A 134,295-nucleotide genomic window follows, 5' to 3' on the forward strand; every position below is an offset into this window, starting at 1 on the left:
TGATCTTCATTTCGATTTGATGAGTTTGTTGCATCTTCATAATCACCACCGCCGCCTCTATTAAACGTTCAAATTCAGGTCGTTGACTGACAGCCTGTGTTTCAGTTCAGACTCTACAACGTCTCAGTGGAACCAAACCCGTCAGTTCTGCTTCTGAACAGGCACGCAATGACATTGCTGCCTTCATACAAAAGGTTACAATTTCTGTAGCAATCACTGACAATAAATTATTCCCACATTAATTTGGAGCAATCAAAGCTTCTGTCAGTAAATGAGCCCCTTGTAGCTGTTGATTAGCATCATATTTCACACTGTTTGTCATCATGTGAAGAGTTTGTGATCATTTCATCATGATCCACATCAGGGAGATGTAACAGAAATGAAAACATGCAAATGATGTTAACATTATAATTCTCAACAACAGCAAAAACTGTCTTTATGTCTGAGCTTTATGGGAAATATATTTTTAATTCTCAAACATAGTGGCAATAAAACTCTGCTGCCAGGTCGTATGAGGGAGTAGTAAACATTAATGTTTGCAATGATGACACCTTTGACAACAGAGGTAATATTATCCCTTCTCTGGTGTTCGGGTCACCACTGACCTGTTTTCAGGTTTTAAATGTACAAGTAGCCTACCACATAAATTTGTTCATAGCATCAAGGCTTTTTGACTTTGTCAGGAACCTCAATTTAAACAAAATAAAACAAAAAAACTTTTTTTCCACAACATTCTAAAATGCTCTAGTTAAAATTATGACATTTGTGGTGTTAGGGTCAATTTTGACCCAGTTATTACGATAAGAACAATAATGAGAGTTCAAACAGAATCATAAGTGCAAAAACCTTTTCATGGATAAGGAAGCCTAACAATGTAACCAAGAGAAGAAAAACAGATTGGATGGAAAAAAAATGTTTTTAGTGTATTTTACAGCAGATTTAAAACACGGGTCAAAACTGACCCTAACACCATAGATGGTAGCAGAAAGTTAACACAAGATGAAGGTTAATCTTGTACATCGCTAAGAAATTAATTCATTCTGCATTTTTATGTCATACAAAAGACAAGGCCTTTATTTGATCAGGAAGTAAAAAGGCTTTTAAAACATTGTCATAAAGAGGCTGGAAATATGTAAATGGAGCTTGAGAAACTCAAAATGAAAAGAAGCTTCCCATCGCTTCTGTAATTGCATGTGATTTATTCAGTAAAATTAAAAGAAAAAAAACCTCAAACATCTGACTTTCATCCTGGAGGAAGGTTGTTCTGACACCCATTAAAGCTTTTCTAAGCCTCGGTGAGTCACCCGCTGACAGTGGAAACCAGGCCGGTGAAGCTCCTGGTGAGAGAACATGGTGCCACCGCTGCACAGGCAACGCAAGGGAGACAATGGGCAGTTGTGTGTGTTGTTATCAAGTTAGATGTTTGTGACATAATCCCCATTTCTTAAAGCGTGTTGACAGAGCGACCATCTGACCGGAGACAAACACACACATGCTGCATGTTTTCCACTTGCATTGTCAGAGATCCTGCAGCGAGCAGGAACATTATTTCACTCTCTAACATTAGTTTTGATGGAGTGTGAGCTGTTCTCTGCTCGCTCCAGCCTCTTCACATGCATTTGTGCACTATGCAACACCCTCACAGTAAACGCAGTAGCATTATCTTATCTGCAGTGAGTCAGCTGTGACATCAGCTGTGTTCATATCTGGGAACTGAAGAGGGAGTCAGATTTTTATGGTGTGTAACATGACAGATATGGCCTGCTATATGGTCTGAACCCATAAATTAACACAATTGTCTCAATCGTCCTGGTGTGTAGTTAGTCGGTCTGTGGATGTTAAGTCACTGTGGAGTGAAGCTGACGACCTAATGTGTCAATACAGTGTTATGTTTTTTTTTTCTAATAAGATATCTGTAATATTGTCTTTGAATTATATCATAAGATGCAACCCAATATTTATCTGTTCGGCCTGAGATTGTCTTTTTTATTCATGTATGATATTAACAGAAGTATATTGTGACTTGTAATGCTTTTTGCTTTATGTTATATCCACCTGAGGATTGTAAATTAGTATGTTTACGTTGTTTGTTTTCGGCTCATGTTCATTCACATGCACTGCCCCCAAACAAACAAATAAATAAATAAACACACACACACACACAGGAGTGACATAGTGATAATAATATGGAAGGTTCATTACTCACATGTGTAAATGTCTTTAAGGATTTGTGTTTGTGGTGTGTTCAGTGATATGGCAGGGGGAGTATATAGATGCTTTACTTAAAAGATGACCTATTAACTACTTTATATTCAGTTTTGGCCGTTAAGATCAGGGGCCGGTCTTCCATGGTGGCCAATGGTCATTGACTTGTGGCAATGTCAATCATTGTGTAAAGCTCTTTCCCACTGTTCACTGTAAAGAGCTATAAGCACTAACTTCTGACTAAGGCTCAACTCTGTACAGCAAACATCCCAGTGTTTTGTGTAGGAAATAAATAAAATTGTGTAAGATTGTTATTGTTCTCAATTTGACTTGATCTGACTCTTACACAAAACACTGAGATGTTTGTACAGAGCTGAGCTCTAACTACTGGGTAAGAGTATAAGATATTGATGTTCACTTTGAGAATATTGTGTTGCTTATTCTGCTAAGACTTCTTATTTACAAGATAGAGTTGATTATTGATTGGTTATAATTTTAATATTTACAAGTGGAAAATGGAAAGGTCATAGGCATCTTCCTTACAAGGTGAAAGATTCAATGTGGCCAATAAAAGCAAGATGAAGACATGTAAACAGTGTGTAACTGTACAATATAAATATTCAAGAGAGCGGTTAATGGCAGCCTTCATTTTTGTTACTTTTGGGTGCCCCCCCCCCCCAAGATTCACTGTTGTTGTTGTCCAGACACTGAACAGTTATTCCAGTAAAAAACACCTGAGAGGTGGAACAGGTAACAACTCACAGAGGCTGGTTTAATCTTTAACACTGCATTGTATAAATGTGCTTATCTTGTTTTTTTAATGCAAAGTCTTAATCCACAGAGCAGCTCAGTGGCTCCCGTGTCATAATAGGCTACATGATTAATACTTATCCATACAAAATGATACAAAGGCCCGGTGGTTTTCTCACTGTGGTTCTCCTTTCCTCTCTCTGTGCAGCGACGGCGCGTTTACGCCCTCATCCATTGACGTCCGCAGATGTTGTTTGATTGGTTACTTGCTACTTGTTCAAGGTAAAAGCCAGAGTGGGAGGAGGAAGAGGAGGAGGAGGGGGGAGGAGGGGGGAGGATTTCAGGAGCGGAGCAATTCACTCCAGCCAGAGCGCAAGAACGCACCGAGTCAGGGAAGGGACCACAGACACTCATCTTCACTCTCCTACTCAGTGTCGCTGTAGCTTGTTATTATCTAACACTTTTTATTACTAAAAAAAAAAGAAAAAAAATCGTACAAACAAATCAACTACTTTTCCGGATATGTTGGTAGAAGTTTTAAGGGGAATTCTCCTCCTTCTCTCCTGCATGTTGCTGAAACCCGTGAGTATATTTCAAAACTTTCATGACTTCATTCAGTCTGGGCTCGTTTTCAAGTATGCAACAGATGCTCTCGCCATCTAAGGTCGATCACTCTAGTGGTGAGTTGTCTAAATGTTGATGCTTCTGATGCAGTGTGAAGCCACTGAAGCTGTGGAGAGCAGGACTTCATTAGTGACAGTCAGGGATGTGTCAAGCCAGTGTTTAGTTTGAGTTTTGTAAGGCTTTGGTCATTTAATTAGTTTAGTGAAGAAACGTTTTTTTTTTTCAAAGCAATATTTCAACTGGAGCTTATGTTTGCAGTTTTTTTTTACTTTTCAAAGTGAAGACTCCTTCAGACTTCCTCTTGTCAACATGTTCAGCCCCCTCCTCCCCAGGTTCAGCCTCTGCAGTGTGTGTCAGTCTCCTCAGGCACAGCAGGCGAATCCAGCAGCGTTGTTTTTAAATCACATTTGGCACCAAACAAAACAGTGCGGCCAGACTCTGATTGTTTTTTAGTGACAGTCATGTGCTTTATGCTCTCCCTGATCTCTTGTCATGATCAACACTAAAGTGAATTGCCCACAGAAGACACAAGGTGCTCACTGGTCTCCCATCAGGACACCATGGCAACGGCCTCCTTTGCTCTCTGGTATCCAGCGTCTTTATCCACCACTGTCTCTTGTTGACAAGAATGTATGATTCATACTGGAATCCAGTTGGAGGTCAAATCCCTTAGAATAATAAAAAAATATATATATATTTTTTTATTACTGCATGTGCACTCTCTCAGACTGTTTCAGATAAAGAATCAAGTGAGTACAGAGATGGAGAGCTTCGTGCTGGTGGGGAGGGTAAAAGGGACGATGATGATGATGATGGAGTGTAGGAAGTTTTCTCCTGACACTCCAGCTTGCACTGCTGAAGGCGGCACTGATCCATCACTGACAGCATGTAGTCCAATCACAGTCCAGCAGTGCACAGCAGGTGAACTAACACCGGACGTGCTGGGCAGCCTGGAGAGTGAGATCAATCACAACCTAAATGAAGGAGTCACCTTGTGTGGGGAGAGTGGCTGGAGTCATATGGGCTCATTTTGTGGCTAACAATAGCCACGTACGTACCACCAGTCTGATTAATGCCCACAGAGAGGAGACTCATCCCCCTAAGTAACGGCAATAAATCTTGTAGTCGTGCAGAGGGTCTGTATGTTCTCCGCTGGTAAACCCTCCTGGATTCAGCTTCGCATTGGAAGCCATTCATGCCCGAAGACTCACCCAAAACACGCAAAATCTCCGAGATATGACAGTTGAAACACAGAGATAAGATGGAATGATTCGGCTTCTGCTATTTGCGTCTGAGAGATTAATGGCAACCCAGATCAGCTCATCACAGGAAGACCCCAGCAGAGTACAGTGATATGTGAGGGGACTAACAGAAACATGATCTGTGGGTAATTGAAAATGTCACTGTGACCACAGAGATGCAGAGAAACATATGAAATTTTCTTTTCACAGGTGTTTGCAGCGCAGAGTCAGATGTGCGACATAATGAGGGAGATAGAGAAGGAGAGAGGCATGTGTGAGGCTCAGATTGAGAACAGTACAACAGGTATGTGCTTTGTGTGTGTTTGTTTTTTATTTTCTTGGCTGCACATTCTGTCTCTTCATAATTTGCTCGGTTCACAAACTCAGGCTCCGATGGAAGTGGCACAACGAGCTCTAAGAACAACAAAAGCTGTTCCAACCTCGTCCTCTGGCTTTACATTACAACTTGCATGGTTGAACACCGTTTGCCTCCTGGAGCCTGCCACTTGCCACGTGCACTCAGTTCAATTTCAAAGTAAACTTGCACATTGATCACATCAATACCTCGTGGTCGTACCTTTCCACCTGTCAGCCAAGTTGCAGGGAACACTGTCTCACCTTCTTGAGCTACAGGTTGAGTCTGAACTCACTCACTCATCCTCTTCTGACCGCTCACTCTGCAGGCAGACGTTATGGTGAGATCATCAGTTAAATGAAAACACACTCTCAGGTCATTGTCTCTGCACTGTTTGTCTGTTGTTCAGCACAAGTGCAGTGCATGATGGTATATATTGCTTACATTTTCATGATGCATTGTGTGACACATGGGTGTAATTTATGGGGGTTTATAACTCCCCCCAAAATCCAATCCACTCCAATATAACCCTTAACCTTTCTCTTGTGTTCGGGTCACCACTGACCCGTTTTCAGGTTTTAAATGCATAAAAGTACCACATAAATTTGTTTATAGCATCAAGGCTTTTTGACTTTGTTAGGAACCTCTATTTAAACAAAATAAAACAAAAAGTTTTTTTCCCACAAAATTCTATTATCCTCTGCGGTGGTTAAAATTATGACATTTGTGGTGTTAGGGTCAATTTTGACCTGGTTATTATGATCAGAACAATAATTAGAGTTAAAACTGAAATCGTGCAAAACCAACCTTTTCGTGGTAAAGGAGCCTAACAACATAACCAAGAGATGAGAAACAAATGGGATGATAAATAATAGTTTTAGTGTGTTTTACAGCTGATTTAAGACTCGGGTCAAAACTGACCCTAACACCATATAGTAGCAGAAAAGCTGACAAGAGGAAGGTTCAATTTAAGGGTATACTGACAAAAAAGGCCCAGGCCCACACCAAAAAATATTAAAACCAAAATTTTCATGGATAAGGAAGCCTAACAATGTAACCAAGAGAAGAAAAGCAAATTGGATGAAAAAAAATGTTTTTAGTGTATTTTACAGCTCATTTAAAACACAGGTCAAAACTACCCGAACACCACAGATGGTAGCAGAAAGCTAACACAAGACGAAGGTTAAATAATCTTATAATTGCACTGAATAAAAATATCTACAAGCTAGTATAGGAAGTAGTTGTCATTTTTACTGTTTTAAATTTATTTGCAAGCAACCAAAAGTAATATTTTTTAATAGCCTTACAATGTGTAGGTTGCTAGTTTGCTAGTGGCTAGAGATAAAGCTAGGGGAGGATGCCACAGAATCAATGTGCTGGTAGGAAAATCTTTTACTCCTGTTACTAATATGCCAAAATAAAGAGTTAAATTAGCCATGTCCTTTTATCAAAGTAGAGTAACCCCCCCCATGAGTCCATTATATAGATATTATAAGACTACACTCAGACAACACTATATAGTGGACTATAATAGTGAGAACTTAGTGTGTTTGTGTGTGTGTGTGTGTGTGTGTGTGTGTGTGTGTGTGTGTGTGTGTGTGTGTGTGTGTGCATGCATGCAGTACAGTGTTGAAGAACAGCCAGAACACTAATGATGTCACTGTGAAGTTAACCATTGACTTTTGGATGTCATCACCTCTTCTTATCCTTATCGACATTCATTTGACATTGGGTTATAATTAGAGCATGGTTACATGAGTTATGTCCAAAGACACAGTGACCTTTGACCTTTGACCTTTGACCACCAAATTCTAATACAATAAATTCTAGTTCATACTTGACTCTTTGTGAGTGTTTGTGCCAGATTTGAAGAAAGATGTTACAGAGGCCTGGAGTTTACAGGAATGAGACAGACAGCCTGAAAACATAACAGCTCTGACTCTGTTCAACTCATTTGTTGTTTTTAATTTATTGTTAATGAGGCTTAAATTATACGTTGCTACCCACAGCACGCAGTACATAATTACAGTCTACAGAGAGGTAATCGTGCTTCATTTAGCCTCCACTACCTGTGTATGCGTGTGTGTAACTGAAACCTTGTTCATCCTAACTGCAGGTGTCACGAGACTGTGTTTGCTTTCACATGTTGTACAAGTCATTAAACAGTCATTACCTTTGTAATTCACACATCACTTTGCATAGATTCCATCAAAAGTAGCTATGTTGTAAACATTGCTCGGCAAACTTGAGTTTTCACAGTGACTGAACGGTGAGCAGCAGGTGTGTGTTGTAGAAGCGCCGAGAGCTGCTCCTGTGTCCTGACACCAAACACACCGTGGAGAGTCACAGTGATCTGATGAATTCAAATAACAGCGTGTAACGAAGGGCAGGGAGCTGTTTTATTAGTCATGTTGGCAGCGTGTTAACTCGGGTCGACTGCTGTTATGAACCCAGCGCTTTAACGACAGCTGACCTCAGCTTACACGTTCTGGCTCCCATGGGAACCTCAGGGCACCGCCTCCAATTTAATCAGAGCGGCTGTTTGCACCAGGAATTGATTAATGCTGTAACTATTTCTGTTCAAAAGTTTGTTTCATGCTTGATCTCTTTAATTTCATGGTATTTCCACATTTGACTCTTTCTCTCTGTCAGGTTGCAGTGGGATGTGGGATAAGATCACCTGCTGGCCCAGTGCTGATGTTGGAGACGTGGTCACCATCCCTTGCCCCAAATTTCTCTTCTACTTCTCTGGTGATTTCCTTTCACGTAAGAATCAAGTTTACATAGTGGGTTGCACATTTGTGTGTAAGAAAGGGGAGGGAAGGGAAGTGACTACTGTTTTATTGACAGTCAGGTATCTGATTACTCTGTGGGGCAGTGATGTGAAAGCCAGGGGTAACTGGCATTGAGACGCCTCATTGAGATACAGTGGCGTACACAGACTTTTTGAAGGGCAGGGGTGAAAACAAAAAAAAAGGGCGCATAAGCGCATCCTCGCCACTGAAGAGGGCACTTTAGCACGCGACTTCGCTCCTAGAGGGCACTTTAACACACGTTTTGGCTCCCAAGAGGGCACTTTAGCATGCGTTTTGGCTCCAAAGAGGACACTTTAGCACACTTTTTGGTTCCTAGAGGACACTTTAGCACACTTTTTGGCTCCTAGAGGGCACTTTAGCACGCATTTTGGCTCCTAGAGGACACTTTAGCACGCGTTTTGGCTCCGAAGAGGACACTTTAGCACACTTTTTGGTTCCTAGAGGGCACTTTAGCACACTTTTTGGCTCCTAGGGGGCACTTTAGCACGCGTTTTGGCTCCTAGAGGGCACTTTAACACGTGTTTTGGCTCCCAAGAGGACACTTTAGCACACTTTTTGGCTCCCAAGAGGACACTTTAGCACATGTTTTGGCTCCCAGGGGGCACTTTAGCACACACTTTCAACAATTGGGCCCCTTGTGCATGCCACTGTTGAGATATATTGAAATTTACACATATGCTTAATAGAAAATGATGAAAAATAATGCTCAGTGACGTGTTTCTGAAAAAGAACAAAAAAGTACAGATGATGTCATTCTCTTCCCATGACCACCTGTTGTGTCTATCTATCCTGATGCCCCATCTCATATATCACAAAGAATTTATAATAACCCTTAACACATGGCACGGCTGAATCACAAAAGATAAACAGCTCCCCATCCGAGACCATCCTCTCATCAAAGACACACTGTGTTTATTTGTTCCCCTTTAATTTATGAGGAGCCTCACAGGGAAATGGTGCTAATTATGTATAAGGGAAACCACTCTTGGGAATTTACTGGCTGAGCTGCTGCGTGTTTGTACAGTAGTTCCTGTGATTATTCCCCTCTGACTTTCCTGTATGTTTCCATTTGTCATTAATTACCACACTGAGTCTCCTCCGTGTAATTATGCTGGAATAGTTAGATGAGTTATTTATTTGTGTTCAGCTGGATGAGACCCGTCAGTATCAACCTGGAGCCGGAACAACCTCATATCTAGGAGTTAAAGCAGATTGAAATGAGTTTGTACGAAGTTTAAAGTAGTGTAACGGAGGTGCACTTACTCACCCATAAAGGACGTGCAAACCGGCTGCCAAGCGCTCTTTGAGCTCTTGGCAAAACGGTTTGCATTGTTGCCTGCGGTACAACGCAGAGGGCCAGATAACATCGGCTACAGTAGCACAGATCTTAGAGTGGATCAGATAACTCCTGTATGTACCTTTAGCATCTTTTAGCTTGTTGTTTTGGTTTTCTGACCTGCAGCTCTGCTGTTTTGCTTCACTTCCACTGCTCTCACAGCATTGCTTTTGCTCTGATAAGGTCAAAGTGCACTACGTGACCAACCCCAAATGTCAACAGACAAATTGATGAGCACTAGCAATTAGGTTCTTTAGAGTTACACTGTAAAAAATAAAATAATCCACAGGTTTTAAATTGAGTGAACGAAAAATGTTAATTTAAGAAGGGTAGGCAAAATAAGCTGATGCTTCAGCCTACACCTTTTCGGTCAAAGTAAATTGATTTGCTTGTTGTGTTTTTTGTTCTGATTTATTTTGTTTTGTATTTATACCTTTATATTTGTCTACTGTATTTGTTTTTATGAGACCGAAATAAACATACTAAACTAAAAAAAAAAACTAACAGTCAAATCTGGGATTCTGCAGTTCACTGTAAAAATATGGTGACAATCTATGACATTATATTTTGCATTTCAGCCAAATATAAATTCCATAGATGAGAGCTGTTGTTTGCTTACAGTGACAAATAATGTAAAAATAAACCCAAATGTACTGTAAAAGATTTTGGGTCATTTGTTTAAACCTGTTTATAGCAAACAATTATAAATACAGCAGCTACATCTCAGTGGTAAACACAGTACAATTGTATATTTTATTATAGTATTTTATTGCAAACCTCAACATAACATTATTGGCAGCTTATAGTACAAGTGTGCTGGTCGTGGTCGTCATGGTTAGAACAGAGATTCAGTATCTCGGCAATTTTTTTACATATAAAAGGAGACAAAACGCCCAATTGATAATGGCACTCACATACTAACACAACAATATATGGATCTTATATTGACAGTGGCAGGGGAGAGAAGCTGGAGGACCACAGTTTGAATCCCTGTGAGCCAGAAAAACTCATTTGCTCCTGACTGTCTGCACATGAAGAGTAGAAACTGGTTTCCTTTGTTTTCTTCTATTCTCCTTTAGTGAAACCCCACTGAGCTCTTGGGAGTGGGCTGTCATGCCAATCTCCTGCACCAATAAAGCCCACTGCTCCACGAGGGACCACAGATCTGCTCCCTTGTTTATTTTTTGATCTCAGGAGTAGCAGGTGCATTTCATTTCAAGAGTTTTCACCTCATCGGGGCTGAAGTTAGTTTTCCATTTTGTCTTTGTTCTACTGTTGGCTTTCTGGTGCCTCACTCTCCACCACGAATTTCATGCTCCACTTTATGCAGCCAGGTGTCCTGAACAGCTGCCCTTTGTCCGCCAGGGATTTTCTCCGAGTCAAACTCATCTCGGCCTCTTTCGTGCTTCATTTTCAATGCGGGATTTGTAACTGCTTGACTAGTGAGTGATGTCCTGGTCCCTGATCCAGCTTCTGTGATATCTTGCAGCGACTGCGGATACTTGGCAACCGTCTTTTTTGCCCATATCTGTGCAGCCTTGTTTACTGGGAGAAAACGCAAGCATTCATCATGTAAGGACTCATTTCTCTCTGTCAGTGTGAGCTGTGCCTTTTCCCTCCTCTCCGAACACTGCATCAAGGCTTGAGGAAACTTCTCCTGTGGAATCTGGAGGCTGTTCACCCATAGTAATTGGGCGGCTGGCGAGAGGGAGGGAGAGAGTGAGGAGTGTGTTGAAGCTGATTAGCTGTGGGTTTCTGTGCTCTGCGCTGGAAAAACAAAAGTCACGACATCAACAATACACTCACTGATGTTTTATCCTTGGTGATTATTACATAAGAATATTTTTTATTGAAATATATATTCTGGTGCTGAACGCAAATCAGCCTCCTGGATGACGTTAAAACCCACCATAGTGTGACCTTATGGCACTGCTCTTGTTGCTTTGCTCCTCCTCATCCATTTCAGAGTGAAGAAGTGATTAAAGCTCAGTCAACACAGCCCAACACTGTCTACAACCATGTGTACAACCATCTGGTTTCCATCCTTCATGTGTCAATCAATCAAGTGCACAATTTCAAACCCAGTAGAAATGTGATGTATAGGCCGACACCACAAAATGAACAGTCTTTCTTTCTTTTTCTTTTTTTAATCAAATGAAGCACTGGTTCACTGACTCTGTGGAGTTCAGTGAACTGGATGTTCCCATATACAACATTTCTGCTGTGACCTTTCTGTCGCTCTCAGTGAAGCACAGTCGTCTGACTGCATCTTGAATGGCTCTGCTGAATAAAATGTAGAACCACTTTTAACTGGCAAGACGGCTTGACCCCTGTGATCCCGAAGAAAGAAAAGCTGCAACATCTGATGTGTCTCAGACAGAGCAGAGCAGAGGATTTTGAGATCATATCAACTTTTTTTTTTTTTACACATCTCTTGAAATAACTGTGCTTTCTTCAAAGTACATAGTCTGATCGTGGGGTTTGATTTCAGGATCAGTGCTGGGTGATGATTTATATATTGATTTTTTTTTTCAGGTCACTTTATGGGCCCTCTGCTTGACTCTTACATAGGAACATGAGGATAGGATAGGATTTTTTAAATACGTCATGTCCACAATGTCTTCCAGCTGCAGGGTCAACTGTCACGCATGCAAACCTGGTGTCACACATGGAAGTCTTTGAAACTCTACTCCTTCCACATCTGCTCTAACTTGAATCTGGAGGTGATCAACAGCAGAGGTGTAGGACCATCACCCTGACAACATTATTAATATCTACAGTGACAGAAAGTTTCAGTGAGGCCACCAAAGGGATGTGAGTTCAAATGAAATAGATTCCTTTGAATACTGTTTCATCTGATATCACAAAACCGCTCCCTTCCTCCTCCTCCGCTTTTTAGCATTAGTGTGAGGATAATGCACCATATTTGGGGACATGTCAGTACTTTTTTTTTTTTAAATGACAGTTATAGAAAAGGCAGATATGCGTTTTGACTACACTGTGGTGCTGTAGGATGTAGCATTTAGCATTTAGCAAGCATTTAGCTTTATGTGTAAATATTCTTAGTGCGTGGCAACAGTTTCACAAGCTCATCCAACAGGTGTCCCGTCACCTTTTCTGTCTTTTGATCAAGTGTAGACTTACAGATTTCAGCTGTAACTGGTTACAGTGCCATTACTTTCAACCAGTGGGACCAGAGTTCCTGCCCCTGTAATCTATAGACAGTGTTTTCATGAGAGGAACCCAGCCAATGATTTATCATTAGTATGTGACGGCTCCGTGTGGAGAAAAGGGTTTTCCTGGAAGCTGTGATGTGACCCAGATGGGAGATAGTGTGACCTGAGAGGAGAGAGAGGTCTCCTGGGAAAAGATGTGGGGATGAGGAATCATCAGATTTGTAGAGACCAGCAGAAGAAGTTATATTTCACTGAGATGTCAGAGGTTCACAGGATCACCGACCCCACTGTGCTCCGGGAGCAGCATGAAGCAAAGAGGCCTTTAAAGAAAGAGGGGGGATTAGAAGTGATCTGCTGCACCGATGTGCATGATATCAATTATGCAGTAAATCAGCAAATCAGTGCAGGTCTCTGCTGGTTCAACCCGCTCTGCTCTCAGGTCATGTAAGGAGGACTTAATTAAGGGATGATAAACGGTCCGGCACTCTGTGCATTGTAAATTACTCTTGCAGACAGGTGAAATCCCTCTGTCTCCACATGTGAGGGAAGCAGGCTTGTTTGTGCTCCAGTTCAACCGCTGTGCCTTTTTTTTCCCTAAGTTTATTAGTTTTATACAGATTTCAGGACTTTAAGTGGGTCAGAGAAATATGATGTTTACTTTTCTCGAAGGTACCTTTTTTTGTGAAATTATTTTGGTCCCCCCCCCCAAAAAAAAGTCAATTTAGCTTCTTTTCAAATGTCTTCACTGTCAGTTACAGTTGTGAAAGAGTTATTGACACATGCTGGGCCATTCATTTTACAGGCTTCACTAACAAAAAAACAAGCATTACGAAACATGGCGCCACAGAGATTCAGGGCCAAGTCATAAATTTAGTTGAGATAGAGTTTGCCATTCTCATGAACTCTTTACCTAGTAGGTCTAACACAAACACACAGTCATTCATCTCTTTTAATAACACAGGCGACTCGCCCTCTCCACAGGCTCTGAGTGACAGAGTGCCTGTATGTGAATGGTTTCACCTACATGCCATAATATTCAGCCAAGCCAAGGCTATTCATCGCATGCTAATATGAATCTTCCTCTGAGATATAATTAGGAAGGATAAAGCATTTGACTGTACAACACTGACAGAAAAGCCAAGATAAAAAAAGCCTGGAAATCCAAACGATGATGGGGTGATTAACTCGTTTGAGCTCCCCTCGTTGTCGTGCATGACACTGAAAATCCTTGCAGTCATGTTTTGGGGGATGATGAAAGCATTCTTCTGGCAATCCCTCAAACAAACCAAAACCAGTGGTGGCATGAGCTGAAACAGCAGTGGCTTATCAGCGCCTTTGTGTCTTGTCATGTTGTTTGAGGTGGCTAAGCCTCCGTCTTCTCTGCAATACGCCACTCAGGTATTTGTGAGCTGACCATATTTTAATGCCAAATACATTCTAAGACTTTGGATTGTTGGTCATTTCCCAACACGGTCTTGATTTGATAGTGCTGCGGAGCGATATGGTTGGGAAATGCGAGGAATGTCCCACATTTCGATTTCTACAGCAGCATTCAGCGCACGGATTAATTTGTTGCCAACACACGCATTGTCCTTTCTTATATTTACAGGGAAGGAGATAGGAAATGCTACAAATAAATATTACACAATAAGAAACTGAAGCAAGCAAATCTGAAAAATATCACCCTGTGCTTCTCCTGCTGGTGACAGGATTAGATATATTTCATGGAGGTTGTAAAGAAGGGTTTTAGTCTAATTAATGATTAGTGCCTTGTCTGAATAGTGATGCATTCGCTTGTTGTTGAGGAAAATTCTACCGTTGTATTAAAGTCTGAAAACTATGACCTAAATATTAAATGCAGTTTCAAAGAATTTCATCATTTGAATTAAAGCTCCAGTTGGTAAGTTGACGAAAGTGAAAGTAAACTCCGCGACTTGGTTGGAAATTTCAAGACAATACTCCGTCAGGTCCCTTTATGAACCTCTGCCAAGCGCCCCACACACACACAGACACACACAAAGTAGCCATGAACGCACCCACAGAGAAAAAAAAAAAAAAAAAAAGATGTACCGTATCCATAGCACGACGTGTAGGAGCGGCGATTGGCTGCTCCTCCTGCTCCCTCTACCTGACTGGTGGAGAATCGTCGGGCGCGGTGGATTTTGGCAAATACGATTACAGGCTGTAGGTGGAGCCAGAGGAGTTGGATTTTGTCCTAAATTACTCATTTAATGTCTGACCATCAGAATATAGTGACAATTCCAGCAAATATGACTGAATAATTGTTACCAACTGAAGCTTTAATTCAATACATATTTGCACTCAGCAGTTTGCTACCAGAATCCATCATTTGGTTTAATTTATTTTATTTTATTTATTTGTTTATTTATTTATTTTTTACATTATTGCAGGTTTTAGACATGGACAGACAACATGGGCAGAAAGAGCTGCCAGGAAGTCGCAGTGTGCCAGCTGATATATATCGACTAAAATAGCTCTTACGTAAGACACAGTGCAATTTACTCAAGCCAATTTCCTAAAAAGCACAGGATAGAGTATAAACAAATAACAGTACTCTTGTATTTTGATGCTCTTAAATGACAGAAATGAAATGATCCAGACAATAACAATTGTCCTCTCTGTAAAATGCACTGATTGTGCAGTTTTTACTTACTGAGCTGTAGATGTTTGTGAATCACTTTATTTCTACTCTAGCCAGGGCAAGTCTGTCAAACTGTAGCCTCTCTACCCTACTCTACTCTACTCTACTCTACTCTACTCTACTCTACTCTACTCTACTCTACTCTACTCTACTCTCCCCTACCCTACCCTACCCTACTCTACTCTCCCCTACCCTACCCTACTCTACTCTACTCTACTCTACCTACTCTACTCTACTCTACTCTACTCTACTCTACTCTACTCTACTCTACTCTACTCTACTCTACTCTACTCTACTCTACTCTACTCTACTCTACTCTACTCTACTCTACTCTACTCTACTCTACTCTACTCTACTCTACCCTACTCTACTCTACCCTACCCTACCCTACCCTACCCTACCCTACTCTACCCTACCCTACCCTACTCTACTCTACCCTACTCTACTCTACCCTACTCTACTCTACTCTACTCTACTCTACTCTACTCTACTCTACTCTACTCTACTCTACTCTACTCTACTCTACTCTACCCTATCTCTACTCTATCTCTACAGAGCTGACATCTGATGAACCCTAGAAAACTTAAATCTGTAAAACTTCACTCTGTGTTTCATTCTACTACATCCTACACACCTATCCTATGTTTTTGTACACTCACTCCAAGGATTTGAAGAGTAGCTCCTTTCTTCTGAGCTCTAGTCTGCTCTACTGTATTTTACAGAACCATTTAATACTCTACTTTGCGCCAGAAGACTCTACTGATCTCCACTCTTCTCTCTTGAGCTCAGTTGAACTGTATTCTCCTGTACTCTGGAGAGCTGTAGTCTGTTGTACCACCACACAGAGCTCTACTCTGCTGCTCTCAGATGGTCAGTCTAATGCACTTGGACCTTTCGCTTCTGCCCCGATGGGCAGGCCAGAGTAAAAATATCTCCCCGCTCAACCACTGCCCTCCTGGTGTGTGTGAGCAGCCTGACAGTAATTAAGAAACAGATGGAGGCAAATACACATGGGAACGTCCCGGCAACTCTGAGCCGGTGGGACAACTGATCCCCTTCAGTCATTCCTTCCATTTCCTTTTAGTATTTGGGAGTATTCCAGTGAGACACATTCATCTCAGTGTGATATAATTAAGTGTGAGTAAATGAAGAGGAAATTCTTCTTGCAGCTTATGCAACTTCCCTCCCAACACACATAGATGCAAAATTGCATTGTATTATTTTTAATGACAACACATTAAAGCTGGCACAGCAATGAGTTGTATTCTTCTAAGAGTAATGTAGTGATTATTCCCTCTGCCCCTCTGCTCATTAGGTAACTTGTCAAAGACCTGCACTGAGGATGGCTGGACTCCAGTCAGCATCGACTCCTACATAATGGACTGTGGATACAATCCTAACAACACCATGGATAACACGGTCAGAGCAGCAGCCACTCTGGATCTGCTTTCCTGCTGCTGTCTGTGGCTCCTTGTTAAATGTCAAACTCTGTCCTGATGAAGTGTTTTCTGTCAGTCTGACTGAATGTGTTTTTGCAGGAAGAATTCTTCTACGCTATCAAAGTGGGTTACACCATCGGTCACAGCGTGTCGCTCGTTTCTCTGACGATCGCCATCATCATACTGTGTTTCTTTCGGTAAGGAGATCCACTTAACCTCCCTGAGTAAAGAAGATCAAACACCTTTCCCCCTCATTTAGAGAGATAATAATCTGACCATCTCTCGTTTCACACCATGCTTCCTGCTTTTTATAGAGATTTTACAGTGTTTCACGCTGTAATGTGCCTAATGTGCCAGATTTTGTGAGACGTCCAAATTTGACATTATCTGCCACTGTAGCATTTCTCAAACAAAGCGGTCAACTACAATCAGCCATAAAGTGAAACCACTTAACACCAGCTGCTGTCGTTCAGAGCATGTTCACATTTTTTGTTTTTTTTGTTTTTATTGTGACATAGGACAGTACAGTGATATGGACAAAAACATATTGTGAAAAACAAACAACAACATTTGTGGTTTTATGTATGTGTGAGTGTGTGTGTGTGTGTGTGTTGCTTCAGAATATAACTAGCAGTAGTTGTAGTGTTACAAAAATCAATATGATAATAGTGATAGTTAATGATATAGAGTTTGATAATAATTAGTAGTAATAATACTACTACTAATAATAATTCAAACCTTTATTTATTCAGGGAAGCCAATTGAGAGCAAGCTCTCTTTTACAATGACGCCCTGATCACAAATATAGAACAACACACACAACAGCAACACCAATCAACACACACAACAGTGACACCAATGAAGCATCCAGCATAAGAGCAAAAATAAAACACAATTATAAACAGTCCACAGTGTAATCATCGGGTGTCAGATTTTAAAGATACCTTAAAGATACCTTAAGCAGACACAAGGAAAAACAACTTACAACTTATGGTTGAGGGTCTCAGCTTCAGGAAAAGCAAGTACATTCAATATGAAAGACAAGGTCTAAAAGACTCCTGAAGGACTCCACAGAAATAAACTGTTTAAGTTTTAGCGAGTCCTGCAGTTTATTCCACTTGTCTGGGGCAAAGAAACTGAATGCTTTCTTTCCTCCCTCTGTATTTACCCGTGGAATATCTAACCTAATGTATGATGCTGATAATAATAATAATTGATACTACAATTAGGCAAAAGGGAAAAAAGTAAATAAATAAATAAATAAATAAAAATAAAAAATAGACATGAGAGAGAGGAGAAAAAAAAGAAAAGAAAAGGGGAAATGCCGCACTGTCATCAATAGTAATAACAATAGTCTCAACAACAATACTAATAATGATAATCATAATAGTTATAATAATAATGATGATAAATAATGATAATAACAATATGGAGGGAGGATGGAGGAGGGGGGATCTGAAAGACAAATCTTATATGATTTTTTTTTATTATTAAAAAAAGAAAAAGCATGTTCACATTTGACCTTCAGTCCTCAGCCTGCACAGAGAAAATGTGTTTGTGTGCATGTATGCATGTTGGCATGACACAGCACTGATCATTAGTGTCAGTGTCAGTGTAAGTGGCTGGTGTGTGCGGCTTAACAAACAACCCACTCTCCTCAGTTGGGCGTGTTTGCATTTGGACTGTTTGTGTGTTCGGAGCTAAACAACAAGGGATGTGTTTACTCCTCAGGCTTATGAAATGCCAGTGGTCTGCACTCTGCAGCACAGACACAGGATGTGAATAGCGGTTGCTGTTTATGTTCAGCGTTCAGGCAGCTGGTTGATGTTGTGTGTCATAGCACCTGTCCTTCTGCGATGATGACTACAATTTACACAGTTCACCCCCAGATCAGAAGCTCACCGCCAAGGCATTTGTTTGAAAACACCCAGAAGAGAAAATTTACATTAGAGACATTTTCTCAGCTAAAACCCCCAATTTGTTCTTGTTTACTTCTGTGCTGAATGTCAAGTCGGCCTTTTTTAAAACTTTTATCTCTGCCTGATAAATATATGTTTCACTGACAGTCCATAACCATATAAAGTATGAAGCAACTATAGATAGCCTGACATTTAGAGAACAGCAGAGGACAGTAGGAGCACGTCACCGGGCAACAGGCATGTACATTAAGTACGTACTGTATGATGACTACCCTCCTCAGCTGAAACGCGCATTCTTTCTGTGACTGTTTGCTCCTGTAAATTAAACCAGTGAAGTTTCTGGTGAGTGTTTTCTTGATATTTATTCCGATTCCATGCTTTGGTGCCAGAAACACACACTTTATCAGATGATTTTCAGGATAGGTCACATAAACAAGACATTCAGGGTCTTTAATCAGAAGGAATTCATTAAGAGAATTATGTGTGTTGCTTTTTCCTTCATGATTTCAATCATCTCACAAGTTCCTTTTCCTGTTTTTCTGCAGGAAGCTGCACTGCACGAGAAACTACATCCACATGCATCTCTTTGTGGCTTTTATTCTGAAAGCTGTGACTGTGTTCATCAAGGACGTGGTTCTGTACGACGTCGCGGAGACAGAAAATTGCCAGCCATCTGTGAGTGCACCGCACACTCGCCAGCATGCCCATTTTATTAGCAAAGCCATACAATTTATTGATTTTTTTTTTTTTCATCTGCATAATCGGAGGTCCTGCATCGTAGATCACGTTAAGTCATCCGTCTGATGTACAAAGCAGTTAGTGGCTGTCAATTTCTTTCCCCCCCAAACTGCATCTGTTTAATTACTCACACAGTCTGTACTGACTCTGAAGCTTTGACTCAGAGTTTACTCAAGGTGCACGCGCTCAAGTGCCTCCGGGTGTGGCAGTGTTTGCCAGGTCCCTTCCACTCCTAAAGCGACATTTTCCCATTCATGTGTCCAGCAGGATGTTTTGAGACATCCTGTTTGCTTAAATAGAACGCTGTACCACGGGTGGCATTGTCGATAAATCACATTCACAGATTTCAGAAGTAGTTTTAAACACTTTGGTTTGACAGTATGATCACTGGGACAATATCTTAAGTGCTAATGTAAGATAAGGAGCTAGATAAACTTCTTGACTGTGGTGCAGTTTCACATAATGAGGCTATTTTCTTTTTATTTAATTGATCGAGTCGTCAACATCCGTGGTGTTTTCTCAGATCTTGCTCCAGCTGAGGCCGCTGCTTTATTACCAGAGAGGATTAGATCAGCAGACTGTAAATCACCTTTACTATCTCTAAGTGCTGATGGTTAATGGCTTCGCTTAAATGTCTCCTCTTCAGGTACACAGATTGTCCCGATCCAAACACAGCTGTTAACTCTCTCAACTGTTTCTAAATTCTGTTTCGAAGAAAAAAGTTACATATAACAGGCGAACAGTTTTATAGAGGGCACTATAGTGAAACCACAGCACCGAGCACATTTGCTAAAATGCAAATCCCTTTTGCTGTGTAGTCGATTTTTTAATGAAACAATAGGATATAATTGCTGTTCTTTACAGTTTACTATAGCAGCCATTTCCCATAAACCTCAGAGTGTCTTGGGGACTCCTTCAGCTCAACAAGCAGAGAACCACACAATGTTTCAATCACAGAGCAACTAACGTGTGCTTCCATGTTGGACATTGTATTCTGTGTTGTGACCTTTGTTTCGCAAAGGTTTCAGTGGTTCTCACCAATTTTCCCAGTCAGGACTGACTTGAAAATCACAGAAATGTTGGGAAAGCCTTGGATGTTAGTTATAATCTGACATAGCAAACAGGCATTGGATGTGATCTGGCAGCAAAATGTATCAACGTGATTGGCCTCAACCTAATAAATAACAACGAAACATTATTTTATTTTAATTTCTTTTCTATAACTAACATAATTTAATTAACCAAATCATTTGTGCTTGCAAATGATTTATTAGCCCATTTGTAATGCTTCATGTCCCATGGTCTTCAGATTGGGACCCACTGCTCTATCTTACACTGTGATGTTTAAACTTGAAGAAGATGTTTAACTTTTTCTGGAAGAAGAACAAAAGAAACTCTTGAGTATTGACTTACACATGCTGGTGGAGCAGACACAGTGTATTGAAAATGCCAAACCATATCCAGGTTTTAAAGAAATATAATGTTGAGTTAGGGTCAGCATCAGGGAATGTGTATGGGACTACTTTTAGCCCCCCCTATTCATGGAAGTGAAAACCAACTCAGGACTGTGTGACTTCTGAATGAAGACATAAAACCATATCCTTTGCATAAATGAAAAGTTAAATTCTCAAGCAGTAAAAACAACTGTGGCAACTGTTCATTAAACGTTAAATAGTAGACCTATTCAGTAACATTTACAGAGCAGACATGATGGATCGGTCTGCTGCTGCTACTTACATCTACGGAGCCACCAACCATACAACAAGTGTCGTCCACACACTGGTTGAGGATTTAATCAGTCTAGGAGTCCATTAGTGTAATCAGCATTTTCATAACCTATGTAGATTTTCCTCTAATTGTATTATGTTATTATTAATTGTGCTAATGACTGTCTCTTCACGGTTATTTGCCAAGTCTCACAGAATTGTTTTCATATAAGTAGGTCATCAATACTAATTTCAGAGTAATTTACTCAAAACATTCTCGGCGTAGCCTCATCCACTGGCAACGAGATTCGTCTTCGTCATTTGACTTAGAAGTGCATATACTATACGTTCCCTGGCAGTGCAATAAGCCTGAACTTACATTCTGGTTGATTTGTAGGTGGGCTGCAAGGCAGTGATGGTCTTCTTCCAGTATGGGGTCATGGCGAGTTACTTCTGGCTGCTGGTGGAGGGCCTCTATCTCCACACCCTGTTAGCCGTCTCCTTCTTCTCTGAGAGGAAGTACTTCTGGTGGTACATCCTGATTGGTTGGGGTATGTGCTGGCTTCTATACCATATGTTGATGAATAACAGATTGCTCACAGAAGCTCATTTAAAATTGATCTGTCCATTTGTCTTAAGTGGCAGCTTGAGATCATCATCGTCTGTTTTGTCGCTCGTTCAAACATACATGATCATATGTAAATGAATTTAGAAGTGAGGTTTCATATGTGCAGTAGCTATGGGAAAATGCTGTGCTGTGCCATCTGCAAATGAATGAGTGTCCTGCTGCCAGTTTTATATTAGCAGCAGCAGGCAGCTGCCACTCTGCCCCTGTTGCTATAATTCAGCCTCAGAGTCCTGCCATGCTCATGGTGCTTTTAATTTAAAAAAAAAAAATGTTAAAGGGATACGCCAAATTTTTTTTCGTGTCTTGCCTCACTCCCGAGTCCATGACAAGCAGATAGACACCATCCTTTCGACTGTGCGTGCAGTAACAAGGGAGATAGAGCCGTATCACCCGTAATTAGCTTAGCTCAAACGCAGGAAGTGTATCTAGTGTTAGCCTGCCTCGTACCCGAGCCGAAATCAGCAGTCAGAAGCTGATTTCATTTTAGCTCTAAACTCTGTATATCACTTTATCGACATTTGAAACATTTTTAGGCGAGAAAGTAGCCGTTTAGATCAGCAGTGTCAGTGTGTCGTTAATTTGTCTAAATACCAGCTGTTTACAATTTTGTTTGGACGAATTCGACGCTATTCAAGTTAGCCGTTGTGACCAACGCGCACTTCCAGTTACTACTTATAAAACACCTGTTGCCCTTTACATTCAGAAAACAATGACGATAGAATTTGTGCTTTTACTTTGAAATAGGAAGCTAATCTACCCTCGATGAAGCTAGCTTGAACCCTCCGTTTTGACCGATCTCATCCTGTTACTGGCATTTGACCGCTCAAGATGCCTTAGCGGAGAGTTTTGTCAGCTCTGAGACGAAGATCGGTCCGCTGGTTTCCGTTTAGAGTTGCTGAAGAGTGTCTCTGATGAGGCAGGATAACACTACCGATAGACTTCCAGAGTTTGAGCTAAGCTAATTACAGGCGATACGGGCTCTCCCTTCTTACTGCACGCACAGTCAAAAGGATGGTGTCTATCTGCTTGTCATGGACTCGGGAGTGAGACAAGACACAAAGAAAAAAATGTTGGCGTATCCCTTTAATTCAATAAATTCCTACATCTTTGGCTCACATTATAAGTGAATAAAATAAATTCCTGAGATGGCACAATGAAGACTTGAACTGTAAATATTTTTTTCCAGTGAGAAGACGTTTTCCATTTGGCAGAGCTTTCATTGCTACTTATGGTGATAGCTACTACTTTCTCTACTACTCCATACAACTCATTACAGCTGGCTTTCATCCTGTTTGTACAGGTTTGCCAACAAATGCTGAGCCTGTCTGTGCATTCATCTTATATGTTGGCCCGACACTTTCATTATTCAAATACATCTTCTGGCCTCTTGGTCCTAAAATTCAGCAATCTTGACCCGTGTGTCTTTTTTTCCATCACACCAATAAAATACTCCTATAAATAGGCATGAAATGTTGTGTCTACCAGCAGAAGAAAATGGAAGCAAGCGTGTGACTTATCCTGCAGATACCCTGGATAAACCAATATTGGCAAAGAGCAAATATATCAGTGCGTCCTGTTAAAAATGATAAGCATAGCCAAAATGTAATATGACTTTAGCCATAAAAATTATCCAAAAGATTAACAGTGTACACACGGTCACTGTCATATTTGGTTTTGTTTGTTTCCGCACAGTGGGCGTCACTGATAATCAAGATTATTTTAATGTTGAAATAACTTACAAATTCTGTTTGTGTGTTGTTTTATAGGGGCTCCAACCCTCTTTATCTCTTCATGGGTGATTACAAAGGTTTATTTAAATGATCCTGGGTGAGTTAATCATTGGGTTTTATTTTTATCTTGTTGTGAAGTGAAGGGGTCATCCCTACCATCTTTAATTTAGAATATGTTGGGTTAATTTCAGGACTTTCCCCCGACAGGAAGACATATGACCCGCAAACGCACATTTACTAGAAGGAATAATATCTTGGTTAGTGTGATGATTAATAGCTGGTGTCAGTGCAGGTCTGTGGTGAACTATTAATCAGCAACTCGCAAAGAAATGACCTCAGACAAGAACTGAGTGTTTCATGCTATATTACTCTACAAGGCCAAAATCCATATTTGTTTAAAATTAGATAAGACTATTTTAAATGTGATTTTACTCTGTATAAATGATTACAGCATTTAATAGTAATGTATTAAAAATACAAAATGGCCTATGGCCTATGTGGATCCGTCTGCCAAACCAAGACAGCTAGGCCACTAAAGGTTTGAGACAGCTGAATTGACCACAGCTTGGATAAGCGAAATTTAAACTTTTTCCTTCATTTTTGTTGATTGATATTTTTAATTCAGTAAACTTTCTTTTATGAATGAGGTAGGAGCTAAACTTCATTCATGAATTGAGAGGAAGCAGATTATTTATATCATGTATTGATTATTGATTATTAAAGATATATATCTTTATTTCAGACTCAGGGTCCATAGCAAGACATAACACAACCAGACATAACACAAAAACAGACACACAACACAGACGATAAAAGAGAATAGAGATAAAACAGGGATTTACATCATTGATATCAAAAATAGAAATCACTATAAAGTTAAAAAGAGACAACTGTACCAGTGTCTTCAGAACAGAGATCGATGGAGAAGGGGTGGGAGTGAATACGTTTTACTTCTTCTCACTCCGTTTTGAATATGCAACTTATTTTTTTGTTTTGCATAATTATTTGAATATTGTCTGCCATGTTTTTATGGTACGTCCTTTGTTTATTTTATACATTTGTGTTATGTGCTTGCATATTTGAAATTTGAAGTATCTATCTACTTAAAGCTTTGTAACATTTGATGTTTTTTCAAAGCATAAAATAAAATTTCAGTGTTAAAAAAAAATTCTGTTACACAATTTGGCTAAATAGCCTCAAAACTTAGAACCTGTTTCTCAAGTTTCTCATTAATTGATGTGCTCTGCCTTAATAACACAGTACAACTGCACTTTATTCATTATTTTCTGTGTAATTATTTGCTCTGACTTCTGACAGATGCTGGGAGACAATTGATGACCATCCATGGTGGATCATCAAAACACCTATTTTAGTCACCATACTTGTGAGTCTTGATGCCTCCTAGTGAAAATCTTTTCTACAGCTGCGTGCAGTGTTATCACATTAACCAGTCTGCTACTCTCTCGGCAGCTGAACTTCTTCCTTTTCATTTGTATAATCCGGATTTTGCGACAGAAGATGAATTGCCCCGACATAGGACGAAAGGAATCCAATCAGTACTCGTAGGTTTTCACTACAAAATGTCAACACCTCTGTCTTCGCATGGCTTTCATGTCAAGTGAAATAAATACTTTTTCCATTGTATTTTTAGTGGTGAGGAATAATTACTGTTGCATATTGTGGCTAGTTTTCAGGGAGGGAGTTTAAAGCATGAAAACCATCCTTCACTTCACTTACAAATTATTCTTTTTTTTCTAGGCGACTGGCAAAATCTACACTGTTGTTGATACCGCTCTTTGGGATCAACTACATCATTTTCGCATTCATTCCTGAGCACATCCACCCACAAGTCAGGATGGTGTTCGACCTCATTCTGGGGTCATTTCAGGTAACGCTACATGACGGCATAACAAGTGTTGAGGCAGCCTGTCAGACAAATGTTGTACTACTTGCTGATGAAAATCCTTCTTTTGGCTCTTACAGGATTCTCTTCCCGTGTCATACAGCTAAACTGGTGACACAGTTGTGGCAGCAGCTAGACTCAAAAAGAGAAAGTCCTTTGAATCAGTAAAGTTACATGAAAAAAGCTCGGTAGCATAAAATCCGCTTGTCTGATAAGGCAAATGAATGGTTTGTGCTGCAAAGATGTTTAGTTTTGCATGGTTGAATGATGAGGTTGCTGTCTTGCAGAGTATTGAAGTGAAATTATGGAAACCTAGCAATGGAAAGTATTCCTAATTTATAGCTGCTGTAGCTCAGAGTGATATCTCCTGGGAAAATATCTTGGAGATTGAAATGATGAACCTCCCTGTCTGAGCCTGAAGTTGGTCCTAATCTTACCATCATTATTCATACATAAACATTTGGAGTGTTTCCCCAGCTGTACTGTCACACTGGTATTTCTTCTCAAGAGCTCTTATCAGACAGTACATTTTATCTGCTTCTCTCTTCTCCAGGGTTTTGTTGTAGCAGTTTTGTACTGTTTCTTGAACGGGGAGGTGAGTAAATTAAAAAAAAAAAAAGGTTCTTTAAGATGTTTACCGTGCTTTTAAGTGACTAAATCTCATTTTACACCCCTCTGTGATGTGTCATACCCTCTTTACTCGTCCTCTTCATCCTGTTTGTCCTCCTCGTCTCTTCTACAGGTGCAGTCGGAGATTAAGCGTAAGTGGCGCAGATGGATGCTGCAGAGGTTCCTGGGCGCTGACACTAAGTACCAGCAGCCATCCATAGGCAGTAATGGCAATAACTTCAGCACCCAGATCACCATGATGACCAAATGCAGCCCTGCTACACGCCGGGCGTCCGAGTGTCAGGAACATCTCTCTGCCATCTGAAGCCCAAGTAAACTGCCACTCTCTGTTTTTATCATTACGTACTGAATGTGTGGCTCACATGCACTGTTGCACTGCAGATGATATTGGTTACTGAAGTTTTATGTGCCATTTTCGTGCAGATGCTGATGATTGGTTATTGTAATTCTATCCATTTCATTTGCATGAAGAATTGATAGCCAAAAACACTCAAAAAAGCATTGATCAGGGATGTTCTTCTATCATTCTGTTAAAATGACTTAGTGGCAGATAACTTGATATCTATTGAAGGCCAGTGTCTCACTGACGCACTACAGGGTAATGCTTCGGTCCGGCCACACTGATGAGTCATCTTCGGCTGAATATTTACAAGTTCTTAAAAATCAGTCGTCATTATGTCTCTGAATGCAGCAGGGAAAAAGATCTTCATGATCACAAAGTGGGTTTAGAGGAAATAGGACTCCTGGCCAGCATTTCCCATCTCATGTTGAGTAACAGATGGAGAGAAACAGAGATGAGTCGTATCCTATAAGAAACAAGATGTTTATGAAAAGGGTATGTTACACAAGAGGACTACATGCACTTAAATTAATGGCCGTGTTGCTTAGGGGACCAGAGGTAACATTAATGAGAGTGTCAGGCAGTCATGAGCAGCAGACACAGAGGAGGAATCCATAGCATGACCAAGGTCCCGGAGGTTCCTATCCTGTGTATGACAGTTTTACACAGGACACACACTCAGCTGAATTACTGCCGGATAACATTCCAGAGGAGAGACTAAAAACTCCTGCTTGTGAAATTTATCTCAGATTACAAAAGGCTTTTAGTTTCGTCTGAGTGCAGTCACTTTACAGACATTCATTTTTACTGTTTCTGAAACTAATGGACCAGATGTATTCCACTGTTGGTCCACAATACACAACAAACTTCCATTAACTGGATTGCATGGACAATTCATTTCATTCAATTGAGTTTCAGTTTTCTATTCTATTCTATTCTATTCTATTCTATTCTATTCTATTCATTACAGATATTGTATTGTTTTAAGCCAGACCAGTGGTGTTACTTTATGGATGGCAATGTTAGTTGGTAGGAACGTCATCTTGGGCCAGAGTGAAATATCTAAGGTTGCCATGATATTTTGTACAGACATTCATGATTCCTAGTAGATTAATCATAATGACTTTGGTGACCCCCTGACTTTTCCTGTAGTGCTCAACGAGCTGGACATTTGTGGTTTTGAGTGAAATGTCTCCACACTTACTGGATGGACATCCATGACAAATCTGGATCAATTGTAGTATCAGTCAAAAATGTAATTTTCCTTTTGAAAACCAATGACATTCCCATCAACCTCAGCTGCACCTTGTTTTTAGTGCTAATTATTATTACTATTATTCTTATTATTACTATTATTAATTAGAAAATGCTATGGTAACATGCCAAACTACTAAAGTAATAATAAATCATATCTCTTATAGATATTGTCTTATTGTTAATTCCAAAACACACCCTCACAAAGATGCTGGCCAAACATTTGTTTTCATCAGAAAAGACATTTTCCAAAAATCAGGCAGTGACGGTGTCACATTTCATGTGTCCCACGTCCTGCTGGAGTTTGATGTTTACTTTAGTTCCCCCTCTTGTTCTTCCTGTTCTTAGTGTGTAAAACTGAAACTATTGCTACTTAAGCTAACTGAAAGTACCTCAGACTAAATGTCACAAACATTTATTGTATATACTGTGAAACTGTAAATATGGTTGATGAATTGGTTGATGAAATTCATTTTATGGTGATGACTTATAGTGCTCAGGTGTCAACTGGAAATCGCTGTTTACATTTAAAAATGTCCATTTCTCCCTCATGCTATTTGCATAACGTCAATAGTGGTGATGCAGTGTCTGTTATGTTGCCTTGTACATTTTGTGTAAATATTGTGTACTGTATAGTATGTGGAATCAGCTGTAAATATGTTATTGCACAACATGTCAGAAGAAGATGAATAAAACCATTTGCACTGTGAAATGGTGTGGCTTTCCAAACCTAAGTGAATAGAATCAACCTTTATCTTTATTTCTGTTTAAATAAAGCAAACAGATAGTAAAGAAAATTTATGAAACAATATAACAAAAACAGATGTACAAATTAACATTTTTGCTTTTTATAAAAGAAATTTGGTGTGATATGGTAATTTGCCCATTCCCTGCAGCCCTGTTTAGCCTTAGCATGTATCTGTCTCCCCCTGCTGTAAAACATTGGATAAAACAATTTGATGTTGATTTCATACTACGAAATCAAATTCAGTCATTGCCCAGACATTAGCTACCCATAGCTAATTTTGGAGCAATGTCCACAATGATTATACTCATTTTACTTGCTTCATTGCTAATGTTCCATGGTTAACCAGAGTTATAACTTGGTGAGGCGCAGAGTGTTGAGGCGCACTGGGACGATAGTGGCTTCCTCTGCGTAGCTTATCTCTCGCAAAATCCCGTTCCAGCATTTGTCTGCCTCATCATATCTGTGGGAAAAATACACATGTTAGTATCAGTATTAGTAACCTTGGTGTGTTTTATGCACAAAGAATGATTTGATATGAAAAAGAGTTCCTTTCATTGCTCCATTAAGTGATAATAGACTGAAAGAATGGAAAAGGATAAAAAGTTGTTCTGTCTTCATTTGGATGGAAATAAAATTTGTATGGCACTCATGTGCCACATGAATTGTATAGAAAAATATTTTTCGTGGTAGAAAATTTGATTTGTCAAAGGAATCGTACATTAATAATGATGCTGCTGTTACTGATATGCAGCCATTACTGTAATGTAACTTTTTTTTATACTTCCTTCACTGTCAATGATCAAAAAGACCAAAAACAAAACCAAGGATACACTAATGCATATCTACACCTCAGCCTGTCTTGGTGGGCCAATCAAATTAAAACACATTTGGTGTTCAAGTGTTGCAGTGAGGTACAAAGGTCCATTTGAAGTGGTAAAGATGACTTGTTGAGCCAATGGCAATACTTAATGGACTCCTATTTACCATTTATATAAAAAAAATAATGACAATGAAGTTAAGTAGATGTTAGAGAAGTTCTAATGGTTGATACACACTTAAAATGCCTGTATGCCTGCTTACAATAACGTAATTGTACATTATTTGTTAAAAGTTTATATACAGCTAAGTTGGAGGACTTTCAGATACAGTGTGTCCGGGGTAATAGTGGGCTGTTACCTCCAGATGTCAGTCATCTCTGTTGGGACGGGCTCTTCACTGGTTTCACTGGGCATCATGGCAAATCCTCCCACAGCGTAGAGCAAGTCTCCCGTAGAGAGCAGATTGAGGGAGCTACGCTCCTGAGGGAACTCAGTGAACTCAGACCACCTGGAGCAAAACAGGACAATAACCAAAAATACTGTAGTGGAAAGTGATGATGGTGTTAGATTAGCTGCTATATTACTGTATGACACCCACAGCAGTACAATGAGTGCTGTTTTATGACCTAATGATCTACTGGAGGAGTCGTTTCCCTTATGTAGACAGATGCTTCACCTCATAACGATTAGATAAAGTGGGTCATATAAAAAAAAACACTGTTGTCTCACTTGTTGGTGGCAATGTCATAGACCTCCACGGAGCTGGTGAGGCCTGCATCTGTGACCCCCGTCACCACATAGATCTGGTCTCTGTGCACGGTGACACCAAACAGGGAGCGGGCCGTCTTCAGAGGAGCCAGGTCCTTCCACTCAAACTTAGTAGGATTGTAGACACAGACTCTTCTCATGCATTTCCTGCATAAAAACATTTAATACAGTCCGTTAAAGTGGCACCGATTCATTCATGAGATTCAGCTTACATGTCACTATGACCAGCAACTTGACTTTAGTTTCAAATATTCAAGTGATACTTGCTGTTACAAAACGGTGATACAAAGTGAATAATAGAACAGGATGGAAAAAAAGAGGATTCCTTAATTTGGCAAATTTCACTATTTTTAAATTTATATTCAAATAATATTGTCTTTATTAAATGCCACATACTTGCTTGCAGACTTTCCTCCAATAACGTAGACGAGACCTTTGTGTGACACAGTTCCATGGCCGTACACTTCATAAGGCAGAGGGTCCGACTCCCCCCATTTGAATGACCTGTGTACAGAGACAGGAAATGCATGAAATATATAACACTATGAGCTGTGGCTCTATAGATAGAAAAGTGATAAAGGAATAATGCTGATACATTAATGTAACTGATAAAAAAGTTAAGGAATTTAAGAAGTCATGATGTCGTCCAAAGAAAACTGTATCTAAATGTACTGTATGTCAGATTGTTCTGATACTGAAGGATTAAGTATAGATTTATTGATTTAGTAATCTTGAAATAATAAAATCATTTAAAAGTTAAAAACAAACAAAAACTGTAACATTTATCCCTGTTCACTCACATTAACAAAGTGAGATTTTTATAACTTATTTGCTGGTTATTTGGATTTTGTTAATGAAATATTTTACAGTGGATTATCGGTATCAAAGATCCATATTAGATTTAGTGTCGACACTTACTGTCTGTCATAGATCATGACTGAATCCAGGACACGCTCGCCTTCCTTCAGCTCCTTTCCTCCCACAACAAAGATGGAGTTTTCGACATCGGCCAGCCCAAACAGACAGCGAGGGCTGGGTTGTGAGGGCATCCCTAACCATTCTGAACTGACTGGGTCAAACTAAAGATGAAGGGAGGAGAAAAATGACATGTGAGTAATAAAATACATTTTTGGATCCATGTTAAACTGGGTTTTTACTGGATTTCAAAGAGGAAATTGTGAGATAAGCCATTTTCAAACAGAGACACTGGTGGTCCTCATGACTGATGTACTACCTGTAGGAAGTAAGAACTGAAGGGCTCGTCTTTGTCCTCCTCGTTGTAGAGCATTCCTCCAACAACGAACACCTGGTTCTCCTTGGTGACCAGGCTGCTGTGGTTTTTGGGAATATCTGTGGATTCTGACACCACATAGCATTCGTTTCCAGCTGGGTCGTAGGCCACAGTCCCCGTGTTACTGAGCATAAGTATTAAGTCCATCTCAAACATCCCAAAGCGTGGATTGTTGTTGAGTATACCCGGCAGGTACCCTTCCTCATCCTCCTCATCCTCCTCCTCGTCTTCACTTCCTTCTCCCCCCTTTGCCCCATCACGGCCGGCCTTACTGGGCTTCGGGAGATGTCCTCGGTGAGCATCCTTGACGAGTTCCAGCTCCTTCTTGATCTCCTGGCTGAACCGGAGGAACTGGTGCCGCTCCACTTTTTCCTTGAAGTAATCCACGGGTATGAGCCTGAAACGGATGCAGTGCAACAGTTCTGGCAAGTCCTTGACCCGGTTCGTCTCATCATGTCTCACCCAGTCCATCAGTGATTCAAACACCAACTCCTCCCGCTCAACATTGAGGGAATCTGAGGTGATGATGATGGCCAGCTCGCTCGGGCCCAGGAGCAGGAAGTCCTGGTCCCTGATAACAACCTGGTAGCGTTCACAGATGAACTCTCTGGCAGCCAGGGTGAGTCTGGGACAATCCAGCAGCAGCCCTAGTCTGAAGATAGCCAAGCAGTTTCCCAGCACCAGTTTGTCCTGGAGGTAGGTGACACACACAGAGAAGATGGAGGGGATCTGGTACATGTTAGCCACCATGAAGATATCTTGGACATTCTGCTCCGTCAGATTAATGTCAGAGGTGTACAAGTAGCGTAGGATCATCTCCATAACACTTGGATCCACATCTTTGAGGACAATCTCACGCCTCTTGCTCTCCTCCAGGTCGGACAGGAACATGGCCTTGAAGAAGGGGCTGCTAGCTGCCAGAACCAGGCGGTGGCACGGGAACTCCTTGTCCTGGATTTTGAGGACACAGTCCACAAACTTGTCGTTCTCCAACAGGTCGCAGAGTCCATCCTGAAGGAGGGTCTGTTGGTACATCCGAGGCTGCTCCGCCGGGTCTATAGTCATGGCAGCCATTTTGTTCTGTTGCCTGGTCCTGGTTGGGTTTCCTGGGCACCCTACTTACTCCCCACAACAGAGCAGGACTGTCAGCCTCTCACAGGACTGCTCAGATGGCTGTGGATCGTCTACGCGTTGGTTGGCTGCTGGTTGCAGCTGTCCGAGGCTGTCAGTCACTCTGGAAGTCATGGGTATTTATAGACAGGACCCTCACAAAGCTGAGGAATCCATTTTGGTGAAGAGGAAACAGGACCTATCCAATCGTGCACCACACAGACCCCCATAAACAGCTGAATGACTAAGCGTGGGGGTGACGGCATGTTAAATCTACCAGGACAGCTCACCAGGCGGCCTGACTGGATGGGATTATTTTGATCTTTTGACACACTCTTAACAAGTAGTTTTTATTTTTTTTAATCTAATACAGACTAGTATCTCTGCTGGTGTGTGGAGTAGAGGCACAGTGTGTACTGCATACTAGCAACAGTGGCTCTAGGGAGACCAACAGGTTACATAATAAACTTCAACTGACACCAGAAAGTTAAAAAACAAAAAAACACAAAAAAAAAACACTTTATTTGACGCCTATCTCTATAACGTATTATAACCATACTTATAATGAGTTATAATGCAGTTATAGCACTGTATAACTATAGTTATAAACACTCATAAATAATCATAATGCTTTATAACAATAATCATAACACACTATGCATTTTATCATGACTTATAAGGTCAGGTATTATAATACGTTATAATTGTTAGTAACTGGCTGACAGTGCCCACATCGATAATGCATTATAAACAGGGCCGGCCCTAGGATTTTGGTGGCCCCTAAACAAGATTTTTGTTTGTGGCCCTGCACTCTAAGCACAAACACCAAATCACTGGTTAAAACTGAATACAGACATGTTTATGCCCTCTGAGGTTTGAGGCCATTTTCTCGACTATTACATATTTTCTTAAATTTATCTTTTTAAGATACTTGCAGATGTAACAATACTCAAGTGTTTTATGTCTAAATATTAGAACCTCCGCTGTAAGCACACTGAGGCCAGTTTGTCCTAGAACACTGTATAAAGAAATAATTTAGGCCAAATGCTGGAAATTTGAGGTCTGCTTTTTGAAAAATTTCAAATCCCTTGTGAAAACACACCTTCAGTCATGAGAACGAACTGTTTTGGTGCTTGAAATAGGATATGAATACAGTAATAGATAAGTGTAGAAAACAAGTCTAAAATGAAATTTTGTAAGATTGCTTTTTGAGCACAAATGTTGTCATTCTGCCATTCTATTTTCACCAAATGTCTCAAATAAAAGAAGCTGAATATTGACTTCACATTACATATAAAGCTCATAGCGTGCACGTGCAGACTTCAGGTTGTTTAAATGACTTGATGAACCCCGGTACCTTTCTGATCATGTGGCCCCCCACCTAACGGCTGTGGCCCTAAACAACCGCAGTGTTTATGCCAGGGGCCCGCCCTGATTATAAATATAGTTATAATGTGTTATAATTGGCTTATAAACGTGTATAACTATAATTATAAACACTCTTAAATTATCATAAGGCTTTATAACAATAAGCATAACACATTATAGAGCCTTATAGCTCTATTATAATACTTGATCTTATAATCCATTATAAAATGCTCTATAATGTGTTATTCTTATTGTTATAAAGCCATATGATAATCTATGAATGTTTATAATGATAGTTATACACGTTTATAAGCCAATTATAACACATTCTAACTATATTTATAATGCATTATCAGCAAGTTACTAACAATCCCAACATATTATAATACCTGACCTTATAAGTCAAGATAAAATGCTGTATAGTGTGTTATGATTATTGTTATAAAGCATTATGATCATTTATGAGTGTTTATAACTATAGTTATACAGTGCTATAACTGCATTGTAACTCATTTTAAGTATGGTTATAATGCATTATAGACATACTGTAGGCGTCAAATAAAGTGTTACCAAAAAAACATTAAGCATCATCTTGAGAGATGCCATATATGTAACTATAAGGTACATAAACATTGTCTTACATATTTTCATGGACATACACACATTATAGATTAATATACATAGTACTTAACTTAAACTGTAACTATACACTATTAATATAGTCACACACAGTACATACATCAGATCAGTTGACACAAGTTCCTAATCCTTAAATGAACAGTAATTATCGTTTTCTATTCAGCTGAATGCAGGGGCTCTCTTACATCCAAAAAAATAAAAAATAAACTCTATCAGAATAAGATACAACACTAGTTAAACACAACTCAAACACTACCTTTAATGGCAGCCCAATTGAAAATTAAAAAATTAAAAAATTAAATTTAAAGGTAACAAATGTGCAAGAAATATTGCTAACACAAAAAGCATCTTGCAGAACAACCAGTTGCTCTGAGCTTTAGAGATAGAGAATCACCGCCATCTAGTGGCTGAAAAGGATAGGTGTGTGTGTGTGTGTGTGTGTGTGTGTGTGTGTGTGTGTGTGTGCGTGGAGGGGGTGGGGGGGTTCTAAGAGGAACAGAGAGACTTTTTCCCCCCTGTCATCTAAAATTAAAGTAAACGCCCAACTGATTACTTGTCATAAAGAGTGGCGGAGTAAGTAATTAGTGAACATTTAAATCCTGTACTTTAATTCATGCATTGTAGGGCTTTTATTTTATCCTATTATTTCATACAGTAATGAAAATGTATGTGTATTGTTTGCAGTCACTGATCACCATTTTGTGAAGAAAGATGACGTTATATGTCATAATAATTCCAAATTCATCGAGTAACAAATAGTTTTGCATTTCTTTAAATTAAATAACACTGTTGATGGTTTTATTTGAGACCTGCTTAGACATCAAAGCAAACAACCATACACTGACGGTTTCAAGTCTTTCCACATACAATCACAAAAAGCACTCATACGTCACTTCTGGATTAAAAACAAATCTTTATTCCATGTCAAATTTTTTGAATTAAACACTTTTGAATAAAAACCTTTCAGAGAGAAAAGGCCTTACAATCTGCATAAACTTATTCCCAACTATCTGCTGCACTGAAGACACACAGCAGGTTTCGGTGACAGGCCGGATAAGACTGACCTATTTTCCCTCCCAGGCATGTAGCCTGTCGTAGTGAAGTGAGGATCTGGATTGTGTGAGAGAGAGGGGGATGACAGGTATCCTGTAAATATCATGCCTTCTGTTATCTCCTGTGGACGACACTGATGTACAATGTCGTAGCTGAACTACATTCACTTTTTCAACACTGTAAGAGATTGAATACATTCTCAGTAAACATTAAAGTAGACTATCCTACACATCCTGAGTTGTGTATTGGACAGTTGAGCAAATGCACTTTACAATCAGCTGCAAGCAACGTGGAGGATCTCCACAGCACCCTTGGATTATCATTGCACTTTATTTGTGGCACCCTGACCTCAAACTTTCAATCTTCAAGTTTTTAACACTCTCAGTGTTGTTAGTGTCTGACTAACAATAATCATGTTGACAATGAATTAAGAAAAAAAAGAAAAATATCCAAATTTGAGAGAAATCACAAATGAACATAGGAGACAACTCCACAGAGCACAGTAGTCTTTCCTTAACAATACTGTATGTTCTTGTGTATACTATAGTGTCATAAAATATGTACTTGTCAGGCCTTTAACTTGCTAAACAATCTTGTGTTCAGATAAAATACAGATACAAAATGCACCATCGGTGGGTTTGTGCCAGAGGATGTGGCGATTATCTACAGCAAGTGCACTTGAGGATATTTCACAGTTCGTTTCTGACAAAAGCAAAAAAAAAACACAGCTTCTGAACAATGCAGGTGCTGACTGGCTGTTGCAGTCTGGTTCAGTTACAGTTCGTGAGGCCAAGGATGGAAGAATGTGAGGGGGCAGCTGACCATGAAGTCTGTGAAACTCTGTGTTTTTCTCTCTGTTTATTCTGCTTTCTCTTTGCCGCCATCGACCGGCTTCACCGGCTCGGGATCATCCAGCAGAGCTTGTTGTCGCTCCCTCTCCTTCACCAGCTGCACACCACAGTAGGTCACAAATAAGACAGAGAGGGTGGACAGAGGGAAACCTGGAGCACAAGAGAAGAAAAAGAAAACAGACTGAAGAAGTGCAGAGGAGGAATAAGAAGAAATGAGAACTGAAAGGTACGACTGTAAAGGAATGCAGCTGTCTTTGTGCTGTGCTGTGAGTAGATGTTCAACTGCAGATAATCCTGTGAATAACCTCTCTGATTCCCAATGCATGGGCTGTTAAGATCCTTTCCTTCTGTTGGAAAGGAAGCAACAAAGAAGACGCTAAAGTTATGTGATCTCTGGAGGATGGCGCCTCTTGAGATTCTGCTGCCTTTGATGTCTGTCTGTGTTGTTCTCACTTGAACCGGAGCAGACAGGAAAGCCTCAGTTTGATTTTTATGTAATATACCCTGTTTCCTTGTTTCCTACCTTTGAAAATCAGCCTCCTGCCCACAAGTTTGGCAAACTCCAAACTGTTGAGTGCAAGCACATTGTAGAGGACGATGGTCCAGAAGTTGGCAGCATTGAACACACCACGGATCCTGCGCGACATAGCTTCACCCATGACACCCTGGAAACAGAGGACAGAGGAATACATTCAGGGATCTGATGTACAAAGAAATCTACCTCATGCATCTATCTTTTTGGAAATTATTCAATGTTGTTATTTTCCTCACCTCGATGGTGGAAAATGGTGGAAAGGAGAATAACTTGGCCACCCAGAGCTCAAAGTTGAGGCCGAAGCAGTTGAAGAAGGACCAGATGTAAACCAGTTCACATGGGCCCAGCCACAGGGTGGTGATGACAAAGGTGCATATGGTTGCTAGGAGTTCCTTGAAGATTTTGTCATGATCCCCACCAATGTAGTCATAAACATACCTGTGATATTACAATTCACATGAAATACAATGAAGAATCACAATCACCTTTTATACGATGGGCTCTGTCATTCAAACCCACAAATCTAAATTCAAACACTCACTTGCACAGCCAGTCGTTGATGCCTCTGTCAAAGTGCCTGAAAAAGAGAGAAATGTTCCATGTCAATCTTTTCTTTTTCTTTTCTTTTCTTTTCTTTTTGTCAAGATCTACCATGGTCAACCATACAAGACTGCACACAACTACTGCAGGTCACACGTACGTCTCAGCGAAGACGTAGAGCATGGTAATACACTTGGGGGGTTGAGGAGGGTCCAGGTGGTCCAGTGTTGCCACAGTGTTGATGACACCAAACATCACGGCTGCTTTCACCCAGTCATACACCAGGTTAGAATAAGCCAGGCCAGCTGCAGAGCAAAGGAACACAATGAAACAAATGAGCTTTAGTGTAGCTTAAGGTAAACTGATGGTAAATTCTACAAGTGGTACATTTTCATGTAAAGATCATCACACTTGGACAATTACTGTAGATTATTAGCCCTTCAATAAATATTGGATGTCAGCCAATAGTAATAGCAATACTGACCACGACTACATGAGTGTGAAGTTGTATTGTCCTTTCAATTTTATATATTTATCTATCTATTTACATCTAGGTACCTAATAGAGAAGCTAACCCCAACTTAAAGGGATAGTTCAACATTTTGGCAAATTGCCATAATCCCTATAGTTTTAGGAGTAGGTTTGTTACTTTTAATTGTCAGTGCAAGCTATTTTTAGAATGATGGAGCAGAGCCATGAGCTGCTCAGAGCTACGCTACGGAGGCTCATCGGATTTCCTGGTTTCCTTCATCAAACTCATCAAATACACAATCCAACAACTCCAAAACGCTCTGGTGGACAAGTTGTGACCTGCGCATTGACCACGCTATGAGATAATAATGGAACGTTACGAGATGGAGTCATTTTCATGGTAAATTCATGCAAAACCGCATTCCCGTCGGAGGCAGTTTTTTGGCAAGCAGTCTCTGCATTTGCCTCAAAAACAACTCTGTCTGGTAACGTTCTGTTATTATCTCATAGCGTGGTGAATGTGCGGGTCACAACTTGTCCACAAGAGCGTTTTGGAGTTGTTGGATTGTGTATTTGTTGAGTTTGATAAGGGAAACCAAGAAAACCCATTAGCCTCCTTAGCGTAGCTCTGAGCAGCTCACGGCTCGGCTCCGCCGTTCTAAAATAGCTTGCACTGACAATTAAAGGTAACGAACCTACTCCTAAAACTATAGGATTATGGCAATGGGCCAATTTGCCAATATATCACTGTATGTGCCACAGTCCTGTTGCCTTTTACATTCATTTATACACTGAAAACAATTCAAGTTTATACAGTAATATTTCATTTTTCTTTCTTTCTTTCTTTCTTTCTTACAAAATAATATAGAATTACCAACTATCGGTATTCAAAAAATACCAACATGGCTGCCATCTATAGCTGACCTATTAGTATCACACATCACCCACCCAGACTCCAGTCAGACAGCTTGGTGACCAGCTTCATGTCACTGGGGATTGTCAGGATGTAGAGATAGTGGAAGAAGACGTCCACCACCAGAATAACTCCCAGGTGCAACAAAGCCTTGGTGGTGATGTTCCACAGCTCCCTCTCTTTGCGGGTCAGCTGTGTGTTGTTCGCCTGTGGAATAAAAAACTTTTAGTTTGTGAACAAACCATCTTTGTCTTTTGGGACCATTAAAGTATGTATGGTTGATGATATTCGCTTGTAACTGACTTATGCAAAATGCAACATGTGTGTATTAACAAGAGCAGTAACAATAATAGTAATACTAAACCAGGTTCAAATGAATCAAAATGGGAAACTAGGCCACATTATATTAGTAGACGTAGGAGTAGGACATTTTTATATTCAAATGCAGAGAGACAGAATTATTGCTTTTATTCCCCACCCATGACTTTCTAATGGAGTTACATAAACGCATCAGCATCTTGCATATTTACATCAGCTGTCCTGAAAAGACACAGTGTGTGGGTGTTACATGAGCCTTCATCTGCTTTCTCACAGCATTCAATCATGAGCAGTGGCCATAGAACTACTGTTAAATCTGCTCACTTTTACCTATCTGTCCTTCGGTCTTAAAATCCTCACCTGTGCGTGAAACTGGTCAAAGGTCATAATAGGTCCAAAGAAGAAGAAGGGGAGGTAGAAGTTGTATTTCAGCAGGTCAGAGAATGCGTAGTTGCCATCTTTCTTTTCACAGTTCTCTAAGGCAAAGCTCATACAGCGCATAATGCTGAAGCCGCAGCCTCCATAGAACAGGATGTCTTGCAGGTCGAAGGAGCCGGTCACCAAAGTTTCCTAAAGGAGGAGTCAAACTTATTCTGAACATGGAAAATCGTTTTTCTGTATATGGTCAACAATACATGTACCTCAGACTGGACTTGACTGAGACAATAATTATATAACAACAATACACATCTGCCTTATTCACAGATATACTGTATATTATTATTATCATTCCATACACTAGGGATAGTAGAGATCATAAGGAACACATTTATCATCCTAATATATTGAATTACAATATTCACCATACAATGAAATGATATTATTTAAACTATTAATATTGTTGTTATATTTTATAGTATTTACAGTATCATGATACTTATTTAAATCTTTCTTACATAATACTCTGTTGTATTGTATTTTACTATGGAAATTGACTCCACATTATGTGTGTCTTAAGCTCTTTATGAAACATTTCCAAAGATTTAATCATAGAATCTCTTAATAATTTTCTACACACAGAAAGTGCAAATCAAAATTCAGGGAATTAAATCCCATCACTTTAGTTCTCTGACATCTAACTGGGTAAAAGTTATCCAGTTAGATGTCAGAGAACTATCAATTGATTTTAAAAACCATTCTCTGGTCAGTAAAATAATTTCCATTACTCTCTCTAACCCGGAGCCACCCACTCACCTGCCAGGAGTTATAAGGTTCCAGCTTGATGGAGGCCAGTGTGGTGAGGCCAGCTGCAAAGCACATCGATTTCCTCTTGATTAGAGCAACACTGTAGAGTATGATGCAGTGAGACACAACCAAAGCCGTGAAGGACCAGCCCATCGTCACCAGGACTGCCAAACCACCGTACACACCAAAGATCAAGGATCTGTGCTGTGGGTAAAGAGGGGCCAACATCAGTGTGATGCAGTAACAAGAGATTTTCACAATTCATTGTTTAATGCAACACACAGGAAAAGAGGTGTTAGTTCAATGACACTGCTGTATCAGCAACAATGGATATTAAATTGCAGTCGGAAAAAGCTGCCCATACATTAATGGCTTAAATGAAACACAAGACAAATGTTACGAAATTCACAAGATTATCAATGTTACCTTACATCCATCTATACCAATCTTCAGTGTAAGCATGAAACAAGACAGAAAACATGTTTAAAACACATTGAACTGTTTTAAATATGTCAAAAATATTAACAGTAAAAATTCATGAGGATACTAAACATACACCATCACAGTCCAACAGATGCAGCTCGTGCTCATGCATTGAATCAATCCTGTGTTAGACCTTGAGGTGTAAATATTACAAAAATAATTTTGTTTAGTAGAATAGAATAGGATAGGATTGCATTGCATTAACCTGACCTGAGATACTTGGGCACACTCTTCACAACTTTGAGTTTTAAGTGTTGTAGCACATATCAAATGAAATCTGGCATTAGGCTTTCATATGTGCAAATGCGTACATACAAACACATACGCACATATGTATATAAGAGAGACGTGCAATTATACCTGTGCAAAGTCAGCATACAATGCTATCGTATAGACATCCACACTCTCTCTGTCTGCAGCACACACATGCACGCACCTTTGGAGCTACGAGCGTGAATATCTTGGCAAAAATCACGTGACCAGTGAGAGCAAAAAGGATATGATTGCGGAATGTAGAGAACCACATCATCCATTCAAAGTCTGCAACATCCTGCAGAAAAGGAAGCTGCATTACTAACACATCGCAGACTCTCTGTTTTGACATTTTGCACCAGTTAATCCAGTTTTAGAAAATAGTGTGATACGTTTGAGGATTGTACTTACCATTTTCCTTCCAAAATAATGCCATCCTGGTTTCACACTTTCTTTGAAGGCCTTTCTGTTTACATTCTCTGAATAAATAAGAAAAATAAAGGACAACCAGAACATAATGTGTAAGAAATTGCAATTGTTTAATGTTAAATAAGGCATTAAGGTGTCAATCCAGACTTTAGCTCATCTTTGTGTTTGTGATAGATGTGTGCACTGAACATTTTTCAATGATCTAACAGAGATAGTGTCCTATATGATTCAAAATTTGGACAGCTTCCGTGTAACTGTTGGATTATTCATAGTGAATTTAAGGTGTGAGAACACACAGAGTACATTTGAACTATCAAATCTTACATAATGCCCTCATTGCGAAGCTTTCTATTTTTGAATCTGACATCCTCACCCGCACAGTCATAATCTGGTTGTAGGAGATTAAGTCACTGCATAACCTGAACGAAACCCTGACACAGAAATTATTTAAATGACAATAAGAGGAATAATAAGCATGATAATAATCAGAATCACAGCAATGCTGTCGAGACATTCAGTACACAGAAACAAGTGTGACTGGCACGCGCCCCCGGGGCAGCTCTGCCGGCTTTGCCTGATTACACTAATGGCCATGAAAAAGGATATCGAAATGTGAGGGTCAGCTGGGGAAAGCCTCTTACATCTGGGAACACGGCCAGACTTCTATTGCCAGTATACAGTGCTACTGTAGCATGCAGACCTGTGCATTGTGAATGGCACAGATGGAGCTGCCATAAATGACCACTTCAAGACACAGAGAATAAAAAAAAAAATCAGGACAAAATCATGAATGGCCAGTGTGACTGTGGCAGACTGTACCATTCACCAGATTACACTGAGTCCATTCAGACTGGTGTGTGAGGAGGCTAGTTTTAGCATTTTAGAGTCTGAATACATGCAAGTATTTGGCATTATTTTGAGATAAAAGGTTTTGGGGATTCTGTGGCTCAGTGTAACTGATTAAACTGAAATATCTCCATCAGGAAAATAATTAGAAACTAACTGGACCATCTTAAAATTGTCTTCATATTAATAGGAACTCGCAGGAGTTCCTCAGGGGAGAGCCGTCTCTTTCAATCTGCTGATTGGACTCGGTTCTAGTTCCTCCACCTTCAGGTGAACTGGAACAATGTTATCTTAGGGGATCTTATTTTTAATGCAGCTTTAATAATAAATTAACATTTTCAAACATGATACTGGATTAAAACTGTGGTGTTTGTTATTCATAAAGTTGGCACAACTCTGGAACAGCTGTGAAAAAATACACAGATTTTGGTAAACTTCAGCAAAGTTCCTATGTTGTGTTACTGATTTTTTGAGTTATACAGACACATCTCTTGACAGGTCACACACTCACCACTTGAAGCTTCAAATATCCAACTGCCTGCCCATATCAAGGCCACGGCGAGTACAGCTGTGTAGAGATACAGCTCATATCTGGGGAGGGCAGCCTTGATCCCCATGGTGAATCTGTACACAGGAAGCCTAACGGGTTGAAAAGCAATCAGCCACACAATATTAGACTGGACTGAAGGCAAACATATTAAAATAGATAAGTCAAAAGCTGGTTATAGAACAGGTCAAAACATGATCAAAGAATCCATCAAAGGTTATTGGGTGTCAGCGTTTGTCAATGTTTATTCTGAAAGCAACTGCTGTGTCAGTTTGAGTAGGCCTGAGGCCTCAGTCAGAAAACCTGTAAGGTAGCAATCTTGTTTTATGAATACTGTGTGGTTCATTAAAATGTGGTTAATCAGAACATAGGACACATGAGCTTATATTCACTTGTGAAGGTTGTTCACTTCAGTCATCAGTATCATTCATATCACAATTCCCTTCACTATGATTAACTACATTATTGTCCAGTGGAAAACCATTAGCCATTAATTCCCTTATTTGAAACAGCAACAAAACAACAACAGAATAGCATTAGGTTATAAATGAGTGTTCCTTGTGTCAGCACATCTTTTAAAGCATGTTCCTCATGTCAGACACAGACCAAGCTGTTTAAACGAGGAGACATTTCACTAATAATCCTTAAAGATCGACAGGCCGGTGACTTAAATAGGACTGCAGAGCTCTGGCTCCTCGGAATCAGCATCGTCAGCTGCGCAACCCTACCTCTCCTTCCTATTATAGCTCTTGCAGTTGGTCTGCTGTACAGCGGGGCAGCTGCAGTGCTATGTGATCTGAGAGGCGCTGGGGACTCACTTCACAGAATAATTAGCACTGCCCGGGATGACCAAGAATGGTGCACCGGAGTAGGAAAACAAACAGACAGGGTACTTTCTGAAGAGTAACGCACTTGTGCCTAGATGAGTGTGCACGCGTATGTGTGTATGTGTGTGCGTGTGTGAGAGTCTGTGTGTGTCAGGCTCATGTCGCGCACTCTAGTTGAAGTTAAAGGAGTTGGACAATCAAGTCTTTTTCTTGCCAAGACGTAACCATCCATGGCTGAGCACCCCAGCAAAGCGTCCTGCATACAAACCCACTGCTCCATGCACACAGAGCTGAAAGCACCCATATTTAACCCTATGCGCAAAAAAAAGAGACTAGTTTTTTTGTTTTTGTTTTTTACTAACCTGGTATGCGCTTCACACTCTCAAGAACAAGGCAGCAGCGTTTACAGCCCGACTCTTCAATACAGACAATAAATAAAAGAAAAAGAAAAAAAAAGGGGGTGTCGGTGGTTAGGCTACAGCAGGTTTTTCTAATTCATCCGTCTTGAGGGGGCTTGCCGCTGCCGCTGCCTGCGATCCCCAGCCTCGGCCAGTCAGGATGTTGCGGACTCAACGAAAGGAGGAGGAGGGGGTGGGGTGGAGGTGGTGGAGGGGGGGAGGAAGAGGAGGAGGAGGAGGAGGAGGAGGGGGGATATATTTATCCTTCACTACTGCGCCGCAGTGAGGGGTGGTCCATACCGAGCCCATCAGACCTTCCTGGAGCAGAAAGCCAAGAGCCAGTGCATCAATCTGTAAAACAGCAGGACACACAACAGCCCACCACTGATGGCTCTCCAGTCAGACCTGCTGGATCCAAGTTGAAATAATAATAATAAAAGGGTTAGGCATGCAAATAGTTAATGTAGCCAACTAGATGACTTCAATAACAAACTCTGCTGCAACCACAGTGCATTATTTATCTATTAGCCTAATTGAAGTCTAATGTGACTTTATTGGAAAGAGTTCTCCAGTGAGATACTATTGTGGAGATCATCTGGTCCAAAACGGCGGGTGATGTGACTGGACAGACATGCAGGTGCAGCAATGTATTTTATCACTATACTGAGCATCTTTGAAGCATTTTCCCAACTTGAACACTAGATGGCGCTCTCGGATTAATTTTTTTTTTTTTTTTTAACCACAAACCATGGGAGTAACAATACGCTCCAAGGGTTTTTGGATTAACATTTAGTGTCTGCTTGGATTGTGAAATGAGCTGTTGTTTGCCTGGGGCAACAACAACAGCTATAGATAGATGGCGACATATACAATTAGCCTACATAAAGTGTAGATTATGTTCGAGTGTAACGTATTCTTTTCATGTTAATAATAAAGAGCTATAATTTGCTGCGTGCGACTAATTACAGAGTAAAAGCAGCTTGAGAGCCGCGTCCAGCAGCCAGCTGCTGCTGCTGCTGCTGCTGCTGCTGCTGCATGGGTTGAGCAATGTAGCGCGGCGGGTTGGTGCTGCTGCCTGAGAGAGTCCATCACACAAACACACCGCCCCCTCCCACTCCGAGCGCCCCCGCTTCAGATGCAACTCAAAATACATAAAGCCTCCATGTTGCACGGGGACTGAAGGGCCAGCAGATATGAACTGTTTGCCTGGGAGTGTTAGCTAACTTCAATAATCTCCAACAACTTCGCATTTGATACGTGTTTTTGGACGAGAACAATTCTCCGACGGGCTTCCCAGGGTTTTCACCGCTGCTCCTCCAGACTCGGCCTCACATTGTGGATGATCCGGAGCTCCGCAGCTAACTCGCTAACCCCGAGCTATTTGCTAACTTCAGCTAGTTAGCAATTCAACGTCTGTTGTTTTTGTTGTTGTTGGGGTTTTTTTTCTAGACGCATGCTGTCGGTGTTTCCCACAAAATACTTGTTTGCAGCGATGATATTTTGCGGAGAGCCATAAATGACAGCCGTTCACTGGCTTCCTTCCACCGCCGTGCTAGCTGGCTGGCTCTGCCCGCCGCCCGTCCCCCTCTCCGCGGCCGGCCGCCTGGCTCCGTGGGCCAGCCGGTCATCCTCCTCGTAGACCGCTAGCTCAGAGCAGCTAGCACACGAAGCAGCGCGCTAGTACGAATAACATTGTGGGAAACAAAGCAGGAATAACCACCCGTCTCAATGGACCACATGTCCATCATAACCCAGGTTTCCAACCCGAAGGAGGAGGAAATAATATCGTTTAACCAGGAAAAAGGTAAGAATAAGTCAGGAATGGGGTTTTAACTCATGCTAGTTAGCCAGCTAACTACTTTTCTCTCAACTGACGTTAGCGGCTAGCTCAGGCTCGCTAGTTGTTTTAGTAGTCGGAGACACCACAGGTTGCCTGTTGTCACTGTCGTTTATAAACCTGCAAATTAAACCAGCGTTAGTTAACAAGTTGATGGTGAGCAACACGTCTGTCGGGGGCCAGAGGAAGTTGTCGAGCTAGCTGAACATTAGTTTGCTGCGCTCCGGTGTCAGGACGTGTGGCTTCATCCCGTTAAAGCTGCTGGCCGAGTTAAGAAAGAGCACAGTTGTTGTCAAACAGTGGTTACCCACTATCAACCATTTAATGCCAAGTCAGCGGCATTAAAACGTGTATCCAACAGGACTGCACAGCTAGTCTACATTATTTAACAGGCGAATTGCTGAAAGCAACGCAACAACAAGACGCCAAAAAGTTGACCATGGTTTGGTTTGACGCGCAGCAGAGTAGTGTGGTGCAGAGAGCTGAGCTGTGTGCGCTCCCACTATTGTTGGACACAAAAGCAAGTCAACACAGCATTTTCTTTCAGACGTGACTCTTTGATGTGGTAAAGCCATCACGACTGATCATCTTGTCGGGTGGAGAGATTTACATTGAAATCAAGTTCAACAGATTTTCTCTGTGTTGTAAACAATGAAGCTGTTCTGTGTCAGATGGAGACTGCTGATTATGACTGTCGGTCTTGTGGATTATCCCTTTAAATTTAACAAACAGCTGACATTGTGTTTTCTGATTATTTTTACTATCACCTCACCACTAGGCACCCATTCCTACCTCTGGTACAGTTATAATGGATTTCATGGGATCTTGGGGGTCAAATGGTGGTGTGCCCCTTGATTCTCACTCAGGCTCATTTATTGCTCCCTATTTATTTCTCCTTTAGACTTGATCATGATTCGTAAGAGGTCAGATCTCTTTCAAGACCATAGTTCATTCATTCCCATTCCTCGGGCTGCTCTGATGCTTTCCGGGTCACACAGGCCCATGGGATGTGTATCAGTATCACATCTCCAACATCACTTGTCAGTCCATTAGTAATGTGAGAACTTAAGTCTTTCAACCATTACAATGCATTCTCCTCTGAGGCTACTAAAGTATCCCTCAGCAAATACTATGGATTCTGTGTGACTTGAACATACGTGGGCGTCACGGGAGATTATCATTGCAGGTATGTGGGAGTTATGGGAGAGTATCAGTGCAGTGTATGGTGGTGAAATATACAGATTCCACAGTAGTGATACAGAGCTTTTGATAGTTTTATGTTTCAGTAAAAATATAATCAACATATAGTTATTTTGCATGATAATGTGTCTCAAGATGGTTTTCACAAACCATTATTTGGCATCTGTGGTATTGTGCTTGGAAAAATGTGATGAAGTCACTTGGGGTCACTTAGTATGAGTAGTGTTGAAATGTCTCTAAGTGGTAAGTTCACAAGAAAATTCCTCTGCTAATGATTCAAGTAATTTCCCAGTACAAATGCCAGTGTGGGCTATGACTAAAAGCAGAATTGTTTTTGCTCTTCTTTTATGTCTTTAAATTGAAGTTGGTTCCTGTGGTCTTTTTGCTGTTTGTCAGTGAAACATGCGGCATCTTTTAAATTGTGAATTTAAAGATGGACAAATTAATTCACAGTTTTATTTAAGTGTATGGTGATTGCATCATTGCTTGAGCTCAGTTTCTGTCATCTAGTCATGTTATGTCGATGGTACCTGGTTTCAATTTAACTGTGGTATTATTTAGTGTGGCCTTTCGTTTGCCGACAGAGGATTTTTAGTGGCACCACACACACATACACTCTCAAGCCACTGCATTACAATCACACAATTGCCTGAATAAGAGACTGTCATACAGGACGAAGTAGAGAAGTGATGCTGCTGTTTGATTCTTCCTCGTCCATTTTCTCTCAAGTGTGAGTCATGCAGAATTCTTCCCTTAGATGAACATTTACCATCGCTATAGGAATAATTTGGCCATGTACTTTCTTTCATCTGTTCTTGACATTTGAATGAATGAGAATGGCGCATTGTCATGGGATATGAGTACTACCTGGAATTTTGTAAGATCTTCCATTTAATATGTATTTAACAATTTGCAGATACTATATTTAGGTGCGCGGCGTGCGCCCCGTCTTAACATGGCATGATTATTAACTTTATTCTTTGGGATTAAGAAACAGACTGTCTTTTATCTGTTGCAGTTCACATAGCATAGAGCCCATCCCAGCAGCTGTCCTCGAGGAATTTAACAGGTAGTCTTCCACTGCTTGAACAGGCTCCAAACTGTCTGGACAAAAATTGACCACCTTTGCTCTCAGTGTTCCTTTACTGGCTGTCTTACGACATGTGCCTGCCTTTCACACTGGTTTGGCTGCCAAGCAGCAACCTAAATATAGAGTCACTGCCCTGTTGGCCAGGGCACCACTGACCTCCAGGCCAAGTATAACTACTTGCAAAGATGACAATGATAATTTTCTTCATTCTTGCTGTCGCACAAGGCTGGTTTGGAAAAAAAAGCTTTTGGAAAAAGTTTTTTGGTCCTGTTGCGTTTTTTTTTTTGTTTTTTTTGAATGGTATTGATCAAGGGGTTTTTAAAGTCAGTACTTACTGATACTGTTGACCAGGACCTTAATGTATCTGCGAGATGAATGGGAGCCCCATACATGATCCATTTACCCTTTTAATAAATACTCACGGAATCCAAGGCGTTCCTGAGGATTGATTTATGTGTGGTGGCATGCACTGACCGAGCTCTGCAGTTGTTCAAAGACCATCACAGTAATTTCAGCAACACAGTTTTTGTCAGTATTTCATTTTTCACTTTATATATATAAATATATATAAACGTCTAATTTGTTAGTGAAAGGTTTGTGGTACTTTTGTTTAATGATTACCTGTAGCCAGTTTAATGTTTACATATTCTTCACCTCAGGTTATGTGTAGGTTGGTTATTAGTGCCCAAATAAACATGAATGTAAATAGTTCTCACTCTGTGTTAGACCTAAACAGGCAACATGCCAACAGTATAATTTACATCTTGCTCAGCGTGTGTTTAAATATTTGAGTGGCACCTGCACAGCCTTAGCAAACATAGCAAATTATTGGATAAAGGAATCATATCTAGATTACTTTAGTTATAGTCAACCAAGATATAAAAACATGTTTTTTTCATATTGCTTTCTATTAATCTTTAATCTAATTAAGTGAATCAGAAGACCTCTCGGGGGGTAGGACAAGTCTGTTTACTTCTATGAATATTGCCCCTCAAAGGTAATACATTGATTATGGAAATGGAGATCCATTCACGGTGGGAGTTTGGGGTTTATCATACCACAGAACTAAGGCCTGCTCTGATAACTGCTTGTGTTGTATTCATGATAGCACATTCACTGACATCCCTGAAAATTGTGGACGTGTGTTGTGTTTTCAACTGATAAAAAAAGGTTGCTTATTGCTGCATCTGGCAACAACTGTAATCAACAGACTGTTGACCTGCACAGTCTGTGGATTGCTCTATTCTGCCTCATTCCCCTTACAAATATTGATGTAACACACTTAAACCATGATACCTCAGTCATTTGATCCCGGTCTTTTCTTAATTCATGTTATGCCTTTTCATATGTGGAAATTGGACTGGTTAATGGTGGTTGGAGGCTTAACTTTATCAGTCTGACTGTTACATTTTTCTACAGATTAAAAGAATGAGGACTAGACTACACATGTAAAGTTAGTCCACTGAGAAATGTATACTTTTGTCTATACAAATGCTCAGTGCTCCACCTAGACTAAACATAAGGTTTTAAGATTGCACTGCACTGTTTACATCAGGGAGTGTGGAAGTAATTAAACCTCTCACTGTACTACACTGAGTCTTAACCAAAGCTGTATGTTGTTTAACAACCACAAAGCCACACGTGTATCCATGACACAACATACATGTATCCGCCATATAGAAAAGTGACAGAGCCTTTTAATGTTTTTTTTTCTTTTCTTTTTAAACCAGACCCCGCTGAAAGTTGCTATGATGCCGAAATAAATGTTAGTTTTGGACAGCGTAATCCTGGATATACAGTACTTTAATCTCCTAAACCCAGTGGAACAGTACAGGGAATACTTTGTGTCCAGTAAATGGCCAAATTTGTCAGAATTGAAACAACAGCCACTATGAATACAAATATGAGGGAGTGATTGATCAGGTCACACCATTGGTCAGCTGAATGCAGCGTGACTTAAATCACCGAATTACAGCATTGGTCTACCAGCCCAGTGTTTGAGTTAACTCCACTTATTATTGCTCTTCCAAAATGTATTGGTGCAAACTACTAAGCCCAACCAACTGTTTGCATTTGTCACTATGTTTACCAACCTTTCAGACTCTGACAAATCTTGTGACTTTTTGGACAAAGTTTAGTAATTTCCCAGAGAAGAGAGTTGCCAGTTGTACAGTTGGCAAGCATGATGCACAGGTCTCACTGTGAGTGTCGGAGAGGGGAAGCAGCAGTTTGTTATCCAGACGGAGGCTCTGTTCTGTCTCTGAGATAAAACAAGAGATATTCTGCTGCGTCTAGCTTTCTCTCTGAGTCATCATTTTACATATAGCCAAAATCATAGCACAGCCGTCTTAAGCTTGTCTGTGTGCTCCAGATGATGTGTTGTGACAAAATAAGGATTATAGCTTTTACCATGTACTCTTAATGAGCTGGCATCCAGTCACTATTTAATACCTGTGTTGTTGTCTGACAGCAGAAACATATTGATGAGAACATCTTTTTGTGAATTTGGCTGTATTAAAATGCTATGTGAGCACAGCATGCAGGAGAGAAGCAAACTGATAAAGGGGTGAACCTGGCTGATATTAGGCAGAACGTAAATCACTGCGAGGACATCAATTGTTTACAGCGGCACCATGTGCTAAGTTAGTGATAGTCACATAGTCAGTATAAGGTGTTGACCTTCTCTTAATGTCTGGAGAGTTGGAGTTTGTTGTGAGGAGGAATAGAAATGAATTAAAGTACTGGAGTTGGACTTATGATCATGTAACCCTCTCATTAGTCAATTACTACCCTCATCCCCTTGAGGTGAGTTTCAGGCCCAGTTCCTCTCTCTGCATGCCTCGGTTGTCCAGTTCTCTGAGGGTCTTTGTGCAGGAAATAAATCCAGCAGCCGGTTGTAGTGATGAGTCACAGGAAGCTGACAACTGCCCCAGTGTCCCAGTTTTACAGAAATATAGAGCTGAAATGACTAGACCAAGTCCAGTCTAATAAATAAGAAATCGTGTGGTGCCAATTAGGTTATTTTTAGACTCCAACCAGGATTACTGCAGCAGATACCATCCCTCAGTGTTGCTGTCTAACTAAAGATAAGAGAACACGGAGAACTATTTGGTTGATTTTTCTTTGTAGTTTCTCTCTGAAAGAAATGTTTTATAGCTCCATGCTCAGTGATGTCACTAAACAAATCTCTGAACCACTTTATATGGTGGTTGTTGCAGTGTTAAAATTGGTAATTTCCAGTGCATGTGGTCAGATTGTGGTATACACTGTTAAAACGTTAATTCATAGGAATCTTTTCATATACAGTTACTATTTTATTCCTCTTCCTTGTGAGCACCTGCAGACTGTCCTTTTTTGTTTTGGACACTAAGAAGATCAGATAGGGATTTCCTGAGGGATTTCTTTTGGATTATTGACAAAATAAACTGCATTGTCTTGTGTGCATCTATAAAAGCTGTGGACAAAGCCCAGTCAGTTTCATTCTGTTCCACAGAAATGGTCTTTATTTTGCACATTCTTTCATTTTTAACTCTCTGTGTGGCCACAGACACGAGAAAGTGAAATCAGGAATGCCTCAAGGGAATTTCGTAACATCTGGTTCAAACTGGTCCCACTTGTACCGAGAGATGAACTGATTAGAAATTGGTGGTTACAAGTCAAGGTCGCTGTGCTCTCACAAAATCTCACAAAATACACTCAGACAAATGTAGAGGATGATAGCATTATGAACTGATGACATTGTATATTCAAAGGTTAACTTCACTGGGAAATCATACTCTCCATTAACAACTTTTCTGGCAATTATTCATTACCATAAAAAGGGACAGAAAGAGAGATTTCTTAAAGGGATAGTTCAACATTTTGGCAAATTGGCAAATGCAGAGACTGCTTGCTGAAAAGCTGCCCCCAACAGGAACGCGCATCAGTTGTTTTGCATGAATTTCCCTAAAACAACTCTGTCTGGTAACGTTCCGTTATTATCTCATAGCGTGGTGAATGTGCAGGTCACAACTTGTCCACCAGAGCGTTTTGTAGTTGTTGGATTGTGTATTTGATGAGTTTGATGAGGGAAACCAAGAAATCCCATGAGCCTCCGTAGCGTAGCTCTGAGCAGCTCACGGCTCTGCTCGGCCGTTCTAAAAACAGCTTGCACCGACAATTAAAGGTAATGAACCTACTCCTATACTCCTAAGACTATGGGGATTATGGCAATGGGCCAATTTGCTAAAATGTTGAACTATCCATTTAAAAAGTTTGGGGTTTTACCCACAATCACTGCAGTATATTTTTGATGTTGCTATGAAATCAGCTATAACATCACAGAACATAATGTCAGTAATGGGCAGATAGTGTTTCAGTCGCATTACTACATTATCTCTGCTAGACTGAGCAATTCCATGTGTTCAGGTTTCAGTTGCTTAAAATAAGCACGGGATGTTTTACTGTTATTTTCCCGTTGATGGGCGCATATTGTACTTAACTCGTCTTTGGCTGAAGGAGACTTTGTTGCTGATAAGATGCAATCAGCACAGCATGCCCTCACTTGCAAGACAATAATTAGTGCTGCTGATAGATAGAAATGGCGGGAGAGATAAAGTAGCGCAGGTAGAAAGCGTTGCACGCAGCTGTGACATGTTGTGACTCTGATACTTCTGACTACAGTATTAGTAGCTGCAGAATATAAAAATGAAAAATGAACTTGTGTTAATCAAGATGGTGTGGTAACGGACTTCTAAATACTATGAAATCTAGGAATATTTTGTTAGAAGGACACTTGACAAAGCTTGGGTGATGTATGAATACATTTTGGTGTTATTTGTATTTTCTTCAAGGTGTTTGAAGGTACCTGGGTATTTGATCAAAGCTCAGAGAACACAGTGGTATAATGATATAATATCAAGATGCCAAAAGATATGACATAATGCCATTTGCTCTTCGCTGGTCTTCAGTTGCTAAAGCATTCAGGTTGTGTGAGCAGGGGGGACTGATGGGTGGAGAGGAATGCAGCCTTGTATAGGCTCTGCGGGGTCTGAGGGCCTCCCACCTCCCTAACTCCCTCCCTCCCTCCCTCCCTCGTCTCATGTGCATGTCCAGGCTGCTTCAGTCACTCACCTGCCAGCTGAAACATGGGAGGGAAATGTAAGCAAGCATTCAAAATGGAGACTTGTGGGCCAATCAGGAGACAGGAGTCGCAGCAGGGCAAAAAGGAGGAGGGAGGAGTGTGCAGCTTCCAACTTGTCACTATTAATAAAAGCTCAGTGTCTGATTTAGGCCCTGCTCCGTACTCCTGGAATGAGAGGCGATCTGCAATCAGAGCAGAGCGCGCTCCGACCCGTCGCTATGTGTGACTGATGAAGTCACCCGGCCAGCAAAGTTATTTTCTGATCGGCCATTCTGCCAGGGCCCCGGTCAACAAATCCGGCACTAATGCCATTTAATCACGCTGTCAAGGTCTCACCTTTTGTTGTGATTCAGTGCAACTCACACCGCTGCGGCCACAAGGAGAATTGTAATGAACAACACAAGAGTTTGTTCCCAGTTAGTCAAACAGCTCAGCATGCAAATAACCAAACATAAACACTTCCCAGCTTCAGCCTGCTCCTTTTTTTTTTTTCTCAACAGAACATTGATTTGCATATTGACTCGTTCACCCTTCCTTCACTCCCCCCCCCCCCTGTTGTTCTGACAGCGTCCCAGTCGAACAGCAGCCTAAAGAAGCAGCGGAGCCGGAGCATCTTCAGCACCTTCTTCTGCTGCTTCCGCAACTACAATGTGGAGCCGCCAGCCACCAACACCAACACCAGCTCCCTGCCTCCGCCTGTTGAGGAGAATGGATCGCCTCCTAAGGTGAGCTGCTGTTGCACCATGGGAAACGTCCCAGTCTGGACCTTTCACATCTCCATACATTATGAACAGTTTTTATCTGTTGTTAACGGTCTCTTTGTGAAGAGTGACTTCTCTGTTTTTCTTTATATCCATGGACCTTTTGTTTTTTTTATCTCCTTTTTTGTTTTTTGTTTTGTTATCCTTTCTACCCCTCACTGTTTTGTATGTGCGTGTCTTATCTCTCATGTATTGTAGTGTGACCAGGTCGAGGTCATCCCTGTCCCTAGTGTATGTATTGCCTTTTTTCTTTTCCTTTGCATGCAGGCTGAGTGGGCTGGTGCTGGCACATCCTGTCTGTGTGGGCTCCAGTGCTCCTCAGAGGGCTTTAGCTCTGCTACCGTACTGCAGTTCATTTTCAGCCCATCGTAGCACTGGCTGTGTGGAAGGTGTACTGTATATGCACCTCTGGGTTTAAATGGTGCCTCAGTGCCCGGTCTGCATGAGTGACACTTGGTGGTTTGTATGCTTTCCGACATACTGTGACACTAACTGTCTAACAAGTTCAGTGTAAACAAGTTTTCTATTAATCGCCTCAGGAGCTTCTATGCAAGAAGTAAATCCAGTTATTATGCTACTTATCCATGCAGTCGAATAATATTAGTGAGAGCTAAGCTCCACAGGAGCCGCTAGTCTGTTTTCACCCTTAACTAAGAGGTAAAACAAATTGATCCTGTCACTCAAGGAAGGAATTAGATGTGATCTGGTTATCTTGTGGTCCCGCCAACAAAACTGTCAAATCACCCAGTCACTGACCATCTACAACTCAACTCTTTAGCTCCATCAAATACAGAACTGTTCCTGCTTTGAAGCACAGTTCCCCTCAAAGAGTTTGAGTGAAACTAAAGACAGCTCGACAGCAGCAGCTAACCTTTGCATGGTCCTTGTCTAGGATAATGTGTAAAACTTTATTTAATCTCCTTCGATTGGAAATAAGATCTAAGGGGATTTCAGACAGCATTAATGCTTGATTGGGGCTGTAAGCAGGAGAATCCAACAGGGTGTCGTTGTGAAGCTATGTGTTCTTTAAACGCATCATTTTAGACATGGCTTTTATGTCAGCTGCATTGTTACCCATGGAGATGCTCTTCCTAACGTGGTGTTGGCTTTCTGCTCAGCCTCACACATTAATTTATGCAAATATGTCCTGTATCAAGCCTTCTCTCTCTCTCTCTCTCTCTCTCTCTCTCTCTCTCTCTCTCTCTCTCTCTCTCTCTCTCTCTCTCTCTCTCTCTCTCTCTCTCTCTCTCTCTCTCTCTCTCTCTCTCTCTCTCTCTCTAACATGATCACTCTGTCCATATATCTGACATAATCTTCCTTATTTTTCCCCACAGCCACCAGCCAAATACCTCCTACCAGAGATGAAAATATCTGACTATGGCAGAAAGTGTGTGGTGATTGACTTGGATGAAACACTCGTCCATAGTTCGTTCAAGGTGAGAAGACACCACAGCTCAGATTGACGACTTGCACTGCTGCATACGTGTCTGTGTCACCCAGCAATGTGTATCTTTCGAAGAAATCTCACACACACAATCACCATTTGATTTAAATCTTCACCAAAGCAACTTGTAACTAGAAAGGAGAATCACAACTTTCACTTCCATGAAAACATAAGTGCATTTAAATAAGTACTTACTGACAACGTTGACATTATCTCGGTCAAGGCTCAGCCAGTTTCATGCAGGAAGTTTCTGTTGTGTTAAATCCATTAGGTCACTGTGTAAACAAAGCCAGGAGAGGAGCAGGTGGCAAAGCATGTACTGTAGTAAGAACAAGGGCCATATTACAGCCCTGATTGTCCCTTAAGGACAGAAGCAGGACGGTGACAGGAAAGACTGAAGGCCAGCTGATGGTGGCAAACAGCTACAGTCGACAGAACGTCTTTATTGTTCCACATAAAAGGCTGCGGTGCAGCAGTAACCTGGGGTTACTGTTACACCCCGGCAGGTTTGATGTGTAGACATCCCTCTGCTCCTTTTCTGTGCAGTTCCTGACTGAGTGTCCACCTTGTTGTCTGTTGTGTGAAATGACTAGAGAGGCTACAGTGAGAAGCAGAACAACCAGGGGGGATTTGTTTTGGCAAACAAGACACCAATTATCTCCTTGCTGACAAACTGTGAATTGCAGTTTTTGAAGTGTGACTGGTAGGACCTCTGCTGGTCAGTATGGGTACTACATTGACATTAAACTCATAATAATATGCTATGATGTTGTGTTTCTTCCCACAGCCCATCAGCAATGCTGATTTTATTGTTCCAGTGGAGATCGATGGTACAGTTCATCAGGTACTGTACACACAACAGAAAAAGCTTCTTTTTTCTTTTTAGATTTTTTTTTTTGTTCATTTGTTCATCATTTTGTTGTGTGGAGATCCTGAAGAGAGACTGGCTGTGATCTGGTTCAAGTAATCCAGGATAGGCTGTGTGTATCCTGGTTGGCCTATTCATGATTACTTGCACTTGGTGGCAGCTGCTGGACTAGTGATGCAGTGGATGACATGAACCATGAGTGAGAACGACTTAAAACAATGTGGTTATTAGATTTCCGCATGGCAGGATGCAGGATTTTTTTCTTTGCTGGAAAGTTGTTGTACATAACATCTCATCATAGTAATAATCACACTGCCATAGATTACAAAGAGAAAAGTCATATTAAACCTCAAGAAGTGGGTGCTTCCAATGTTTGTCTGACACTCCTCCTACACCATGTATGTTGCCTAAAGTCTGTGCGTGTCTTGCAGGTGTATGTGCTGAAACGACCCCACGTGGACGAGTTTCTTCAAAAGATGGGAGAGCTGTTTGAATGTGTGCTGTTTACAGCCAGTCTTGCCAAGGTGTGTTTAGGCACAGACATGCCACTTGTTTTGGTAACAAGCCATGGGACTATGAATAGCTTTTATTTCCTTGTTCTAGCCTTTACTCTTCATCTGCTCTTGCTATCTGGATTTTCACACTCTCATTTCCTTTCCATCTGCATCTTTAGCATCTTAGCCAATACAGGATGGGTAAGTTAAATAGATAGAAATAGCCATCTTCAGGGATTTCGCTGTAGTATCAGATATTCCTCACGCTGAGTCAAGCAGCTGAGCTCGGTGTCAGTGGTGCTTGTTGTGTCATAGAGTAGTGTTTCCTGATCCGTGCCTGGTGAATACAGCTGTGAAGGAGGAGTCGCTTTGCTTCCTGTTGGATAATAGTGTAGCATTTAGATTTTGCAAGTTGTTGGAACTATTTGACCACAAAAATGTGCCTCACACTACAATGCATTCACAAGTACACTGCCTCATATTTTTCAATTTTGTTATGTTGCATCCTGATGCTGAAATTGTCATTAATTAATATATTGTCCCTCTCTACACTCCATACCCCATGATAACAAAGGTAAAACAGATTTTTAGAATTTTTAGCCAAAATGAATAGTTTTGCTCTGGTCAGATTTATCTCAATCTGCCTCTCCAATCATGGTTCACTGTTGGAGGGTAATGGGCAGGTTCAGGGTTGATGCCAAACGGGTTCATATTGGTTTTTATCAGACCAAAGAATCTGCTAAGCAGCTTTCATTTGTCTTACTGAGGAGAGGCCTCCATCTGGCCTCACAACCATAAAGCCCAGATTAGTGGAGCGCTGCAGTGATGGTGGTCCTCCTGGATCTTCCTATGTCTCCACACAGGACTTCTGCAGCTCAGTCAGAGTGACCACTCTGTTACCAGGAGCTTAGTTTGGCTGGGCAGCCAGGTCTAGGACCAGTGCTGGTTGCTCCAGACCTCTTCCATGTTTAAATGATGGGTCACTGTGTTAAGAGCCTTCATTACACAACATTTTCAATACACTCCTTCAGATTTGAACATCAACACCGTCCGGTCTCTGACCTCTGCAGGCTGTTCTTTCAACCTCATGACTTTTTAGTTTTTACACATTGTCAGCTCTGAATCCTCACATAGACACAGCTGTGTGCTGTTTAAATTGTGCCCTGTCAATTGAATTAATGCATAAATATATGATCAAGAGAAATGGCAGGAGTCCGAGCTCAAATTCAGGTGTCTTAGCAAAGCTTCTGAATTCTAGGATCAGCGTCTTCCCTTGTTTTTGTAGTTTTTTCGCCCAGTTTTTCTTTTTTTAAACCATTTGCGAACAGTTGTAAGGTTCTCTTTTTGTTTTGTCATCATGGGGTAGTGAGTGAAGGTTGGTGAGAGAACAGATACAGCATATGATTAAAAAAATGTGGGTCAGTGTACTTTCTGAATGCATCGTTGCAGTTGGCTGTAAAATTCAGGATCTGTCTAATATTTGTTTTGCAGTATGCAGACCCTGTGGCAGACCTGCTGGACCAGTGGGGGGTGTTTCGAGCCAGACTCTTCAGAGAATCCTGCGTCTTTCACAGAGGAAACTACGTCAAAGACCTCAGCCGGCTGGGACGAGAGCTCAACAATGTCATCATCGTTGACAATTCACCTGCCTCTTATATTTTCCACCCAGAAAATGCTGTGAGTCCTGGTACACCAACAAAATACTTCAAAGATACTTGTACTGTGAATAAGCCCTATGTTCCCATTGCTGGCTGTCTTATTATAATCCTTCATATGAAATGACAGTGTTTTTCCTAACGGTCTAGTCTACACATCAAAACTACACTTTTATTTATAGTTAAAGGGATATTTCAACATTTTGGCAAATTTGCCTATTGCCATAATCCCTATAGTTTTAGGAGTAGGTTCATTACCTTTAATTGTCAGTGCAAGCTGTTTTTAGATTGGCGGGGCAGAGACGTGAGTTCTGCACAGTGCACTGTATTTTCGCCTTTCCCTCATCAAACACATCAAATACACAATCCAACAACTCCAAAACGCTCTGGTGGACAAGTTGTGACCTGCACATTCACCACGCTCTGAAATAATAATGTAACATTACGTGACAGAGTTGTTTTCGAGGCAAATGTGTAGCCAGAACTACATTTCAGACAAGGCTGAAGGGCGGAGTGACTTCAGAAGCAAAAGTAGTTCTGAGTATTTGCTTCATGTTTCGTAATGTTACAGAATTATACGTTATTTCATAGTGTGGTGAATGTGCAGGTCACAACTTGTCCAGGAGAGTGTTTTGGAGTTGTTGGATTGTGTATTTACATGTAGTTTGATGAGGGAAACATGGAAATACCGTGCGCCTCTGTTGCATTAGCTGAGCAGCTCACATCTCTGCCCCGCCGATTTCAAAACAGCTTGCACCGACAATTAAAGGTAACGAACCTACTCCTAAGACTATAAGGATTATGGCAATAGGAATTTGCCAAAATGTTGAAATATCACTTTAAAACTACAAGTTACTTTGTGTTCTGTTCCCATGTTTGAGTCTTAGTTGATATTAAACAGACGCTAACTGGAGGTGGTTTCCCGTCTGCCCAGGTCCCAGTCCAGTCCTGGTTTGACGACATGAATGACACAGAGCTGCTGGACCTGCTGCCTTTCTTTGAGGGACTCAGCAAAGAAGAAGAGGTTTACGGAGTCCTGCAGAATCTGAGAAGCAGGTAGCAGGACACCCGACGGCTCCGTCTGCGCTCTCCACGCTCCTCTCTGTCGATCTCTGCCCCTTTCTACAACCACATCTCTCAGACTCAGGCAGATCTTCCCACACGCGCCCCTCTTGTCTCTGCCCCAAGGGGACGCCTTGGAGTCTCACTGTGGAAACCTTAATCCTGTCTCTGCTCTCATCTCCTGGTGACTGGCTGCCTTCTGTGTGCCATCAGAAAAAAACAAACACTTAATATCCCAGGAGCACTGTGTCTCACAAAAAACCACACCAGAAAGTGTACAGAGCGTCCTAAGATGGTAATATGGAGGACAAAATGCTAAGAGGTATGAACTCTGGTCTTTATTTTCAAACCAACAAAGTTTTACTATTCGGTGAAGTGCTTATTTTAAAACCAAAACAAAAAAAAACAAAATGAAAAAAAAACATCTTTTTGTCTGAACCTTCTTTTGTGGTACAACACAAAAGTCTGAAAAGATTTTGTCCTCGTATTGTTGCTATGCAGGCAGTTTCTGGTAGTAGAAAGGACTGTGATTCTCTTTTCTTACCGAATGAAGTGCCTTGTGTGAATGTTGTTTATATGGGGGGATATTTTGTACATGGCATATTTCCAGAGTACTTCAGTCTTTTCACACACAATATGCTTTAAAGTGGACACAGAAGTATCTTTATAAAAATGTTTGGCTTTAGTTTTTTTGATCATCAAACGCTGGGTAAATGTCTCCATATTTCTTTTTCTTTTTTTTTTCCCAGTATGCTTGTGCCATTATATAGATGTGACTTTGTTTCTTCCTGCTTTTCATTATACGTAGAAATAGTTACTTTGTTAGACAATGGAGTACGTTTGCAATTTGCGTTTGATAGTTTTGATCTGAAAAGCTCAGATAAAATTGTGCCATTTGTTTTTCTGTCTCCAACATTACTCCCCCTTTATCTCATTTTATTATTTGCCAAATACGGAAATTATTTTTAACAGGCTTCATATCTTTAATAGTGGTTCAACTGTAAGTGTTGCAAACCATTAGCATAGCATTATAGGTTTTATTCTTTTGACAAATAGATGTCAAATTCATTTGTATATTTTTAATGTTATGAGGTCTTTGTTGTTATGTTGTGCTTATCAAACGGCTAATTTTTAGCCCCCCCTCCGTTTTTTTTTTGTTTTTTTTTTGGACACTGTTAAAGTGGTGCAGCTCCACCCCGGAGGGATGATCTTCCTCTAGAATTGTACACAGTTGCAAAGTTATCCACTTTGTTGTTTTCAAATGGTCACAGTAGGCTCACAGTAAATGGGTCGAGTGCCATGTTTTTATGTTTTCCATGAGGTTAGTGTCTTTAGGGACTATAGGATAGTGTCAGATTGAGTCTGGACCGTGTTGAAATCACACCGCTCTCTCCTGATTTACACATGACGAAGGCCTGGCCCGCTCCAGCCCTGATGTAAACCCAGTGGAGGTGACGTGTGGCGTTCACCTTCCCAGACTCTTTTTAACTGCTCTTCACCTCAGTGCCTACCTTTTTTGAGAGGAGCCACGCAAACCGAATGCTGCAACATTAGATACCATGGCAATAAACCTTTTTGGGGGGGCGTTTCCATCCCAAGTGTTTGGTTTGGGTGTCTAGAGCACTTGACAAGGCCAGCCAGGATAGGTTTGTAAACAGTGAAGCCGTCCTGGTCATCATAGTGACTTACAGTGTTCACGTGAACCATTTAACACATTTTTGATCCAAAAACTGGACATGCACATAATCCATAGGTCTTTAGTCATTTTAATAATTATCTCAAAAGGATTTTTCTTTCTGAAACAACTTGAATGTTGCTTGGTCTATTTCAGCAACAGCAGCCAAACAACCTTGTATAGTGAACTACATTGCCATAGCGATCAGCTTGCGTTGTGGGAGAAAGTAAAAGAGGCCGCCTTCCAAGCCTACAGACGGGTGTTCGGTCGTTGGGGCGTCCAGCTCTAGATGAAACTCCTGGGACTGTGGAGAACCTCACCATGGCATGATGCCTTACTGCCCGCGGAGGCACAAAGCAATGTTTCTTCTCATTAATTCCAAGGTTTCATCCACACAGTTCAGCGTCGTCTCATTAGTATTTTCTTATGGAGTGTGAGAATGACCCGGCCGCACGCGGTCAGGTCACTAGCATTGTGAAACAATAAAAACGCAGCAACAAAGCATGAGAAAGCTATGTCGTGCCATCTAGGGATTGTACCCCAACAAAACCATACTTGCTTTCTTGCTTGGTTTATGGGTCGTGATGTTATAGGAAAAAAGACCTACACTACTTCATGATTTCCACCATATTTTTCCAGTTGAAAGGCTGCTGCTCCTTCAGGCGTATTAAAACATTTTCTTCCTTTTGCATTTAAGCATTTGTGTTGGTGACGAGTGCTCTGTTCATGATGGTTTCAGTGCAATGTCGTTTTCTAAGAAGTGTTTGGTCCACTCTTCCCAACCTCTCGATGATTATCTTTCTCTGAAAATGTTGTTTGTATCATTGTGATATTTTTCTACCTACCTTTTGTCAGTATTTGGTTTTAAAAAATCGCATATTACCCATTGTATCCAGCAGTCTGTTCGTCTTTCCTTCAGATCTGTAATGTCCCTCTCTCTTGCCTCGTGGTAAGAACTCTCAGTCAGGTCTCGTCTTTCCTATCAGGGGACATGTACGTCTGTATGTTTGTATGTGTGTGCACGTGGGCCCTTACAGTTTTCTTTTTCTGTATGTATCACCTCACTCTAAATCACACATTCATCATTTTGTATTTAACACCAAAGTTCTACAACACTTGAGTTCAAGTCACTGTTTTTTTTTTTCTGGTTCAGGTTCACTTTTTGTTCTCGTTGGCTTACTTTGAGTGTTGGCAGCGTGTTGTCATCCTGAGCATCAGTTACTTTTTCTTTCTTTCCATAATAAAAAGGCTTCATTGAAACTATTTGCCATGTCTTTTTTTTTAATTGTCTCAAGTTATACATAAATTAAGGCCAAAGATCCTCACTTTAGACTGGTGTGACTGAGGTTTCCACTGTTTCTCTGACTTGACATGAAACTCCTAAAGTCATGAGGGAGAATGTTACTGTGTCCTATCACTGTGTTTTACACTCAACATTTTTATTTTGCAATTAATTTCCTTGCAGTTATGTCAAAATAAAGCACATTTTTATGGAGCCGATGTTGCTTGTCTTCTGTCAGCAGACTAATGGCAATTTTTATAGTCTTTTTTTTCCACTACTAAAAGCTTATTTGGTTTCCTACAAAACCGCCATAAACAGGACAAATTAAGTGGACAAAAATTAAAATAAAGTTAAGTGGTGTGGGGCCAAGCTGCACTTTTTGTTCACCTTTTACAGGACATTGAAAACTGGTTAACAAACAGTTGCCTGGTTTCACATTCAGCAAATAAATAGTAAAGGAAGTCTTCATTAAAACTGGTGTTCCTGCTCAGATCAAACAAGCTGACACAATATCAGCAGGCTTCAGCCACTTACCTGTTGCTCCTCTTCTGCATTCTGTTGTCAGATAATGGGGGAAAAATTAAGATTATGACTGAATCTCAGTCCATAAATACTACATATAAACTTTCAAGCTACTTTACCCTGCAACAATCCTGATTAAGGGGAGACACTACAGGTGAATAGGGTAAAAAAAATTTAAATAACAGATATCACCATGAAACTTCCTAAGTTTGTCACTTACATTAAGACAAATATTTTTTGTATTACAAGTTTTGTCAAATTTTATGTTTAAATATGTAAATGAGGCAATATCTTATGAAATATGCGCTAATTTGCATACATTCCCAGAACCAAAATCCGAAAAATGGATAAAGCTCCTTTCAAAATTCTTGTTTTATTTTGTTGATTAGAGTCAGAGGGGATTTTGGATATATCTTTTTATCACTTTGTAAATGAGAAAATGCTGTCACCAGCCCTAAAAAAATCCAATTTTGCCATGTTTTTAGGAATAAAATGTTGTATAAATCAGGCTTTGAATGATATATCAACAATCCCCTCCATATATAACCTTCTGATTATAGACAGGAATAAAACTGGAAGGTTTGGTGTCTGTAAGTGCTGCTGAAGTGGAGATTTCGGGTTCAGAGTCTGAGGAAAAACTCATTTTGAGAAAACGGCCTTTAAAGACTCACAGTAGCATGTTAACTTTTGGTGAATTTAGGAGAAATCTACCAACAAAAGAGACAAAATGAAGTAAAATAAAAACCTTAATGTGGATTTTCTACCATTTCTTTTGACTTTTCTGAGAGAATACATGTTAAGGAAGAAAAGTAGCACAAAATCTCAAAATTGATCAGTGCATGACAGTGTTTTTGCCTGTAGTGCTGACCTTAAATAGCAAGGATATCCAAACACAAGTTAAAGAAGACTCTGCTTCAACTCTTATTGTAAAATGATTCAGAGGAAGTTGAAACCAAAAGATTATTCTACGAATGTGAATCCATATGTTGTCATTTTTGAATAAACCAAAACCTTATTATTGCATTGTTCATTAAAATGAAAGAAGATTCAGTTCTCCAAATGATCCACTTCAGCTCTGGTGGAGCCTCCTTCCTCTTTCTGTCCACACTACAGCTGCTCTGGAGCTTTACCCATAAGCCAAAGCACTAATGGTCAGAGCAACTGAAGTACGAACAGAAAGAGGAAGGCAGTAATACAATATGACTAATGTGACTGATGTAGTTATACAGTATAGTATTTTGTGTTCATATATCATCATACTGTTGTCACCAGCAACTGTGGTTCAGTTTTTTTTTTTTTTTACATGTGCCTGTGCAACAGTGTCTGATTGGTTTACAGCAGGGCGACAGTAAAACGGTGAGGGTGAAGTGAACCTGGAGTGTTGTGTGTGAACAGGTTCAGCGAAATACATTGAGATGTGGTCTCATCTCAGCAAACTAAACTGAAACCAGAGGTGGCCCCAGTTCACTTTGCTTCAAATGGAGCATGTCTGCAACACCGCAGGCTCTTTACACCCGGATAGAAACTGTTTGCACCATTTCATTATGAACAGCAAATTGACAGAAGAGAAACTCACCCTTTACACACAAGTAGTCATACGATCCACTGTTTAAATATAAATGATACATTATGGTAGCTTTTAGAACTGAAGACATGAAGTAAGTAGACATTATTCGAGGCCTGTCCCTCCATTCAATAGTGAGCGAACCCATAAGTAGTTTATATGCAACACCTCCCTGATGTCTCCACTGACACTCTGTTTACCAAGGGTGTGTCCACTCAAAGTTCACTAGGTAACTGTTTACCTCTGTGGAAGAGCTCAAGTAGTTTAACCTCAGACAGGTTCCCTCTGTTGGTGTTTGCATAAAATAAAGAGGTCAGAAAACGTAGCTTCTTGGTTTACTTCCTGTACACTGCAGGCTACTACTGTGTTTCCCACCATAATTAGCTAAATGACTCCATTTAATACAGCTTGGTGCTAACATGACTACAGGTGCAAAGCTTGTCAGAGTTTCATTTCAGTGCTGGAAAAAGAGGATGAAGACAGATGTTTGTGTTTAAAATGTTTTATCTTCATCTTCATTATAAAAAGATAAAGAGTCATGATGATGTTACATGTAAAATAATCATACTTGATGACTAAAATTACTGATGAAGACAAAGCACATAGTGTTTATGTTGGCTTATGTTTCTCCAGATTTCATGAAATGGACATTTGAGTAAAAAGATTTAAAAAGACAGTACATCAAGGAGTCAGCGAAGATGAGGGACATGGGCTGTCTGAAAAACAAACAAACAGTGCCATTGCAAACTGAATGTGTGTAACACTAGTGCAACACATACAAATCAATTAAAACTTGTATGATGATACTCATCAGGAGTATTATAAAGTCTAGTAAACCCAGTGTGTATGTGTAGTATTAGTGTGTTTCTACCCAGCCGTGGTTGCAGATTTGTAATTTTAAGCGGCACTGTTGTCCCTTGTGAAGGATGTAGTCTAACTTTTACAGTAGCTGTTTAAACCTCTGGAACGAAGCCAATAAGTTAATCATGAACGTAAGTACACAAAAAAAAAGAATATAAAATCTAATTAAAAATATGATGGAGGTCCTCGGGGTCCACATGTCAGCCAGTGATGTTTCACTCAGCATCGAGGACCATGACGTGCACAAAGAGCCCGGCTGAGGGGAGGCGATCTCCGTTCTTGTTGAGCAGGGGCACATGTCTGTAGCCTGTGTGGAGACAGAGTTGTTGCAGTCAGTGATGAGAAAAAGGAGAATATGAGGAGCTCTTTGTGCAGCAGTGTGAATCGTGGTCTCTATATTCAGCCTCAGAGGGGAGATAGCCTCTGTTCATTTATAAAGAGTCAAAACAAAGAGCTATCATAGTTTCTGGTCACTGGGGGACAGTGAGAGAAAAAGTGCCTGATAAATATAAGAAATGTCCCAAAACTGGAGCTGAACTCACCCATTTTCAAGCTGTTGAATGGAAGCGTGAACTGGCCAACAAACTCGTTGTCGGACGTCGTGTCATGGTCTTCCACCAGGAAGCGCACCAGTGCCAGATCTGGCACGTACACATCGAACTGGAAGTTTTCATTCCAGGTGGGGTTAAATCCTGAAAACACAACAAGGAGAAATAATCGCTGAGGTTTCATGGTGTGTTCTGCACCATTAATTTCTAATGCGCAGCACATTCCCAAAGTTATTTTGTGATGTTTTAACCTTGCTCTTTCTACTTCAAAGGCTTCCCACATTTCCCAGAATGCACCTTGGAAACCCCCAGAGGGTGTGATTACATCAGGTTTTACGTGTTGATAGACAAACATGTAGTGCTTTTTTACGCCTTAACAAAAAGACACATTCTTAACACGTGACACAAAATGTTGTGGCAGCAATGCATTCTGGTCAATCATGGCTTTTAGCCAGAGAAACGCTCTTACGCCCCAAGATAACGCTAAATAATAAAGTTCACCTTCGATCTTAGATAATCACATCACACCATCAGTTTAATATGTCATAGAGGTCCTATGTTTTGGAATGGACTACCTCCTTCGCTAAGATCCATATCTTCCTATTCACTCTTTAAAAAGCAGCTAAAAATACATCTTAACTTTTCTTGAATTTCCCGCTCTCTCCATATCCCACATCCTTACACTCTCTTTCTATGATTTCAATCTATGAATTTTTTGTACCTTATTTCTATTGTCTCTATTTGTTAGTGATACTTTCTTTATCTCTTCATTTTTTTCCTCATTATGCTCATATAACGTTGATTATGTATGCACTTTATCTCCTTTTTTTTCTCTATGTTTATTTGTTAGCCATAGAATTTTGTTTTGTTGTAATTTGTGACAGGGGTGGAACTTATGTACAAGCCAATCGGCTTTGTTCCCTCCTTGCACCATTGAATATAAATGTGTGCTAAATAAATAAACCTGAACCTGAAACCTGATAATTAAATAATGACAAACACAATGTAAGTGTTATGAAAGGAGAGGTACCGTTGTTATCAACAGGGCTGGTCTCCTTCTCTGCCACATCAGCCGGCACTCCAAACACCTCCACTTTCACCAGTGGGTCCACTATGGAGGACTTCTTCTTGTTCACTTTGGGGAGCTGCTGGGCTGATATAACCTGATGGCGGGTAGAGATACATCATCTTACACAAGATGAACTCTGCTGAACAACAGGACTTTGAACGGGGCGCTGGAGTAACGCCAGCGAGCGTGTTCACAATCCTCACCATGATATGAAGCGTCTTGTGCTTCAGCCAGTCTCCTCGGGTCAGAGTGATGGGGTCAAAGTCCGTGGCAGCGTCTCTCATGTAGGCCGGCTTCAGAACGTAGCCGCTCTTCCCGTTGACGGTGAATCTGCCCTGGTTCACATCCATGTCTGTGCAGGTCGTCTGGAAGTTCAGCGCCACTGAAAAAGAAATGATTGAGATGACGGCGATTTCCTTTGGTTACCGCCTACAGACTCTACTATACTTCTGGATATGGCAGAGAAGGAGCTACAGAAATTCAAAGAATGGTTTGACTTAAATAAATTATCACTCTATCTCGGTAAAACAAAGTGTAAAATATTTGGAAAAAAGCCCAGAAATTCAAGCAGAAACGTAACAATAAATGATACAGAAATTGAATTTGTACCTGAAACCAAATTTCTTGGAGCTATCGTTGATGATAAATTCAATTGGAAATCACATGTCAAATCCAAAATGTCAAAATCCATTGCAATTCTCTATAAAGCCCAAGCTTTCCTCTCTCAACACTCACTAATCACTTTATATTATTCAGTAACTGCCCCATATATGACATATTGCATTGAGGTTTGGGGAAACACAAAAAACACAATACAAACCTTCGTCAAGATATCCAGAATCTGTTTAAAATGAAGGATTCCAGTTCTAACATGAGAAGACCTCTATTATTTGAGAAACCAAAGACTCGAACTACTGTCAAAAATGACTGACTGACTGAGGTTAACATCTGGAATAACTGTCCAGAAAATATTTAATTATGCTGTACTCTAGTCGGCTTTAAAAGACTTTATAAGAACAACATAATTTCTCGTTACAGTATGGAAAATTAAGTGTAATGATTTTGTACTATTTTGGGTTATGCGCTGTGCACTATTCTTTATTTTGTTGTGATCAGAAATTTAAGTGTACTGATTAGTTTCAAATGTCTGTGATCTGATCCTTTGTATTAATGAGTATAATTTTTGAAGGTAAAAGGGGTAGGGGTATATAAACTTTGGCTTCAACCTACACCCTTTCGGTTATATAAGCTTGATATATACTGAAATAAATTCATTCATTCATTCACTATTCGATCTGTCATCCCCGGCCTGTGTGAGCAATAGATACCGATCTGGCAGCCGGCGTTCCACAGCGGGACCGGGTTGTAGTTGGAGGAGTCGGTCCTGGTGCCGGCTGGGTAGATGCGGCTCAGCTTGTCCACATTATGGCGGATGTAGGCATTCGCTGTTAGAGAGCACATCAAACACAAGATGGAGTCACTCACTGTCTTCATGCAGAAGGTGACACCACAAAGTACAGAACATGCGAGTCTGAGCGTCTCCGTCACAAGGACATTGAGAGGTAACAGGATATGTCGACACAGGACGAGTTGAAGTAAAGACAGAGAAGTTGACGTGAGAGAGAGATGGTTTCACAGAGTATCCTTAAGAAAGGAAATTAAATCTCAACACTGAAACACATAATGAATTCAGCCCGGTGTCTTCCTCACCAGACTCCTCTGCCAGCTCCTCGGCCTTCCCCTCCTTGAAGGAGGACATCTCATAGAAGCTCAGGTTTGTTTTGGCGTCCTCGAAGCCGTGGAAGTGGACGCTCTTACAGTAGACCACCATGTCCGACAGCTCCTTCGCTAGTTTCAGCTTCTTTTTCTGCACATTCAATAAAATATAAATGGTGTAAATAAAAATGAATCTTGAATCTTGTCAATACTCGTCCTTGATCTGACTCCCACTAGGGATACCACGATTACTTGTTTTCACAATTAATCGTGGTATCAAACGCCACAATTAATTAATCGTAAAGATTCCTGAATACTATTACTTTCCAAAAAAGATGATGTTGGAACCATATCGGCAGATGTGCGCAAAAATAAAGGAAAATGCACGGTGGATTGTGACGTAACGTAACATAACGTAACATTGAATTGGTAGGAATTTAAATGGTAGCGTGTCATTTTAAATGTTTTAAAAACAAAACAAAAAACGATTAAAATAAACGTAAACATTTGGTATAGATAACAATTTATGACCTGTATATTTCAAACATTTCCCCTGGGGGATTAATAATTGGTCCTATATTAAAGCAGAAGTAAGTGATATATTTGTGTTAATATAAGTCTTAAATAGTTATATCTTCCGACAGCAATCACGTACATAGAGTGTTTGGACTGAAACACGGGTCTGTCAGTCCCTCTGCTCTGCTCTGAGCCGAAGAGAAAACATTTATCGTATCCTACAGTTTTTATCCAATGAGGAGAGAGAACGGCATGCAGGGCTGTGTGTGCAGCCAAGGGACGCCGTGAATGTGGCGACGTAGGGACGAGGACTGTTATGGTGGGTTCAAGGAAACTCGTATTTTTCCGACCGTGAAGTGGTACCAGTTCGATCTGGTACGAGTTCACCGGTCGGAAGTTACGAGTGGCCGTTATAGTGACTTTCACCGGTAAAACAGGTCGGAAAAACACGAGTGGGTTGCCTGAAACGCTACAAAGTCGTAAGTTGTGACTTGAAGCTGTAATTTACGATTTCAAAAGCCTGCCTGGAACGCAGCATTAGCGAAAACGACCGGACCACTTACTTCTGCTTTAATAGATACTTATATTATTTTGACTATATTTGATTTTACACATTCATAGTGTTGTGAAATTAATGAATGCATAATAATCGTGATAATCGTAGTACCATGATTACTTCTCTGACAATAATCGTACCAGGAAAATTTATAATCATGACATCCCTAACTCCACCTTTTGCTCTCCCTCCTTCTGTTCGCTCTCATCATTTGACTCCTCCTCCTCCGTCACGTCCGTCTCCTCAGCCGCTGCTGCCTCCGATGCAAAGCTGGCCTCCAGTTTGTTCAGCCTCTTTCCTTTGATCACGAACTTCCCCTTTAATTCCTAGAAGTATAAACAGGTGTGGAAGCGTGAGTCACTACAGTCTTTCATCAAACACAAAAAATAACAATCCACCTGTAGATAAGAGTGAAAACCGACCTCAGGAGACGGGAAGCCTGTGGGCATCCCCTCCCCCAGGGGGGTGGTGACGAGTGCGCTGCCCAGGATGGAGCTCATGTGTTGGGCCATGACTTTCTGCTGCTCCACGCTGCAGTGGTTCTCCAGGGAGAGGATCACAGGGTAGTCGGACGTCTGGGTGTGTGACACAGAGGAGAAGGGTATTGCTGGAATCGATACAATAACACACTGGATGTGACTGGATACTTCATTGTTACACACACCTTAAACGCATAGTCCTTGATGGCTTGGATCGCGTCTTTGAAGAGGATCTTAGAGGTGAGTGTGTAGCCGTGGTAAATCACTGGCTCATCATCCGATCCATCCCAGCAGTCCAGCTCTACACAGCGGCAGCCCTTCAGCAGAGCCCTGAGAGAGTCAACATTTACATTAACACATACTCTAAAATTCCCAGTAATACATTACTGGAACAACATGTATCAACCAGAACAAATATAAAATTCAACAAAAGTACCATGTAATACAATTTTATCATTATGTTAAAGAGATAGTTCAACATTTTGGCAAATTGGCCCATTGCCATAATCCCTATAGTCATAGCAGTAAGTTCGTAAGCTTCAAATGTCGGTGCAAGCTCTTTTTAGAACGGCGGAGCAGAGCCGCGAGCTGTTCAGAGCTACGCTACGGAGGCTCATGGGATTTCTTGGTTTCCCTCATCAAACTCATCAAATACACAATCCAACAACTCCACAACGCTCTGGTGGACAAGTTGTGACCTGCACATTCACCAGATAATAACGGAATGTTACACGGCAGAGTTGTTTTTGAGGCGAATTCATGCAAAACCGCTGATGCGTGTTCCCGTTAGAAGCAGTTTTTCGGCAAGCAGTCTCTTTACGGCTCGGCATTTACCTCGAAAACAACTCTGTCTCGTAACGTTCCATTATTATCTCATAGCGTGGTGAATGTGCAGATCATAACTTGTCCACCAGAGCGTTGTGGAGTTGTTGGATTGTGTATTTGATGAGTTTGATGAGGGACACCAAGAAATCCCATGAGCCTCCATAGCGTAGCTCTGAGCAGCTCACGGCTCTGCTCCGCCGATCTAAATATAGCTTGCACCGATAATTAAAGGTAACAAACCTACTCCTAAAACTATAGGGATTATGGCAATGGGCCAATTTGCCAAAATGTTGAACTGTCCCTTTAAAGCTGCAGCAGCTGAAATACTTTGAGACTTTGGGGACGGATTCTCACTTGATATAAGCCTCCGTGCTGCTGGGCCCTTTGAGCTGGTCCTCCATGAGGTATGTGTTGTGTGAGGAGGAGATGAAGTAGTGGTTGAGAGGCTGGCTCATGTCCTGGTGCAGCTCCCTGTGATCTGAATTCAGGACCAAGGCCTCTTGATGGTGCAGGTACCTGAGGAAGCCGTCTTTGGACAGCAGCTTCTTCTGCTTGACTGAAAGTACACAGGAGCAACAGAGCTCATGAGACAGTGGCGCATTAGAGCAACAGCAACCTGGAAATCAGTTTTAATAAATGGAAAAAGTGTGTAGAAGCAACATAGTTATATGTTGTACAACAGGCTCAGCAAACTACAGTAAATTAGTTGTACATGTGAGGCTTATTTATGCAAAACAGTCATGTAATGCATCACTTATTCCCATGAGCACCAACATCACTGAAAGAATAGCTAACACTGCAAACTGCACGTTAAGTTTTATCTTGTAGGTTTGCATTAATAGGCTGTAGCTGCCGTGTGGAAGGTCTGTCTCAGTGTTTATCTTCCCAGCATGCAGTCTGCTAACACTGTGGATGTGTCACTACGAGTTATTCCTTACAGCCAATTTCACAGTAGGAAGTAACACATTATCACTTTTTGTTTTGTCTACACTGGCAATCTACAATTACTCACATTTTATGAATACACAGAAGTAGAGGAATTATTGTTTTGTGGTTTGGATCACTTTAGTATGGCATCCATCAACTATGACCCCATGTTAAAGGGATACTAGCATTTTTTTTAAAAGTGGGGTTGTATGATCTCCAGATAGCCCCTAAGTACTTTAATTGCAGTAGAAGACTCTCTGCACTCCTCCCGTTAGCAACGCCAGCTCATAGCCCTGCCCAGAGATTTTTATTTGGACCTAACCAACTCACGTATCCTTCCGCCCAGGGTTAGCGCCCGCCGATCAGCAGTTGGTTAGGTCCAAATAAAAACTGTGTTTTTCCTGCACTTTGAAGGGCTGGAAAAAATTATATTATAGCGAACAATGGAACTGTGTATTTTTTTCAGGTAAAACCTCTTTTAGGCTGCGAAAATAGGCCGTTTCTTTGGGTCTATTCACAACACTGTATGTTGTAAATCTCTGGGCAGGGCTATGGGCTGGCGTTGCTAACGGGAGGAGTGCAGAGAGTCTTCTACTGCAATTAAAGTACCTAGGGGCTATTTGCAGATCATACACACATACCCCACTTTCAAAAAATGCTACTATCCCTTTAATATCAGATGCTGATTCCAATGGGTTGTTCTTTAACACTACCTGTGAATCAGGTCCTGATTAAAGACGACCACACTCTCTGGAGCACCAACAACCCAAAACAAAAAATGTGTAACTCCAGACGAAGACACTGACCATTTTCGTCCGGCTCATTGATCTCGATGATCTTGTGTGCGTCTGCCAGTGAAGCTTTCTCTCTCTGCTCTTTCATCAGGAACTCCACCAGGTTTTCAGGACTCATGAAGCCGGTGGTTTTAGCGTACTCTCCATAGATCACCTCGATCTCCTCCCGATGGGTCAACAGGTCGTACAGATGTTCGATCTCCGCTCCATTCAGGTATCCAGAGTCTGATTTGTCACATTGCTGTAGGATTGACGTGTAACATGATGGTTAGTCGATAATTTACCTTTTTTCATTTAATTTGATTTATTTGTTTATTTGTAACGGGACTCTGCGTATTCATGAACATACACCAGATTTAGCTCTTCAACCAAATGTACTCAGTTAATATTGATTAATAGACTTGACTACTGTAACGGTCTTCTGACTGGTCTCCCCTAAAAAAGTATCAAACAGCTGCAGCTCGAGTTTTAACCAGAACAAAGAGATCACATCACCCCAGTTCTTAAGACCTTACATTGGCTCCCAGTCAGCTACAGAATAGATTTTAAAGTTCTGTTACTGGTTTACAAATCACTGAATGGTTTAAGTCCAGAATACATGAATGACATGTTAGTAGAGTATAAACCCAGTAGAGCCCTGAGATCAGCCTGAACTGAAATCAGCCACAACTGTAAGCACTTTTAAATCCAGGTTAAAAACATTTCTCTTTTCATGTGCTTATGACTGAGCTCTTTTTAAGAACTTTTAACTTCATCTATTTTCTTTTTCTTCTACTTTTTTCTTCTTCTTTGCTCTTGCTTTTAACGCTATATTTAATGTTTGTTTTATGCTGTTCTTTTTAAATGTTTTGTCTTTATATTAAGCACATTGAGTTGTCTTGTTATGCAATGTGCTATATAAATAAAGATGACTTGCCTTGCCTTGCCTGCCTAATATTGATACTGCAAGGTGACTGTCTTGTTAATGTTAAGGGGGATGAATGTGAATTCTTTTTCCATCATAATTTAATTTTTCTTAAAATATGGAAACTCAGATCAAAGATCTTTTCAGTCCTCTTTTAAATCTAAATTTCAATCAAATCATTATGCAATATAACTGTATGTAATTGACAGATCATTTTGTAACATGATAGGTGAGAAGCCTGAAAACCTAATTTGATGTTTAAATCGAAACTTAAATGTGCAGCAGTGTTTCTTCCCTGTTCATCTACAACTACATGAAAAAGCTGAGGGCATCACCTTGAAGAGCATTTCTGCGTATTCATCATCCACATCAATGTTGATCAGACGGAGGAAGTTCTTGACCTCCGACTGACTCAGCTTGTCGTCTTTGTTCTTGTCTGCTTTCCTCAGGCAGCTCAGGATCCAACTGAGAAGTTTTTAATGTAAGGAATTGATCATATATGGATTTCCAGACACTCATTATATCATACCATAATCATTGTAATGGCTGTGGCCTGATATAAACACATCAGGGTGTGCAGCAGGTGTGGCAGGATTTCATGAAGTCATGTTCACAGAAGGACTTTTACTGCCATGACAAGGATACTGCTCTGTCTTCTGCTGGGAGCTGAGGTTGTTTAGTCTGGAGATCATCTTCTCCAGGCTGCCGACCCACTGCCGGGCCTCCTCCTCGGAGCTGGCGATCAGGTCCAGGTTCTTGCGGCGGCCCTTGAACATAATGGAGAAGCAGCGGCCCTCCACCTGCTCCTCTGTGTACTTCCTCAACCCATCAGACTGGCGTCCCAGCCTCACCGCTGAGATATCGTCAAGTGAGACTGGAGATGGGAGAAAGAACTGAAGGTTATAGGACACATAGGGGTAAGATGAGCCACTTTTTATATTCAGGATCACTACACCAAGACAATTGTAGTTTTGTTGCTAACTAACTTATCTGCATATATTTCAGGATGTTGTGCATCCCCAACAAACAGAATGAGTGTAAACATAGCCTAACTGTTTTTAAAATATAGCATGGGCATAGGAGCGGGGTCAGTTGATTCACCCCCCTCCTTTCCTTCCATCCATCTCCCACCTCCCCCTTTACTTAAAGGGATGGTTCACCCAAAATTGAAATTTCACTCATTATCTACTCACCCTCAAGTCCTCCGTGCCTTCTCTGAGTTACGGGGGGGTCCGTGCAGTATTTGTCCATATAATGGTTGTCAATGGATACCAACTTTCTTCGTCCAAAAAGACACACCAAAAAACATCCAAATACCTCCATACTGCTCGTCTGTAATGTCCCTCTTGTATTGAAGCCCCGGCATGAGAAATTGTTCTGCCGGTCAGAGCAAATCATGCGAGATTTGCACTGACACAGGAAAAGCAGTGAACTGAGACACTGGGAGCTTCCGCTACAAACAAGCTTAAAATATAGACTTATTGTATTTTTTTCGGAACAATTTCTCAATACAAGAGGGACATTACAGACGAGCAGTATGGAGGTATTTGGATGTTTTTTGGTGTGTCTTTTTGGACGAAGAAAAGTGGTATCCATTCACAACCATTATATGGACAAATACTGCTGCATGGACCCCCCCGTAACTCAGAGAAGGAACGGAGGACTCTGAAAATTCTCACAGCTCTTAGTTGACATGAGGGGGAGTAGATAATGAGTGAAATTTGAATTTTGGGTGAACTACCCCTTTAATATTCCACCTGTCCAGGTTGCAGGCTAATACAAACTGCTGGGACTTCCTGCTGAGACCAACTCACTGAGGTTTGGGGAGTTTTGCAATTTTGTCGCATCTTGGGAAGAATCCCTCATTTTTCTCTTTGGAAGTAAGCTTGGCCTCACCATAAACAACTTTACCTACTTACTGTAATCATAAACATCCAGAACCTTGAATTAATAATTAGGTACATTCATAGGTGTATAGGGCAGGTGGCTCAACTTACCCCACAGCTACCATATTAAGCTAAAATGGTGCAGTTTCATGCTAGGTTTACTACCTCATAATGTAGTTCAAAGATACCACAACTCATGTATAAAACAAATGTATAATTACCTTTTTTGGTCTAAACACAATTATCATGAAACTTACGATAGACAGAATTCATTTTCGAGAGTGAAAAATGTTTTTTTGGACATAAATGTCAAACCACTTTACCAATGTTGTTCTTACCTTCACAGACTCCATGAAATGATGCCTTCTTCCTAAATGTTTGGTCACATGCCCAATTTTTGTTATGGTTTCCTAGAAACAAGGGGTGGCTCAACTTACCCCGTTCTCCCCTACATTGATTTAATGAAGAAAGCCTAAATCCCCTATGGACTGATGAAGTGTGTCTGGTTTTGCTGCTTTTAGTATCTTGGGGCATCACTGGCCAGCCTGCTTGGTAAACATGAGCCTTGTGTTTGCATTTAACTGACGTTTTGTTACAGGTTTCTAGGAACTGAACTTATCTCTTAAGTCACTAATGTGCAGAGGTCTTGGATGCAACTTTATGGGTTGCATGTTATCACTCATAGCTAAAAGCAATAAAGATATCAACATAATCCAATTATCAGACAATACATCATGGGAACAGTTTATGGGTGTGATCCAAGCAGAGAATATAACCCGAGCTATTTCATCCCACTCCCCCGCACACTATAAAAAAATCACTATCTCTACAAACACACCCACAAAACATATCTCTGCTATCACAACCGACCCAGTTGTGTATGATAACACAACGTCTGCCAGAGGTGATATTGTAGAGCTGTATGATCACTGTGGGTTTGAAAGTAGATCAGATATTTGAACTAAGCTGGATGTTTTTAGAGACTAGTGTGTGAGAGACATTCGCCCACCACAACACTAGAAAGATGTGTGCAAGAGCTTTTTTTGTGGTGGATCTCACACACATGTGGATGCTGGGACGGCACTCACAGGTCTGGTTTCTCTTGAAGGTTTTCTTGGATTCATGCCACACGGTCTTGCAGTCCTCCTGGAGTCTGAAGTAGCGGGTCTTCTTCCAGGATGGGGACCGGACCTTGAGAAGGTCTCCTCCCTGCAGGAGGAACTGCAGATCCAGATCCCCTTCCAGGCCTGCATGGGAAACCAGGGAGTAGAGAAACATTTAAAAGAGAGCACACTTACTTTGTGTAGTGGTACTGTGCTGAATCCAAGCTAGTACAATTTCACAACAAAGTCTGAACCGCAGTCTGACCCCGGATAACCCCACGGTCCCAGATCTGCTGCCTACCTAGGAGCTTCGCGTTCATTTGTATCGCCTTCTTGTTTCTGGCATTGCGACGTATTTCCTCAGATCTGCTGATTTCTGGTTGTCTTTTAAGGCAGCTCATGGTGCGTTCAGGATCCAGGAGCAGAGACGCTCTCGGACTGTTGTCAAGGCGCGGTGTATGAGAGGGAGGGCGTGTCAAAGTACACTTCTCGTTTCTGTCAGGAGCCCTACGTCGGTCAGCTGACTCCACTTTACTCAACATGTGTGCAACTGTGCACGCAGCTGGAGGAGGGCTGCTTGAAAACCTCTGGCATGTAGGCCTAGCTACCTACGTATAAAGTCACTACATGAGGTAGGCTACTGGAGGATAAACGAGTTCAACAATTGGGAAAGCGGAAAACAGCATTTTTGAAAACACAAAAAGGCCTCGGACTACTCAGTTTATATTTTTTTGCCTTTGAATTAACTACACAGTAAAGCTAACACAATTACCTCACTTAATGTGCTAGTCGGCTAACAGCTGGCTAACTTAGCTAATTGTTAAATATGAGATTGTACAGGATTAGTTTACAGACTGCAACGTTGTCTCACAATCGAGGTAGAGCAGCCTACTGTGCACATTTAAATTTTACAGAAATGTGAAGATAATTGACATAACCTGGGGAAAGTCATGTAACCACAACAGACAATACCTTGAATCTAGAAATGTAAGATAAAGCTGATATTGAAGACTTGAGGCCATTGAGTGTTTGTTATCGAGCTCCATCTAGTGGTTGTAACGCGACACTGCTACGTGCTGTGATTTAAATGACCCAGGTTTACTTTTTTTTTTTTTTTAATTTATCCTAGGGTGTTGGCGGGCAGGTAAAGAGCTGAGAAAGTTCGGTAGGATTTGTTGCCTCTCAGAAAACGTTGCGTGCAGTGGAGTTTACCTTTCTTGCCAGGTAAACCAGAGGCAGCGCAGGTTTTGTTTGGCAGCGCGTCAGCGTGTGGTAAGGTGAAACTGGGCTGGATGGGGCCACACCTTTTGGCAGACTATAAACAACTCAAACTCTATAGGTCCTATTATCCAGCACACTCTGCTCGATAGCTTAGCCCTATAGAAGTAAGTATTTAAATATAGTTAAATGTAGAAAAAACGAGTAAAGGCCACTCTGCTCCAATCAACCAATTTGCTCACCTGTGGCTCAAGAACCAGTCAGTGAATTGTTAATTTGCATGTTAATTTGCACAATCAAACAAAAGTTAAAATACAAAAAGTCCATAGCCTACAAGATGTGACCTACCGTTTTTTTTCTTCTCCATCCCATTTGTTTCCATCCTCTCTGAATATGTCGTCTCTCGTTTCGTAGTCAGGTTGTGTTTTTCCTTGTTTACCTTGATGCGCCGTTTCACCTGAAGCTGCTCCTTCTTTCCATGAGCACCAACACAGGAAAACTTGGGTGTAGGGTTGTGGAGTCGAGTGCGAGGACAAGCCAGCAAAGGCTGCGACACAAGTGGGTTTCTCCTGGCAGTCTGAATGGTGTCAGCACTTCTGCAGGCTCCAACACCGGTTTGACAAGCCTGGCATACAAGCTGCGCTGCTGATGTCACAACAGGGTAGGTAGGTTACACCATAGTACCACCTTTTGCCACAAGCCATAGGTCTAAATTACCTGATTTTTTTAGGCTCAATATGCAGCATTTAAAGCATGCCACATTCATAGCTGGTCACCTTGGTACGCTCAAACCAGAATAAAATATGCTGCTTTAAACCATGCCCCTTATAATCCTGTTGTCTGTACACAAGACTTTTCACAAAGGAAACTCTAGATGTGAAGAAGAAGAAAAAAACAGGGAGGGGACGATCACATGAAAAGCACACAAGCCTCAAGAGACTGTAGGTTTCACAATTAGGATAATATAGCTACAGTGTGGAAATTTCCAATCTCCACAGGTCTAGGGTCAACTACCTCTTTGGTAGCTTTATTTCATGTGGACACCTGTTCCTCTATTGATCAAGTCATGTAAACAACAAAATGAATAGCAGAGTTGGCTGGCTGCCAGTCCACATAGTTGACAGTGAGTTTGAGAATATTGGTTAGATTGAATGGAGAAGATGAAGTGTTTTCATTTCCTTTTCATGTGCAGCTCAGCCTTGGCAGGATAATAGCACTGCAATCACTGGGGCGCTGGGGCTCCTGTGGCTCTCAGCACTTCCCTTTCAGACCTGGCTTACCCTCAGCGCACTGTCAGCATCAGGATGAGTGAGCTTTAATGCAGCATCAGGGGCAGAGCTTCCTGGCAAGGGTGGACCACGTACAAAATCCATGAAGTTCAGGCAAACAGGCAGGGAAACAAAAGTGCTATATGATTTGTTTACATATAAGCATGCTGTCTGCAGATGTGCATTTAATTAATCACCTTATCTCAGCTTCACATTTCATACAACTGTCAACTGTCAGTCCAGGAAAGGTGTTTAAAGTATAAAGAGCAAATTATTAAAGAACCGTGGGACCACCAAAAAGAGTAAAGCCTCTTTAATTTACACATTAAACAGAAATTGTGAATGACTTCTCATGCTGATGAAGTCTTTGCTCTGTGTCTTCTCTGCCTTTAGGACAAGCAGGAACAGGCCCAGCTGTTTCCTCACATACCACTGATACCAGCCATAGTTTTGCAGTTTTCCACAAACATCCTCATGTTTTAGAGTAGGCCTACTACAGTTTCAATGACATAAATTATACAAATTTCTATGTTTACCAAAAGACATGTTAGCCTACATTTTTTTTTTGTAAAATTACATTTAGTAATGAATACTGGGCTACATGTGTAAAGTTTTAGCAGTTTTTCATGAAATATACAGAGAGCACTGTGTTAACTCAAAACAATGTGACATTCTTGACCAGATATCTCAGAGATCATCTACTGTATGAGGGACAATGTTGCTTTAACTTTACTTTCTACCTATTACATTTTTAAGTGGATTATGTTTATTTTACTACACCAAATTTATTCAACAGCTATAACCTAGTAAATTGGCTGCTTTTCAAAAATTTTTATAGCCTACAAAATAATGTAGTTTAACTACACAATATTATTTTAACTACAGCATTCAGCCTAGCTACTCCATAACTCTATAGCCTACTCTATGACACTATTAAGAACCAAATTTACCCCATGTTTGCTACTCGGATAAAGTGTTGATTCACATTGCTACTTCTGACCTGTATTTTCCAGGTGTACTGAACACAATTTTACAGGCGCAAAATGTTGGATTGTAAATAAATACCAACACATTTCACCTACTCCTATCTCCCATCAACTACTTCTTGTTAAAGCATGTTGTCTGTTTACGAGGTTTTCCGATTTGGATTTTCCACATTGCTGCATAATGAGCAGACGTTGTTGCCACCATGGTTGCCACACTCAAGATGGCGCTACCTCCGTTCCTCTTCCTGGGTTCGTACGTAACACGATGCGTCAGTCGCGCGTAAAGTTGTGTTGACAGGAGCGGCAGGAGTTGTCAGCGGAACAGCAGCGGCGGCCAGCATCACCGGAGCCGAATGGAGTAATCACAAACTGTCCTGTACCAGACAGCGTCTTATTCACGAGCATTGTTTACGCCTTTCAAACAGCGACGACATGGCAGACGACCAGTCCTCTCAGTCCTGGTCAATCGACAAGGACGACTACGAGCTCAATGAGGTGATAGGTGAGTAGCTTAGCCTGCTAATGCTAGCAACCTAGCCGGCCAACTGCCACTTAGCCGACTAGCATCGCATGTCTGCAGCTAACACAAGGCCAGTTACAACCCGCTGCTCCTCTGCAGGAAGGTTAACAGCTCAAGGCAAGGCCACATTAATTAACCGCTTCGGATAGTTGGCGAGCTAAAGTGAGATAGCTTCTCAGTGAGTCATTAAGAAGCTAATGGGTTAGCTAAGGCACGTTAGCCCACAGAGCGTGAAGATAAGTCAGTTACTCAAGTGGGAGGTGGTTTTTACTGAAGGTGTGATATGGCTAACAGTGAACTACCCATACTTTATACTCGATTTGGTAACATAACCGATTACTATGGCCAAAAGGGATAGTCTAATGTGGAGACTAACTGCAGATTTACATATTTCAGTTTAATGTGGATTGGTGTTATAATTAAAAGTACTTTGTAATTCTCTCAGTGACCACATACTGTAGTCCCCACCCAGACTCAGACTGGTTTCTGCTCAGATCTGGCACATTCTCACATTGCACACAGATGATTTATGAGCTGTCGTGCAGCAAAAGCTGCATTCAAAAGTCAAAGGTTTTACTCCAGTGTGTTGGTGTCACCCCTGATGTTGTTTTCCTTTAGGAAGCGGAGCCACTGCAGTTGTCCAGGCAGCGTACTGCAAGCCGAGGAAGGAGAAAGTGGCAATTAAACGCATCAACCTGGAAAAGTGTCAGACCAGCATGGATGAGCTCCTGGTAATAAATCACAACTAAGTGTGGGCCTTCATCTGCAATCCAGATGTTTTTATTGCATGTGTTTCCTGGCAGTAGGCTGAGTTGTTGGGATCAGGTCAGGCAAAGACCAATTTAAAAAGCTTGATGCCATCACCACCACTGAGCATGAGAGCTGAGAAAAATCAATAAGACACTTATAAGACACATTAAATGGAGATAAATAGCTTATCAATAACACTCCATTGCATAGCTCATTGCAATCAGGCTGTGAGCTGGAATCTGCCTTTCTCCCAACACAACAACTGCAACCAGTGGTTTTTATACTCAACATTGAATGAATGAGAAAAAAATAATGATGAATAACCAAAATATTGATATTAGATATCAGAAAGACTCCAACTATGATTGAGTGTAAACACAATTACAGTGGAAACTCACAGAAAAGCCTTGCATGATGTCTGTGCAGAGTGGATATACAGGATTTTCTCATCTTTTATGTGAATCATTCATTGATCTACACTGAACTGTTGGTGATTCATGTCATGGTAATAAGTGATTCACCTGTGCAGTTGGGTGACAGAGCAAATGTAGTCATGCACTGTTGGGTTTGTGGTGTTCCTAACATTTGATGGTGGTAGTAGTAAATAGTAAATTACAGATTTGACAAGTCAAGGTAATATATGAAGACTTGTAAATCTCATTTCTTGCTGATTTCTTCCTACACAGGTCTAACATAACCACAGTTTTAAAGAGATGGCTTATTTGTACAGTCAGTATAGCAGTTTCTCCACTGGATGTTAAGTCTATATTGTCTTGATTGTTTATACAGTTTCTGTGTAAATCATGTGTTTGTTTGTTTTTTGGCCGGTTAAGCAGAGAGAATAATTGTCATAAATTGCTAAAGCAGAACTTCCCAAGGGATGACTTGGTTCTGTATCAGCTGTATCAGTCCTTAGTTTATATAATGGCCTGAATCCACCTATGTGTGTTGTCTACGTTAAAAATATCTCAGCCTGGTGACCCAGCGGTGATGTAACCCAGGTTACTCCACTGTCTGGAGTCAGAGGCCCGGTGTACTCCTCATTTAGATTTTGGCCATTGTAGCAGAGACCGTCTGACTGTGAGCACTGAGTCATAATAGGGGCTGAGTGAAGTCACACATTGAGTCCGCTAAATCCAGGTCCAGTTAAAAGATCAAATCATTGTATGACCTTTTGTCCCTCATGTTTCTTCTCTGTGCAGAAAGAGATCCAGGCTATGAGCCAATGCCATCATCCAAATATCGTGTCTTACTATACTTCCTTTGTGGTGAAGGATGAACTGTGGCTGGTGATGAAGCTGCTCAGTGGTGGTAAGTGTTGTAATGCTAAAAGGAACCGAAGCTGCACTTGGCTAACTCTTATATTCACATCGACTTTGAAATGACTTTCTTTTATCTCAAGTAAGCGCAGGTGTGAACATGAACTGATTATTTGAATTAGATGGGGAGCCATGTGTTGTATTCTGGCCAACTAGTAGTTTGTATTTATTTTATATTAGTTTTTTGTCTGGTGTATTGTATTATTCTCATTTAACTTATTCAACACTGAAAACAGGTTGTACATGCTATATGATAACTGAGACGGGGGAGGGAAGTTTAAAGAGAGTGGGAAACAATTATGCAGCAAGATTTGGTTGCAACAAAACAAGAAACACACAACTGTGTCATTGTGGAAGTACTTTGTGTCACAAGTTCAGTTTATACTGAGGTATTGAACAACAGTGTTAAACCTGATCTAAAGCCTGTTGGGTTCTCTAGACATTCAAGAAGCCATAAAATGTGGCTGGTAATCTTACTGTTAGTATTTTTGTTAAATGTGTTTGTGGGTACATGTTGAAGGAACAATTTGCCATTCCTGGAAATAAGTAATTAATTGTAATAACTACTTGTACAGTGCATATTTTACTGGATACCACAGTACACTGTAATTTCGTCAGTGTGTAAAACCTTCCTCCTCTGTCTTACCACTGTCTTTACATGTAAGTGGGAAGTCATTAAAGAATTGATGACATGGTATGTGACAGTGATGTGTCAGAATTTACCGTGGTGTGCAAATTCAACATCATATTTCTGACCTCTGTTGTTTTTGAGCGTTATATCTGAATGCTTGAGACATTTCTGAGCATTGACCTTTTGACAGCTTGTGAAAGCAGCATCTTTGAAGTGACAGGGCTGCACATGTGAACAGTGAACGTCTCCGTTCCTAGAAAGACGAGATAAAAGCACTACTTTAGTAGCAGGTTTATTTGCAAGCTCGTGTGCATTCTTGCAGAACCTCGGGAGATCAGGCGCTGCTGTTGGTGCAGGTGCAGGCTGGGGTTTGTGGTTTTTAAAAGCGGGATAGGCCTCCGCTGGATCGCGACCAGATAAATGTTCCTTTAACTACTTGCCAAACTGGAGATTCCTATCATGATGCATGAGTTGATGCATGTTTTGTGACAAGTCTTCCGCTGTCTCTCAGGCTCTGTGCTGGACATCATCAAACATATCATCTCTCGCGGCGAGCATAAGACTGGCGTGTTGGATGAGGCCAGTATCGCTTCCATCCTGAAAGAAGTGCTGGAGGGGCTCGAGTACCTTCACAAAAATGGACAGATCCATCGGTGAGTTACGACGATGCGTCACCTCGCTGCAGGGCAAAACCTCTCTATGACTGTACGCTGCACTAAGGCACCTTGACTTGTGGCAGCCGCTATGTTGCACGTTATAGTCTCAGTCTCAGCACAGACACAGGGCGTACAAGTGTGCAGTTTGAGCTACACCTCGCTCCTTCAATATTTAATCTACTGAAAATGCATAATTGAGGAAGTTTGTTTTACATAAAAGTCCCTCCCAGGAACACAGTGAACCACCACTGAGAAGAAAGGCCTGTCTGTACCCTCTGTGTCTGTATGTCATTGTTTCAGATGAGCACACCATTCACTCATATTCATGCCTGAATTAGTTCCTTTAATCTCATTATTCTGACTTAAAAACAATCATTTTGAGAAATGAATTCTGATATATTAAAGGAGACATACTCTGCCCCCTTTCCACAAATTAAAATAGTTCCCGGGTGTCTTAAAGACATGTCTGTGACATGCTTTGGTCAAAATCCCCCAAGGATCAAACATCACAGCTCTTTTCATCCTCTCAAAACAGCCCTGTTCAGAACAGCTGGTTTCAGTGCCTGTCCCTTTAAATGCAAATGAACCACTGCTTGCCCCGCCCCACCCCTTCTACAGGTTTCAACCTAGGGAGCCTGCAAATAACAGATATTTTTTTTGTCAGTTCTCACATTTTGGGGGCACAAACACCCACAAAGAGCCTTCAAAAAGTGACATTTTGAAATGTGAGAAGATGAAATGTCTGTGGTTTCAGTGTGTGGACTGTATTTCCGCAGACAGACAGAGCAGCTGCTGATTGAGCTCAGATGCTGTGGCTCAGTTATACCTAATCAGGAAGGGGAGCGTTGTGAGCAGGCTAATCCACTCTGGCTCAATGTGTATAGTTTGCAGTAAGTGTATGCAATCAGAAATATGGCGGTGTGGGATGAAGCAGGTCAAAAGGCGCAGCTTTAACCAGCTTGTGTGCAATATTGTATTGAGTGTTTGTTCATTTGGGGAGTGAGTATATGCACAGCCCAGCCACTCCTCTGTTGATGCACTCACTGACTTGTGATATCTTAATTGTACATAATGACTTAATCCTACTCCTCCTCGTGCACAGGGATCTGAAGGCTGGAAACATTCTTCTTGGGGACGATGGCTCAGTGCAAATTGCCGGTACAGTGTTTTCTTGACATTTATGTGGTTGTACAATTTAAATTATATATAGTTACAGTGTGTAGGCTGCTTCTGTTTCTAGTCTATATTCTAAATTGACAAAAGGATCACACAGCACAACAACAAATTGTTATTTTGAAATGAATTTGACCTCATTCTCTCATGTTTTTGTCACACACTTACATTCTCTAGACTTCGGTGTGAGTGCCTTTCTAGCAGCAGGAGGAGACATGACAAGGAACAAGGTTCGGAAGACATTTGTGGGGACGCCGTGCTGGATGGCCCCAGAGGTCATGGAGCAGGTAGGAGGCTCTTTGTATAGGTAGCTTCTTCCTCTGCCTCAGCTTTCTCTCTGTGATGACTCATAACTGGGAAATAGAGGCATATAAAGGCAGACTCATGAGCTCCGTCCTGGTTCTGTGTTTCATCCACAGGTCCGTGGCTACGACTTCAAAGCAGACATCTGGAGTTTTGGGATAACAGCCATTGAACTCGCCACTGGGGCGGCACCATATCACAAATACCCACCGATGAAGGTGACTGACTATGTGGTTAATGTCACTAGGGATGTCACAATTATAAATTTTCTTGGTACGATTATTGTCAGAAATAATCACGGTGTTACTATTATCACGATTATTATGCATCAATACATTTCACAACACTATGAATGTGTAAAATCAAATATAGTCTAAATATAATTACATTACTAATCTCTTAATATAGGACCAGTTATTAATCCACTGGGGGAAGTGTTTGAAATATTTTAAGTCATTAATTGTCATCTATATCAAAGTTAAGTTTATTTTAATCATTTTTTTCACAATACGAATGACACGCTAACATTTAAATTCCTACTAATTCAGTGTTACATTAGATAAATGGACCAGTATCTGTGCATTTACCTTTACTTTGGCGCACATCTGCAGATATGGTTCCAACATCATCTTTTTCAGAAAGTGACGGTATTTAGGAATCTTTACGATCAATTCATTGTGGCGTTAAATGCGACGATTAATTGTGAAAACAAGTAATCGTGACATCCCTAAATGTCACAGTTTTCTTTTATTCCACTGGAGAAAAACAAGTGGCCTCTTGCAATTACAGCAGAATATTCATAGAAATATTGCTGTCCTTGATTCTGAGCAAAGTATTGTGGTGGACTGGATTGTCCAGCTGTTCTCCTTGACTTATTTAACAACTGATCTTGATGATGCCTGTAGGTGCTGATGTTGACTTTGCAGAATGATCCTCCCTGTCTGGAGACGGGCATCACAGATAAGGAAATGGTGAAGAAGTATGGCAAGTCCTTCAGGAAGATGCTCTCCCTGTGTTTACAGAAAGATCCTGAAAAAAGGTCCGTCAGTCCTCAAACCCTTTTTCTTTGCCCAATGTCAAATTAAAGTTTGTGCTTGCTTGCTTTCGCTTTCCGTTACATTCCACAGTTTTGTAATGACTATAATGAGCAGCCTCGTGTCTCTTTTCCTATTTAGGCCAACTGCTGCCGAGTTGCTGAAGCACAAATTCTTCACAAAAGCCAAGGTGAGCCCTGCATCACTGTTAGAAAAATAAAGGGAGACTATTTCAGCATGTTTCAGTGAGAACTATTCCAGATCCTGTAAGAAATGTTTGTCTTTCTGTCACAGAACAACGAGTACTTGCAGGAGCGGCTTCTCTACAAAGGTCCAACAATAACAGAGCGATCAAAAAAGGTCTGCCTTCAACACAACTCTGAATACACAACATTGTGTCACTGTACAGTGGCGTGTTGTCTTTGTCCAGGGTGTGTCCCAGCCCGCCTGATGCATGCTCGGATACGCCTCAGCAGCTCTGCAATAGGTTTACAAGGAAGACATAAAGCTTAACTTGTTAAGTGTTGCATGTCTCTCAATTAGTGTTTTTGTTTGTTTTTCTTACACCACACAATTGCGTAGGTGCGTCGTGTGCCCGGCTCGAGCGGCCGTCTGCACAAGACGGAGGACGGCGGTTGGGAGTGGAGCGATGACGAGCTGGACGAGGAGAGTGAGGAGGGCAAAGCTGCGGTGGCAGCGCTGCGGGTGAGACTCTGCATGCCTGCGTCTTCTAGACTCAATCCTCTTTACTCTGTAAGGCACCGTACGGTATGTCCTCAGTGTGCACAGTGTCCTCTCAGCCAGCAGGCGGAGCTGTTGGACTGCTGGTTTGTGGCCAAGCTGACGTTAGTTTTTCATGAAGCCAACCGTTTCATTGATAGTGTAGTTCATGTTTAGGTTACTCAGGTAAATCAACTACACAGAAGCCAGTTCTCCATCTTTATCCCACCTAGAAAGAACTTGCCTTTGTTTTGTTATAGGCTGTATTCATGTTGCTGCTTGTTGTCTTGTAGCGATTAAAGGATCCAATTAGGATTGAAGACTTTGTATAATTAATTTATTAATTACTTTACTTATTTATCCTCAATTTATAATCTCATTGACATAGGTAATCTCATTGAGGCATGCAGGCTCATTCCCAAGACAGACCTGTTTCAGACACAATACATCAATGAGTTACAGACAGACATGCAATATATGTACATACAATGTTTACATAGAACTGCCAAGTGGAAGTGGATTTTGATAATCTCACCTGTTGTAGGGATTAAAGTAAAGGTTTTTTGAATAGCTAAAAAAATCTGCAAATTAAAACAACAACAACTTTTTAAAAAAAGATGGTTACTGATAGGTTAAAGGGACAACGAAGAGTTTTGGAAAAGTGAAGCGTTTTCACGCTACATTTATGAGCCTCCGCGCGCACCGTAGAATTCTTCGACCGGCGCAAGACAGACTCATGTTTTCATTCATCAAGAATTAAAGTCAGAGGTTCAAAGAGGTTCAGTTACCGTTGTAGTCCCGACCATAAACGGCAATACGGCGGCGTTATTCTCATGAGCGTCCGCGAAACCGAAAGTAAGGAAACGCTGGTCGGCTCGCCCAGCATTTCCACCATTAATTAAAATAACAAAATAACGATAGAGACAAAACGATATATTTATCGAAAATGGAGCCACGTGGGTAGCGTAGATTCATCCACATTAACGTGAGACTTTTTTATAACCAAATAGAAACTCCTCGTTGTCCCTTTAAAGTAAGTCTGAAGGAGAATAGCTGTGAACTGTCCTCAACCACCTGCTCAAGTTCTCCGTTCCAATAACTGTCCTGTGTGGTCACTCTTAATTCATGTCTGGCTCTGGGATTATACCGTCTGTTATCTTGACTGTGATTTCATTTAACGTGTTCATGTCACCTTGTGTCAAATTCCTTTAATCCGTCAACACTCCGTTGGTCCATACATTCGGGGGATAAAAGGAGAATTGCATGTTTTTTAATCCTGACAATCTGTCATGTCCATTCTGCAGTCACCCAGGGTGAAGGACGGGTCCCAGAATATGGAGGTGAGTCTATTTGTGGTGGACATGACCTGAAACTCTTGATTTATTGTAATGCCTTGTCAGAGCAATCTGCATGACTGTCTTCATGTGTGTCCATTTCTTTTTGTTGTTTCCATATAAAATGTAAAACACCTGTTGATTTAGTTGCAAATGTGTTGCCTCTCAGCTTTTCCCAGCAGCAGCAGCAGCATCAGAAAGCTCCACTGGACATCTGCAGGCACCTGGTGCAGCACCTGGTGCAGCACATGAGGCCCCGGCGGGTGGGGCCCCGGCAGGAGACGATGCTCCTGCTAATACAGCCAGCCTCTCGCAGGCACCCACTGCTCAGGTGAAAACTAACAGAGAAATGTTCTTAGTCATCTCAGGCAGTGGAAAATCCTGAGCAATTACTGCACAGTCATTCCTGTACTGTTGCTGTTTCAGGATCCAGCTGCAGCCAATGCCAACGTCCCCATCAGCCTCGTCCTGAGACTGAGGAATCCCAAGAAGGAACTCAATGACATCCGGTTTGAGTTCATGCCCGGCAGAGGTAGGAATGATTACCTAACCGTTTCTCTTCTTCACATGTGCATGTAACGCTCAATCTCATATCTTTGTTTTTGGACACGCCCCCTTGTCCCCCTTCAGACTCTGCTGATGGAGTTTCTCAAGAGCTGGTTTCAGCCGGGTTGGTGGACGGGAGGGACTTAGTCATTGGTAAGTTGGAGAGATAGCACTGGGAGGGGAAGATCAGGTCACTTGCTCAGTTTACAACTCGATTCAAATAGTATATTATATTATACTACATTATATTATATTATATTATATATATATATCATATCCATATTAAATAAGCATATCACATACTAATGCAAACCATTATTTGATTTCTCGACATTTATTCCTCTATAGTATAAAAAATGTGCACCTGCTTGAGCTTTTTGTTTGTGTTTTTCTTCTGTCTAGTTGCTGCCAATTTGCAAAAGATTGTTGATGATCCTCAGAGTACCAAAAACTTGACCTTCAAACTGGTGAGTACATGGACAACAATCATTTGTCCAATACATCAGAGTCTGTCCACTGATGTGTAAATGAAGTCAACAGGTTTTCCTACAGGCCGTTTACGATCATAGATCATTTCTTATTGCTCGCTGTCTTCCAGGCATCTGGTGTGGAGGAGTCTGAAATCCCTGACGATGTTAAACTCATTGGATTCGCTCAGCTCAGCATCAGTTAAGTCACGCAGAGCCAGAAACAAAGGACAGAAACTATTGGTATTGCACAGCTGCATTGTAGTCAATTCCAAGAAACCACTACTGCCAAAGAGAGGAAGGAGAAGATGAGGATGGTGATGATGAGACATGAAGCTGGCAGGAGTGTGACACTACTGCAGGATGCATGAGGACCACATTGAGAAGAGGCTCAGTTCATCACAGGAATCACACTTGAAACGTTTACAGTGCGCTTATACAGTAAATGGGAGAACAGATGCAATCAACTATATGAACTCCTAATTTCTTTTTCTTTCTTTTTCTTCCTCTTCATACATAAGCACAATCCAAACCATCTCCTGCCAGTACTGGAAGTGATTGCCTTTTTTTTTCTCCTTTTTTTTTTTTTTAAACAACTGTGCCACAGAGTCGTGCCACCTTTACATGGCACCTTAAGCTACACTAAAATTGAAAAGTGTAAATTCAGCCTTAGTTCGTCAAACTATAGATTTTACCAGTGTGATTGGTGAAAAATTAAGTCTGTGTGATCATTTGGCGTATTCTCTGTACGCCTGGCGATTAAATCTAAACTAAAATAGCCCTTAAAACTGATTGAAATATCTTTATTGACACACTGCAGCATAGTTTTTAGTTCTTAAAGACCAGATAACTGTATAAGGCAGCGCAACTCCTCCACAGCGTCGGTGTGCGCTGGTTCGTCAAAACATAACCAGTGTGTTTGCTCTGACTGCTCCACTGATTGATTCAATGATACAGAAATCAGCTGTACCTGTAGTTACAATACCTGAGCCATCAATCACTGATTGAGACTCTCTTAATATTCTTGTACTATGCAATAATTATTTTATTTTCACCATTTGTGACCAATAGTTGCAAATAATATTTTCTCTTTGCTTGATAAACCCACTTTTTGTGCTCGTACCTCAAAAGGAGTTCATACAGAGTTCAGAAGGAGTCGACCAGCCAAACGGGGCAGCTTTAAGAACCTGCAGTGAGGATTTACTGTCATTTTTACAAGCATGTCGATCAAATGAGAAGTTAACACACCAACAGGCCGACACGGGTAATTTCCTTTTTTTTTTTTTCTACGTCCCCTTGCAAGATGTAACTTAACCCTGTTTACAGTTATTGATAAAATAGCTGGGAAGAATCCTGAATGCTGGTGATGAGGGTTGAGGCGGCAGCAGCTGATGAACTTCTGTGGAGGTGTGCACGCTCCAAAAAAAAATAAAAACGTTCCACCAATTTGAAATTAAACTTTAGGGGGCAGTTTTTCCAAATGCAAAAATAGATGTTGTAACTTGGTAAAGTGGATTTTAGTCATGCAGACAGTTTTGGTCTTATTGTATGTTTTTGTCTCTGAGATTTCTGCCTGTGTCCCAATAGAGCAAAAATTGTTTGTTTTTTAGCATCTTTGCTCTGAATGGTACTGTTAGTCGGTCAGTGTGATCACCATTGTGATGACTCCAAATACTATTGGCTGGACTATGAAATTAGCTGCGTGTGTTCAGTGTATCTGATGGATGGAATGGATTGACCTTGGTGACTCTGACCTCTCGTCGAGCTCCGCCATCAGGTCCAGATGTGAGTTGTGTTCAATTCCTTGTTTTATGACCAAAATTCTGCAAACTAACAAACATTCCCATCAGCAGTGTTGTGTTATTAGCATGCTCATTGCACAACTGTTTCGACTCTTGGTGTTCACATCACTGAAATTTTGTAGTTCCTTTAAAAAAAAATGGTAGTATGTCCTGCTAGTTATTGAAAATACAGTGGAGTGTTACTGCTAGAAGCATGGCTCTATGGATGGTGATCCACTGACGTAGTGGCACCCTGAGGTTGTGGTACAGATACCCCAGATACCCCCTGTCCTCTGACTTTTGATCTTGTAACTAAATCTCAGCCGCAGGTGAGCTGTGTGTTTAGCGCTAGCGAGCAAGTGTCAGCATGCTGAAAGACTAAACAAAGTAACGCCTGCTAATCATCAGCATGTGAGCGATTTAGCATGAGCAGCTAGCAGAGCTGTAGACTCTTCGCTTTGGTTAAATATAAGGTTTCAGTGCTCTGAACACCACATGTCACATAATGAGGGGCAGCAGGAATCTGAGCAAATAGAACTCCAACCGCCTGCATGGCTGGACACCACTAGTGTTAACTTTTTCATATTTTGGGGCAAAGTAACCCTTTAAACTTTTCCAGAAGCCAGAAATTACTTAAGGTTTTGTTTTGTCATTAGGCAAAGTTGTTTTCACAGTACTGTAGTCACTTTTCTTCATAAACACTCACCAACAAATCCCTGTCGTCACTCCCAGTGTAGCTGTATGGTTGTAGTACCACGACAAAGAGCTGTGGTCTGGCTCCTTGTTCAGGTACCGATGTAAATGGTGTATGTAAAAGAAGTTGTAAATGTACGTTTGATGGCAACTCCATGCACTGTCACACCAACAGGTTTGTATGTAACAATGTAGATTCATTGACTGTTTAAATGTACATGTCGGATAAAAGGAACATTTTACTTGTAAATATTGATTAAGGCAAAAAAAAAAAAAAAGACTGAGACTCGTGTTCAGTACATAGTTAAATTTGTTTTGTAGTGTTTTCCACTGTTGGCCTTTTGTTAGAGCGTCACTAATCATGCACAAATTATTTGTTCAATTGGCACCTTATTGATACGTTAACATGCCTATACTTTGAAGTACATGGAGCTTGTAATGACACACTGTGCTTTGACGTCATGAAATTCAGTTGTGCTCACTGAAACCTGTCCGAGCTGATGGATAAAATGTTCTTTTAACAAGGCCGACAGCACAGGTCATACTTTCCTCTCTCTCCCAGTGTGTGTATGTGTGTGATTTTGGTGAAAAGTAATGATTGATCATCAAAGGCTTTGAGGTGAAAGTCACCTGGATTTTCTAAATTAGTTTCCCTTCCATCGTTTACTCATCGTTCTGCCTGTTCGTGGTAGCACTGAACTGAATGATTAGTGTTAATTTAATCAGATGATTGGCAAGTACATTATTCTTTTAATTTTTTTTTTTTTTTTTTTTTACAGATCATTACATATATTTTTAAATAAGCTTAATCATAAAATGTCTACATCTACAAATGCATAATTTGAAGTGGAATATTTGTGGGAACACAAGAGATTCCTCGACAAAGTCTATACATTGTTGAAAAAAATGTCAACACATGAAAAATGATTTTTAGTAGCTGAATAAAGTCACATGATGGAATTCAACGCGTGGATGTTTATTTAAAATGTGATGTCTCAAAGCTCAGGGTGTTTGGGTCAACCATTAGCAAACGCAGTTTACATGTGTGTTCACACATTTAGTTACTGGCTGAAGTCAGGTGGTTAAACATTTATTTTGACTATGACCTATGTCTGAATAAGACTAAAGCTTCCCACTTTGTGGAGCACAACGTCTGCAGTGTGAAAATGACCGATTTTGGAGAGATCCTACGAACCATTGGGGACTTTGGTTTCTTCCAGAAGGTTCTCATTCTCGGCTTGGCCTTCCCTCATTTTATACTACCAGTTTTCTTTTGTAGTATTCTTTTCATCCAGTCAGACCCAGAGCGACACTGTAACACAGACTGGATCCTCAGAGCTGATCCTAACCTGACCACAGACCAGCAGCTGAACCTGACTCTGCCCCGGGAGGAGGATGGGACCTTCAGCAGGTGTCGGATGTTTGTCCCTGTGGACTGGGACGTTGGCTCCATCAGGGAGTACGGACTCAATGAGACCACAGGCTGTCAGAGTGGATGGGTGTACTACAACACCCTGTATGAGTCCACCATAGTCACTGATGTAAGTAATGAGTGATGTGCACTGCAAAAGCTCAAAATCTTTCCAAGAATATTTGTCTATTTCTTGTCAAAATGTCTCATCTGTAGTCAAAACTAATTTCTTAAAACAAGACTCATCACCTAAAAATGAACTTGTTTTTAGATCATTTTTACTTGTTTCAAACAAATTTTCACTTGAAATAAGTAGAAAAATCTGCCAGTAAAAGGAAGTTTTTTGTGCTTGTAATAAGAAAGAAAAACTTGCTCCACTATTTTTCTACTTATTTCAAGTGAAAATCTGCTTGAAATAAGTAAAAAATGTCTAAAAACAAGCTACTTTTTATGTGATGAGTCTTATTTTAGGTATAATGAGATTTGTTTTGACTAGAACTGTCATCAGTGCTGACCTTCCTACTGGTTTTTTTCAGTTTGATCTTGTCTGTGACAAGTCCAACATGGCTGAAGTTGCACAGACAGTCATCATGACTGGTTTACTCACTGGTTCATTCGTCTTTGGACCAACAGCTGAATCGTAAGCGATCTTAAAATGATAAATGATATATCAGATTTTCTGCAAAATGTTGGGAAACAACCCTTCAATAGTCGCTCACTTTCTAAACTTCAGGTACGGCCGCAAGAGAACCACCCAGATACCAGCTGTCCTTTTACTAGTATCTTCCTTGGTGGCCGGTTTGTCTCCAAATTTCTATGTTTACATAGTCTTCCTGTTCGTACTTGGGGCTGCGCTCGGAGGATACAGAATGAACTCCACTGTATTAGGTATGACATAATTATAATACATGTATTACTTTTTGCATATGTTACAACAAACATGTAATGTCCTGTTCTTTCATTGCACTTTGGTGTTTAAAAATTCTGTGTGTAGCCACTGAATGGATTGGGGTCAAGAGACGGTCTTTTGCCTCCTGTGTGAGTCAGATGTTTGGAGCTCTGGGACAGTGCGCCATGGCTGGTCTGGTCTATGCTGTTCGTGACTGGAGAACAGCACAGTTTGTGATGTCAGGAGTTCAGGCCTTTGTAATCTTGTACATATGGTATGAGTTCTATATACTTTTTAAAATATTTTTTTTAAACCTTTGTACGGTGTTGTGTTCAGTTAGTGACACACTTCCTGGTCCCAGCAGGCCTCATCCAGTTTAACCACATCTATCTAGTTTCACTGCCTTTGTGTTAAATCACATAATGTTTCAGGGAAATTGTAATCGGCCTTGATGGTTTGTGTTTGTGGTTTAGACTCTGACAGACTTTTTGTTAGTTTGACATTTTATATCTTTCAAGGTGGATTCCCGAATCTGCAAGATGGTTGCTGGGAACTGGAAGAAACGAAGAAGCAAATACGTTGATTCGTAGAGCTGCAGCAATCAATAAAAAGAAAATCCCAGAGAATCTGCTCAACATGGCAAGTCAGATGTAACTCATCACATGTGATCCGATGAAGGAGCTCTATGTAACTATTTGTATTTGCTACAGAGCCAAATCACCCACCCAGAAGAAACATTGTGAACTAAGCATCAAACTTTATTTTACCTAATTTTTATGTTTCTATCATATCTTTTATTATTTTCTTCTGAAGTTGATCTGTCTTTTCATTCTCCAATACTGAGTCACAGTAGCCCCAAACATCCCATCCCCAGTCAAAGATAGAAAAATATAAGGTTCCTCCAAGCTGGCAAATTTTCATTCAAGCAAGTGGCTGCCATGTTTGAGTTTGGCATCCACTTCCTATACTTACAGTATATAGTATTGGGTCATAACAGTATTTGTTTGTTGAAATCTTAGATTTAAATAATTTCACGTAATCCACTGGTTATCATGAAAAATCATTTTTCATCCAACAACCATCAAGATATTTCAATTAAAAACATAAATAGCGAACTCAGTAAAGTGATATTTATCCTTCAGGAATGTGTTGTCCTCTAATCAAACTAAACTTGCCCTTTAGGTAACTGAGAAACAAGAAGTTCAGAGAGGAGGATTCAGAACTATTTGTTCTTCACCAGTCCTGATGAGAAATTTATTCATTATATCATTTGCCTGGTATGTGAAGCACATGTCTTAATACATTTTAAAATGTAGCCTACTTTACCTTGAATACATTTTTGCTATGTTTTGTGCTATCAAGGTTCTCATTAAACCTTGGCTACTTCTGCCTGGTTCTGAATGTGGGTAAGTTTGGTCTGAGCATCTTCCTGGTCCAGTTCCTGTTTGGGATCTCAGAGTTCCCAGCACATCTCCTCTGTATCTGGGCTCTGGAGCTGGTGGGGAGGAAAAAGTCCCTGATATTAACTCTCCTGATGGGAGGACTTGTTTGTCTCTTAACTCTGGTTTTCCCTCAAGGTGAATTTCCTCTCCTTCATATTCATATTCAGTCAATGAGAATACATTAGTTGGACTGTCATTGTTTTAATATATTCTGTATATCAGACAGTGCTGTTGTTATCACTGCCCTGGTGACGACGGGGAAGTTCTTCTTGAACTGGGCTGGTTCAGTATGTATGGTCTACATCCAGGAGCTGTTTCCCACCTCTGTCAGGTACAAATGTGCAAATGGTATACTTCTCAATATTCAACATATTCTGTGTAGATTTTTTTTTTTTTTAATGACCTCCACGTGCCACTTTTCAGGCAAACGGCCGTTGGTCTGGGCTCCATAGCGTTTAGAATAGCAGGGCTGCTGTCTCCATTGGTCAACATGTTGGCCTCATATCACCAGTCCGTCCCCATCGTACTCTTCAGCAGCCTGGCAGTGGTCGGTGGAGCTCTGGTCATCCTCCTTCCTGAGACCAGCAGAAAAGAGCTTCCTGATTCAACCAACGAGGCCGAGGGCAACAGGTGAGCTGTTCCAATGGAAATGTGATTAATCTTCCTCCTATAATAAAATGTTGAGAGAACCTCAACACACAAACTGCATGAGCTCATCTCACTTCTTTATGTGGGACATATAAGTTCACAATGTGTGATGGTATGCTGCTGTATCCTGTCACCCATTAACAAATATACACATAGGGGAAGAAATAATAACACTGTTTTTGTTTGCTTGAATAAATCTAAAATAATAAAAGACATTTAAGAACTGAATCTCAGTTAGTCACTGAGTGTTTCTGGAAACGAGCAATAGTCAAGAGCTCAGAGGCAAACCACTATAATTATATTATATTTTATCCTTATTGTAACTTATAATTTTTAACAAGTTAAATTGAAACTACACGTACATGAACACTCCGGTACGATAAAGATCAAAAATAAATTTATATGGCCAGAATTACATCCGAATTTCAGTTAGTCACTGAGTGTTTTTGGAAACAAGCAATAGTCATTATATTATATTATATCCTTATTGTAACTTATAATTTTTAACAAGTTACTGTAAATTGAAACTACACGTATATAAACACTCCAGTACGAAGATAAAAAATGAATTTATATGGCCAGAATTACATCATATAGCTAAATGTTGTATGTGTTTTCATTATAGGAATATGACCACCAAGAGGAGTGGAAGTAACTCCAACATGACTGACAACAACAACAGCAGAAACTGCACCAAGCTCTAGTTGGCAAAAGACAGAGAAACATGAAACGTCCCTCACTTGTTGTGGTCCGACTAAAACTGTAACTTTCTCAGAGTAGGCTACTGCTTTGATAACTGCAATTCAATGTGCCTGCCATCAGCTGATCAAAAATCAGTAGCTTGAAAACTGTTATGTAGGTGTATGACGCCATGAAAAGTGAAAGTACAAAACCTTGGACGACCTCAGGGTGGCGCTGCAACAAAGATGTTTACGTTTAAGCCTGCACCTCAACTTTTATCATTGATCAACTCACCCAGGACTGTTTGTCAGATTCTTCGAAAACTGAGTGTGAATCATCTGCAGGTAAAACTTGTACAAAGGTGTTCATATGATACTGACTCTGAGTCTGCCCCCAGGGGGGAACAGGGGAAAGGTAATCTAAACTATTGTGACACTGACAAACACCCAAGTGGTTGCTTCAGTTATAAATGGCCAATCTCCAATGCAAAATCTGCAATCACTCTAACTGAACAAAAAGTACTCATTCAAACGAAGTGCCAAATCTGTCTATTATTTAGCCTGTGCATTCCCTGAGTCCTTGAGTATCTTTTATGTGTAGCTATGCATGTCTGTGTCTGATTGTGTCTCATTGTCTCAGCTAGCATTCATGGAAGCTCATTAACTACTGAATAAAATACAAACACCCAAATTCTCATTTACCTACTCATTTACCATATCTGACCTGTTGCTCTGTCTTTACTTCTGTCTGTCACTGATAGACAATGTACTAAATTCCTTGAAGTGATCAGGAGGTTCAGATCAGCAGTAATCTGTCTTATGGTCGAAATGTCTTATCCAGAACCATGTACAGGTCCTGAGAGGGAATACATAAGAGGCAGTATATTAGGCAGACAGTAGTCAGAATTTTCTGAACTAGACTCAGCACAAATGTACTGAGCTGTAAACACAACCAATTAGTAAAGGTAAAAGAAATGATGGTCATTAAAATTACTGTAAGACTAGTGACTTTGCAGCAGAGAAGCAGGAAGCCAGACTTAGGGCTGATCAGATAGTATCAGAGAAGAAATTACGACAGTGGAGAAACTGCACAAGTCTGCAAATGTGTAGGGTTTGTGTTGTATTTAAAGTATGAGAGATGAAATAGAGAGATCATCTCACTAAAAAATATGGCGTCACCCGTCAAGCCCCATGCAGAGATAATAAACTGAACTGTATTCAACCATAAACCTATGATGCGAAGCCTGCGGAGCTAGTTCAGGCAGACAACTCAAGCTGCGCCCATCCTGATCAGCTGATCAGTCACATGCCCTCCTCCTCCAAATAGAGCGGGCTATTTAAACCCCCCAGTTTACTTGCTCATCCCTGGCTATTCTGCCGCTGCTATTTCCTGCTCTGCTGCCTTGATGCTGCTGCTTCTGCATACATCTCGCTGCTGCTGCCCATGAGGTTTTGCAAACCCACCTCCTCCCCAGCATCCACCTGTGGGCTCTGTCTCTATGATCCCCTGGGGGGGGTCTGCTTCATTCCCTGTAATGTCTGGCAAACCAGATCATTCAGGGAACAAATAACTGAGACAGAGCCTCTATGCTACCTATGCTGTGCTTCAGCTTGCAATGCTTACAATCAATCCTGCTGCAACCATGCTCAAGAATATGCTAACTATGCTGTTCTTCAGCTTGCCATGCTTATACTCAATAAATTATTTGTTCTCATTTCAGAGTTGTCTGACTTAACTGAATGTGACAAGCCTGCACACAAAGGGTATTTCTGAAAGTATCATTTGTAACCTCCAGTTCACAGATACAACTTCTTATCAGTCTGAAAACAAGGTGGTATTGCTTTATGATTGGCTAACGGTCACTCAGTCCAGCCTTGACTTTCCACTTCGGAAGTTACAAATTGACATGTGGGCTGACAGACTGGACTGGTTTTAACATTTACAAAACCTGGTGACATGACAAAGACAAAACATGCACGGTGGATATTAGAAATATCTTCAGTTTTCAGTGCTAAAGTGAATGAGAGAGGGGAAAAAATACTGAAGTGGTGAAAACTCAAACAGCAACAACCTCTCTGTCAGACTAAGATTTTCAGCTTGTGACCTTAATCCTGGGTCATCAGACAGACAAGTTGCAGTGTGTGTCGGGGTCAAAGCAGCATTTATGGACAGATCAATCTAGACAGGAAGAACAAGAGGCATTTCCCTTAGAATCATAAGCCTGACAAGATTGTTTTATTTTCCTTTACAACAATAAAATCTCGGCTAACTGCGTCACTACAGTTACGATGGCTCCGTATTGTGTAACATTTTCACCTGTCATGTAATACAGGCAGAAAGTCAGCATATTGCAAAAGTTAGTCAAAGATCAGCAGTTCTCTAGATAAGACATGATATAACACAATGTCTGCAGAGTCAACAGAACAATGTTACTGTGGTTTTACTAGTTGCTGCAAAAATTATTTTGAGCAATGTCAATACAATGAAATCGATAAAACAATGTATTAATTTTTGTACATTTGCTGTTTAGCAAGATTGCCACTGTCCTATGGTCATTTTGAAAAACAGAAGTGTGTGAAAGCTGTTGATCAGTGAGTACAGAGGTGAATGTAACTTTTTGACATCAAGCCAAAGCACGAAGAGGTTATGAAAGTGTCACATACAGAGAGATACAGCAGTGTTCTGGTTAAACTGTTATAGGTATAGTGTTTTGTTTTTTTTTTCCAAATGCAATTACACTTTAAATGCTGTCTCATCCTTCCTCGGCTGTCCAGCCCTGGGTTTAAACATTAATGGACATTGTTTAAAGGTCATCATCGAGCAGCATCTCTAAACTTAAAGTCAGCTCTGTCAACATGGCTGATTTTGGAGAGATCCTCCGGAGTATAGGAGAGTTTGGATTATTTCAGAAGGTCATCCTTTTTGCTCTTTGCTTCCCAAACATTTTTCTTCCTTTTCACTTTACCAGCGTATTTTTCATCCAGTCAGACCCAGAGCGACACTGTAACACAGACTGGATCCTCAGAGCTGATCCTAACCTGACCACAGACCAGCAGCTGAACCTGACTCTGCCCCGGGAGGAGGATGGGACCTTCAGCAGGTGTCGGATGTTTGTCCCTGTGGACTGGGACGTTGGCTCCATCAGGGAGTACGGACTCAATGAGACCACAGGCTGTCAGAGTGGATGGGTGTACTACAACACCCTGTATGAGTCCACCATAGTCACTGATGTAAGTAGTGAGTGTTTACCAGTGTACCCCTGATATTCACCTTCAGGAAACATTTCATTCGACATTTTTTTTTTTTTAACAGTTTGACCTAGTGTGTGACAGGACTAACTTGGTGGAAGTGGCACAAACTGTGCTGATGGCTGGCATTCTTGTTGGCTGTCTCTTATTTGGACCATTTGCAGAGTCGTAAGTGCATAAAATTGTACAAAATATGCACGTCATTTTACTATGTCATCAGAGAGTTCATCATATCAGCAGAGAAAGTAAGTTTTTGTATTATTCTATCTTTTCCAGGTTTGGTCGGAAGCGAGCAACTCAGGCTCCCGCCGTTGTGATGTTCATATTCACTATAACAACTGGATTATGTCCCAGCTATTACTTATACCTGGCATCCCAGTTCATGGTGGGCCTTGGCTATGGAGGTTATCGCCTTAATGGGGTTATATTAGGTACAGTAAATCTGTGTTAAGATGGATATTTAGCTCTTAATTTATAATGCAACTTGTTGTCTTTTAAACTTTCATACAGTGGCCTTGAGCTCTGCAGCGTAAGAAAACACACTCAGCAAGCTGCACACGTGTTGTAAAACACATGACTATGTTTTCTTAAGTTGCAGTGTGTTGAGCTCTCAGGGCCACGGTTATGTTCTTTATGGAGCTTCAAAACTGACAAAATTTTAGTCTACATCAATAAATAATATATTTGATGAATAAAATTAGGTAGAACTAGTGCCGCCTTACACAGCATAGTTGGAATAAACCATACCCTAAACTTTCAAGTCAGTTTTACAGTTTTTGAATATATTTTATGAAGATTTTGGAGTGTACAGTCAATTTTTGCAATATTTTGCCCATGACATTTTTGTCAATTAGTAGACAAAATATTAGAAATACATCTCAATCCCAACTCCAATGATTATATCACTTTTATATAACAGTTTTAACACATTTAACACTAAATGTTTCCCTTTATGATGGTCAGATTTATTATAGGTCTGCTGCATGAGGCTCTGGTGTTAACTAGTTGCTAAGATAAATTAAATTTTCTTCTATTCATATTTTCCTTTCCTTTGTTGTTAATCTCCTTGTTTTACACATGCAGAATATTTTCTTCATCAGTGAACTCATATAGAAAACTGTTTCAAGCGAGCTTCACTGAGAACAAGATGTGTATCTATGAACCCACCAAGTATCCAGCTGCACACAGCCGTTCATACAATGTTTATTTTATTTGCCTATATACAGCATACTGCTGCATCACTTCATACACTGTGCTCATAACATTATCTACTTCATTGCAACTAATGCTGCTACTTGTTTTGTTTTGTTTTTAGCATGTGTCAGTTATTTTTGACTCTAGTTTGTGATTATTAAGGCTAATGTGTTGATTTTCTGTTTGTAGCCACTGAGTGGATCGGGGTGGCCAGACGATCATGGGGCGCATGTGTAACTCAGCTGTTTGGTGCAGTTGGGCAGGTCATACTGGCTGCTATGATCTACCACATCAGAGACTGGAGACTGGCTCAACTTATCACAGCAGCTCCATTTGCCCTAATTGTTGTTTATATATGGTGTGTATATTAACTCTTTCTTTTACCATATTTTCAATTGTAAATTGCACATACTTAAAGGTGTCACTGATATTGTTCCTATCAGGTTTATTCCAGAGTCAGCCAGGTGGTTGTTGGAGAGAGGAAGGATAGAGGAGGCTAAACAGCTCATTTCCAAAGTGGCAGCCATCAACAAACGTCCTGTTCCACACTCTCTGCTGGAAAAGGTACCGACCCCTCACATGAAAACTGATTATTGCCTTTATATTATTGAATGTAATATTACTAATAGGAAAACATGCAACATATATTTATGGTGAATAAACAATTTTCATAGAAATTAGCACCAGTAATGAAAAACAACACAATATCACTGCTACAGATGCTACACAACAGACTGCCAGGGGAACCTCAATTCTCCTTTTGAAGGAAGCATTATGTTGAACTGTCATGGACTGGAAACAATACAATCTATTGGTTATTTGAGACATCATGACAGACCGACTGACATACTCTATTTAATTTATAACATAATAGCATTCATCACTCTCAGTGTGAACAAACACTGATAGCCTACTCTTTGCAAGGCTGTTGGATTACATGGTTTGCTAACACAAGCAAATGTTAGCATGATGTTGTGTCCACCTCCTGTGCATTACAGATTGTTCTGACAGAAAATGAGAAAAAGGGAGGCATAATAATTCTTTTCCAATCACCTGTGCTTAGGAAGTATTTCTTAACATTAATATTGGCATGGTAAGTAGCATTCTTCAATATAAATAACTCTGAGCTCTACTATTTGTATTCAGTTCTTTCTCTGTGGGAGACTAATTCTTGTTTTCCTCAGGTTCTCACTCAACGTGACCTACTACTGCCTTTCATTCAATGTGGGAAAGTTTGGCTTGAGCATCTTCCTGACACAGGCCATGTTTGGTCTGTCTGAGCTGCCAGCTCATATACTGTGCATCTGGCTGCTGGAAGCAGTGGGGAGAAAAGTGTCACTGATGGCAACACTTCTGACTGGAGGATTGTTGTGCATCTTAATCCTGGCTGTTCCCCAAAGTAAAGCATTTCAGATGGCATTTGCATCATTTCTGTCTGGTTTTAGATACATGTCACTCAGGGTCAGTTTGAGCTGTTGCACTAATTTGCACTTGGAATATGAGCTTAAGAGAGACGTTCAGATCTTCTGTTTGTAATTCTATGTTTTAAAAGTTAAATTGTTGGAAACTGTTTCATAATGCCACAGGCACAGCATACAATAACACTTTAAGCATCAGAGTCATAATCCACTTCACTGGCTAAACTGTCATTAGCAACTCATGCAATCCATAAATATGATTAATGACAATATAGGCTGAAAAACTTATCACATTCCACCAGCCTTATCTCTTCTTTGTGTTTAGTGCTAATTAACCATTATTAGCAAACAGGCTGAATCAAGAAGATGAACATGATGAGCTTTAATAATCATCATGTCAGCATTGTCACTGTGTATGCTGCTAGCATGCTGTCAATATCGTTTAGCTCAGACTTTTGTTCCCAAGTCTTTTACATTTTCCCCAACACTGTTTTTCTGTTTAAGGTAATGCTGTTGCTATCACCGCATTAGCAATTGGTGGACGTTTTTTCATAAATTGGGCAGGATCCGTATGCAACGTGTACGTTCAGGAGCTGTTCCCAACATCTTTTAGGTAAGCTGAGTCTTTCCATCTCACTGTAATTAATATACTGAACAGTGAAATGTTCATTATAATGTTGTAATGGTAAACTACCAAAGATGATACAGTATATTTTCACAGACTGTAAAATATTGTGTCATTTTGACTTTTGAAACCACCAAGAAATACTTTAACAAACTATAGCCTACAGGTTTGACATGTGTCCGCTCATGTTTCAGACAAACAGCCTCCGGTTTGGGCTCCATTGCAAGCAGAGCTGGTGGCTTACTGTCTCCACTGCTCAACATGTTGGCCATGTATCACTGGTCCATACCCACCGCAGTGTTCAGCACCCTGACTCTGGTCAGTGGAGCTCTTGGCTTCCTTCTTCCTGAGACCAGGAGAAAAGAGCTTCCTGATTCAACTGATGAGGCTGAGGGCAACAGGTGAGCCAGATCCCTGCCCATGGAACATTTAGTATGACAACACGAACCTGTCAGACAGCAATAGTTTCATTTCTGTAGCACATCTTCAAATTAAGAACATTACAGTACACATGACACTGCCCATTTAAATAAATTACACTTCTCTGTCTTCCTTTCTTCCTCAGAAACAAGGCGGCCATGAAGACCCGTGGAGCATCCAGTGTGCTGCCATTGAGCAAATCAACCAAACTATAGTGTCTGAAAATTCTGTTATACTTTCTGTATGTTGTTGCTCTGTCCTAGTCCAGATCCAAGCAGCTACTCCTAGGTCAAAGGAGATATGCAGTCATACAAGAAATAATGAATTCTAATCGAAGATTAGCAAGACACTCACATAAGACCTTCGCAAGCGTATTTATGGACGCTCCATTAGTTATCTTGCTGTGCCACACTCCAGCTATGTCAGCACTTTCATACTCTACTCGACATCGTGTCCTGACCTCTTCTGCCACCCTCTGGAGAAACTTTACACTTTCAGTCAAACCACATGTGCTGAGGAGACCAGACATCATTCTGTGGAGGGCACTCGCACTTTACTGTCACAATCAATCAGCAATACCAAATCAATACCTTCTCCCATCAGATAGCCTAACTGACTCAACCAACAATGCAAAATATAAACAGACCAAAAGAAATGTAAATGTTGTACTTAATGGTTTGATCTCATCATTACTTTTTGTCTTGAATATTGTGTTGAATAAATTATTAACTGTTCACTATTTTGAACCTATTTTCTGTAACGTATGATTTATATGTGATGTTTATGGTACAATATAAACTGTTCACAGGGATCGGGGTATTTATTATTTTAAATGCCTGACTCTCTTTAACCCAGGGTAATAGACACTGTATTGGTGCTATTTGTAGGGAAAAACAGTCCTGGTATGAACAAGGAGAAAGTTGAAAGGTGAAAACAATATGAGCTAAAGCTGTTGCAGGTGATAAATACAGTATACGACAAAGCATAGCACCAACTGCTGACAATTAGGGTTAAACCTACATAGTTCATGTCCCTTTACATTTCATACATTTTGGTTGTGATTAGTGGCAGATAGGCCTACTGTACACATCAGGTGTGCACTTGCTCACTCATCTTGGCATTCCACACATGACTTGACAAAGGCCTTATACTGGCCAAAACGTTGTCAAATAAATTGGTTGCATTTGGAGTTGAGTGTGCAGCGTTTCTCTTTCCCGCCAGCACCTCTAAAAAACTATGGTGTGCGTTTGCTTCTCATCTCAACACATTTTCGTGTAAACTCAACTCTTTTGCACAATCTACCTCCACTTAATACCCCATAATGACAAAGTGAAAATAAAACTCAGACTGTGGCCTTGATCAATATGTGAACATTTCTGTCATTCAAAATGAGCATGTGAGATATGAAGTATCATAAAAGTAGGATTTGCTACATGATTATTTGATTTGGTTTGGGATGATGTGTACCTCATAAAAACACTAAAACACTAAAAAGGTTCATTCCTTTACAAATCTGCAGCCTGAACATATTTGTGTGCACAACACAAGTTGGCTGCTGTTTATAAAGACGGGCTATACAAATAAAATTGCCTTGCCTTATGTGTGTGACTGTATACTGATAATAAAATGCAGCAGCATTGCATGCATGAATCAAAACAAAACAGCAAATTGTTCAGAGAATAATAAACTTTTAGTGCACCTCAAATGAAGACCAGTTAAATTTAATCATCTGTGTGTTAGGTTAAAAATTAATGGGCATTGTTCAAAGCTGTGATCCAGCATTTTCAAACTCACACAAAGTGAGACAACTGACACCAACATGGCTGATTTTGGAGAGATCCTGAGGACCATTGGAGAGTTTGGATTATTCCAGCAGCTCACTCTGACTGCGCTTTGCCTGCCAAATATTTTTTTGTATTTTCTGTTTGCAAGCTCTATTTTCATCCAGTCAGACCCAGAGCGACACTGTAACACAGACTGGATCCTCAGAGCTGATCCTAACCTGACCACAGACCAGCAGCTGAACCTGACTCTGCCCCGGGAGGAGGATGGGACCTTCAGCAGGTGTCGGATGTTTGTCCCTGTGGACTGGGACGTTGGCTCCATCAGGGAGTACGGACTCAATGAGACCACAGGCTGTCAGAGTGGATGGGTGTACTACAACACCCTGTATGAGTCCACCATAGTCACTGATGTAAGTAATGAGTGATGTGCACTGCAAAAACTCAAAATCTTTCCAAGAATTTGTCTATTTCTTGTCAAAATGTCTCATCTGTAGTCAAAACTAATTTCTTAAAACAAGACTCATCACCTAAAAAATGAACTTGTTTTTAGATCATTTTTACTTGTTTCAAACAAATTTTCACTTGAAATAAGTAGAAAAATCTGCCAGTAAAAGGAGGTTTTTTGTGCTTGTAATAAGAAAGAAAAACTTATTCCACTATTTTTCTACTTATTTCAAGTGAAAATATGCTTGAAATAAGTAAAACATGTCTAAAAACAAGCAACTTTTTATGTGATGAGTTTTATTTTAGGTATAATTTTTTTTTTAATTTTTTTTTATTTCAACAGTTTGACCTAGTGTGTGACAGGGCTTACTTGGTGGAAGTGGCACAAACTGTGCTCCTGGCTGGAATTCTTGTTGGTTCTTTAACATTTGGACCCTTTGCTGAATCGTAAGTGTATATTTTACATCTTACTAATATTTGTAATTCATACTTTAGTAGAAAAAGGAGAATACCCGCACAATGTCTAGACTTGCAAAAAGAGTACATTTATTAGACTACAGCATTTCGGTCATGGGCCTTCATCTACCTGAATTTTATTTTTTACTATTTTTGCAAGTGCAGACAGTGTGCAGGTATTCTCCTTTTTCTGCTTTGTTGTTCGCCCCTACAGTGTAGAATAGTTTGGTGTGCACAGGACTTTTTTGACTTTTGACAGCCAAATAAAATTGCAATTTAGAAAATATGATGAATTCAAAGTGATGAGACTGAGCCACATTTTAGGCTGTGTGCTCACAGTATGAAGTCACAAAACAAACAACAACAACAACAACAACAAAAAACTACCCAGCCTGCTGAAATAGTATGATCTATTCATACCCTGTACTCTGAATGTGAAGTCATAGGAAAAATATTCACACATGTGCAGATTATTTATTTAATTTACTAACTTAAAGCTGCAAACTTGTGATCTCACTGCAACATTATAGTCACAAGCTGAGTCTTTCATTAAGTTCATGTGACCATAGGACTCTTTTAGTGTTTGGGTTCCTCTTGTATTCCACAGGTTCACTAGACAAACCAACTTGATCTTGAGCATTATAAATGCATATTTGCCAAAATGTCAAAAATATTTCCACCTGCATTGATACGTATATTAATTCTAAAGCTAAATTAATCAGGAAATAGTCCCATGATTTAAATTTTTATCCAAACAACCCACAATGCAGCATTGTTACAGTGACTGTTGTATTGAATTGATTTGATGTTGCTCACATGAAGCGAGTGCCCTCTAGTGTACGGTATTTAACATAATGGAAACTGCTCCTGATTTAAGCTGTCTGTTGGGCCACCTACTGGATCATGTTGTTTCTTTTCTGTGTCTTTCAGGTTCGGTCGCAAACGAGCAAATCAAATTCCACTGGTTATAATGTTCATATTTACAGTGTCAGTAGCACTGTGCCCCAACATCTACTTATATCTAGTACTGCAGTTCTTGGCTGGAGTCGGGGCTGGAGGATATCGAGTCAACTGTATAATACTGTGTATGTATACGCAATTTGAATGAAAGCCCATTCAATACTAGCATACCCACTGTGTAAATGCCTTTTCAAGATGCTATAATGTAGCTTTAGCTTTAACTTTTTAATTTTTAGTATCATTTCATTCAATCAGATACATATTTGAGACCAATAGGCCTGGTCTTAAAAAAGATAAAGTAAAAAAAAAAAAAAAAAGTCTCATTGTACTAATGTTAGCTAAATTAGCTAGTTACAAGTGATAGGTTCAGCAAGTTGACTGTGACTGGTTCAGCCAAAATGACATGTTATACATGTTTCTAATTGCAGCTACTGAGTGGATTGGGATGTCCAAAAGATCATGGGGAGTGTGTGTGACTCAGCTCTGTGGTGCACTGGGGCAGTGCATACTGGCCGGTGTGGTCTACTCTATCAGAGACTGGAGACTGGCTCAACTGGTCACAGCAGCTCCACTAGGAGTGGTTGTTATCTACATATGGTAGGCATGCGCTCTTCTTGATCCCCTGGTATTGTTTTATTTTGAAGTGACACTTTCCTTATTCGTGTCAGGTTTATTCCAGAGTCAGCCAGATGGTTGTTGAGCAGAGGAAAGAAAGAAGAGGCCAAACAGCTGATTGTCAAAGCAGCAGCCATCAACAAACGCACTGTTCCACATGATCTGCTGGAAAAGGTACTGAAACTTCAACTGACACACAGATAAATGGTACAATTCAACCTGACCTCTTAGTTAAAGTTTGTCTTTGTGCAAGCTGCCTCTTTTTTAAAATCTCATTAAGAGAAATAAGAGAGAGAGGAGTGAAACAAAATAGATGGTGACAAAAAAAGTTGAAGAATCATACAGAATAAAGTTTGTTTGTTTTTAATTTCAGAAAGGTATTTTTTGCATATCTATCTCAAAGTTTATTCAATCAAATTTTGAAATTAACAAAATATCTCTATCACAGATTTCAGTGCACGACACTGTGAACAAAGGAGGTATAAAGATTATATTCAGATCATCTGTTCTGACCAGATACTTCTTCATTGTTGTCTTGGCATGGTAAGCTACAATTTCCAAAAGTCTCTACTGAGAAAAATAAAAATAGAAAAAAATGTATTGATGTAGGCCTATATTGTTATAACCTATGATGAAAATGGTTATATGCTCAATGAGCCAAAATGCAGCAAATTGATGTTGTTAATGAAACGACTGATCACAAAATCCATGACAGTGAACCAACATTTTGTTGTTAACGTTACATGAAACCATCCAACACATTCTCTCTTCAGGTTTTCACTGAACCTTGCCTTGTACTGCTTGTACTTAAACATGGGAAACTTTGGCTTGAGCATCTTCGTGACACAGCTCCTGTTTGGTGCCATTGAAATACCAGCCAATATATTTTCCATGTGGTTGTTGGAGGTGTTTGGAAGAAGAGTATTATTCATAGTAACACTTCTAAGTGCAGGATTCTTCAGCATACTCATCTTGGCTATCCCCCCAGGTACACACCATTCAATTTGGTTAGCCAAGAGAGACAGTTAAAGGGATAGTTCACCCAAAATTCAAATTTCACTCATTATCTACTCACCCTCATGTCAACTAAGAGCTGTGAGAATTTTCAGAGTCCTCCGTCCCTTCTCTGAATTACGGGGGGGGGGGTCCGTGCAGCAGTATGGATACCAACTTTCTTCGTCCAAAAAGACACACCAAAAAACATCCAAATACCTCCATACTGCTCGTGTGTGAAGTCCCTCTTGTATTGAAGCCCCGACATGAGAAATTGTTCTGAAAAAAATAAAATAAGTCTATATTTTGGACTGAATGACAACCATTATATGGACAAATACTGCTGCGCGGAACCCCTGTAACTCAGAGAAGGAACAGAGGACTCTGAAAATTCTCACAGCTCTTAGTCAACATGAGGGTGAGTAGATAATGAGTGAAATTTAAATTTTGGGTGAACTATCCCTTTAAATTGTATGGAACTACAGATGTACTGTATGACATGAATCACAATGTAAGGGGGGGCTGAACTTGATAAGCTTTGCTTCCTTCAGCCCCTTCTCAAACTTGCACAGTATCATTATTGTTTTGTTTCTTGTTAAATAGATTGTTTGTCTTTTGATGTGCTTGTCTGAGACAAATAAAAATCAAATCAAATCAAAATATTTTTGTCCCATTTGACTGTGTTAAGTTTTTTCTTCTCTTTTTCCAGGATATGCCATCGCTGTTACATCTTTAGCTGCTGCAGGGCGTTTTTTCTTCATATGGGCTCGTGCTATATGCAGTGTCTTTATGCAGGAATTGTTTCCAACATCTGTTAGGTAGGTGTGAACGGTCTGTTTTTAGCCTCTGGTCTTTTTGTGTAAAGTGAGTGACAACTGACAAATCAGGCAATAAGTATGAGCAGTATGGTAGGAATTAATTTACAAGTATACGTATGGCATCTCTCTAATGTGTAATTAAAGCAGCACTAATTCAGCATCTGACCCATTTGCCCAACATCCCCTTTCAGACAAACAGCCACAGCTTTGGGAGCTATATCAGGAAGAACAGGTGGATTACTGGCTCCCCTGCTAAATATGTTGGCCATGTACCACTGGGTCATACCCACCGCAGTGTTCTGCAGCTTGACACTGGTCAGCGGGGCACTTAGCTTCCTGCTTCCTGAGACCAGGAGCAAAGAGCTTCCTGAAACGGCTGATGAGGCCGAGAACAGGTAACTAAGGATTATATACAGTGTGTATATGGGTTGTTGACAAATATTAAAAAATCATTTTTTTGTAAAACACATTTTTTGAGGAAAAATATATATTCATGTAGTTTGACATCTGATATTTGCGAATATATAAGTGATCACTAACTTTTTCAATTATTTTAGTTTTTTTGAACATCTTCTCTGACCTACACCATGTGTCCTATGGTCTGACGTAAAAAAAAAAATGAAGAAAAAAAAAAATTAAATACTACACAAATAGCATGAGACTCACCAAAAGCGACCGGAGCGACGGCCGCGATCAGCTGTCATTCATTTTCATTGTCGACAAGGAGCGACCAGAGCGACCAGCGACGGGAAGCGACGCGAGCGATGGGAGCGACGCGAGATTGAACTTTATGCAAATGAGCAGCGGCGCGACTGCGGCGACAGCCAATTGCAGACTGGGATTCTCACAGCGGGAGAAATTGAGAGAGCCTGAATGGACACATCTGCAACACAGCTTGAAAGTCCCGCCCCTTTGGTCGCTTGGTGCAAGGGCCTGCTAGAGCTGGCAAGCAGCGCGATAGGAGCGACCACGCCTGGGATCCACTGGCGTTCATTGCGTCCGCCGCGATGCGGCTGCCTGTTCATTTTCTATGGGACGCGTCAAGCATTCTGGGTAGGCGGCACATCCGTTCGAGCAGTTGCGGCGCGTCCAAAAGTTGACCGCAGCTCAACTTTATGCAAATGAATCCGCCCGCGCAGGGTCACTGTCCAATGGTGAGAGAACAGCTCGGGGGGGCGGGGGTCTGCTTGTCCACTGTCCGTGCCTCTCAGTTAACTCGCCGATCTGTGTTCCCGCCTACCGAAGCGTCCGTTTTTTTGGAGGCGTGTTCTAAGCGGGATAATGTATCCACCACTTTCCAGAGAATGACGCTGGGTGTCGCCATGACACTCCATTCCACCGTTACTGTTATTGTTGATAGCATAGACTGGTTGATAGACATTGGCCGTGATGACTTTATTTATAATCATCACGTAATTTTAATGAGAACAATACGGACGAGGTAGCTATATGTCACATTTTCACGTCACTATATCACCTTTGCGACTATAGCCTACTCTGATGTTTATGAAGTCTATAAAACGAATTGTTGAACAAACATTTTAGATTTTAGCTGGGCTAACCGTTAGCTGTTAGCCGTTAGCCATTAGCAGTGTCAATAATAACTCAATAAAGCAGGGTAGCTTTAAATCATAGCTTAGTATTGAAACTGATTCAAAAGCTGGTTGTAACTATTTATTTATGTAGCCTCTTTATTTATTTTAGAGTGGCGACAATTATTCAATGAATTGATCGACAGAAAATTTATCTGTAATGATTCTGATTATCGAATAATCGCTTCAAGCTTTTAAGCAAAAATGTCAAATTCACAATTTTTTTTATATAGCCTATGTTCAATTGATATGGTTTTAACTATGTCTACATTCTTGGGAGTTTACTTTGGTCCTTGGTATTGATATAAAGGTATTAAGTATGTTGTTACAATTGGGTCCCCATATGCGTTACAATCGCCCCCACGTAACATTTGACTTATTGTGTTTGAATCAATATTGTGACTCAAACATTTTTTGTAAAAACATTTAATTACTGTTAACAAGTAGAACATAGATAGAAGATTACTACATATAAAAAATTATCCAAATAGCTCAAGCGGTTTTTGAGTTATGACATCAAAACCAAAAAGTGTTACAATTGCCCCCGGTCTCCCCTACAGTGCACATGACACTGCCCAATTAAATAAATTACACTTCTCTGTCTTCCTTTCTTCCTCAGAAACAAGGCGGCCATGAAGACCCGTGGAGCATCCAGTGTGCTGCCATTGAGCAAATCAACCAAACTATAGTGTCTGAAAATTCTGTTATACTTTCTGTATGTTGTTGCTCTGTCCTAGTCCAGATCCAAGCAGCTAAAGGAGATATGCAGTCATACAAGAAATAATGAATTCTAATCGAAGATTAGCAAGACACTAACATAAGACCTTCGTGAGCGTATTTATGGACGCTCCATTAGTTATCTTGCTGTGCCACACTCCAGCTATGTCAGCACTTTCATACTCTACTCGACATCGTGTCCTGACCTCTTCTGCCACCCTCTGGAGAAACTTTACACTTTCAGTCAAACCACATGTGCTGAGGAGACCAGACATCATTCTGTGGAGGGCACTCGCACTTTACTGTCACAATCAATACCAAATCAATACCTTCTCCCATCAGATTACAGGCTCAACCAACAATGCAAAATATAAACAGACCAAAATAAATGTAAATGTTGTACTTAATGGTTTGATCTCATCATTACTTTTTGTCTTGAATATTGTGTTTTATTAACTGTTCACTATTTTGAACCTATTTTCTATAACGTGTGACTTATATGTGATGTTTATGGTACAATATAAACTGTTCACAGGGATCGGGGTATTTATTTTTTTTAAATGCCTGACACTCTTGAGCCCATACACACTGTATTGATGCTATTTGTAGGGAAAAAACAGTCCTGGTTTGAACAAGGAGAAAGTTGAAAGGTGAAAACAGTATGAGCTAAAGCTGTTGCATAGCACCAACTGTTGACAGCATACCCCCCCCCCCCCCAAAAATAGGGTCAAACCTACATAGTTCATGCCCCTTTACATTTTACACATTTTGGTGTAAACAACTCAACTATTTTCCCACAATCTATCTACACTTAATACCCCATAATGATGAAGTGAAAATAAAACTCAGGCCATGATCAACATGTGAACATTTGTGTCATTCAAAATGAGCATGTGAGATGAACAAGTTAAGTTTACAAGGATCATAAAAGTAGGATTCGGGATGTCAATGTGTCCCTCATAAAAAACACTAAAACACTAAAAATGTTAATTCATTTACAAATCTGCTGCAGCCTGAACATACAGTATGTGTGTACAACACAAGTTGGATGCTGTGTATGTATGTGACTACACTGATAATAAAATGCGGCAGCCACCTCTGAGGAAGAGGTCTTATATACAGTACCAAGTCTAGCCGTAAAACATCCTGAGGCTCAGTCCTGGTGAGAATCAAAACAAAACAGCGAATTGTGAGAGATAATGAGAATAATAAACTTTTAGTGCACCTCAAATGAAGACTAGTTAAATTTAATCACCTGTGTGTTAGGTTAAAAATTAATGGGCATTGTTCAAAGCTGTGATCCAGCATTTTCAAACTCACACAAAGTGAGACAACTGACACCAACATGGCTGATTTTGGAGAGATCCTGAGGACCATTGGAGAGTTTGGATTATTCCAGCAGCTCACTCTGACTGCGCTTTGCCTGCCTAATATATTTTTGTCCTTTCTGTTTGCAAGCTGTATTTTCATCCAGTCAGACCCAGAGCGACACTGTAACACAGACTGGATCCTCAGAGCTGATCCTAACCTGACCACAGACCAGCAGCTGAACCTGACTCTGCCCCGGGAGGAGGATGGGACCTTCAGCAGGTGTCGGATGTTTGTCCCTGTGGACTGGGACGTTGGCTCCATCAGGGAGTACGGACTCAATGAGACCACAGGCTGTCAGAGTGGATGGGTGTACTACAACACCCTGTATGAGTCCACCATAGTCACTGATGTAAGTAATGACGAATTTACAAATGCACCCCTGGTAGTCACGTCCATAACATTTTCTTTTTTTTTTATTTCAACAGTTTGACCTAGTGTGTGACAGGGCTAACTTGGTGGAAGTGGCACAAACTGTGCTCCTGGCTGGAATTCTTGTTGGTTCTTTAACATTTGGACCCTTTGCTGAATCGTAAGTGTATATTTCACATCTTACTGATATTTGTAATTCATACTTCAAAGTTGCAATTTAGTAGAAAAAGCAGAATACTCGCACAATGTCTAGACTTGCAAAAAGAGTAAATTTATTAGACTACAGCATTTCGGTCATGGGCCTTCTTCAGATAGATCTACCTGATTTTTTTTTTTACTCTTTTTGCAAGTGCAAACAGTGTGCAGGTATTCTCCTTTTTCTACTTTGTTGTTCGCCCCTATATGCACCTGTTTAGAACTGTTTGGTGTCAATATCCTTTATTTAACCAGGTAAACAAAACTCATTGAGATTTAAAACCTCTTTTCCAAGAGTGACCTGGTCAAGACGGCAGCACAAAAGCAAAATAGTTACACAAGTCACAAGACACAAATAAAATACAATCACACCTTTCAGGAAAAACATGGTTAGACAATGCAATCACACGATCCGATTGAGCTCAATTCTCTGTCTATAATTGACTTGAATTCCCCCAGTGTTACAAGATGTGTCAATTTCAAGTCAATTCAAGCCTTCTGCACATCGTTCCAGGTAGACGGGGGCAGAACATTTAAAAGCCTTTTTGCCCAGTTCCGTTCTGACTCTCTGGACCTGCATCTGTATAATGTCCTGAGAACACAGGCCATATCGGCTGAAGTTCCTACACATGTGTAAACACAAATAGGTGGGCAAAAGTCCAAGAATACATTTATAAATAAAAGTCAGCCAGTGAGAGAGTCTACGGACATTCAAGGATGGGCAATGCGCAACGGCATATAACTTGGTGTGCACAGGACTTTTTTGACTTTTGACAGCCAAATAGAATTTCAATTTAGAAAACATGACGATCAAAGTGATGAGACTGAGCCACATTTTAGGCTGTGTGCTCACAGTATGAAGTCACAAACAACAACTACAACAACAACAACAACAACAAACAAAACTACCCAGCCTGCTATACCCTGTACTCTGAATGTGAAGTCAAAGGAAAAAAATATATATATATATTCACAAATGTGCAGATTATTTATTTAATTTACTAAATTAAGCTGCAAACTTGTGATCCCACTGCAACATTATAGTCACAAGCTGAGTCTTTCATTAACCCTTTGATGCACAACATATGCACACCCCCTCTAATGCGCAACATGGGTCTAAAATGACCCGCATTCATTTTCCATGTGAATTCATGCTGGGTGAGTGTTTTTTTGTGGTATCTTTTAAAATCAATAAATTTTATGATTGAATCCTCCAAGTATCATTTGAATATCTTGTTTTTAATTAGTACAGGGTGTTATTTCCATTTTTACTTTCTTATTTTATGAACAAATAGACAAAAAGTCTCAGAGAGTGGACCAGTTAGCTAGCTAGCTGTTGACATTTCTACATTCTACTGTATTAGTTAACTACAGTAGAACATGTCAACAGCTAGCTAGGTAGGTAGCTGTTGACATGTTCTAGCTGGTGTCTACAATAGAATATTATTCTATTGTTGTCACCAGCTAGAACATGTCATCATGTTAACAGTTAGCTAACTTGCTAATATTAAGGTATTTCCCTTTATGACAAGTAATGTAGCTACTTATTCAAGGTAACTAAAACCTTATCAATTATGCACAGTTATCTTTAATGAGTCATCAAATGTTTCTTTAGGTAAATTGGAATAATTGTAAAACAAGTAAATATGATTATATGTGCTTAAAAAAGAATATTTACTTAAGAAAATGATAAATACTGTGCAGTGATTTCAAAGATATAACACTGAAATAGCCTACTCAGATAGAATAAACTATGGCTAGCTGTTGACCACAGTAGAATATGTCAACAGAGTTATTAATGGGGGAAAAAGGACAAGTAATGACTAGTCATTATTGTAATCAAGGAAACAATTGTCTGTTGTTGGTATAGATAGTGAGGGAATGCTAAAATTAAAGTATTCTTGCTATACTTGTTTTTTCAACTAGTCCACTCACTGAGACATTTTTGTTCATTTTTGTTCACAAGTAAGAAATGAAAAATGGAAATAATGACCCCACTAATAAAAAACAAGATATTAGATAATACTTGGAACATTCAATCATAAAATAGATAGATTTCAAAAGTTACAGCAAAGAAACTATCACTCAGCATGAAATCACATTGGAAATGAATGTGGGTCATTTTAGACCCATGTTGCGCATTAGAGGGGTAGTGATACAAAATGTGTTTTTATTAAAAAAGTGAAAAAGTAAAAAATAAAATAAGGATGTATTATGATCAAAAACAAGTTAATTGAGGAATACCTGGAATTCTATATGATGAAATAAATTTTTCGCAAAGATATAGCACAAAACAACTCACTCGGGTCTATTTAGACCCATGTTGTGCATCAAAGGGTTAAGTTCATGTGACCATAGGACTCTTTTAGTGTTTGGGTTCCTCTTGTATTCCACAGGTTCACTAGACAAACCAACTTGATCTTGAGCATTATAAATGCATATTTGCCAAAATGTCAAAAATATTTCCACCTGCATTGATACGTATATTAATTCTAAAGCTAAATTAATCAGGAAATAGTCCCATGATTTCAATTATTATCCAAACATCCAAATGCAGCATTGTTACAGTGACTGTTGTATTGAATTGATTTGATGTTGCTCACATGAAGCGAGTGCCCTCTAGTGTACGGTATTTAACATAATGGAAACTGCTCCTGATTTAAAGGGCAACTTCGGTTTTTTTCAACCTGGGCCCTGTTTTCATATGTTTTTCTGTAGATGTGAGTGATGGATAATATTTTTTTTGAGGTGGCTCCAGTATTGAGCCGGGCAGGCAGCCTGCAGCCCAGCTGATGCTCTTGCATGGGGCAAGTGGCTCCCGTCAAAGTTCGCCGTAAACGTGCATTTTTTTTCAAACTGACAGGCTCAGATAGTTACAATGAATGTCCGACAACATACTAGAAAGGAGAAATTAACGTATTCAGGGTTTTTTCTGGCCAAAATTTGGGTTGAGGCGGCCGCAGGGATACGTATCTCTCCCTCCGGTCAAACGCCCCGTCCTGATCCACATCCACTGCAAGGTAAAGGTGCCGACAGCTGTAATAGTGTAACATCCGCGTTTTTACAGCTGATTTTAGGATGAAACTCTGAACATAAATAATAAATTACCATGGAGATCTATCCGGGTTAAACAGCCACCTTTGTAGCTGCAGCTCTCCGTCTCCGTCTCCTTCTCTCTCTCTTCACGCTCTGTGCCGGTGGGGTGTGTTTACACTCAGCACCAGGTTTGAACGGAGCGGAGTCTATGAGCCCCAATGAGCCCCGCCCCCGCAGGTACACAAGCAAGCCGCGCATCAACGGCATCTTGCGGTCTGGCCCGGAGCTGAAATCAAACACACCCCTCCTGCTGCGGTCGAGTTGAACCAGTTGAAAACAGCGCCGCTGAGCTTCCATACCGTAGCCTACATTGAGTTTCAATCAAGATTCCAGCGCAGCGGCAGACAATTTCAGCGAGGCCGTGCCGACCACAGGGTCTGGTATGTTGTCGGACACTCATTGTAACTATCTGAGCCTGTCAATTTGAAAAAAATGCCTGTTTATACCGCGAACTTTGACGGGAGCCACTTGCCCCATGTAAGAGCGTTAGCTGGGCTGCAGGCTGCCTGCCGGGCTCAATACTGCAGCCACCTCAATAAAAGTGTTATCCATCACTCACATATACAGAAAAACATAGGAAAACAGGGCCCAGGTTGAAAAAAACCGAAGTTGCCCTTTAAGCTGTCTGTTGGGCCACCTACTGGATCATGTTGTTTCTTTTCTGTGTCTTTCAGGTTCGGTCGCAAACGAGCAACCCAAATTCCACTGGTTATAATGTTCATATTTATAGCGTCAGTAGCTCTGTGCCCCAACATCTACTTATATCTAGTACTGCAGTTCTTGGCTGGAGTCGGAGCTGGAGGATATCGAGTCAACTGTATAATACTGTGTATGTATACGCAATTTGAATGAAAGCCCATTCAATACTAGCATATCCACTGTGTAAATGCCTTTTCAAAATGCTATAATATAGCTTTAGCTTTAATTCTTAGTATCATTTCATTCAATCAGATACATATTTGAGACCATAATAGGCCTGGTCTTAAAAAGGATAAAGTAAAATAAAAAAAAGTCTCATTGTACTAATGTTAGCTAAATTAGCTATAGTTACAAGTGATAGGTTCAGCAAAAAGCAGTTGACTGTGACTGGTTCAGCCAAAATGACATGTTATACATGTTTCTAATTGCAGCTACTGAGTGGATTGGGATGTCCAAAAGATCATGGGGAGTGTGTGTGACTCAGCTCTGTGGTGCACTGGGGCAGTGCATACTGGCCGGTGTGGTCTACTCTACCAGAGACTGGAGACTGGCTCAACTGGTCACAGCAGCTCCACTAGGAGTGGTTGTTATCTACATATGGTGCGCATGCGCTCTTCTTGATCCCCTGGTATTGTTTTATTTTGAAGTGACACTTTCCTTATTCGTGTCAGGTTTATTCCAGAGTCAGCCAGATGGTTGTTGAGCAGAGGAAAGAAAGAAGAGGCCAAACAGCTGATTGTCAAAGCAGCAGCCATCAACAAACGCACTGTTCCACATGATCTGCTGGAAAAGGTACTGAAACTTCAACTGACACACAGATAAATGGTACAATTCAACCTGACCTCTTAGTTAAAGTTTGTCTTTGTGCAAGGCTGCCTCTTTTTTTTTTTTTTTTAAATCTCATTAAGAGAAATAAGAGAGAGGAGCGAAACAAATTAGATGGTGACAAAAAAAGTTGAGGAAATCATACAGAATAAAAAGATTAAAGTTTTTTAATTTCAGAAAGGTATTTTTTGCATATCTATCTCAAAGTTTATTCAATCGAATATTGAAATTAACAAATCTCTATCACAGATTTCAGTGCACGACACTGTGAACAAAGGAGGTATAAAGATTATATTCAGATCATCTGTTCTGACCAGATACTTCTTCATTGTTGCCTTGGCATGGTAAGCTACAATTTCCAAAAGTCTGAGAAAAAAAAAAGGAAAAAAAAATTATTGATGTATATTATTATAACCTATGGTGAAAATGATGCTCAATGAGCCAAAATGCAGCAAATTGATGTTGTTGATGAAATGACTGATCACAAAATCCATGACAGTGAAGCAACATTTTGTTGTTAACGTTACATGAAACCATCCAACACATTCTCTCTTCAGGTTTTCACTGAACCTTGCCTTGTACTGCTTGTACTTAAACATGGGAAACTTTGGCTTGAGCATCTTCGTGACACAGCTCCTGTTTGGTGCCATTGAAATACCAGCCAATATATTTTCCATGTGGTTGTTGGAGGTGTTTGGAAGAAGAGTATTATTCATAGTAACACTTCTAAGTGCAGGACTCCTCAGCATACTCATCTTGGCTATCCCCCCAGGTACACACATTTAGTTTGGTTAGACAGGTTTAGACAGTTAAATATTTTCGTCCCATTTGACTGTGTTAAGTTTTTTCTTCTCTTTTTCCAGGATATGCCATCGCTGTTACATCTTTAGCTGCCGCAGGGCGTTTTTTCTTCATATGGGCTGGTTCTATATGCAGTGTCTTTATGCAGGAATTGTTTCCCACATCTGTTAGGTAGGTGTGAACGGTCTGTTTTTAGCCGCTGGTCTTTTTGTTTAAAGTGAGTGACAACTGACAAATCAAGCAATGAGCAGTATGGTAGGAATTGATTTACAAGCAGGGGCGTAGCACAAAATTCTGGGCCCTGCACACTCTTAGGGTGTTTTCAGACCTGCAGTGTTAGTGCGCACTAAATTTAGATCACACTAAATTTGGTCCCGTTTGGGTCAGTGTGAAAGCACATCGCACTCTAATGCGCACCAAAACTAGTGCGGCCTCAGGAGGTGGTCTCGGTTCGGCTCCAGCTGAACTCTGGTGCGCACTAGTTGATGTGTGAAAGCAACCGCACTCTGGTGCGACCCAACTGCCAGGCGAACTCAACAAATTTGAGCTAAAAGGGCTCCCGTAGTCGTTGACAACGGGTTAACGCAACGGGGAGACGCCCGGTGCTCCGGTCCTACGGAGCTCTGTCCCCACAAACGAAGCACCAGCAGCGGGGCAGCCGGTCGGTGCGTGTCCGCTGAGTCCGCTCAGACACTGGACAGGTCAGCGGGTCCGTCCCTTGTGTCCGCGGAGCAGCTGATTACCGAGCAGCAGAGGTCCGCCCGTGTTTAACGTTTATCGTTTGCCAAGAGTTATACATACAAACAATATAAATAAATGTCCAGAGCTATTAACAACCGGCTCTTGAGTCTCCATCATGAAAGTTTTATCAATCAGCGCTTTCAGATTTCAACCGGTAGTCATGGAGACATGACGCTCTCCAAGTTTGGTCCCGAGTGACAAAAAGCAGGTGTGAAAGCAACCGCATTAACTGAAAAATGAAACAATGTACCAGGATGCGCACTAAACATGTGTGAAAACACCCTTAATGTCAGTGGGCCCCTATCCATGCCAGTGCACAAAGCGCAGAGTTGTTTTCAAGGTAAAAAGCCACCAATGCACGTTCCTGTCGGGGCCGTTTTTCGGCAAGCAGTCAAACTCTGTCTCGTAACGTTCTGATACCCCGATTTATGTTTTTTGGGCGGCATGAGGACAGCTAGCCTCCAGGTCATTCAGTCTGGGCTCACTGACGTTACACTTGTCGCCGGCCGCTGTCTATGGGCAGACTAAACCCTTTTGCGCCTCCAAGAGGGGGCCCCCAGAGTGTAATATGTTGGGAGGACTGTGACACAGAGTTCATTCTCTCAGTTGATGTTATCAATATATTTGAAATAAATTATGACACCAATTAATTGGAGGGCCCAATTCATTTGAAATAAAACACAAAAAATTATGATTTCAGGATTTTCATGGGCCCTCTCCCTACTCGGGCCCTGTGTAGTCAGGTCCCCTTTTCCCCTCACTACCACGCCCATGTTTACAAGTATACGTATGGCATCTCTCTAATGTGTAATTAAAGCAGCACTAATTCAGCATCTGACCCATTTGCCCAACATCCCCTTTCAGACAAACAGCCACAGCTTTGGGAGCTATATCAGGAAGAACAGGTGGATTACTGGCTCCCCTGCTAAATATGTTGGCCATGTACCACTGGGTCATACCCACCGCAGTGTTCTGCAGCTTGACACTGGTCAGCGGGGCACTTGGCTTCCTGCTTCCTGAGACCAGGAGCAAAGAGCTTCCTGAGACGGCTGATGAGGCCGAGAACAGGTAACTAAGGCTAATATACAGTATAATAGGCCTATATACAGCCTACAATATACAATATACAGTATTGTAATATAAGTGGGTTTTACCTTTGGCAACAAATGCCAGGAATGTCAGAACCCTCGAACAAACAGACAGTGGAGAGAGTGGCGTACAAAAGGACAATCTTTATTAACAGCAATTCATAAAAAGGAGTGGAGAGTTACGGCAAGGTAAGGATGACAGTCGGGGGGCAACACTAGGCTCCCTTTAAGTTGAATGTCAGCACACAAATTGAAGAACCACTACACACAGAGCTAGTCTGCTTTAAGGCACACCTGGGAACACGGCACGCTAAGTTGAAGAATCACTACACACGGCTAAACTTTTAGCATAAGGCACAAGGCATGCTACACCCTCTTAAGGCACTGCAATAACACACACCAAGGAGAACCATAAGATGTCCCACCCACGGCTTGCCACTCCCCCCCAAGCACTACTTCCCCCACACACTATTAAAATCATACAATAATAATTACGCACAATATAAAATGGACATGTGTGGTGTAAAGTGTAATGTTACTTAACTCGCCCTCTAGGCGAGACCCTCCCCCGGGGTCTGAGTTTGTGTCGCCGTCCAACTCCCCGGGGCAACGGCTTCGCTGGACGGCGAAGACAGGACTGGATTCAGCGTTGCAAGCACAGCGGGCAGCAGAGTCAGTGCTGCAGCAGAAGCAGCGAGCAGCAGCAAGCACAGCGGGCAGCAGAGTCAGTGCTGCAGCAGAAGCAGCAAGCAGCAGAGTCAGTGTTACACAGGGAGCTGTGGCAGCCCAGCACTCTCTAAGGTGGACCCTAAGTCTGGCTACAGGAGGCACTCAGCCTCCCCTCCTAGTCTATGGGGCTAACTCCCCTGGCTACCTGTCTTCATCGCCGGCAGCTCTAAATCACTGCGAACGACACCCTCCCCCAGACCCTCCTGACAGAGTGCGTGCTGCCGTGACTGTTGCTCCAACCCCCACCTGCTGCATCTGTGAGTCTCTTCACTGCTCCTCTCTGTCCCCTCTCCGCCACACCTGCATGAGATCAGTAATTAAGGAGCCCTTGCTCCGCCTCCCACCAAGTCTCACCACACTCCCCCCCCCCTTGACGAAAAAGACTCGTCCTCGAGTCCCTATGATGACATCCGATAATCTCGAGACCAAACTGGTGGTCTCCGCTGGCGTGCTGGACGTCCCTCCTCAACCGATGATGAGCCTCCCGGAGGTCGTTGCTCCTGTTGCCCCGGACAGGATGCAGTCACGCTGGAGGATGGAGCTGGTCCAGAGGCCGATGAGCCCCCTGATGGCCCCTCCGGTGTGCCTCCAGCATCCCTCGAAGCGTGGCTCCCATCCACCTGTCCTCCTGATGGTGCCACTGCCGTCCGGCAGTCCTGGCTTGGATGGCGATGGTGGACCCAACTGGCACCAAGCTGCACCTCTGGGCGCCGTTGCCTCTGGGGTCTGGCTGGCTGGGGGATGGATCGGTCAGCCCTCTGGGACACTGGATCACCTGTTACTAAAGGAGAAGTATAGGGCTTAAGTCTGTTGAAATGCACCACACACTCTGGGCCTCCCTCCACCAGCATTAGCCTATAGAGCACATCTGTCACTCTCTCTATCACCCTAAAAGGGCCTTTATACCTCCTCTGTAATTTGGGGCAAAGTCCTCGCTTTCTAGCCTTGTTATGTACCCAGACTAACTCTCCCTCAGAGTAGTACTGAAAACTGACCCTGAAGTCATAAGACTTTTTCTGTCTCTCTGAGGCCCTGGCCTGATGTCTTTTAACTGCAGCTACAACCGTAGATAATGTCTCACTGAGCCTGGTAACATAATCATGAACAGAAGAAAATGGTTCCTCAGACTCCAGGTTCAGCATGATGTCAATAGGAAGCACAATCTCCCGCCCAAACAAAACTTTGTAAGGGGTAAACTCAGTGCTAGCATGAACACTACTCCGGTATGCCAGCATCACATAAGGCAGCAAAGTGTCCCAGTTTAACTGATTATCCTCTACAAATAATGAAAGCATGGACAACAGCGTGCGGTTAAAGCGCTCTATGAGACCATCAGACTGAGCATGGTAAGGGGATGTACGCGTCTTGTGAATTTTCAAAAGCCTGCACAACTCCCTAAATAAGGTGGATTCAAAATTACGACCTTGATCTGAATGAATGCTGCGGGGAACTCCAAAACGGCACACCCACTCCTCTGTTAGCACTTTAGCAATGCTGCTAGCTTCCTGGTTAGGGAGGGGAAAGGCTTCAGTCCATTTTGAGAAATAGTCTCCTACCACCAGGATATACTTATTCTTACCGGGGGTTTCTGGGAGGGGGCCCAATATATCCAATGCCACCCGTTCAAAGGGTCTGGATGTAACAGAAGGTTGCAAAGGGGCACAGGGGGGTTTACCATGGGTCTTACGGGAGGAGCAATCTACACAGTCTTTCACCCACTGCTTTACATCTCCAAACCACCCTGGCCAGTAAAAACGGTCTTTAACTTTCCCCTGTAACTTCTGCACTCCTAAATGACCTCCTGTAGTGTCACCGTGTAGCTGTGTCAAAACCTTTGATACGAGGGAGTAAGGGAGAACTACCTGTACCTGAGACGCAGCGTCAGAATGTGCTGGGGGAACCCTCACTAACCTAGAGCCCCTCACATGTAGCTGATCCCAAACAGGGGCGTACTTCTGTAAGTTGGGGTCATCTGGTACATGACGGTGCTCTCCCTGTTTTTTACAGTCAATTATTTGTCGCAAATCACTGTCATCCATTTGTGCTTGGGCTAGCTCATCTATTTCAATGCTTTCACCAGGGGGAACATGGGGGATTTCCTGCACAGCACACACTCTTGAAATACCCTTTAACACTGTGTTATCTAGGGTCTCGGGACCCAGCCCCTCCCCATTACTTAAGGCTGGCAACCTCGAAAGAGCATCAGCATTTTTATGAAGCTTTCCTGGCCGATGCACAATTTTGTATTGAAAATTAGCAAGCTGTTCAACCCAGCGAGCCAACTGCCCTTCGAGCCCCTGAAAATTGTGGAGCCACCGTAAGGAGTTGTGGTCGGTGCGCAGAACAAATTCCTTACCTAGCAGATAATGTTTGAAATGTTTAGTAAATGCGACCATGCTCAAAAGTTCCTTCTTTGTGGTAGCATATTTACGCTCCTGTTTGGTAAGTGCCCTGCTGGCATATGCAACCACTCGTTCGTAACCCCCATCTTCCTGCGACAGGACCGCCCCAATCCCCACGTCACTGGCGTCAGTATCTAAAATGAATGCTTTGCTGGGGTCTGGATATGACAACACAGGGGCAGTAATAAGACTGGCTTTAAGTTGTTCAAATGCCCGCTGACAATCTTCAGTCCACTGAAAACGCTTCCCCTTTTCCCCGAGCTGGTGTAAAGGCCGGGCAATATCTGCAAAACCCTTCACAAAACGCCTGTAATAGGAGGCTAACCCTACAAAACTCTGAACTTCAGTTTGGTTCCTTGGGACAGGCCACTCCCTTACTGCAGCAACCTTGGCAGGATCTGCCATCACCCCCTCAGCAGAAATGACGTGTCCCAAGTAGTGAACCTGAGTGGAGAACAGATTGCATTTAGAAGGTTTAATTTTCAGATTAGCCTGCTTAAGTTTCACCAGCACCTCATCCAAACGAGCTAGATGTTCCTGAAATGTGCGCCCAAACACAATAATGTCGTCCAAATACACCAAACACGTTGTCCACTGTAGGTCTGCTAGGATTAAATCCATAAGCCTTTGAAATGTGCTGGGTGCATTACAGAGGCCGAAACTCAAAACATTAAACTCAAACAACCCCTGCCGTGTTATGAAGGCGGTTTTGTGACGATCCTTGGGGTCAACCTCTACCTGCCAGTATCCACTAGCTAAATCGAGGGTGGAAAACCAGCAGGCATGGCTTAAACTGTCTAGGGCATCATCTATTCTTGGGAGGGGATATGCATCCTTACAAGTGACATCATTAAGCTTCCTATAGTCGACACAAAATCGGAGCCCACCCCCCTTCTTCCGCACCAGGACTACAGGTGCTGCCCAAGGGCTGCATGAAGGTCTAATGATGCCACTGTCAAGCATTTGTTTCAGGTTATCAGCTACCTCCTGTTGCAAATGGAGAGGGACTCTTCGTGGGGGTAGTTTAAGGGGCCTAGCATCACCTGTATCAATTTCATGCATAGTCAAATGAGTCCTGCCCAGGTCAGTCTCACCCTGGCTAAAAACAGGAAGATGCCTGTGCAACAACTGTTTTGCTGCCTGAATTTGTTCAGGTGAGAGACCCTTACTTTCCACCCCAAACTGACTCATGAGGCTATCCACTGTCCATGGCTGCACAATGTCTTCCCCCTCCCCCATACACTCTCCCACACCATCTATTTCTATGTCAGTGAAAAGCGTACCCACTTTCATGCCCTTTTTTAATGTCAAAGCGTCATTAGTCACATTAATAACCCGGATCGGTAATGTCCCCTTCTCTATTTTACAGACCACCCGGGCTACAAGTAAATCACAGTGTTTCGACAGAGCTGAAGAGGGCTCCAACATCCCCTGTGCGTAGTCCCCCCAAGCACTTCGAACCATACCTGAAATTATAACTTCACTCCGTGGTGGTACAACTGTATCTGAATGGACAACAACAGTCTGGGGTTCTGATGTTGGATTGGGATCTACAAGGGAAAATGTTTTTCCCATTATCCGGCAAGTCTTATTACCAAGATCAACCACTGCACCATACCTGGACAAGAAATCAAAACCTAGCAGAATCTCTTCTGATGGTATGTCTGACACCAAAAATTCGGCAACCAAGGCTAAAGACTCGAATTGACACACTGCCTGCCAACTCCCAAGGATCTGCATTGCCCCCCCATTTGCTGCTCTTGCATCCCCAGCATACTCCTGTAAATCAGACCCTCCCTTCGTGAAAGACAGCCATGTTTGTTTAGGTATAATAGAGCGTGTGGCTCCAGTGTCAACCAACACATGGCAACTTGACCCACCTATCTTGGCTGCAAGGTAGCCAGAGCCGGTCTTAGCCTTCTCGGGGGCCCAGGTGGACATTGACGAAAGGGGGGCGGGCATTGGGCCCTCTGTGCACGCCCCCTCTAGTTTCCCTGTAGGTATGGGCAGTTGCGTCGTATGTGCCGGTTACAGCCACACTCCCAACATCCTCCCCCCCGCTGCATAACCTCCTGTTTAGCGACTGTACTGCTGTGTGCATTAGCTGGCTGGGAGAAAAGAGCTGACGCAGCCAGCGGGGTAGAAGCGGGGTGTGTTGGATTTATTTTGAGCACCTGTACAGCAGCCTGCAGGGATTTAACCTCCTGTCTCAACCCTTCCACCACCCCAAGCAAAGTTTCTACCTGTTCATTGTCTTTAGTTTTCTGTTCTGAGACCCCCCGGACTTTAGCATCTTGGGCTAAGTGGCTATTTTCCAGCCCCCTAATGAGCTCAAGTTCTGAAGCCAAATTAATTGCAGCCTCTAAGGTTGCAGGTTTAGCACTGCGAAGGCTAATGCGCAGATCGCCACTGCCCACATGACTGATAAAATGGTCTTTTGCCAATAAATCCTGTGTGTTAGGGTCTGCAGATGGGTAAGCCCTAGCAACCAATCGGCGCAGGGCAATACCAAAATCACGGACACTTTCATTGTGGAGCCTCTTTCGTGAGGAAAAGTTAACTCGGTTCCAATCGTCACTATCACTGGGGTCTAGACACCTCCCCATAGCATTTTTCAGTGAAGTGTAATTAGTTTTATCTGCTGCTGATAGCCCACTGTAAACCTCACGGGCTCGACCTGATAGCAAAAGACCCATGAATTTTAATCTCAATGGTTCATCCCAGTTATTTACATCAGCAGCCATTTCAAATTGCTCAGCCCAATCTTCCCAATCCCGCCCAATGCCAGTAAACGTCTCAGGCATAAAGATTGGGCGAGACATTGCCCTATTAGTAGTTGATGGTGTGGGGGCATTTTGATTCATGACTAGTTCAGGGTGAGCTGCGTCGTTCTCAGGTTCTGACATTTTTATATCCCACCACTGCCACCAGTGTAATATAAGTGGGTTTTACCTTTGGCAACAAATGCCAGGAATGTCAGAACCCTCGAACAAACAGACAGTGGAGAGAGTGGCGTACAAAAGGACAATCTTTATTAACAGCAATTCATAAAAAGGAGTGGAGAGTTACGGCAAGGTAAGGATGACAGTCGGGGGGCAACACTAGGCTCCCTTTAAGTTGAATGTCAGCACACAAATTGAAGAACCACTACACACAGAGCTAGTCTGCTTTAAGGCACACCTGGGAACACGGCACGCTAAGTTGAAGAATCACTACACACGGCTAAACTTTTAGCATAAGGCACAAGGCATGCTACACCCTCTTAAGGCACTGCAATAACACACACCAAGGAGAACCATAAGATGTCCCACCCACGGCTTGCCACTCCCCCCCAAGCACTACTTCCCCCACACACTATTAAAATCATACAATAATAATTACGCACAATATAAAATGGACATGTGTGGTGTAAAGTGTAATGTTACTTAACTCGCCCTCTAGGCGAGACCCTCCCCCGGGGTCTGAGTTTGTGTCGCCGTCCAACTCCCCGGGGCAACGGCTTCGCTGGACGGCGAAGACAGGACTGGATTCAGCGTTGCAAGCACAGCGGGCAGCAGAGTCAGTGCTGCAGCAGAAGCAGCGAGCAGCAGCAAGCACAGCGGGCAGCAGAGTCAGTGCTGCAGCAGAAGCAGCAAGCAGCAGAGTCAGTGTTACACAGGGAGCTGTGGCAGCCCAGCACTCTCTAAGGTGGACCCTAAGTCTGGCTACAGGAGGCACTCAGCCTCCCCTCCTAGTCTATGGGGCTAACTCCCCTGGCTACCTGTCTTCATCGCCGGCAGCTCTAAATCACTGCGAACGACACCCTCCCCCAGACCCTCCTGACAGAGTGCGTGCTGCCGTGACTGTTGCTCCAACCCCCACCTGCTGCATCTGTGAGTCTCTTCACTGCTCCTCTCTGTCCCCTCTCCGCCACACCTGCATGAGATCAGTAATTAAGGAGCCCTTGCTCCGCCTCCCACCAAGTCTCACCACAGTATAAACAATGTGTGATCAGATAAGTTGATATCTATTATATTTTATCACTGTGATATCGCTCATCTGTCCTTTGTCTTTTCAGAAACTGCACCTCCACAAACACAGCAAGTTGTCCATATGCAGATGCAACCAAACTGTAACACTGAACATTATCATGTAGCAGTAGGCTATAAAATGCAACGTAAAAGATTCTTACCCTTTAATTGTTGAATATGAATGACCAATAAATTTGTCATAAACTGACTAGCCTAAGGCTAGCCTTAGGCCTAAACTGGAATTTTTACTGATCATAATGTATGTAAACATGAGAAAAATAAATTATGACAAATAAAAAAGCATTACAGATTCTCTTTAAATGGGCTACTAATAGGTTTTAATTTGCTGCTGAACATGGTTTCTTCCCAGAAGTTTGATAAGAGTTTAAGCTCTCTTTGTTCAGTCTGAGTCTGAGTCTTCAGGACAGACTGAGAAGTGACAGCTAGTTAGCTTGCTACCCTCAGGAGAAGAAAAGAAGTCATAGACAAAACTCAACGTTGCTCTCTCCACCTCTGGAGACTATGCTGGTGATTAAAGAATACATTGACGAAATGTTTGATGCTGAACTTGCGCCTTTTCTTCTAGATTGGTAAGTTACTAGCTGTTAATGCTAATATTATCTGTGTGGCAAATTTGTGGCAGTTTTTTTTTAATACAGCCGATTATAAAGAAAAAAATATCAAATAACGCAACATTGTTGAATGCTTCCTGCCCAGTAGGCATTAGCCTATTAAAATTATTTTGTACCTTGATAAGTAGCAAGTCACAGTCATGTGCAGACTAAGCAAACATAGCATACACAAAATGTACAACATAGGCTACTAAAGGAGCAGTGGAAGGTTGTGAAGAAAATAGCAAAAGGTTAAAGATGCAGTTTGTGATATAGAGAAATAAATTCAGAGCAGGAGTCGCGTACCACTCTAATGTTCAATATGAGGCTAACACCAGCAAACAGTTAGCTTAGCTTGGCAGTGGCACAAAGACTGGAAACAGCCTACCGGTACATAGTCTGTGATACTGATCAAATTACAGTAAGTGTCAGCTTTTGCACAGTTCTTCATCATCTTCATACATCATGACATAAACATTAAAAATGTGTGTGAGCAATGACCAATGAACAAAAACACAAATTCAAGTTGACTGAGACTTAAAAGGTGAAATTTTATTACAGCAATTTTCATATCATATCATAATTTTTTTTATTTATTTTCTGGAATGACAAAAACAATTTACAATCAAATTACACCCAATTACCTAGGATTTCCATGGAAAATAATCTTAAAATGTACAGCTATAATGTACAACTGTTAATGTAATTCATTCTGCAGCTGTAATATAAAGACACATAAAGACACGCACAAATTTGAAATTAAATTTGAAATATTACAGGTTGTGTTGAACACATATTTCTAAACAAAATGAAATTGTTAATGAGAACAACATCTTTGATTATTTAACTGTTAAGAGGCTTACAGTATACAGGTTTTAAAACAATGTTAATATGATTTCTTCTTTTCTTATACTTTCCAACTTTGTGTAGCCTATTGTTTTAAATCACAGACAATCACCCGAGCAGATCGTCCATCCAGCTGCTGTTTGTGTCTGTTTTTGCTGCTGCTTGCTCAGTATTATTGCTTTCAGGCCCTAAAAGACTGTCCATAAATGAATCAGCAGTACCAGCCTCAGATTGTGGCAGCAGCTGTGGTCCTGATGTGAAGATGTCATCCGCAAAAATATCAATTGGAGCTGAAGAAGCAGCAGCAGCAGACGATGCATCTAAACCAAGTAAATCATTCAGTGGGTCAGGAGAGGCTGCACCGTTTGGAACTGCAAACACACCTGCACTGTTTGACATGTCACCAACTCCGAAGGTGTCATCGATAAAGGTAGATGCCTGGGTTGTGGAAACTTCAGCTTTTCCCTGATCAGACACATGAACAGCAGCAGGCTGGGTGAACAGATCATCATTTAGGCTGAATATGTCAAAGCCAGAGCTCTGGTCATTTACCTGACTGTTTATGTCAGGATCTGAGGTTTGACTCTTATCTTGGTTTAGAGGTGCTGGGTCAGGAACAATCAGCTCATCTGACATACTGAGTGTTACCTCACTCTCAGCTGACATTGGCTGAATGTCAAGAAAACTAAATCCTTCAGAAGCCACAGCTGCAGAAGATGAAAACATATCACCAGGTGTGTTTCCAAAAAGGTCCTGAGATTCAGACAGACCAAAAAGACTGGAAGAATCTGCAGGAGGTTCATGGTTGAGATCAAACAGCGCTCCTTCTCCAATGTTTCTTCCATCATCTGCTGCTGCATCAAATAATTCGTTTGGCTTTTGAACAGATTCATCAGTTTTGTTCTGAATGACCAGCGGCTCAGTGGGGACAGAAGTGACACTGTCTCCAAAATTATCATCATTAAATGGATCACTTAAAACTTCATTGCCACTTTTCTCAGCTGTCAACTGGCTGAATGACTCCTCAGATGATTGGCTCACTGGTTGCACGGCAGCAGGAAGATCTCCAGACTCAGGTATTCCAGGAGCAGAGACCAACAGGTCCTCGGTCCCACTGCTCTGTAAATCTGACTCTTGATCATCAGTTGGATGAGGAGCTGCATGATCCTCGCCCGTCTCAGTAGTTGAACTGTTGAGCAGGTTGGATACCTCTGTAGATTTGCTTATATCCTCACATTTGTTACTCTCCAGTATGTTTGACTCTGCAGAATTTGACTTCACATCCTCTTGTTCCAGAGATGGGACTTGAGGCGTGTTGTTTTCGTTTTGGATTTCCACTGCAATAGCTTCCTTTACCTTCTCTGTCTTATTTTCATCATGTGTTTTGTCCTGTCTTTCATCTTGTGCAGCCACTTTTTTGCTATCATCTAGCCTCTCTGTGGATGACTGAAACAGTCTCCCCAAGATTCCACCTCCTGGTTTGGCTTCTGGTTTTTTGGCATCTTTTGGTTCAGCCTTGTTTGTTCGTTCATTCCCACCTGATGTGAAGAGCTTAGACAAAGGACTCTTTCCTTTAGACCAGGAGCCCAGTCTGGGCTTGGTCTTTTCAGCTGGTTTTGCAGCATCCTTCAGAGAATTTGTTCTCACAACAGCCTTCTTCTGACTACCATTATTTTCTTGATCATTGGCTGAGTCAATCTTTTCAGGTGGATTTTTATTGCTGTCATGGCTGCCTTCTTCTTCAGTCATTTGTCCTGCAGAACTGTGCAGGACGGCTGGATCTTGTGGTTCATGTGGATTGACTGAGCTTTCTGGGATAACAGCCAAATGATCCGGTGACTTTTGATGCAGTTCATCTTCAGTTGAACTGGAAGTTTCAGTGAGACTCTGAGTATCATGTGATTCCTCAGGCTCCTCTGCAGCTCCATTGAGAACTGTAACATCAGCTGGGGGACTCACCTGACTGCCCTCAACCAACATATCGGTTATTTCTCCATGACATTCATTTTCAGGGAGTTCATGGCTCACTTCATTTTTGCTCTGTTTTTCACTGAGCTCAGATGTCAAATGACCAAAGCCATTTATTTCTTCTTGCATGTCCTTGGACTCATTCACTTGATTTTGTTCAGATTGCTGTGGAGGCTCCAAGATCGTTTGAGAAGGTTCATCAAACTGAGCCACGTCAACTTTGGGAGCAAATCGTACAAACTTCTTAGCTTTATTTGGAAATATATCCGGCCTGTTAACTGCTGGACTGTAGTTTGACTCTGAAGCGAGTGCCACATTTGTCTTCGCTATTCTTTGGTTTGTGTAAATAAAACCTTTATCTGTGGAGGGTGAAGTAAAGGTGAGCTTTCTTGGAGAGATGCTGTCTTGGTTGCTTCCAGCTTTGGTTGGATCAGTCCTCTGTTTTGATTCCTCTGAACGTAACTCAGGTGAGGTAAACCTTGTCGTCTTTGATTGATCCTTGATCCCTTTGTCCTTCACTTCCCCTGACTGGTTGATCTTTAATTGGGTCCTGTCACTTTTCTGATACTCTGTAAAGCTCATGCTATTAGTTGCTATTTTACTGATGTCAGGGCTCTTATTCAGAGCTGGTGTATACGCCCTCTGTGATGAGTTAACACCCGTATTCTTCTTCTCTGGTGGCCAGCTCATTTTCAGTTTGCCTTTCACATCAGCATCTCTCTCATTCCCAGGCTCCGTTACAGATGACTTTGTAATAAACACACTTGCCGAGATGTCTCTTGGCCCATCAGAAGTTTTCAAGTTGTAGGTAGCTGTTGGTTTTTTAGTTTTGGGAGTTGGCGAAGCATCCAGCTCATCTATTCCTTTATTTTTCCCAAGCCAACGATCTTTATGTTGTTTGTGCCCAAATCCCTCATCATAATTTCCCTTTCTTTTAAAAAGCTGTTGGTAGTGAGACATGCAGTAGAACTCTCCATAAAGAGAAGAATAGTTGCGAATGCTGAAACAAAACAAAACAAAGCCTTTTGTGATATTTAACTTTTTTAAAAATCAATCAATCAGATATTTTTGAATTTGATTTATTTGTCGTGCTTCATCAGCTTAGGTGAATGATTTCAGTATTTTTTTTCTTAAATCCTCCATTATAATGTTTTAACTCAAACAGCACATAGAAATTTACTGTGTACTAAATATGGGAATTACTCAGCAATTTATCTGAATCAGTTTTTCGAACCATAAAGTAACCTCACCTGAGCTTCTTCCGACAGTGCTTACAGCAGAAACAGTTGGTGTGCAGGACAAGTTTGTTGGCGACCATTTTTTCCATTGGATAGACAGGTGACAAACAGGCTGAACACATTTCCTGGGCAGGTGACTGGAACTGGGATAATAAAAAACAACTTCAGTTCAATGGACACTGACATTAGAGGACCTCTCTGTCCTGTTTTTATTCCTCCAACTTTCTAAATATTTTAATGATTTTCTTTTATTCCTTTGATCCCAAGTTGTTGAACATTACATATCTATCCTCACTATCACAGCCGAAACTTCTGATTAGCTTGCACATTTTAGTGACCAGACAGTTTAACCAGACACCTAGTATAGGTACAATACAGTAGCCTACACTATTATTAAATTCTTGGTAAAGAAAACAATATGAAGCCAAAGCTTAACAGCTATGTGATTTGAGTGAAAATTTAAAGAAAAAAAAAGAGAAAACTTTTTATTTCATTTCAAATGTGTTTGATAGTGAAACAGACCCAAGGCCTGGTTTAGCCCAACATAACCTAGTTTCATCTTCAAACAAACTTAAATCTGCCTTATTTGCCTGTATTTTGCAGATTCAGGCCATAGAAATAGAAAAACAATTATTTCATCATATTTATTTACCGGTACTGTATTTCCATTGCCAGAGTGAACATTTGCGAACATTTAGTAAATTCTGTGTCTGAGCTGACCTGCTTGTAGCACACTTATAAGTTGTACCTTGGGCCAGGTCATGGAATAATGTACTTAAAGTTCTTAAACTAAAAACATTTATATCTATTAATGATTTTAAGTTTATTATAAAGAATGCAGTGAGGGAGCTCATTGTTTTTTTCTGGAGTGAACAGTGTGTGAGTATCTGACATTTTGTTTTGATTGTTTATTGTCTATCTTGTATGGGCTGATTTGACATGGCTGCTAC

The 134,295-nt window shown here is 41.1% G+C and overlaps 10 protein-coding genes across 18 annotated transcripts; 7 read left to right on the forward strand and 3 right to left on the reverse strand.

Moving 5' to 3' along the window:
• The first annotated feature begins 3,306 nt into the window (after positions 1 to 3,306).
• LOC146971037 (vasoactive intestinal polypeptide receptor-like) lies at positions 3,307 to 26,345 on the forward strand. Its single transcript, XM_085804995.1, has 13 exons — positions 3,307 to 3,537; positions 5,031 to 5,124; positions 7,828 to 7,941; positions 16,481 to 16,584; positions 16,704 to 16,801; positions 19,069 to 19,198; positions 21,365 to 21,518; positions 23,362 to 23,422; positions 24,643 to 24,709; positions 24,796 to 24,887; positions 25,084 to 25,213; positions 25,782 to 25,823; positions 25,971 to 26,345. Exons 1-13 carry the CDS (start codon positions 3,478 to 3,480, stop codon positions 26,160 to 26,162), a joined length of 1,338 nt encoding a protein of 445 aa, XP_085661121.1. The 5' UTR covers positions 3,307 to 3,477; the 3' UTR covers positions 26,163 to 26,345.
• A 1,846-nt stretch (positions 26,346 to 28,191) lies between these two features.
• On the reverse strand, positions 28,192 to 32,296 carry LOC146971038 (kelch-like protein 40a). The gene is made up of 6 exons (XM_085804994.1): positions 31,021 to 32,296; positions 30,705 to 30,865; positions 30,183 to 30,290; positions 29,748 to 29,933; positions 29,377 to 29,526; positions 28,192 to 28,660 (listed from the first exon to the last, which is right to left on the reverse strand). The coding sequence occupies exons 1-6, from the start codon at positions 32,149 to 32,151 to the stop codon at positions 28,549 to 28,551; spliced, it is 1,848 nt and encodes a 615-aa protein (XP_085661120.1). The 5' UTR covers positions 32,152 to 32,296; the 3' UTR covers positions 28,192 to 28,548.
• Positions 32,297 to 36,092: 3,796 nt separating this feature from the next.
• Positions 36,093 to 44,015, reverse strand: hhatla (hedgehog acyltransferase like, a). Of its 6 annotated transcripts, none has more exons than XM_085805002.1 (13): positions 43,807 to 44,015; positions 42,582 to 42,694; positions 41,207 to 41,274; positions 40,980 to 41,093; positions 40,492 to 40,507; positions 40,070 to 40,259; positions 39,236 to 39,445; positions 38,593 to 38,764; positions 37,334 to 37,478; positions 37,175 to 37,210; positions 36,870 to 37,071; positions 36,622 to 36,763; positions 36,093 to 36,248 (listed from the first exon to the last, which is right to left on the reverse strand). In XM_085805002.1, the coding sequence occupies exons 4-13, from the start codon at positions 41,074 to 41,076 to the stop codon at positions 36,106 to 36,108; spliced, it is 1,353 nt and encodes a 450-aa protein (XP_085661128.1). In that variant the 5' UTR covers positions 41,077 to 41,093; positions 41,207 to 41,274; positions 42,582 to 42,694; positions 43,807 to 44,015; the 3' UTR covers positions 36,093 to 36,105. The 6 variants fall into 6 exon arrangements, with proteins under 6 accessions (XP_085661128.1, XP_085661124.1, XP_085661127.1 ...); XM_085804998.1 differs by having other exon boundaries at positions 40,070 to 40,264; positions 40,487 to 40,507; XM_085805001.1 differs by having other exon boundaries at positions 42,582 to 42,709.
• A 940-nt stretch (positions 44,016 to 44,955) lies between these two features.
• On the forward strand, positions 44,956 to 62,310 carry LOC146971040 (CTD small phosphatase-like protein). Of its 2 annotated transcripts, XM_085805003.1 has the most exons (8): positions 44,956 to 45,646; positions 53,659 to 53,816; positions 54,051 to 54,083; positions 55,187 to 55,288; positions 56,084 to 56,140; positions 56,596 to 56,688; positions 58,150 to 58,335; positions 59,248 to 62,310. In XM_085805003.1, the coding sequence occupies exons 1-8, from the start codon at positions 45,571 to 45,573 to the stop codon at positions 59,371 to 59,373; spliced, it is 831 nt and encodes a 276-aa protein (XP_085661129.1). In that variant the 5' UTR covers positions 44,956 to 45,570; the 3' UTR covers positions 59,374 to 62,310. The 2 variants fall into 2 exon arrangements, with proteins under 2 accessions (XP_085661129.1, XP_085661130.1); XM_085805004.1 differs by lacking the exon at positions 54,051 to 54,083.
• Positions 62,311 to 63,748: 1,438 nt separating this feature from the next.
• LOC146971041 (1-phosphatidylinositol 4,5-bisphosphate phosphodiesterase delta-1-like) lies at positions 63,749 to 78,415 on the reverse strand. Of its 2 annotated transcripts, none has more exons than XM_085805006.1 (15): positions 78,169 to 78,415; positions 76,588 to 76,746; positions 74,259 to 74,487; positions 73,949 to 74,078; positions 72,722 to 72,950; positions 71,343 to 71,544; positions 70,349 to 70,493; positions 70,107 to 70,259; positions 69,861 to 70,010; positions 68,607 to 68,763; positions 68,225 to 68,341; positions 67,100 to 67,278; positions 66,858 to 66,990; positions 65,822 to 65,971; positions 63,749 to 65,586 (listed from the first exon to the last, which is right to left on the reverse strand). In XM_085805006.1, exons 1-15 carry the CDS (start codon positions 78,200 to 78,202, stop codon positions 65,495 to 65,497), a joined length of 2,259 nt encoding a protein of 752 aa, XP_085661132.1. In that variant the 5' UTR covers positions 78,203 to 78,415; the 3' UTR covers positions 63,749 to 65,494. The 2 variants fall into 2 exon arrangements, with proteins under 2 accessions (XP_085661132.1, XP_085661131.1); XM_085805005.1 differs by lacking the exon at positions 78,169 to 78,415 and adding an exon at positions 76,904 to 77,060.
• A 1,952-nt stretch (positions 78,416 to 80,367) lies between these two features.
• Positions 80,368 to 90,109, forward strand: oxsr1a (oxidative stress responsive kinase 1a). 2 transcript variants are annotated; one of them, XM_085805008.1, is made up of 17 exons: positions 80,368 to 80,576; positions 81,213 to 81,325; positions 82,547 to 82,655; positions 83,806 to 83,947; positions 85,053 to 85,108; positions 85,301 to 85,410; positions 85,543 to 85,644; positions 86,332 to 86,465; positions 86,602 to 86,650; positions 86,755 to 86,820; positions 87,043 to 87,165; positions 88,485 to 88,524; positions 88,700 to 88,845; positions 88,941 to 89,046; positions 89,145 to 89,213; positions 89,463 to 89,527; positions 89,659 to 90,109. In XM_085805008.1, exons 1-17 carry the CDS (start codon positions 80,507 to 80,509, stop codon positions 89,731 to 89,733), a joined length of 1,575 nt encoding a protein of 524 aa, XP_085661134.1. In that variant the 5' UTR covers positions 80,368 to 80,506; the 3' UTR covers positions 89,734 to 90,109. The 2 variants fall into 2 exon arrangements, with proteins under 2 accessions (XP_085661134.1, XP_085661133.1); XM_085805007.1 differs by having other exon boundaries at positions 88,485 to 88,520; positions 88,684 to 88,845.
• A 2,995-nt stretch (positions 90,110 to 93,104) lies between these two features.
• Positions 93,105 to 97,244, forward strand: LOC146971043 (solute carrier family 22 member 13-like). Its single transcript, XM_085805009.1, has 10 exons — positions 93,105 to 93,542; positions 93,949 to 94,052; positions 94,146 to 94,300; positions 94,407 to 94,575; positions 94,820 to 94,940; positions 95,484 to 95,578; positions 95,664 to 95,878; positions 95,966 to 96,074; positions 96,167 to 96,373; positions 97,017 to 97,244. The coding sequence occupies exons 1-10, from the start codon at positions 93,168 to 93,170 to the stop codon at positions 97,093 to 97,095; spliced, it is 1,629 nt and encodes a 542-aa protein (XP_085661135.1). The 5' UTR covers positions 93,105 to 93,167; the 3' UTR covers positions 97,096 to 97,244.
• A 2,659-nt stretch (positions 97,245 to 99,903) lies between these two features.
• LOC146971044 (solute carrier family 22 member 13-like) lies at positions 99,904 to 105,000 on the forward strand. Its single transcript, XM_085805011.1, has 10 exons — positions 99,904 to 100,302; positions 100,385 to 100,488; positions 100,597 to 100,751; positions 101,704 to 101,872; positions 101,958 to 102,078; positions 102,513 to 102,607; positions 102,699 to 102,913; positions 103,437 to 103,545; positions 103,752 to 103,958; positions 104,123 to 105,000. Exons 1-10 carry the CDS (start codon positions 99,928 to 99,930, stop codon positions 104,190 to 104,192), a joined length of 1,620 nt encoding a protein of 539 aa, XP_085661137.1. The 5' UTR covers positions 99,904 to 99,927; the 3' UTR covers positions 104,193 to 105,000.
• A 659-nt stretch (positions 105,001 to 105,659) lies between these two features.
• On the forward strand, positions 105,660 to 110,446 carry LOC146971045 (solute carrier family 22 member 13-like). The gene is made up of 9 exons (XM_085805013.1): positions 105,660 to 106,171; positions 106,549 to 106,652; positions 107,592 to 107,746; positions 108,050 to 108,218; positions 108,290 to 108,410; positions 108,685 to 108,779; positions 109,010 to 109,224; positions 109,939 to 110,047; positions 110,239 to 110,446. The coding sequence occupies exons 1-9, from the start codon at positions 105,797 to 105,799 to the stop codon at positions 110,444 to 110,446; spliced, it is 1,551 nt and encodes a 516-aa protein (XP_085661139.1). The 5' UTR covers positions 105,660 to 105,796.
• A 3,233-nt stretch (positions 110,447 to 113,679) lies between these two features.
• LOC146971046 (solute carrier family 22 member 13-like) lies at positions 113,680 to 121,541 on the forward strand. The gene is made up of 9 exons (XM_085805012.1): positions 113,680 to 114,076; positions 114,153 to 114,256; positions 118,062 to 118,216; positions 118,518 to 118,686; positions 118,758 to 118,878; positions 119,161 to 119,255; positions 119,469 to 119,683; positions 119,775 to 119,883; positions 121,318 to 121,541. The coding sequence occupies exons 1-9, from the start codon at positions 113,702 to 113,704 to the stop codon at positions 121,523 to 121,525; spliced, it is 1,551 nt and encodes a 516-aa protein (XP_085661138.1). The 5' UTR covers positions 113,680 to 113,701; the 3' UTR covers positions 121,526 to 121,541.
• The last annotated feature ends 12,754 nt before the right edge of the window (positions 121,542 to 134,295 follow it).

This window comes from Trachurus japonicus, chromosome 17 (genome assembly GCF_045865225.1).
Source record: "Trachurus japonicus isolate A0001 chromosome 17, Traja_1.0".
Taxonomy (NCBI): Eukaryota; Metazoa; Chordata; class Actinopteri; order Carangiformes; family Carangidae; genus Trachurus; species Trachurus japonicus.

Coding starts and splice junctions, on each gene's coding strand:
- LOC146971037 (XM_085804995.1), top strand. CDS start 3,478: ATGTTGGTAGAAGTTTTAAGGGGAATTCTCCTCCTTCTCTCCTGCATG. Junction 19,199..21,364: donor CAGAAAATTGCCAGCCATCT/GTGAGTGCACCG, acceptor GTTGATTTGTAG/GTGGGCTGCAAGGCAGTGAT. Junction 24,710..24,795: donor CTATTTTAGTCACCATACTT/GTGAGTCTTGAT, acceptor CTCTCTCGGCAG/CTGAACTTCTTCCTTTTCAT.
- hhatla (XM_085804998.1), bottom strand. CDS start 42,687: ATGGGGATCAAGGCTGCCCTCCCCAGATATGAGCTGTATCTCTACACA. Junction 41,275..42,581: donor GATATTTGAAGCTTCAAGTG/GTGAGTGTGTGA, acceptor TTATTTATTCAG/AGAATGTAAACAGAAAGGCC. Junction 41,094..41,206: donor ATTATTTTGGAAGGAAAATG/GTAAGTACAATC, acceptor CCTTTTCTGCAG/GATGTTGCAGACTTTGAATG.
- oxsr1a (XM_085805007.1), top strand. CDS start 80,507: ATGGCAGACGACCAGTCCTCTCAGTCCTGGTCAATCGACAAGGACGAC. Junction 85,411..85,542: donor CCCCAGAGGTCATGGAGCAG/GTAGGAGGCTCT, acceptor TTTCATCCACAG/GTCCGTGGCTACGACTTCAA. Junction 89,528..89,658: donor AAAACTTGACCTTCAAACTG/GTGAGTACATGG, acceptor GCTGTCTTCCAG/GCATCTGGTGTGGAGGAGTC.
- LOC146971038 (XM_085804994.1), bottom strand. CDS start 32,151: ATGGCTGCCATGACTATAGACCCGGCGGAGCAGCCTCGGATGTACCAA. Junction 30,866..31,020: donor TCAGTTCTTACTTCCTACAG/GTAGTACATCAG, acceptor CTTCATCTTTAG/TTTGACCCAGTCAGTTCAGA. Junction 30,291..30,704: donor GTCATGATCTATGACAGACA/GTAAGTGTCGAC, acceptor CTCTGTACACAG/GTCATTCAAATGGGGGGAGT.
- LOC146971041 (XM_085805005.1), bottom strand. CDS start 77,003: ATGAGCTGCCTTAAAAGACAACCAGAAATCAGCAGATCTGAGGAAATA. Junction 70,260..70,348: donor TCAAGGACTATGCGTTTAAG/GTGTGTGTAACA, acceptor TCACACACCCAG/ACGTCCGACTACCCTGTGAT. Junction 65,972..66,857: donor CAGCCCTGTTGATAACAACG/GTACCTCTCCTT, acceptor TTGTGTTTTCAG/GATTTAACCCCACCTGGAAT.
- LOC146971045 (XM_085805013.1), top strand. CDS start 105,797: ATGGCTGATTTTGGAGAGATCCTGAGGACCATTGGAGAGTTTGGATTA. Junction 108,219..108,289: donor GTGGTTGTTATCTACATATG/GTAGGCATGCGC, acceptor TATTCGTGTCAG/GTTTATTCCAGAGTCAGCCA. Junction 108,411..108,684: donor CACATGATCTGCTGGAAAAG/GTACTGAAACTT, acceptor TCTCTATCACAG/ATTTCAGTGCACGACACTGT.
- LOC146971044 (XM_085805011.1), top strand. CDS start 99,928: ATGGCTGATTTTGGAGAGATCCTCCGGAGTATAGGAGAGTTTGGATTA. Junction 100,303..100,384: donor AGTCCACCATAGTCACTGAT/GTAAGTAGTGAG, acceptor TTTTTTTAACAG/TTTGACCTAGTGTGTGACAG. Junction 102,914..103,436: donor AATCCTGGCTGTTCCCCAAA/GTAAAGCATTTC, acceptor TTTCTGTTTAAG/GTAATGCTGTTGCTATCACC.
- LOC146971043 (XM_085805009.1), top strand. CDS start 93,168: ATGACCGATTTTGGAGAGATCCTACGAACCATTGGGGACTTTGGTTTC. Junction 94,053..94,145: donor TTTGGACCAACAGCTGAATC/GTAAGCGATCTT, acceptor TCTAAACTTCAG/GTACGGCCGCAAGAGAACCA. Junction 95,579..95,663: donor TTCATTATATCATTTGCCTG/GTATGTGAAGCA, acceptor TGTGCTATCAAG/GTTCTCATTAAACCTTGGCT.
- LOC146971040 (XM_085805003.1), top strand. CDS start 45,571: ATGGACCACATGTCCATCATAACCCAGGTTTCCAACCCGAAGGAGGAG. Junction 53,817..54,050: donor AGAATGGATCGCCTCCTAAG/GTGAGCTGCTGT, acceptor CATGTATTGTAG/TGTGACCAGGTCGAGGTCAT. Junction 55,289..56,083: donor TCGTCCATAGTTCGTTCAAG/GTGAGAAGACAC, acceptor TTCTTCCCACAG/CCCATCAGCAATGCTGATTT.
- LOC146971046 (XM_085805012.1), top strand. CDS start 113,702: ATGGCTGATTTTGGAGAGATCCTGAGGACCATTGGAGAGTTTGGATTA. Junction 114,077..114,152: donor AGTCCACCATAGTCACTGAT/GTAAGTAATGAC, acceptor TTATTTCAACAG/TTTGACCTAGTGTGTGACAG. Junction 119,884..121,317: donor TTGTTTCCCACATCTGTTAG/GTAGGTGTGAAC, acceptor ATCCCCTTTCAG/ACAAACAGCCACAGCTTTGG.